The following is a 102,850-nucleotide window of genomic DNA, read 5'->3' on the forward strand; positions in this document are numbered from 1 at the left end:
AATTATGTAATTATGTTGATTTTTGAACTATTGAAGAAGAGCAGACAGTGTGAGGTAAAAATGAGTCAAGTCTGAGATTTTTAGAAGCTCACATTCTGTGTTTGAAGCCATTGGCAAGACGTGAATTGTAGTTTTATATATACATATATATATATATACACATATATATATATATATATATACAGTATATACGATGGTGTTTGCTGAAGTGACAAGCTGCCATTGTCGGCTCTGTTTTCAACAGATGTTACAGCCCAATTAGCCTTCAATCACTCGTATGGGCAGACTCGGTGACTGGGTAACGTCATAGGTCAGCACTGGGCTCATATCTCTCCAATCACTTGCACACATGTCTGTTTGAAAGTCTTTTGAAGCTGCACACGTGAGATCTGGCATAACTATGACTTGAATCCTTGTACTGAAATATGTGTGCATGGTAATTACCAACATGTGTCAACCCACTTCAGGGTTACGTTACCTTTGCAGTAACCGAAAGACGATACTACAACTCTGCATGCAGATAACATCAGAAAAATGGAGGGTTCATTTACTTTAGTCTTTAGGTTTTCAGTCAACTGACTCTTAATACTTAGCCTAATGCAGGCATACATCTTCTTAATTCAGTTCTTCTTAACTGAATTAAGACTTGTCTTGTAACTTGTCTTCTAACTAAAGTTAGAAGACAAGTTGTGTCTTTGTGTGGTTTTGTTCTCATTAAAACTCAACACCAGGAGGATGTTTATGATTTCTCATGAAATCATAAACAAATACAGGGTCAGCTTTTGATTTAAAAACAATCAACCTTTAATTGTTTTAAACAGTATACAAGTTTGTAGCATGCATGGTAGAACCAGACTTAAATAAAACACATATTTAAAATAAAATAAAATACATATTTAATTTTCCTTTTCCACCCGTTGACCAGCTTACAAAGTTGTTCACAAAGTTCATTTTAAGACAAGTTTTTCTTTTCTTTATTAAAACTCTGCATTCAGTTTTAAATACAGACTTTCTATGAACTTCTAACTCTGGAAAAGAACACAAGCTTAAAAGTAAAACATCAAAAATAAAACTGCTTATTGAACTGTAAAAAAAGTCACTGTTAAATAAAGACAACTAGATTTGTTCATGTCAACGACTGCATGACTTGACTATCAGAGCTAAGTGTTGATTTAGTCAAGTTCTGTTTTAAAATAGATAATTCAGTTTAAACATGTTCAGACATTATTTTAATGGTTACAAATTGAGCAGGTATTAGGTTATTAGATGGCAATAAATCTCGGCTAAAAGAAACAAAAAATCCAACAAATACATAAACTAAACTTATTCAATATTTAATTTAAATTTTTCTTTTTTCTTTGTAGTTTAGGAACACACTGATCGATATTTAGAACAAGCCTAAAGGTATTTTATGTGCTTTGTTGTGCTCTACATATCAGAATACAAAGTGTCAATACAAATGAATAGTTTGTAGGTAATTCAGAATATAAAAATGTACGAATTTTAGAAGTTTCAAAAAGAGTTGCATTAGATGCTTTCAGTACCTTTTTAAAGAAACCATTTTAACACCTTCCTCTGTTCTTACCTAGCATTTTTTTTCTGTTTCACCTTGAAAAACCATTCACTCAGTGATGCCACAAAGCTAATCAGTATTATGTTTTTTTTTTCTAATAAAAAAAGTAACACAATTAGTACAGCATCTTCTTTATATTTACAGTAATGTGATGTTTGTTATCTTCATGCCATGGAGTTCTCCAGGGTTTTGCACTCGAGTCAAACAGTTTTCTGAATCATGGTTTTAATATGAAACATACATACTTGTAATTAATGTTATTCATGTATTAATGTATAATAAATGTTTTTAAAAACATCATATCTAAGTAATTTTAAAGGATTGAGCATTTTTATTCTTTAATGCATTTTTAAGTCATAATCTCCTTTTCATGTATGTATTTTTATCATATCAAAGATATTTTTTATTTTTATTTTCCATCCCTGCTACTCCACTTTTAACATATGCTTACTTTATAGTGGTGGATCCGAGCTAATTCCAGTCAAAAATCATATTTAAAAAAAAAAAATTACACAACAGTAAACACATAAAGAATTGTTCTAAAAGTAACATTTTAAAATAGTATTTACAAAATAAAAAGCACAAAAACCTTGAGAGTTATGGTTTCTTGTCACGTCTCTGAGGATCTCAACAGAAAGGTGGAAAACAAATGACCTGACCTAAGAAACCATCGTTCTAAGGGAAAAAGTCCCTTAAAATATTACCTCATGATGGACAAGATTAAACTATCACTGCATAAAATGGCTAAAAAAGCAAAAATTGTGAACAGATTTTTCAAAAATGCAATTAGAGAAAAAAAAAACCCAAACAATTTCATTGTGATGAAAAGGGTTCCTATGCATGCAAAATGATCTGCGACTCTTATGCCAAAACCCTTAGTGATTTATAAATAACACTGCCTCATGTGTAATGCAATAAAGCAGCAAAACACAATGTAACGTCCATCTAAACACTGGAGCCGACTGGCAACAACTGTGTTCCAAGAGCTCCATGCAACTGGACAATGAGCTGGTCACGAAGTCATTTAAAAACCAAAAGAACCGACTCGGGTTTCAGCCCCCTTCTATCTGGCCCAAACTGTATCCATATTACTGTAGGCCAGCAAAGCCAGGTCCAAAGCTGACGATCGCTTCCACAGGAACCAAAAGATATGCAGAACATCTCCGTGCCAGATGCCACGGTTTGCTCGGTGGGATCCGTTTTTGGCCGCACATCCACAACGTTCACACACTTTTTGGTCTTCCTGTGTCTCCTACAGTCTGTAACCAAACAGTTGCCACAGAGAAGTTTCCATCTCTGTGTCGGCAAGTTGGGTTTTTTGATCTTTATCTTGTGTTTAAAGAAAAGTTCAGCCCACGGCAGTAAGAATGAAAGCATGTGTCTTTGATCCGTTGAACCATCAACAGTCGTCTCAGAAAATGTCATCTTTAGATACTTGAAGTTATGCATTCAGTGTTGTAGCTGAGTGAAATTTCAGATAATCTGAGTTTGAGTTTGAATATCAAGCATTACATATATAACAGAACAAAATTCACTCAAGGATTAAACGTTTAGAGGACATATGCTAATGTAAGAGTGTGTGCAGGAGAATTTCAGATGTTCTTCCAAATTACAACGAAAAGCTTGATATCAGCAAAACAATAAGTCATAAGAGTCACTAAGGATAAATACCAAACATGAAACAAGGTCCACGCTAAGCAAAATTACACCGACATGCACATATCTTAGAAATCTCAAGTTTGCAGTTTTCTTGGCGTAGAGGGTTGTGACAAAATTTGTCACTGTAACATAAAAACAGAATGATGCGAGTGAAGAAATTCTTGACGACTCTCACTTGAAAAAACATTCTAGGAATATACTGTAATATATAGTTCAGTATAAAGGTCTCTTGTTACCGTGTGCTTCACTGTCAAACACTCGAATGAATGAATTCATCTTTTTTCTTTGTTTTAAAATGAAAACATTCCATTTATTTTATGGCAAAAACAGACTAATCCACCAGATTCTCATACGCCAATTGATTAGGTCAGGCTTTTAATTGGCTCCCAAAACCATCCTGACCCGAACCTTTTTTTTTCTCTTTGATTTCAAATTGTTCATTCTCTCCGGTGTTACTCTCGCCGTCCTCTGAGATCTCGTGGTGTCCGGTTGCGTTCTCCGGAGCCTTTACTGCGCGCCTTCCTGGCACTCTCCTGAGCTTGGCGGTATTTCTCCAGCATGCTCTTGTGCTTCCTCCGGAGCTTGTCGTTGCACCACATCCTCTCGCAGTACTCCTCAACGTGAGGCAGGTTAGACGGCCCGATGAGCTGCATGATGTCCTTGAACCACGTGCGCGACTGGCCGATTTGACCCCTGCTGTAAGGCCCCGTGCTGCAAGGCATCCAGGGCCTGTGGTTCCCTGGAGACCGGTCTTTGAACCCGTCAGAGATGCCCGCAATGTCACGGGCAATGAGCTCATCCACCGTGTCCGCCTGGAGGACCTGGAGGGAGATGCGGGCCAGGGTTTGGCTGAAGCTGTGCTCTCGGGAGCGGCAGATGTACACACCTTCGTCCTGACGGAAGAGATGACGAAACAGCAAACCCTGATCTGTTGACATCACACGATCATCCAGCTTCACCTAAATGGGACAGAGAGAAAATAATTGTTTGTGCATGTTAATCATCATATGAACAATATTTTTTGCCTAATGTATGTTAAATTTGAATTTGAACCTTGATTTAATTTTAACAAAGAGCCAAAACACACGTTTGCTCTGTCTCCTGTCTGGCCTATAAAATTCTTTGAAAAGTGTTGGTTTAAAGTAAAACATTGAAGATTGCAGGCAAAGCCCACCACTTCCTATTAATGCAAGCTGAGAAAATGTTTCATCTTACATTGAATGAGAACAAAAACAAGAACGTCGGCTGCTTCTCTTTCCTCAGAACAACTTGTAACAACAAGATCTCCAGAGATTTTTTTTCCATGTTTGTTTTCTCCTATTGTCCCTTTTATGTTTTTCAGATAACAAGTGAAACACTCCCTGCTGCCCCTATATAATTCACGCTTCCCGTCTCCCACATCTTCTCATTCTGCCCTTCTGTTTCTCTAGCAGTAACCTGTTGCCAACTAAAACATGCAGTCTTGTCAGCTAGTGGCAGCTAAATGTTTATTTGCAGGGAACTGGAGAGGGGTAGTAATGCCTTAATACTTGAATAACTGTGCGAGACATTCACTTGAGCTCAGAGGAGCAGAACCTCAAACGAACGAAAGGTTTCTGTGGGTGTGCTTCCACCCAGCAACATCATTTTCTAAATACAGCTTTAGAGGACTTTACAGTTTTGTGTTTAAGTCACAGTGGCCAGTAAAGACATTTAAGTGACACTTGATCCGTCGGCAGCATGTGGCTGTGGAGGGCAGAGGAGAATTCACTGTTTATCCAAGCGACGAGGCAATTGAGCATTTCTCTTTGAAATATAACTGCTTAATTTGAACCACATGTCAAATGGCTGTCAAATGTGCCAGCCACATTACTAATCTCACTTTTACAGGCAGTTGTTCAAACCACACAAAGGTTTCACCCCGCTCTAACACTTTTTCTCTTCACCACCATCGCACGTGCGTTTCATTTTGACACCTCTAACGTGTGATTTTGACCGGCTTGTTTATGCAAAGCGTCGCACCTCTTCCTTGCGGTCATCGCGTTGGACAAGCCAGGTGACGGAAGCTTGCGGCGAGCGAGGGACACACTCTAGGAAGGTGCTGTTTTTCTCCGTCCCATACACAACTTTGTCCTCAGTCACGTCCAAGTCTTCTCAAAAAAGAAAAAAAATATAGAGTTAGAGAAAACTTAGTCTGTCAGAAGAAGCATGACAATAAAATCACTTATGATTGAGAACTAAATTTCTATTATTCTTGAAATTGGTTAAGCTTATGTCATGCAAAAATGCTGGTGTTTCAGAAAAAAAGCCCATTATTTGGACAATAAACATAAAGAAATATGGGAAAATATTGAATATTTAAAAATGTTGAAGTATAAAAATGAAATTGGGGGCTATACAAAAAATTTTAAGCATTTAATCTCTGACTACATTAAATTATTTTCTGACCAATTATATACACAATTTTTAAAATACTTAACTAAAAGAATTATACTGTGATTTAAGTACATGTATATGAAGTGATTTTATTTTGTAAGCATCAAATTTAAGTCAAAAAAGGGACAAAATGGTAATGAGTGGTTATGAAGCGGCTGCAGGAATTTGGAAAGGGATGAATTCACACAAAGCCGCTATAAAATCTCTCCTTTCACACTTTAACAAAAGTCTTCAGCAAGACAACTTGTCCACTAAGGTTCACTGAAAGGCTTAGAAAGAGGCGTCTTTCATCGCTCCACCACCAGACACTCAGGTGTGTGAACAAATACAGACATGTCTCTTTCTGTTAATTCTTAAATCACCATCATGTCTTCCCATCTGTTTTGAACCCTCTTATTAAAATTATAAACATTTCACTTGAATCCATTTTTATTTTTTTTTGGCTGTGGAAGGATTTAACAAGTGGAATCAATGCTTCTGCCTCTTTTATCCCGTCAGCTTTCAATAATCGTTAGTTGTTACATGAAGTAACATGTTTGACTTGGTTCAGTCTTTAACTAAGTTGTTTCTTTCCACCTTTTCAGCTACAAATCTTTGCTGAAATACTTACACCTTGATTTTTTTTAAACAAAGAAGCAGGGAACACCAGCAGTTTGATGCACCAAAATACATTCAAGATCTGTAGTTGTGGTATCAGGTCTTCTTGTGTCTGATTTGCACCACAAAACCAGAACAACCAGCTTCTATGCAGTTTGTTTCGAATCTGCAACAAACAGCTGAAACACTGAGTTTCTTTAAATAAAGGCAAAAACACCACATCTTTAAAGATGCCTTTAATTAGTAGTTAGTGAAACATTGTCTGATTTATCATGTAAAGCACTTTAAACTGCCTTGTTGTTGAACACGTGCCAATAAACATGACATGACTGAATGCTGTCAGCAATACTCTAAATGTCACTCAATTTTGAGGGTGTAATCTAGTGTGTTTTGAGGTGTAGAGGGCTGCAGTGAAAGATATGGGTGGATGCAGACATTACAGTCACACAGGAGTCTAACATTTACATATATGGATAGAAATTCATTTTGCAGTTTAATTTGCTTTCCAGAGGACAGGAAGATTGATGCAGCATCTTCTCTGCAACCTTTCGTATCCGTACTACATTAATCGGAGCGCGGTCATGGAATGAGGTCAAAGGTTGGAATACTCCACTTAAGTACGAGTGGTTTTCCCTCAAATTTCTGTTTACACAAGTTAAATAACACATTCTCAAAGGCTTCCAAGTTTATCCTGAGAAATGTGGACTACATAAAACAGTCTGTGGTCTTCTTTTTATGAGCAAGTAAACAGTTTAGACTTGTGGCAAAGGAACACCGAAGAGATACGAGTCTGTTTAGAACTACCTAAGCAACACGTGGATTCTCGCTATGAGCAGAAGTCCAGACTGGTTTTTCTCTCTTTCGCCTGGCGTTCTGGAGCTTAGCTTAACTTTCCATAGATACGAGTGCGAACTCGATCGACCGGGGTTATGAGAGAGAACTATCTTTGTATAAACAAGTGTTTAAATACCCACATTACAATTAGCATAAAACTACCTACCATTTTCAATTTAGCTTGTTTCATTTTAAAAACAATTACTAAGATGAGACACATTCATAACCTGAGGAGATTTTAAATTATATTATTAAAACAGGAACTTTGTTTCTGGCATTTATCTAGTATTCAAGAAAAAAAAAATACAAACATTTAAAGCATTCTCAATAATCATAAGAAATATATTTAATGGCTTTACAGCTGTCAAACTCTTCTTGCATTTGTTAGCCAGCTTTGTAAATGTTTCCACTGATATTTTAAGAGTGCCTGCAGTCATGCAATTCTGTATCTCTCTCCATAGATTCTCTGACAGATTCAATTTGGGAGTGTCGTTGAGCTACTTTACAATTTGTGCTTTGATTAAAACCAGGAGAAACACAATGGGCTTTTAAAAGATTATTCATAATCAATCAATCAAATTTTATTTGTATAGCACATTTCAGCAGCAAGGCATTTCAAAGTGCTTTACATCATTACAAACACAGAATCACAATGCAACATAGAATCAATCATTAAGTCAAGTTACATCAATAAATTTGTAATTGATTACATTTCAAATACAATCCTAAACAGGTGGGTTTTTAGTTGAGATTTAAAAGAAGTCAGTGTTTCAGCTGTTTTACAGTTTTCTGGAAGTTTGGTCCAAATTTGTGGTGCATAGATGCTGAAAGCTGCTTCTCCTCGTTTGGTTCTGGTTCTGGGGATGCAGAGCAGACCAGAACCAGAAGACCTGAGAGGTCTAGAAGGTTGATACAATAAAAGCAGATCTTTAATGTATTGTGGTGCTGAGCCGTTCAGTGATTTATAAACTAACAACAGTATTTTAAAGTCTATTCTTTGAGCTACAGGGAGCCAGTGTAGGGACTTTAGAACTGGTGTTATGTGCTCTATCTTCCTGGTTTTAGTGAGAACGCGAGCAGCAGCATTCTGGATCAGCTGCAGCTGTTTAATTGATTTGTTGGACAGACCTGTGAAGACGCTGTTGCAATAATCAATACGACTGAAGATAAACGCATGGATGAGTTTCTCTAGATTTGATGATTTCTCATTAATAAATCATTTTTGGTTTGAACTGTATCCGGGTCCAATAACAAAACCACTTTCATTAAAATCCACAAAGAAGAGGAATGCACACTTACCGCTAACGTTCTGATCCACACACTGCAGCACCGCGTTTCCATGTTTGACGTCTTGCCTGCGGAAGCGACGTTTGCTGTTTGGAACGAATCGTGCACAGGAGGATCCATCCCATGCACAGTAAGGATCTCTGGCAAGGCAGCACTCAGCACAGGCTTTCCCATACGTCTCACAGCGATGCAGCTTCACCTGCGCCACGCCTGCTGCAGAGCCCACATACAAGGCTTGCTGTGTGGAGGCGAGAGAAAAAGAATGAGGGGAAACACAATATGAGAACAGTTTCTGGAAGGTGACAGAGGTAAGAGATTAGTGTATCAACGCACCCTTTTCACAGATATATCCAGTGAAGTGATTGGGATTGGTATCTGAAAAAAATATATTGATTTGCAATTAAATTTGGTGGAAACAAAAAAACGATGTTGTAAGCATTTGAAACATTTCATGAACGGCTGGTTCCATCCCCTATTCGTGCTCACATTTCCTACAGCATACATGACATTATAACTTAACATAAACATTTGGAAATCTGGATATTTTTTTAATACAAAGCAAAGTAAGGTGCATACTATCTAAACGTAGAATCATTTGTATAGTTGTAGAAGTAAAACTTACTTTAAAGACCTGTAGCTCCTCCAGTGTGACCTCCTCTGCCTCCAGACTGTTTCCACCATGTAGGGAAATTACCTTCAAAACCGTTCCAACATCTTCAATAAAAACAGAAATATATTAATGTTCATACTGCAGGCGACAGAGCAGTTTTTCCCCATATATGGCCAATATCAGATTAGGTTCACTTTCATATCTGACACATATCGAACATAGAAACAGTTTTGCCCATTAAGTTACCCTTGTTGAGCTAGTAATAATTTCACTTAGAAACTTTTGAATTGATTTGCACATGTTGACAGTGTAACATCAGTAGTTACTTCCATAAACGCAGCACATTGCATCTCTTTCTTCGTAACTCTCATTCTTTAGTTTATTCAGGCCAGTTGACTGTTCACACTGAAGTCTGAGATCACCACACTTAAATTCTAATGCTAAAAATCATGCCAATACATCAGATCTTAGAAAAAAAAAAAATCCAAATGTATCTTAAGAATCTGTAGTGCGATGATAATGATGTCTGATCCTGTGTGCTGCTTGTACAAGTAAGTATTTTCAAATTAAACAGATTCACAGCATAACTCAACTAAACAAGTAAAATCTGATGTCTGAAAACCAAACGTGCAATAAATAACCATATGCAAGTTCTGCATTTTGAAAAAGCAGAAATTGCTTTTTCAAAATGCAGAACTTGCATTCTGCATTTTGAGCCTACCTGTACCAATAAACATGACATCATACTGCCCATCCTCTGCCTCCACTCTGTCAACCACAATTTGTTTCAGCTTGTAAGGAATGTTGGCCTTCACCAGCACAGGCTGGCGAAGTGCCGGGAGCACCGGGCGCCACATCAGAGGGTGGCTGCGGGCGAACTGCAGAACAGAGTCAGGGAAGTCCTTTGTGCTGCCAAACTCTTTGCCGGGCTGGTTGGTGATTTTACTTGGGCACTGGCAAGACGGGAAGAAGGGTGAGAAACAGACGATGAGCAAGAAGAGGGTAAAAGTGTTTATGTTGTTCAGCTTTTACTGGCTAACCTAAAGCATGCTGCAAGTGAGAAAGAAATGGACATGTCAAAGTAAAACCAACAGATGGAAGAGATTACCATGTTCTACTCCAATTACAAATTCCCACCATTTTACACCACACTGTAAGTGTTTTCCAAACAAACTGTAGCCTAATTATGGTCTTAAATTCAACTCAAAGAACCCTCATTAGGAGTTTTATTTCATTGCAAAACTGGATAAAAGTTCATGACCACTATTATAGCTTTGTAGAAGCTCCAGCTTATGCCACTGTAGGGATGGGAAATCTAATGAACAAAGAATTTGGCAAAGATACTGTATCACTAAAATAATCAGGAAGGCTGAAAACGGTCCAAAAGTGAGCATTTACGCAAGCTATTGGAGTTCTAGGTTTGCTCATATTGCAGATCTGGATTTCTGATGGGAGCGGCCAAAGCCTTTGTCATGCACTGCTACATTTTCATTAATCTTCCAGACAACTGGCTTGCATTATGCTTAGAGTAAAGGGTAATAATACTGGAATCATGGCAGACAGCTGGCTATATTTATTCTGCAGGTGGCAAAAGCCATCAAAAGTGATGCCTAATTTGTCTTTTCTAAAGTTTCCATAATTTCACTTATTCAAGGAGCGCTATCTTTCCAAAAGCATTATTCTTTCCCACATTATTTTGTATTTCAGTCAAGTTTTACCGTTATTTCAATGACTTGGTTTATTGTCAGAATCGTTTGTCAATTTCACATTAGAATGTTCTGGATGTAAAGGACATCAGGAATGCTGCGACCTGGCTCTGTAAGACGAGTTGTGCACCTTAAAATGCATCACGTCAACAAAAAAAGACCAATTACTGCCGCCTGGCCTTGTAAACACATCTGACAAGAAGAGGCTTGAAAAAGGATCTCTATATGCTGCTTGGAGTTCAGGCCACTAAGCAGGCTTAACGCTTTTGGGTTGCATCACCAAAAATAATAGGTGCGGTTATTTTTTGGTGCACATCTGACCCAAAAAGAAAAACTAAGATAAGAAAATTGCACTCATTACTTTTAAATCTGCGATTCCCAGCTTAAAATTTACTCCAGCACAAGTCTACTTTACAGTGAGACAATATTTTGTCTTGTGGGTGACATCTGTTTTGGTGTTTTGGAAATTTGGTTTATATGTCAGAAATAGCACTTTCCAAATTCAAATCCCTAAAAGTGACAACCTGGGGGTATAGTTGATTTTAAATAAATCCTTAAATGTGATTTTTATGTCAGAAATTGATTTCCAGGCTAAGTGAATCACCCATCAAACCTAACAGCTCTACATAGATTCAGGTCACTACAATGAAGGACTTTGGGGGAAGCATAGGACAGTTTCTGGTTAAGAAGTTTCTACATCTAAAGCTCTAGCAGGTGTGCAGTAAAATCTATCCCAGCATATTGTCAACTAAAGGATGAGCTCTGACACATATTTAAACAATGTGCTATAAGCTAAAAAGCAGATGCAAATATCTCAGGAGGAAAAAGGCCCTTAACTGCACTGGAATTTAAATTTTTAGGAGGGGCATAAAACGTATCTTTTACTTTTCATAAGCCTCAGAGATAAGAGCTACACATTTTTTAAAGTTTTAGTAAGATAAAATACTAACTTAGGCATACGTAATAGTTCTCTAGGATTAGATTTTTAAGATTGATTTAAAATGTTAGATAAATATTTGAAAGCCAGGTTTCAAAGATGTCAAACCTTGGATACAAAACAATAAATCTCTTTTCTACCTCCTGCACCTCCTCACTATTTTACTCTGATTTACAGTTTTTTTTTTCTTTCAATGTCTTCCTTCAAGTTTTTCCTCTTCATTTGAAGCCAAGACATTCCTGTTAATCAGGGAGTCGGTGGAGGAAAACCACAGAGGTGTCCACTCCGTTCTCACATTATTCATCTTCTTCCTCCATGCTCTTTCATTCACTCAGGTAATGAAGCAGAATAGCTCACGTGACATCGTTTTACGCATGCATGCCCGGCGTACATGCGTGTGTGTCTGTGTGTGCAACAAGGCTGAGTTACAGCGATGTGGTTGAGAGCTCCACTCAGAGTCAGGATGTAATCCAGGACAGGGGGTCTGTGCCGTGTACAGTCACAACAGCTGCACTTCCACTTACAGTAGTTTACTTTACCGATATGGAAACTTTCCACACCTCATATATAATGTTTTTTATACCCCTTTCCATCCCATAATATTTTTCTTCCTTAGTTTTTGTACATACTGTGAACCTAATAAACTATTCCTAGAGTTTTAGGCTACTTACTCAGAACTGGAAAAACAGCTTTGTGTAACTTGCACACGACTGTAGATTCATCAAAATCTGTCAGCATTTAGTTGCACCAGTGGTGGTGAAGCTTAAAGTGGATGTTTGAATAGGCGGGCTACCTGAACCGACTTGGATTTGTTTAACATTCCAAGAGGAAAAACTGGAGTAGGTTATTTAACTATTTATGACTGTCAATGATTTGTTGTTATCCAGTTTAAGATACAAAGATTGTATTCAAAACCCCAATCTCAGAGTTTAGAAGCCAAATGTAGTGAAATTGTCATTTTTAGAAAATTTGAGCATGTGCGTATTTATCTGTGAACTTACTGTCAGTAGTTAAGAAAAAAAAGTTGATGATTGACTAAAATGCATGTTGTGATGTAGCAGATGAAAGATATAAATAATTGAATTTTAATAATGCCTTAATTTAAAAAATTCTGATTTTTAACCTGAGTGTGTAAAAAAAAAAAAAAAAAAACAGTCGAAACACTAAGTATCTTTAAATCTAGACTAAAACCTAAAGACTGTTAAGAGTTGCTTTTGAATCATAAATAATGAAACATTAATCAACAATATCTGATGTGTAACAGCAAAATGTTTTGTTTCAATTGTTGACTGTGTTCTATAACTTAGTATTTTTGTGATGTAAAGCACTTTGAAAGGCCTTGTTGCTGAAATGTGCCAAACAAATAAAATTTGATTTTAATGTTTGTTTAATGAAGCAAACATAAAAATTTAGTATAGAAAAATATTTCTATAGAAAAATATTTCTATACTCAATCTTCCTTTTTCCATAATTAGTGACACAAACATCAAACCCCAGACTCTCCAACATTACACAATAACCCTGTTCATCGCTCATAGTTTTGCATCTACAAAAGGCTGACTCTGTCTTGCATTGGAAACTAATAAGGCCGCCACAATAATGCAGTAAACATGTTTAACGAATTAGAAAACTACAGGTCAATCTCTGCTGTATAAAACTTAATGCATTAATATGCATTAAGTTTGCTTAATGTGCTTTTCCAACACAATCAATGGTCCATGCATAAACAAGCTTTAAACCTGAAACTTGGAATGGCTTTTAACTGAGATTTATGGGCATTGAGGTGCTTTCAGTTTATTGGATCACTGCTTTGCTTTAAAATGAGTTCCAACTTTACTCTTGATTATCAAACAAAACATCACAGTGTTTATAGTGATTGAACTGAGCAGTTTCTCACCAATTTAAATCCCCACCTTTCTACATACAGTTTACAAACATAAATCTTTAAACATTTAGATTACTGAAATTATCAAAGTAAATATAAAGGCATGTCACCCTAATGGTGCAAAACCCTTTACACTTTAAACACGTCAACTGTTGTGTATATATGTTTTAGTTAGGACTATAAATACTTGAAAAAGCAAGGTTTACTAAATATGAGCAAATCTTTACTTTCAAGCAATATGACTGTTGATCTATCACTTACAACTCCTGGTCTTGGATAAGGCATCCTGCCTTCATAGGGGCCCCACTGATAGTTAGGGCCCTCTTTGTGAGCAAAGGGCCCATTGAAAGCTTCTCTGATGTCAGCCATATGGTAAACACATACAGCAAAACCCTGGAAAACATTACTGTAGACAAAAGAAAATAAATACGTAGATTATTTGTATCATGTGTGGTTACAATCTAATATCAAATCTACACCAGTTTATAATGGTTAGATGATAAACCAACAGATACATGGAAAAATATAGAGTCTGGCATAATGTAAGGAGAAATCAAACCTATAAACAGCTGAACTCAAGTCATGGCAGTCATACTTATTTAAGATGTTCAAAATGATCTACAGCTTAGTCTGGGCAGAGTTATTGACTCTTACAATAAATCACTCAGAGCAGTTTTGTCCAGCTGCAGTTCTCAAAGGGAGATATCCTGCAGAGGTCAGGTGTGTTTCTGCTCCAACTCAGCTGATTCAAATGGCTCAACTGCTTCCCCAGCGTGTCCTGGCGCTGTAGAGGCTTGTTAATGACCCATTTATTTAGCTCAGCTGTGCTGAATCAGGGCAACATCAAAGACATGCAGGGCAGCACAAAATGAAGACTGACTTTGGTCACCACTGAGTTAAGAGTCACAATCAGGGTAAAACATTGTTTAGTTTTCATCCAAACTACCTAAGTGACCTAATGTCATTCAGTGGATGATAAAAACACATTTTGCTGCAGATGTGTTTACCTGATAGTGCTGAAAATTGCATAGATGTCCGGGTTTCTCTCATCCTTGGTCCGCAGCAGGAAAACATCCTCTGGTTCAAATTAGAAAAGAAAATGTGTGCGATGTGAGTTTGATAAGGCATCACCACTAAATATTTAGCTTGTTAAAAAAGTGGTGGGGCTAATGAAGGTACCAATCAAAGTTTCCAAATGTGTCAATGGAACTTTTGGTGCCTCTTATTTGTCTGTGCTTTTTTTCTCACCGAGCTGGTTGAAGTGTGTGTCGATGCCATGAGGTCCAGGAACAGAACAGACCAGCCTGGCTTTTATGAACGTGCTCCACTTATTGACAAGAACTCGTTGTCCTCCAACATCGTTCTGGTGAAAAATGCAGACAAACAACCAAATAAACACAGCTGGGCATTTATTTCCAAACAGACATTATTCGTCCTTTTGGTTTTAATTAAAGACCAACATGTTAGATTAAAGAATGACACATGTGGACTCAGTCTATAATTTCAGGGTTCCTCATAGAGGCATGCAAGGTAGGGTTTTATCGGCTTAAGAGACCCAATTTTAAAGCTGGAGATCCTGGTCAATCTCATGCACATGGTTTGATTAATGAGATTTTATAAAAAGCCAAACAAATTATGTGTCCTCAAACCAACTAAACAAAATTTTCACAGATAAGTGCTGGAATGGAGAGAAAATAATCCAGAAATGAACAATTTCCAGATTACAAGCCGCTACTTTTTTCACATACTTTGAACACTGACAATGACAATGATGCGGCCAATAAAATAATTTTCACCCACGGATTTCTAAAAGCTGGAGTGCGTGATGAAGAGGACAGCTCAAGCTCAAGTGCAGGATTGTCTCGAGACAAAAGAGACATCAACACCAACAACGAAAGACGGACTGATGAACCGTGTGACAAAGTAATTCTGAGGCTCTTCAATTCAGACTCAGAAAATGACTAAATTAGAGGTTGTATGGCCTGATCTTCAAAAGGTTTGCATATATGAAAACAGATTATACTTCATATGCATCACACACTTTGAAAAACAACATGCAAACAGGATTGCGACAGCAAAATGATGAGACTAGCAGGCACAACGAATGCCTTCATGACTATGTGAAACACATGCTGGTCATCACAAAACAGAAAATAATGGGAGAAGGGCAGGCAAATGACTCAACACCCACAATGCAATTTAAACCTGAACCAGACTGTTAATTGCTGTTTTTGCATCTAAATGCACCAAGCTTTATTCACAATAGAAGCACTGATGTATGCAGAGTTGTAACATTTCCCTAGAAAGGTGTAAAACTTGAACTTCTATCTGTGATAAACAAAAGATAGCCCACAGTATTAGTGTGTTCAGTTTTATTTCCCTGACACACATGCAATTCAGATCATTTTGTCACAATCAGAATAACAGAAGATGTTCATGTTTACATTCACACCATTTGCATTATCAATCTGCTTCCACCACCCGTCTCATTTGGATTACAAATTCATTCCTATCAAACTGAAACTGATCAGAATATTCTGATTGGAATATTATACGATGCATTTTTATTCCGATTGGTCATTTTTTTCTGATTACTGTACCTATGTCCATGTAAACGTACCTACTGCGTAGAAGCTCTATAATAAAGCTGCATATTGAATGCTCTTCAATTTGAATTTACTGTGTTGTAGTTCCAAAAACAGAAAATTACAAGAGGAAAGGAAAGAGAGGAAGATACAGAGATAAAAGTTTTCAAAGGAAGTTAAAAGTATGATTTTTATGAATATATTTTTGAAAATATTTTTCTTCTGACACAATATACCACTCTTCAGCCCTGCAGCTGTGTGCATAAGTGAATAAAAAAAATATGGATATATGTATACTTTTTATGCTGACTTCTCAAGGCACATATGGTTTTGTAAGACAAATCAATGCGTGAAAGAATGTTGCAGGACTTGGAATGCGTTTCGAGTCTCTGGTTGGGAAATTTGACAGCTGCATGTAGTTTGGGAGAAGAAAACATTTATCTTAGTCTTAATATAATGACACTATCACACTCCTGTAGGGAAATGTAAATATTTTGGGATAAATTTGTCCTTTCAACACAAAAGTTTTCAAGTGTCATAATAAAAAGACTTAAGCATTAAGCACATTATCCCCTGTCCTGTAACATTATTTGTTAAGTAAATGCCGTTGTCGGGTTTTTAGATCTAATCACTGGCTCTTCAGCTCTGCTGAGGTATTCATTGGTAAATCCCAGAAGGACTTAACTGCTGGAAGAGAAAGCAAACTCACAGCAAAGCTCCTCTAAAGCTCAGAGCTGGAAACAATCATTTACCGTCTCACAAATAAGAAGTGATTATGATATCTCACCACACACACTCGTCCAACTCGTGTATGGATGGCCTCCTCCTTGTCCCCTCCCTCTGAGGCCTTCTCAGTGAAAAAAAAATACACTTTATCATCGTCTCTGTCATCGTTATCTGGGATGATGTGGGCAGCGATGAACCGAGGGTCTGAAAGGAGTAAACAGGAGGTTGAAAAAAGTCACAACCTAAAAGGAGAATCCTAATTTTAAATAGACTTTTTGATATCTACCACTACTTTATAGGGGGGAAAACCCCCTCAAAGTTAGCTGTTTTCAGTATCAGAGATACATTTCCATTGTCTTACTTCTAGATCACACCATTTGTGCAAGTTTTCAAAATAAATAAGTGACATTTTTACCATGAAGAAGCTTCTGGTCAGTCTCAGTTCTCATGGTGGTGCGACCTCCCATGCTCCTGAAGATCACAGAGTCTCTTCCAAGAAAATCTGCGGTCAGTCCTGTGTATAACTCACCACCTGTAGGCAGGCAGAGTCAGAGGTGGAGAGAGAAAGAAAAAAAACATTTAAACAGCCAGTTTAATTTCTTTGTGTCTGAAAACCAAAACAATAATAGTTTGATATGAATCAAATCATGGATGACAGGAAGATTGTGCCCGGTGCAGTTAACCAGGACATGTGGACTGCACAGACCATCACAACACCTCCAGAGAGTTTTGAGCCCTGACAAATAAACATGTCTGATACAGGACATAAAACAACATATTTCCTTCAAGTGAAAACCCAAACATCAAGTAAACATGGGTGAGGGGCTTGGAAGTAAACTAAAGAGGAAAGGAGATGGATAAAATGGAAAAACTTAGACATGCAAGTTTGAATGCATTCCTTGCCAATATAAAGTAGGCTATTGAGGTTACAGTCATTTAAAGAAACATGCAGTTGCTGACCTTTGCACATCAGAGTGACAGTGCAGGTCAGAGTAGAAGCAGAAAATACAAAGGCAAGGTGAACATCACCAAATTTTTGCGTTTTCCGATTACATATCTTAGTCATAAACCCTCATCTTCTACTGCGGTGAAATTAAGGCACACTGTATTCACGACAGAGGAACTTCAGAGGACTGTTGTAGACATTGTTTTATGAATTAATGTTGTAGTTTGGCTTACTCAGTACCATCATCACTCTTCAGCAGCTTTATACTGTAATCAGTGGCCTTGTTCTCACCTTTTGTTCCCCCTGTCACAGCTGTTCTCATGTTCCTCGATTTCTGACACTGAGATTAATATAAGAACGTTTAGAAACAAGCCTGAACACAATTGACTGAAAATATGAGAGCAATTATTTGAGCAAGTCTGTGTACAACTCTGTCTCTGACCTGTGAACATAAACATATTAAATAATTATGTCATTAGCAAATCTTCTGCCTAAACTGTTAAAATCACTTTTTAGATAATAAATTGTCATCACAGAGTTTTTCTCAAGAACTCCAAGTGTTCTGAAATCTCAGCTGTTCTTAATTTTTTATTTTTTTTTCCCCCCGGATAATGTTGAAACTGAATCTGGCCCACAGATTGCTTTTGTACAACATGGTGAAGAAAAAAAAACAAGCATTTATTTTCTTTGGCAGTACTAATGCTATCAGAAACACACCCATTCTTCTTAAAATTGCAGAGACAAATACAATGTCTTCGTATAACTTTGTTCTGTGATGTTATCTTATGAGCAAATATAGAAAGATAGACAAACTGATTAGTGCTGACCATACCACATTGTTTTTTTTTTAGAAAGGATCAAGAAATGTATCAGCTGAGAACTGATACAAATGAGTTTAACAGCTCAAAAAAAGATCAGAGAAAGATAAATAGTTGAAAGTATTGTACTTTGAAGCAATGCAAGCAATTTTAGTTATTAGTGGCACTGATTGCAATTGTTGAAAATCTTAAAGAAATCATTTTTCCGAGATAAAAAAATGGAACAAGAAATTAATTTTATTGAACACAACTTTGCTAGGAGGGCAAAAAAAAAAAAAACACTTCATCAGTTTTTTAGTCTTTCAATGAGTAATCTGAACACATCACCCTCTTCACCCTGCATTTATAGTTCACATTATCAAACGACTGGATATACAGTACAGACCAAAAGTTTGGACACACCTTCTAATTCAATGGGTTTTCTTTATTTTCATGACTATTTATAAGGCAAGAAATCCCACTTATTAACCTGACAGGGCAGGTTGACCTATGAAGTGAAAACCATTTCAGGTGACGACCTCTTGAAGCTCATCAAGAAAATGCAGAGTGTGTGCAAAGCAGTAATCACAGCAAAAGGTTGCTACTTTGAAGAAACTAGAATATAAGGGGTATTTTCAGTTGTTTTACACTTTTTTGTTTAGTGCATATTTCCACATGTTATTCATAGTTTTGATGCCTTCAGTGTGAATCTACAGTGTCAATAGTCATGAAAATAAAGAAAACTCATTGAATTAAAAGGTGTGTCCAAACTTTTGGTCTGTATTGTATATGGACCGCTCTAAATCTCTCACTATTTCTGCAGTGAGCTTGAACATTTGTGTGCCCATGTGGCCACTGTATATGATAGTTGGGGTCCACACTACCAAATATTTGGCTCGGGTTTTAACATTTTCCTGCCAAACACAAAGCATTGCTGGATGATTTCTGATGCTGGAATCACCCAGCTGTGCAGATGTATGCATACCCCGTACACACGCACACACACTATGCAGGCCTCCACCCTAAAAAGATCCCAGGATCATCTGTCACTGGCATAAATCAGTGTTCCTTCACAAGGTGCAATAAATACTTAATGACGTTTCAAGAGAAACACCCAGAATTGTTTATTCTAGTGGGGACAGTTTCAAAATGTGTGCGTTTCACCACATGTTAAAGCCAAGAAAGGTTTGCTTTTAATAAAGTTTGGTCTCATTGATATGACAAAGCACCTACATACAATATAGGTTTATTGTAGGTGTACAATATGGTCACAAGTACAAATCTTTTACCTGTAAGTTCTGTCCTTACATGGAACAAATCTTAAAGGTAGAAGTTTAAAGATATGACAAATGCAGGATATAAAGGTGCAAATGACTTGTATTTGGAAGTTGCATTTTCTGGTTTCCAACACAGGAAAATCTAATATGATGCCTACTAAAGTCAAAAAGATGGCACTCCAGAGTCATCCCGAGTTCAGTATGCAGTGCAGTGCAACATATACAAGTAAACATGTAACTCAGATTAAGCTTACCTATAACACCATCCACTTTCCTTTAAATGTGAAACTATATAAATAGAGGTTTTAAGTCTAAATGATTTAATCTGCAATAGTTTCTCCAAACAGATGTCACCTGACACACTACTTAAATATTATTCAAGCAGCGTGTTCTGCTGTTTGAATGCCATTCAAGTAGCATATTTAATTTCCCTTTGGGATCAATAAAGTATCTTTAGTTGAATTTGACTTTAGTGGTTGCTGCAATGGAAAACATATCAATGTCACATGTCTAAATCCTGAAACCCTTTTTGCTTTTCAACAGCTACATCATGAAAATTAAGTGAATGAGAACAGATCCAAACTAAAGTACAGTTAACTTTAAAGTAAAGCGAACAGGTGCAGATCATCAAGTCAGGCCCAGATTGCAAAAGTTACGTCAAGTGAATATGCTGACCAATTATATCATAATGTGTCTGTTACTAAAGGCTGCCTTTTAGAATACTTTAAACTTAGTTCAGACTGTTTATGGGCTGAAATATGAACAAGAGTTATTTATTTATAACGGGGTGGACTGGACTCACAGTTATAGTTGCATTAGTTTGCATCTCAATAAACCAGAGTCAGATATCACACCCCATATGGTCTACAGACACAGTTAACATTCCATAAACAAAATAATAAGGTGATAAACACATATGGAAAATGAACTGTGACTTACCGCTAAAGGTGCTTGTAAACGGAAAGCTGGGGTCATGTGGAACCTTTCCTCGCCCACTCTCCACATTCAGTGGGTTCATGGTGAACACGTGCTGGGGAAGAAAAGGCACAGTTACAAGTGTGTAAATTAAGTCCAGCAGGTGGGCCCTGAGGAGAACTCTATCAAGCTGATATTTATCACAGCTCCAGCAACACATGAGAAATACAGATTTACTTCATATGATTCAGATTACAGAGTTGAAATATTAACTGAGTCGTATATTCCTCACCCGCTCTTCCAAATGGAAAATCTTTTTATTGACCATCTACAAACAAGGTCAGCCCGTTGCACCACCTGAAACTGATTATCTTGTTAAGCAAAAGTTCAGCAGGTACAGCCGCCAAGCAGACAAAACGTATTCTTTTAAGGCGTTACTGTAATTTTATTGTGGGGGAGGAGAGTGTTAGAGATTTTTTAGTATTATCATTTTATTTTCTTACTCTAGTTCACATTAAGTCTATAGATCTTTGTGATTTTCTGTTTAAAGTGTTCTCTTCTTTAAATGACCTGGAGGTCACTACTGTCTGTTCAACTTTACAGGAAATAGATAACACTGAGTTTCTCAGACTTTAAACCCTTTTGCAAGAACACCCCCTAATTTAGTAACCACCTGTGAGCAGTCGTATTTTGTTTTCTTGACAGTATTGACCGAGATTTGAACCGGGCTCAGACCTTTGATCAGATATCACATCTGGACCTGGGTTGTTAGATGTTTGGGTTAGAAGCTTTACGACCTCTGTTGTTTTTCCTGACTGCCCCCTTGCCTGTCCTTCTTAGACAATAAAAACAGGAGCCGTTGTAAGGGAGCCCAGAATGCTCTGTGGATTCCTCGGAGAAAAGGTTCTCAGAGCCTTCTCCCAAGAGTTCTCAAAGCCTTCTCCTTTTGCAAAAGCTATACATGAAATTCATATACGTTGTCTGTGGTTCTTTCTTTTATTTAGGTTCGAAAGGAAAATACCTATCATTAATTGGTGCCGAAACCCGGGATCTATCACCTCCCCCGCTGTCAGGCAGAGGAAGACGCGCTGAATCCGTGCACGGCCAGAGTCAATTGGACCTGGAAAGGAAAACCCAGGAAGCAAATTCTTCGCTGGGCCAGCGACGTATCCGACTTTGTCTGCTAACGGCGGAGTGACGAGATCCGACTGGACAACCCGAAAACTACAGAAACGTAGGTGAATTTTGAGTCATACAGGTTTGAGTCCTTGTCAAATATTAATTTGACTAAAGAAATACAGGTTTGGGTCCTTGTCAAATATTAATTTGACTAAAGAAATATAGGTTTGAGTCCTTGTCAAATATTAACATTTTAATTTGACTAAAGAATAATGAAGGGTTAGAGTCCCAGTTGACAGAGAGTTTCAACTAAAGGCAAAAGGATAGGCTCTTAGAGCTTCCTTAATTAGAAGACGCCTCTTAAGGGAAAGTCCTCACTTAGATAGAAAGTTTGTAATTTGCTGTGCTGCTACTGGTTTTGTTTGTTGTTTTGTTGCTGTGTGTGCATGAAGGAGTGAATGGTGTTTCTCTCTCTGGGAGTAAAACTCTCTGCCTTCGGAATTAGAATCCAAAGTGAGGAACCGCTTGGAGCTCGGCTCCAAGTAGAAGCCTGTTCTTCAGGAGGCACTGAGCGCTGACTTACAGCACTTTCTCTGAGAGAGCACGCGATACTAGTATTTTTAAGCAAGAGATTTAAACAATGGGAAACACAAATTCCGGTAATTCCTCACTTATTGAGGGCCCCGAAGGGGATGAAAAGTACATGATGTCCAGATTTCCTGGCAGCATTGTACATATAAAAAAATGGAAAAAGAAATATAAAATAGATGGGAAGCTAAAGATTGATCAATGGCAAGCAATTGTGGGAATTTTGGAGAGTAGTGTAGCAAGAAAAAAGGGGATAAAAAAAGTTAGAAAGGAAGATGAACTAAAGTGTGCCAAATTATGGTTAAAAGCAGCCATAGACCGGAAGGAACAAAAAAAAAAGGTTAAGGACAAAAGGCCAGCAGATATTGACAGACGGAATGCCTCGGTGGGACGGGGAGAGCAGGTACGGCCGACTGCTCCTCCCCCAACCGCTGCGGCAGATTCGTCTGCCTTGTCTCAGTGTCACCAGGCTCGGTGGATAGACAGCCGAATGCACCTTTTAATACCAGTGAGGAAGCCACTATCATATTTGCAAGACATTGCCCAGAAAACAAAATAAATCACCGGAAGGGTGGCAGATGGGAGAAAAAAACAAAAGTATAACTCCTCAGCATGACTAGACTTTTCCACAACCAAACAAAACTTAACACCAGATCAAATTGATGAAATAGTGGATGTATGTGCAGCTTGGGATATGTTAAATGCATTAAAAGAAAAAACCTTATATCACACTGATTGTTTGCGGGGAAAAAGTTGAATTTTTATGTGACACCGGTGCATGCAAAACAGTTTTAAAAACTAAAATAGAAGGTGTAAACCCCACAAATGAATCCATTTGGGTGAAATCTGCCGATGGACAAACACATAGAGAACATATGTCAAAAGGCACATCTTTTAAAGATCCTGAGACAGGAATTAAAGTAAAAGCTTCTGTTGAAATGTCACTAAAGTGTCCAACAAATCTGTTAGGTAGAGACCTAATGACAAAATTAGGGATAGCAGTAGTCCCTGTACAAGATGGCATGAGAGCTGTTAGACTAAAACATTCTGATCTGTACACAGTTCACAAGGATGAAAAAATCTACTGTTCATATGATCTAAAGCCAGCTGACAATCCTCATATCCCAGGAAAGCTTCTTAGAGAAGCTCGAGGACAGCTGGACTCACCTGAAACAGAAATGAACTATAATCAGTTGCATGTAAAAATGAACATCCTAAATGATCCACAGGATGATTATGTGCAAACGTTTTTAGAGACAAATCCTGTGACACTTGCTGTGACTGAAATGTTCACAGACCGGAGGTCTTATGCAGCTGTGACTGTGCTCCTTCCGACTAGTCAAACAAAGCTGTATAAATTACCTGCAAACCCATACATTTCACTTTATAAGCCGCATAATATTACATGGGCAGATGTGGGTAACAGAACTAAAATGGCTGTTGAAGCCACTGATTTCAAAGAAGGTGAAGATGGTTGGAGCTACAGTCCTAGCTGTGATGTCTGGAAACAATCACTTTGTGAAGTTGTTACAGGGACAGCTCAACTTCATGCATTTGAGTGACACATGAACATATTTTTGACAGAAAAAGAAGAAGCTGAATTAGCTAAGCTTCCAGAACACATGTGGACAAAAGGTCCCTCTGATGTTGGGTTACTTGGTTCAATTCCTCCAGTGCAAATTAAAGCAAAATCTAGTTGGAGACCTAGAGTAAGACAGTACCCTATAAAGACGGAAGCACTGGATGGGATTGAACCAGTAATCGAAGGTTTGTTAAAAGGAGGAATCATTAAAAAGTGTTCAGATTCTCCTTGTAACACACCTATTTTTCCTGTTCAAAAGGCAAACAAAAAAGACTGGCGCATGATTCAAGATTTACGATCAGTCAATGAAGCAGTACAAACGAGAGCACCAAATGTTCCAGACCCACACACGTTGTTAAACTCGCTAAGACCAAGCAATAAATTCTTCACAGTAATTGACCTCAGCAATGCTTTTTTCTCTGTACCCATTCATCCTGACTCCCAGTTTTGGTTCGCATTTACCTACAGAGGTCAGGGGTATACTTATACTAGATTACCCCAAGGTTTTGCGGACAGTCCAAGCATATTTTGCGAAGCAATTATGGCCTGCTTGTCTGATTTTCAAATATCGGAAAAAAGTCAACTTCTGATTTATGTTGATGACCTGTTAATAGCATCTGAAAGCGAGGAAGCATGCAGAGCAGATTCACTAGCTCTGCTGCACCATCTCTGTCAGACAGGGAACAAAGTAAACAAGGATAAGCTACAGTGGGTCAGAGCAAAAGTAAATTATTTAGGACACACACTTTCTGCTGAAGGGAAGCAGATACAAAAAGCGAGAAAAGAGACAGTTTCTGAAGCTCCTAAACCAGAAATTAAGAAGCAAATGATGTCATTTCTTGGACTTTGCAATTACTGCAGAGCCTGGATTCCACACTATGCTGAAAAAACACAGGCTTTACAGGATTTGATTCATGGCACCCCAATGGCCATGACTGACAAAATAACTTGGAATCCTGAAGCTGAAAAAAGATTTGCTGAACTTAAACAAGCATTAATGCAGGCAACAACTTTGATTCTTCCAAACTATAAAAAAACCAGACAGGTTATTCTGTTGTTGCTTTGCCGAACAAAATAATAGAAGCAGAGAGAATTTCTAGCACTCATTCTGCACAAGCAGCAGAATTGATTGCTTTGACTAGGGCATGCGAACTGGCTAAGGACAAGCACCTGACAGTGTACACAGATAGCCAGTATGTTTTCTCTACACTGTTTTATTTTGCGAAACAATGGGAGCGCAGAGGAATGACAACCTCTACTGGGAGACCAATAACACATGCATCTTTGCTTAAAGATCTTTTACAAGCAATACAACTCCCAACTAAACTAGCTGTATGTAAATGCGCAGCTCACACAAAAAGCAAAGATGAAGTTTCAAATGGAAACAGACTAGCTGATAAAATCGCTAAAGAAGCTGCAGCAGGGAAGCATGGGAAAGGTATATTCTCAGCACAGACTGAAGGGGAACAACAAATGATAGACAAAACAGTACTAAAAGACATGCAGGACAATGCACCACAGGCTGAGAAAAGGCTGTGGATAACTAAAGGTGCAAAAATGAATGTCGGGAACATTTTTGAGGTTAATGACAAACCAGTGCTTCCTAAGTCTTTATTTAAAGCAGCAGCAATTGTGTCACATGGGCGCTGCCATGTGTCAACTGGGGGGATGGAAACCATAATACAACAGCATTTCACAACGTATGGTTTAAATTCTTACTTAAAATCTTTTTGTACTGCATGTCCAGTCTGTGTGAAATACAATCCTCAGGGAAACATAAGGCCAAAACGAGGCAGGTTCCCAAAATCATCTTATCCCTTTCAAACTATGCACATGGATTTTATTGAACTTTCACAAAGTGGGCCATATAAATATTGTCTGGTGATGATTGATGCTTTTTCTAAATGGGTTGAAATAGTTCCAGCAAAGCATGCAGATGCTTTGACAGTAGCTAAGGCTATTTGTAAAACTATCATCCCAACACATGGCATCCCACAGACTGTGTATAGTGACAATGGACCACATTTTGTAAACCGAGTGATACAAAACATGGCTACACACTTGGGAATGACATTAAAGAATCACTGTGCCTATCACCCACAGAGTGCAGGGCTGGTGGAAAGAACAAATGCTACTGTGAAAAGTAGATTAAGAAAGTGCATGGCAGACACTGGCCGATCCTGGCCAGAATGTTTAGACTTGGTGAAGCTCTATATGAGAATCACATCAACAGCTGATGGTCTAACACCTTTTGAAATAATTCATGGGAGAGCTTACAGATTGCCTCTGTTTGCTCCAGACATACAAAAAGCTGATGAAGAACAGACATTAGCAGATTATATGATCAGGACTCTTAAACTGAAGGAAGTGTCCAGTGCGAATTTACTGCCTTCTGATTCTCCTCCTATACAGGAAGCCATTCCACTTGAGCCAGGTGACTGGGTCTACATAAAAGTCATCAAACGAAAGAACTGGACGAGTCCACGGTGGGAAGGACCATTCCAAGTACTGATGACCACACCAACAGCTGTAAAAATAGCTGAAAGACCCAGCTGGATACATCTCAGTCACTGTAAGCGGCAGAGAGTGTTGGACCCCTAATTCGGAGTAGAGAGGAAGGTGGGCTTTTAGCCTCTGGGCTACACAGGCATTCTAATTTTTAGTATTATTTTGTCTCAAACCCAGCGAAGAACTGCTAAGATTCTCACTCTTTTAGTTTGGGGGTTCTGACATCTCTGCACGCCGAGCAGTAATGGGGACTCCATATGCAAGATGGATCTTCTACTGTGCTGTGACTGCTGTATGTTTGATGTTTGGAGAAGGAAGTGAGCCTGAGTTCCACCCACACGACTACAGCACCAACCTGTGGTGGAAACTGATGAATAGAACTGCTTATGAAGGACATGCTGTGAACTGCTATGTATGTGCGCAGCTGCCGGTTTCCATACATAACTCAGGTCTCCGACCAGGTAACATTACTGACGACAAACAGATGTGTCTCTATGTTCTAAGCACCAGACCACGGCGCGTCCCACCCCTAAGGGGAGACAGACCACGTGAGAAGGATTATTCAGCTGACCTCCGGATGGGTGAGGCTGTGCAAGGACTGTTTCAATCTTTGAATTGTTCACTTGCAGAGGATGTACTTCCTTTTTCGTCATCTCAACAAACTGTATGGAAAATACCAGAGATCATTTCGTTAGCAGGAGCTAAACCAGGATCTCTGGGGAACTGTGTTTATAATAATGGAAATGTTTTTATAGGGACATTGCCCTGGAACTTGTGTAACAGAGTTTACACCTACTGCGAACCGACACAGGATTACATCACCTGCGTAGCCTGCAGGGGTCAAAGGATGGCTCCACACTGCAAAGGCTGGAAGGAAAACCCAGACTGTGACAACTTGCTTCAGGAGAGGAGTTTCAACATCACGCATAAGATAAAGAGGAGACAAGAGACAACACTGTGCAGTGCCATAGTGCCAGGAGATTATGGCTCAAGGATGTTATCTGATTGGTACTTCATATGTGGAAATGAAGCGTACATGTTCTTGCCGAAAAATTGGGGAGGACTGTGTGCTGTGGTTCCCTTGATCAACCCGATTGCATTCATCAGGAAAGCACAGGATGATTTACACACCCGCTCCAAACGAACAGTTATGTCAGAGGTCAAAAGATGGGGAGGCCTCACAACACATACTGGAGTTCCATGGGAATTCAGGATTTGGAACGGCGGAGAAAAATTTATGCAAAGCCTGTTTCCGTGGGTTGGAATAGGTGAGATTCGGGACCACGTTGAGATAAACAGGTACGGATTACTGCGACTAATCAACATCACATACCAGCTGGCCAATGGCACCATGGAAGAACTGACTGAACTGAGAAACATGGTTATGCAAAATCGTGTTGTCCTGGATTTCCTCACGGCCCCTCAGGGAGGGGTCTGTAAAATTATTGGCCCAACGTGCTGTACTTTTGTACCTGATGAAACAGGTACTGGAGGAACTATTTCTGATGCTCTATATGAGCTGGAAGATCTAAAGCAATATGTAGAAAGTGGAACACGCGGCTCAACCTCTTTTGATTTGCTTTCATGGCTTACATCTGGACCATGGTGGAATTTGCTGTTAAAGCTCGTGACACCTATTCTGGTTGTTTTAGTTCTGTTCTGCCTTTTTACGGGTTGCATTATTCCTTGTCTACGAAAAATGATGTTTAAAACAATTAACACAACTGTTATCAGCTATCAGTTGGCAAAGGCATCATATGAGACAACTGAAGATGACCTGTTTCAAGTTTCTGATGATTTTCTGAACAATGATGAAGTCCTGTAATAAATAAACAGAAAAATTCATTTGCTGAATGATTCCTACACTGAAAATGTTTAAACAAGTGGTGTTAAGGATGAGAAAACTGCTTTTGATTTTTTTGCTGTTTCTTTTATTTTATTTTATTTTTTCATTTATTACATTATTTTCCAATTATTCACTGTGTATTTTCTGTGTTTAGCTTAGAAAAAAAAAAAAAAAAAATTCTTGCATGTATTGGTTTTTTTTTTCTTTTCTTTTCTTTTCTTTGCTTAGCTTTTGCATAATAAAATGATAAAAGGGGGGAATGTTAGAGATTTTTTAGTATTATCATTTTATTTTCTTACTCTAGTTCACATTAAGTCTATAGATCTTTGTGATTTTCTGTTTAAAGTGTTCTCTTCTTTAAATGACCTGGAGGTCACTACTGTCTGTTCAACTTTACGGGAAATAGATAACACTGAGTTTCTCAGACTTTAAACCCTTTTGCAAGAACACCCCCTAATTTAGTAACCACCTGTGAGCAGTCGTATTTTGTTTTCTTGACAGTATTGACCGAGATTTGAACCGGGCTCAGACCTTTGATCAGATATCACATCTGGACCTGGGTTGTTAGATGTTTGGGTTAGAAGCTTTACGACCTCTGTTGTTTTTCCTGACTGCCCCCTTGCCTGTCCTTCTTAGACAATAAAAACAGGAGCCGTTGTAAGGGAGCCCAGAATGCTCTGTGGATTCCTCGGAGAAAAGGTTCTCAGAGCCTTCTCCCAAGAGTTCTCAAAGCCTTCTCCTTTTGCAAAAGCTATACATGAAATTCATATACGTTGTCTGTGGTTCTTTCTTTTATTTAGGTTCGAAAGGAAAATACCTATCAGAGAGATTCTTCATCTTTGTCTCAACGTTCAGATTAGTCCAAATGGGACGTTTTGCAGTTTCACACAGTTTTTCACGTTTACTCGTCCTTTCATCGAACCCTCGCCTGTCTGAGAACGAAGGAGTCGTCTGAGATAAGAGGAAATTTAGGATTAGCGGAGCTGCCAGAGTCCAGACAAATTTCCCACTCAGTTCCCAGTGCAGTTCAGTCCTGGGAGACCTGACTGCAGAAGAGCCAGCTGGGTAATAAAAGAAAATACTGCTATCAAATGAAATCTGCTGTTAAATTATGAACTTTATCAACAGTAAAAAATTTGTTGACAGTTGCAGATTTCATTGTTACACTTGAAAGGCTGCAATGGTGGTAATATGTATTCTTGTAAACCCCCCAAAAAACCAACAATAAGGCAAAATCATCTATTTCTGCTATGCTATGCTAGCAAGATAACTAATTCTTTTCTGTTTACAACAGAAAATTTTCCATTGGAAATATTCTCTTGTCGATCATGTAGAGTAGTTTTCAACAAATATAGAATTTACATTTTGAAATAAAATATCTAAAGATACATTTTAAATCTGGCCTTTCAAAATGCGCAGAAGGAAAATTAACCGGTAAGAGTAGATGAACTTCTGTAGGTGAGATCCTAAAATTGAGCAGATCAACAAAAACTTTTACTACTTTTTACTACTTTTAAAAAGGCCAACATTAAGGAATAGCATAGATATAAACCCTGTTGAACATTTATACACTTTTGTTAAAAGTAAATAGATAAATAAATACAAAATACAATGGTATTTTACCATAGAGATTTCTTTTACAGTGTGGGCCAAGAAGTTAAATAATTTTTAAGAGCTCTACCATTTCTACCAAGAAAAGTGGTGAAGTAACCAGTGGTACTAATACCAGAAGCTTCTTATTCACTGATTTGCATTGTCCAGGTTATGGACATTGATCCATATAAGAAAGAGGTATCTATACTTGAGACTTTATGTATCATTTTGAAACTGAACGGATGGAAAGCCTGTGTTGAATTCAAACTTCTCTATTCAGCTCTTGGTTTCCACTGAAGTAGTATGTTGTGTGATTTTTCAATCCTGGAGAATAAAGATTGAAGTGCATCATTAACATAATATTCATGTTGATATTAGATCTAAACGGATTTGTATTTAAACATAAACGATCTATCAGTGCCTCCTTAAGCAATGCTTGGAAAATTTAGGCAGATGCTAGCAACAAAAGCTTAAGTTTATTAATAAAAACAGAACCAAACACAAAGACCTGGGGAGTACTGGTTCTATTTTTTATTATTAATTTATCATTCTAGTTTTTCTGGTTATATATCTACATGTTTATAACATTTTATTCTATTCCAAAAAAAATACAGATGCAACATTTTGCAAAAATACTCCTCCTGCTTCCTGATTGGCCCCACCTCACCACAGCTAACAGATGCAAAACCTCGACAGGGTTTTTAATTTCAAAGCCGTAACTCATGCTGCCCACTGCAGTAAATTATGTGGCACAAAGCTCAGCAAATCAGCGCACGATGAAAGGGGCAGAAAGGGAAACCTCAATGAATACATCCACAACAGGGCCAGGTGCAAAATCCAATGTGTTCGGGTCTGTCGGCGTCACCCTCCCATTACACCTCATTAGGACCAACACTTACTCTTTATCCTGAACAGGATCTGTACTAGTCTCTTAGTGAAAATAAATCTGCCCACATCTTTTGTTCTGACTGCGGAAATGAAACAAACTTAATAAAATACTGAAGTGGTGGTAGGGGGAGGGGGGTAGACAGGGTCTTTTTGACTTAACTCACTGGTTGGTCAAACTGACTTAATGAACTCAGTCCACATCCTCAGACTGTGTGACTTTTTAGGTCAAGAAAGGGTCACTTTGAATAAAAGCCCTTTTGTTTCCAGTCTTTCTTCCTCCACTTCAATGCCACCAGAGTACCAGGCTGTCTGTACCAGAAACGTCTCGGTGCGATCAAACGCGGTCTACTTCCAGGAGAAAAGTAGGAATGGAAGGTGACAGGAGCAACTATAAAACTCTGACTTTGATACAAACCCATGTGACAAATTAAAGTGCCCTGGCCGTGAACTCTGTTTCTCAGTCCATGTTCCTCTCATAAACAATAGAGCATTGTTACACGGTGGGCGAGTCCTTCACTGAGCAGAGATCACAGGGGAGATGATGACATTGAAGTCAGCTGCTTAAAAAAAGGTCTGTCAGAATCGGCGAACAATACGCGCAAAACCTATTTAGTTTTAGATGTGCAGCAACACACACACACACACACACACTCGTGCACCCCAGCAGTACATGTTGAGGAACATGAATGAGTCAAAGTGATCCGGCGCAGGAAAATTCCCTGGCAGTCTCAGGATGTTTAACTTTTTTTATTTGAGACATGTATAGCTTTTTAAGTGCTCGTCAAGAGGTTTGAACGACTTTTACAGGTAGTGAAGTGAATATGCAGAGCCCACCAGCACGCACAACGCTGAAACACAAGCTCGCACTGATTAATCTCTGAACTTGCGGTGCCTTGCAAAAGCGTCTAGGTCCAGACCTAAATAAACATACGAATCTGAACTCCAAAACAAGCTTCAAAATTGCTGCTCACAGACACACACCAGTAAAACAAAATGATTTGAAGCCATTTTGCAACATAAGCAGGTTCTGCAAAAATATTAGCTCAGGAAGGTCTGAATACAAATTTTCACCACACATTTTAGATTTTATTGGAAGAACATTTGAAAACAATTAAATGTTTACTTTTCATTTCACAATTATGTATCACTCTTTTGGTCTTTCACATAAAATCCACATAACATGCATTATTAGTGAAAAACAATCAAGAAAAACTTTGTATTTTGTCATCATAATCTTATTAGTCATTCTGATTCTTTTTTATGTATTCAAAGATTTTATTATTATTATTATGGAAAAATATCTTGTCTTCCCATATGGATTTCTCCTATTAAGCGTATAGGGGTGCACGTGTGTGTGTGTGTGTTGGCTGTGTTTTGCTCTTTCGTATGTTTTTACACTGCTTATTTGCTCATCCCAGATGAGCAAGAGTCAAGTTTTCTAAGCATTGCTGCGTGTGAATGTCTGTGTCTGAATGTGTTTTCTCACGATGTTCCACGGGAATCGAGCAGCTCATTAGTGTGTCAGAGTCACTCGGGCCACACTCTGTCAAAACAAATACACACAAGTTCTGTGATACGTAGAAGGAAACATTCAGAGCTCTTTGTATTCAGTTCTGCCAAGCATAATACAACACAATACTGTTGAACCCCAACAGCAAAACTATTGATAAAGGTCACAATAGACACAAACAGATGGTAAAAGGTAAGTGGAATGAACTTGTATAGTGGCTTTTCCACTCATTAATCCTGTTATTGCTAATTCCCTAATCTCTGCCTTACAAAACATCCTCTAGCTTTACAAATTTAACACTTTTTAGTTATGTTAACTCTGTTAAAGTCAGATTCAGACGCCGCTCTCCACTCTGCTGACCCGTCGATTCATTAAGGTCCACTAGGACTCTATTCAGACGTGCATGCAGCCCAGATGTTTGAGTGCTAAAAGAGAGAAAACCTCCCAGTAGAAGTTTTACTATCGCAATCTGCTGGACTTTGAATTCAGCTCAGTGAATCATGGTTTGTTTTTCAGCCATTTATGCTAATTCTGATGCTATGTTCTGCTGATTTTCTCTTTCCAGATTTACCCTGCCCATTCCTTCTCCGCTTTACTTTCCTAGTCCCCCACAGCAGTTTCTCATCTGTTCATTTACTCAACTTTGTGCCACTACAAATACCCCAGGTTTAAGTTACTCCAGAGTCAGATGATCTTTTGTTCTTGCTTCATCGACTGGCCTTTGACGATTCAACCGCTATAGAGATGAACCCAATATGGCCAATTTGAACAACTCTCTATGTGCAAAAAAAAAGATGTGGCGTTCCACTTCTGTTCAAAGTGTTTATGGACACCATGACAAAAAAAGGGAAAAAGGGTGTACAATCTGAGGCAAACAATGAGTTACAGAGAATAAGATAGCTTTAAAAATATGAATTTGGAAAAAGCTAATTGTTTCCCTTAGAAAAAGATGTACCTCTTCTGAACTTTGATATTGGTTATCCTCAACAGATCTGATGTCTGAACCTTTTCAAAGCAGGATTTGAACAAACTTGAGATTTTTTTATAAGATGAAGTCTCACTAAAGCGCATTTACCAAGCACATCATCCAAGAACAATGGGGGCACCAAGTCCATCAACACAGACCCTAATGTATTTGTTTTTTTTTTTACCACGTCTAAAGAATGAATGTAGACACTCTTGGACTGACTCTTGTGGTGATATTCACCTTTGGACATTGAACTCAATCAAACAAAGATCAGCTCCCAAAATACTGAAGACCAAAAACAGCAAAATATTAAAGGGAGGACAACCCGTCCAATTTCCAGTTTAGGATCAGAGAAAAAAAATAAAAGATTGCTGTGGTGCGTGTCACAGTAGAGTAGACACTACATGTCAGGATAGTCCGCGATGCAGCCATCGAGGGTTCAATTTACATTAGTCTTTAACCTGCTTTAACAATGTTAGAAATAACTTTTAGAAATATTGTTTGCATTTTTCCCTTCAGAATTTGAGCTGAGAAAGAGTTTTCAACAAGGAAACATTGAGCTTCAACTTCAGGAATTCTGAGTATGCAAACATTTACAGTATATTTCCCAACTCTTGACAGCTATTGTTTGTTGCAAAAATGTAACTCTTCTTTGTTCTTCTTTGTGGGGTTTAACACACAGCTCATTTCTTCTTATTTGTGTTTCAACGTCCATGTCTTTCATCATGTTTGTGTATGTTTCTGTCGGCTTCTCAGCATATTTATGTGCTCAGTTTGGTGCCATTTGTTTTGTTTGACCGGCTGTTTGTGTATGTGCGTGTGGTCTTGTCCTCCTCATGTCGTCACTGTGCGACGGAGGTTTATTTGTACGTCTGTGACTCTCCTCAGGCAGTCGTGTCGCTCACTGTGGGGACTCTAGCCTATGTCCATCTATAAGTGTCAGGTTGTGGTTAAGATCCCCAGAGGAAGGCCCTCACAGACTCACAGATGAATACCATATGATCATAATTAATTAAGACACTAGTTTTACTAAGACCTTTTGTAAATAACGGCATTTTTTATAAAGATTTTAATTCAGTCTCATAACACAACCGTTACAAAAAAAACAAACTTTCTATGGCTTTGAAATCCCTTTTCTCTGTAGCCAGAAATCACTCTTGTCCATCATGTGGGTGTTTAGTGTTTAATGGACTAGAATGCTGTCAAACACACTCTTTTGTTTTTATCCCATAAAGATTCTGTGGGATTAGATAATACGGAATAACAACAACAAAGTCTCCAATACTAACAGATTTTGACTAAGCCGTGTGAAGAAAGCCCTTGTTCTTCACTTCTCACAGTTTTATAGATTTTTATGTGAAATTTTGTAGCATTAGACAACGTTGCAACAACACTGATTGCACCAGTGGGCTGATGTGAGAGCATTAGAAAGTGAATGGGTACATCTGCCCCTAACAGAGATGAAACGCCTACGAGGTTAAAGGTCATCCCACCCAGTGTCCAGTCGGAGTGCCTTGGAGACTCATTTCCTGGGAGAGGTCACACAAACAGGCAGTTGTGTGTTCGCCAGTAAACGATTGGTTCAATAAATGGACAGGCTACCTTTGGTGCTCTTCTGTCAAACAGCACAGTGCGTTTAACCCCTACCCTTTATTTTGTACACCACTGATTTCAACTACAACTGTAATATATCATGGAAGAAATTCTCAGACAATGCGGCAAGTTAGGGATTGGAGGAGGAGTACACAAGACTGGTGGAGGACTTTATGGAGTGGTGCAGGAAGAATAAATGTCAGCTCAAAATCACTAAAACAAAGGAGCTGTTACTTTCAGAGGGTAACGCCCTCATTACATCTCATTTCCACAGATGGTAAGGATGCAGAAGTGGTCAGCACACACAAGTACCTGTGTGTACATCTGGACAAAAGGTTGAGCTGGTTAGCAAATACAGACAATACTTTTGCATGCGGTGGTATGTTGGAGGGGTGAGGAAAAGGGGACACTCAGAGGCTGGACCGTCTCATCAGGAGAGCTGGCTCTGTGGTTGGTATGAGCCTGGAGTCTTTTGAGAAGGTGGTGGAAAAGAGGAATTGAAGATAGTTCAGGAAATTACCACCCACCACTTGAACACTTTTTTTCTCCCAGTAGAGGAGTTCTCTCAGATTCCTGTCAGTGGGCTGTACAACTAAGAAGTTCAGGAATGTATTTATGCCACTGGCCATTAGACTCCACAATGCTCTCCTGGAGGAATGGTGGGAAATGGGAAAATTCACTTCTTGAGTTTTTTTTCTATTGCCTTTGATGAGATTTTATATGCTTATTGACCACCTTATGTTTTTAATGCTTTTATGGATAATTGCGAATGTGTGTGAGCAAAAGACTACCTCATGATTTCCTCTAGATTAATAAAGTACCACAAATTGACAGAATCGACTACCTGAGAGGACTAGACTTACTGTTGGAGTAACACACACACGCCCACACACAAGCTCGAGAGAGAGATAGTTAGCCCAGCCGAAGAAGTGTGAGATTCGAGTCTTTTTATGCACACTCTGATAGACAGAGCTACAAAAATGGAAAGAACTTGTGTCAAAAATCTGCATAATATGTACATCATCCAAGAACAATGGGGACAATATGTAGGAAGAATTGAAACAAATACTTGTTATGTGTCTTTCATTCCCCATATATTTAAACAAGCCTATACATTTTTAAAATGTGGAAGCTTTCACTCATGTTTCCATCCAACTGTAATGCAAATTTTGACAAAATGTTTAAAACTTTAAAGGTTCTGAACAGATAACCAACCTTTACATGAAAGCCCTACCAATCTTACAGGGATTCTGCTGATTTGTTTTTGTTGGTGTCTTTTCTTCTACTATTCCTTGAAATCCACAAAGTAGAAACCACAATGAAAATGACAGGTTGGAAGTGAAAAGAAAAACTGTACCAGAAAGGGAACACACACATGGATGACTAACTAAATACTTAAGAAAAACATAATGTTTTACTGCACTCGGTTTCCTTTATATATGCTAACAAATCAATGCATTCGTTCACTAATGGTTGGCATTCTGCCGCTGCACTCGTTTCCCTTACACAGCTCTACCAATGTCAGCCAGCCTTTCTCTGAATCCAGATTTTGACCCCCTCCTGCTGGGTTGTAGCAGGAGTGAAAAACGTGAAAAACTGAATTGAAACAACAAAATGCAGAATTGCTTTAATAGCTTCATTCATGGGTTCTTGTCCTTTATATGGCTTTGACTGTGAGTCGAGTGGATACGAGGAGGGACAGCCGGTGCAGTTAAAAAGATGTATAGAGAGGGTTATGCTGTGGCTGAGTCGCCCTTAAACAAAACTCATGCCAGAGCTGCCTGTTGAGACCCCAGTGATTTGTACCCAGACCCCCAGTCTGTCTCAGTTTATTTTTCTTTTTCCTTTTGGAAACTGGAAGCAAAACACACTTCTTTCAAGAGCATTTCCCTAACAGAAGCACTTCAGTGCCACCCAGTAATTCTTCAGACTGTCCAAATGTCTCACTTGGAAATCCTTCGTGTTTTATTATATTTCTATTCCATTATTTGATCCAACACACAATGCAGCATTGTACTTGACTCTGCTATGCTAACCTAGAGTTTCCAAGAGTAAAACATCATCTCATATGCACCACTCAGCTGCTGCCCTTAAGATGGGTCATTTTCAGTCTAAATATTTCACAGTTGATGAAAAAGACAAAAATTTCACATTCAGGTTTCATTAATTCTTCCTCAGCTTTGCATATATTTGTAGGCCTCTTTCGTACTGTCAACGAAAGAGTCCTTTCATTCTGAAGCCTCTGTTTTTATGAAACACTCTGAAACTGAAATGATGTTCAACCCTAAACCTTATGAATTGCTGCATGTAATATTTGTTGTACTCTTTCTTACTCACCACCACATACAATAGCAGATAGTTTTGCATCCACAGACCACATAAAACATCACCACTTTCTTTAGTCACCCAGCAACCTGCGCACTAGCACAATGCACATAGCAGCTGTGGTGCCAAGAATGTAACAATAATTTTGTTGATGTTGCAACTTTGGGTTATATGAAGCAACCAATCTAGCCTCAAATTCTCTGATTAACATTTCATGCTGTGCCATGCTTATTCTCCCTTTCCCACTTCCAAGTGTCCCCAGGTTGCACCACCAAAACCGTTCTATAAATACTTCATGCATAGCAAAAAAAAAAAAAAAAAAATAAACCTCTCACATCCTTCTGAGTATTATAGGAAACCCATTGTATGCTTGATGAGCCAGGAAGACCTTGTCTATTCCTGCAAAGGTCCTCCATATTCTGTTCACTTTTGAATTTTGGGATGTGGTTTTGGTTCGATTTAGTTTTAATGAAATATTTCTACATGTCTATAAAAGTACATGATGCTACAATGTACTCCCTCTATCATATAAAAACATGGCACCATGAAAAAAACCTTTGCCTACCTCATCATGTGATACATCTCCCATTCAACTGAAGTGAGAAAAGAATAAAGCTACAATTATTTTATATAAATGCTTTTGTTGATGCATCTTTGAGTTAAAGATATTTGTTCTCTTTGCCAACGTTAATTAAGTCCATCAGATTCTGAGGTGATCTCTACTCTACAGTTCTCTTTAGATTACAACACAGATTTTCTTTCCAAAAATGTAAAAAAAAAGACAAACCAATAAAGGTCAATCTATAATTTTTATTCTTAGCTGTCCACTCTTGCAGTACCTTGTATGTATTGTCCCTGAATAAAGAACCTGCACTGTGAAAAGTGTGTAAATAAAAGAGGCTGATTTAATAAAAAAGGAAGCAAATCTTTGACCTTTTAGTGTAAAAATGTGTTAAAAGCCCTATGCTTCACCCCAAAGACCATGATTGCTATTTTTGTGGAAATGTTGGTGTTTTTATCTTCTCTATTGAAGTTAACATTTAAAGTTCATTCGGATAATGTGATGTAGTACAGCTTAGCATGCATTGACCTAAACATGATTGTGTGTTTAGGTCATAGGCTTCCTCAAAAGTCCTGTTATTTGTTGCTCCATGTGTGTGCAAAGTTGTTTTGATTATATCCATCCAGACAAAGAACAGATGCACAACGTTCCTCCACTCCTCCACTTACCTCTCCTCTGTGGCCCACATAGATAAAGGCACACATGGGCTGGAATGCGCCGGTACCACAGGCCAATAGGTGAGTGCGATTGTACGGCTGCAGGAGGCGAACAAAGTTGGCACACTCCGTCTGCAAAATAAATCCACACAGACTAATTAAAGCTCTTTTTTTTTTACATCTCTGACATGAGTATGTCATTAAAGCGTCTGAGTGTAGAAAGCCCTTAAGTGCTCGCAACATATAAAAAAGGAGGCTAAATGTTTATGGTATATCAACAGGAAACTTCTGCCCAAAAGCATGATGAAAGAGTGCTTTGTTGTGCACACAAACACATCTGGGCGAATAAAGGGAGAACCAGACAATAAATCAAATCATAGTGACTGTCATCAAAATGCAGATAAGCTGATTTCCATGGCCTAAATGATTTTTTTTTTTTTTAATGAGGCTTATTGATCGCATATGTTTGCAGTGAAGGCCAAGAAGAATGTCATCTGATAAAATCTAAAAGTTTTCCAACTACTCATATTTTGGATTGAATTTTGGATGGCAGCCATGACTGGCAAAAAAAAACAAAAAACAAAAAACTATGAAAATATCAAAAGAACTTCAGAAACAGAATGGATGCCTGTATGCAAGCGTAAATATGTCCATACTTTTCTCATAAAATATGACCAATAAAAACAATCAATCCAGCCTGCAGAATATTTTAGTTTCCTGTAAAGGTTTTTGGAAAAGCAAAAATGCCACATAAACACAGAAAATGACAGAAGTCTAAATCACAAAAGATTCAAAAGTTAATATTTTCCTGAAACGGCTAAAAAAAAGTGATGGACAAAAGGCTCAGATAAAAAAAATAAAAAATCAGTGACACAGCAGAACAGAACCAAAAGGCTTTATGTCTAAGGATATAAGTACCATGATATTTCTACAAGGATTCAGATGAATGTGTAAGCATAGAGGAGCTATAAAAACAGCAGCTGACCAAACATTGTTTTCTACCGAGCAGAAATTGAAAGGCCAGTTGTCATTTCTTGAGGTTAAGCAGATTAAACTCATTTGAGCACAACTGCTCAAGTATGCGCTTCGTGTGTGTGTGTGTTCCAAAATATTTATAATCAAAATACGTTTAAACAGTAAACACAATGAACTTGTGTTCTCCATACTGAAAATAATTACATTTGAGTAAAAACAGATTTTCATGTTTAAAAGTTCACTTTGAAACACAACTGGTTACAATTACAGTTTATTCCATTTTTAATGTAATTATGTATAAAAGTACTATCATTACATTTAGCTTATTTTTACTTTTTCTTCGGATAAAAAGTGATCCATTCTGACTGTGGCTTTCAACTAATTTTAGATATTTTAAATAAAACATGTGCAGAGAAAAATGCAAAGGAGACATTTGAGATTCTACCTTTGACTTGTTGATTTGGAAATCTTCAGGAACATTTCTCTAGTACATGAGGAAATTGATGCTTACAATTAGTAATGCAACCATGCATTTCAAAATGCACAATAAGCCGTTTAGGTTGAGTGTCAAAAAAGCTTTGACACTGATGGTCTGTCAACCAAAGAAGAAAACATTGGATTTCACTTTGTGTTTTGCAACAGGATGCACAAAATCCCACTGAGCTGAGTGGACCCAACATGCGTAAATCTGCCTCATGTTCAGCAAGAAAGTTGTCTTAGAAATCTTAGGTGCCTTGGAGACCAAAACGTGGAATGAAATGTTGAAAAGCTGAAATATGTCTCCAGCCTTCCACTCAGGGATTTGGGGTATTACAATTCTGTGTGGTCTTTCAGAGAAGAAGTGGCAGCAGAGGAAGGGTGGTTCAGCAAAAAATGAAGTGGTTTGATTTCTAACACACTCAGCTCTCAACTCTTCTGGCCAGAATTGAAAATTACAGCATAAATATCTGGTGAAGACAAAGGCCAGCAATGTTCCTTTTATTTAGCTCTGATTATTAGGAAAGATTTGGGTGACCACAAATATTCCTGCACAGACATACATGCTACATTTTTTTTTATGTTGCCCACAAAAACCACATTGGCATGAATAATAGTTCTAACAAGAACAATGTTGTATCCAAGACATTGTTTTATTCCTTTTTTGCCATTTCAATCATTAACATAAATAAATATGAGTAATATCATATTGTCAAGTAGGTTTCCCCAGGCCTTTGCAATTTACAGCATGAAAAAGGAAGCAAATGTGTTTCCATCAATCACTCAAAAGTGCAGTTACATGTGAACACAATAAAAGTTCATGATGTCTAAAAACAGTAAAACAATTGCTGTACTTTTTTTTTTTTTTACTGTAATTCCATCTTTCTCTGTGTAGATCCGTATGAGTTCACAGTGCTGCGTGGAGATCCAGATATAAAACTGCAGTGAAGCAATAGTGAGCTTAATTGTTTTGGATGGCAAAGAGCAGGCAAAGAGTCAGTGTGTAGTGAGGTTACATGGCAACCTCATTGCTGACGAAACCCAACTGTCTGGCCACATTCAATCATTTTGTGGAAGTTTGACTAACTAATCCAGTGATCTTGCAAACAGTGTTACAGTACTAAAGTCAAAGAAGAAAAAAAAACAAAGACTAAACCAAGATTCAATTTGCATACATGACAGCACATTGACAATTAAGGTGCATGTCTTCAAAGACTTTGTGGTAACTATGAAAAACGGCAGAGGTTGTTCCATGCTAAACTCTTGCTCAATAGACACTATGTTAACTTTTTTTTTTTACAAACCTCCTAAGAAAGAACAGAGTGCTTTAGAAAATATACCAAAAACTGTCACCGAAAATGTATAGCCAGTTACCTGGGTTGTATTTTAATGATATAACACTCAATTCAACATCTGAAATCTGCATCTTTGGTCACATTTCATCCTATCCTTTACCAATGTTTAGAACATTTCAGCATATTAATGTAAAACCAAGAAATATTTTAATCATTTAGTTTAATTCAGTTTACTTCTATAATATCAACAATTCCCACAAAAGTAATTTGAAGGCAAATGAGTTTAAGTTCAACACTTAGCTACATAGCATCCAATCATATAGTTAGATTCACATCCAATTAAAAACTGTTCAAATCAGTCGTAGTTGTAACACAATACAGACTAATTCAGTTGATCAATTATTGCTAATTAATAGGAGGTTTTGTATCGAGCAAATCTCTCATTCTGGGCAACCTTATGGTTTTTTATTGGCAAATAAACAAATTTGTTGAGCACAACAATGCTGTGCTCATTTTCAAAATGTCAATGCAACAGGAAAAATGCTGAAATTTTTTTAATCGCCGCTGCGAGGTAAAACTGTTCCTTTTTCGTCATTAATGAAATTCTTAGTCCCAGAGGTTCTGGCTGCCTGAAAAACGTACAAATAGTAAACAAGTCAATGAGAGAGAATTTTATCCACATACACATACAGAGTGATTTGGAGTCTAAACAACATGGGATAGAAAATAAGATTGATTCTGTAATGCTAACAAGAAGCATAAAAGCAAATACATAAAAGTTATACATGTGTGAGTAAGGCCTGGACAGCAACATTGCTGGATGAACTAGACCATCCAGTTGTTTGGTTTCTACAGCTATTTAAGTCTGAAATGATGCATTTCCAGAGAAGGCTGGAGTCATGGCAGGAAAGTCTCTCAACATAGAATGAGATCATTTTTTCCAACATTCATAACTACCCCTATTGTGTTACCATACAAATAGTAATTTTAGTAAAGAAAAACTCAGTTGAGCAGGCTAAAGAGTTTTATTTACCATTTGCAATAATAGCTACAATCTTGTTTTCTAGTAACTCTAAAGAGAGAAACAATGTGAAAAGCTTCTGCAAAGACCACAGGTCAGCTTTTTCAGCATTAGTTTGTAAACAGACTTTAGAATTTGTGCGACTGAAATTCAACATTTTATTTGTACATATCTAAATGTACTGTATAAAACTAGCTGAGGACATTTCTTGAAAGTCATTACCATGGTCCACCTCTCCTTATGAAAGGCCTGCTGGTAAGAATTTGACTCATACAACAGGAAAACTACTGTTGGCAACACAAGTCAACGATTATGTATTTTTCTGCATTTTTGGATCTGAAGAAATATTGCACTGAACTGACCAGCTGTGCACAACTGATTCTTTGGGATACAAACAAACACATAGACAAATAAACAGTTTATGATCACAGCCATCACCAAATCTTAACATTCATATTTCTGCAGTGTGGAAAGAAGCCGGAGTAGCTGGAGAGAGAACACATGCATACATGCAGAACGCAAGGTTCTTGTTATTATGATAAATATTTCTTATCATAATAATCGCTCCTGCCCCCAATAACATGAATATGAATATTATAATTGCCAACTTCTAACTCCGGTGAAGAGGCATTTACCCAAAAGACATTTTTCTACCACACATCACCCAAAGAGGGAACACAATGTAGCAGCTTTTCTGTGATGTTTTACCATAGAAATGATTGGATTACAGACAACAATAGTGTTTTCACTAAAAAATCTTATTATATATAAGCAATAACAGACTTTCTCTAATGTTTTTGTTTTTTTAATTAAATGTCATGGCTTATAAACAGTGCAATATTACATTTTGGGTAGGTACTACATTGCATTACGTGTCTAATTTTCTCCGCTAGGGAAAGGAATATGTGCCCAACACATTTTCAGTCAGCTTCCAAGAGTAACATGCAAATCAATGAAATGGAAAGAAATGGAACAGGGAGAACAAGGCAGAACAAGTTTAGCTGAAGTCACCAAATGCCTTCCCTCTGCCCGGTATTTATTTGTCTCAGCAGTGATTAATGATTGTGGCAGCTGTGAGGTTTTGACTTGGATGCCAACGCCACGCCCCTGCTTTTTATGCCGCTGACTTTTTTTATGTACATAAATGCATGTACATGTTTTAAATATTTTAAATATATGTTTAAACCTACTATTAGCACTCACACCGACGTTTTGTATACTCTTAGTGCCATGTAAGACTCCAAATATCTCTTTTACATCACAAAACACAAACGTAAAACAGAACAAGGTGAAGACCTTTCACCTTTCAACCTTCCTTCTGTCTGTATTAGACGTGCACAGCCAACAGACGGGCCATAACACAAGTAGACCAGCGTGAATCTGTCAGTGTTTGGTGTCTGAAACCCTTTCACTCAGTTTAAAACCAAACAACTGACAAAAACAGCATTTCTGAAGGAATGTAGAAAGACATGCACAGCCTTTTGACTTCTCTGATAAAGTGTTGCACCTCCTTTGCACACATACGCATCTTCTCCTACATGAGTCCTGTGAACAGCATATGAGAAATGCACAATAAAACTGCTGTAAGACACCCTAGACACCTGCCACTTCAAACAAAGCTTATAACTTATATGTGAAAGCACAGAGGACACACAAAGTCTAACTCGTTCCAGATGCGATGCCCGTCACACTTCTTGTTTGAGAGCAAGAAGTTGCAAAAATTTCATTATTTTTATAACTCATTCAGCGTGCATTCACTGTGCGACTAAAAAAAATAAAATAAAATAGTTGTAAGAATTTTGTTTCCAAAACAATTCTGAAACTTACTCTGGATTTTATTTGCACCAATATTTTTTTGCAGCTCCACAAGTTAATGGAGTTCAGATTTTTTACATTTTAGCATGTTTCTCATTACATTCATTTGTTTTATTTAATGTTTATGACATAACAACCGCACAGAGTTTTACTCTGCAGAGGAGCAACACATGACACTAGATATTGCAACACTTTGATGGCTTTCACAAAAGTCTGCCTAGCAGTTATCGAGTTCCATACATAATTATACCAGAGGTCACCGACGTTTGGGTCATGTTCTAGATCTAACCTAGTTTTGAAACGCTTAGTTTGAGATTTGTGAAATATTCACCCTGTCAACCGAAAAACTTAAACTTTCCTAAATAGTATTGCTGAAATCTTGTCTTGTTCTTGCGAGCTTCATCTACCATTACTTCCTAGTTGAAATAGTGCACATCATGCTGCCATGAGAAGGTCCAAGTACGGAGCAGTAATTTAGTGAAAAATCTGTGAAATGTGAAAATAAATAGCAATACTGTTAACAAAAAAGGTTGTTAAAAATCTTAGGAGAATCTGGGAACTACTGGGAACATTCCAATAAAGTATGCATGTTGGAAATCAAAGTAAAGAAAGTAGAGGTGGTTTAAATCTTTTACACATAACTACAGCACATTTGCAAGATATAGCATTGGGAGATACTGGAGACCTTACAATAATTGTTAAGCCCCAAGTTTGTTTTCTCTATTAGGTAAACTAGTTTCTTAAATATAACTGTTCTTTAGGAATACTTTAGAGGCCAGAAAGCTGTAGTTTTAGATTAACAGAAAATAAAACACTTATTTGTAATCTGGGTGAAGTTAAAACCTTGAATGCCTGAGTGGGATATTGAAGACTCGTTATGTTTAAATGTTTTACTCAAGACAATTACACACCACTTTGTGTTGTTTTTTTCCACATTAAACCTAATAAAATCCATTGACCATGTGGTTGTGACATGGAAAGATGTGGAAAAGCTCCAGGTGTTTTAATACTTTTGCAACCTGCAATTTTTTAAAAGAGATTGAAAAGAGAAGAAGTGCTTACCTGGTCCTTCCCTGTCTGAACGCAGTCTTCTCTGTTTCCAGGTAACGGGGGCCAGTAGATCTGTGAAGGAAGACAAACCAAAGGGACACTTAGGATGAAAGTAAGAGAAAAACAGAATTGGATAATTAGTAGCCTCCATCCATCCATCCATCCATTTTCTGTTCACCCTTTGTCCCTAATGGGGTCGGGAGTGTTGCCGGTGCCTATCTCCAGCTACGTTCCAGGCGAGAGGCGGGGTTCACCCTGGACAGGTCACCAGTCTGTCACAGGGCAACACAGAGACATACAGGATGCACACAGGGAGAATTTAGAGAGACCAATTAACCTGACAGTCATGTTTTTGGACTGTGGGAGGAAGCCGGAGAACCCAGAGAGAACCCAATGCTTATTGGAAAGACCCCGGCCGGGAATCGAACCCAGGACCTTCTTAACTACAAGGCAACAGTGCTACCAACTGCGCCACTGTGCAGCCCAATTAGTAGCCTCATAACAGTGAAATTATACAAAAACCCATTTTATTCAATATAGCAAAATGTAACTGCTTTGGGGAAGCAACTACTAATTGATGGTAAATCAATCAATTACCATCAATTGACTGCTTCACCGCAACTTTCTGGTAAACAAAACAAACACGTACTCAGCGTTAGTATCATTAAATGGAAATTATTATCCAAAAAGATTAAACTTCAGATAAATCAAGAGCAATTTACTAAGTATGTCACATACATAAGATTTTTAATGAGCAAAGGGGGAACTTCACGGCAGACAAGCCAAAGCTTTATAGTACTACTGAGGTAATATTTGAAAATGGTACATAAAATTTGCAGGCTTGAAACTGATGTAATTTCAGACGAAGCAATAAAGTTTTTTAAGGGTCTTATTAAATTCTGTTCGGTTTTCACACCCATCTTTAGTAATACGGGGTTCTTTTCAAACAAACATTAAACCTGTATTATGATCTCATGTCCAGGAGTTTTTTTCTGTTGACAAATGCTGTTGCTCCCTGGTATGTGAAGATTATTGAATTTCCCTTTTTTTGTTTAAGAGTATGGATAAGGTTGAGAAACTGTGTAACAAGAATCAAAACTATTCTCAAAATACACTAAATATGACAAATCTGTTTAAAAAAAACCATGCAGATATAGAGCAGGATTTTCTATTCTTTTTTCATCTAGATTCCCACTGTAACGGTCCAAGAGGCATGAATGAGAAAATCTGTTGGATTCTCGGTGACGTGTGTGAAATGAAAACTGTACCCAAGACACTGAGACCATTCTTTCCACTGCTGTCTGCAAATGTTGTATTAATACTTGCTGTTTCTAAAAAGAAACGTCCAGGCCTGCCTCTGTTGATGTTCAGTGACGTGGGTAAAACTGTTGTTTTGTACCGACTTCTAAAGACAATAAGCATTGGTCTGGTCCAGTAGGAAACTGCCTTTGTTTTGGCTAGCTGAGATAAAAGCAACCAGAGGGGAAAAAACAAATGATCCAGACTTGCGTTAGGTTGGCTCACTGACTCCAGAATATGCATGGAGAACATGTGCATGTGTTTAGGGCTCCTGCCGTAGCTATAGGGACAGAGTGAGAATGAATCAGAAGCAGTAAAGTGCCTTGCTGGCCTCAAAGCTGAACCACATTCTCTTCTTGTACCAATTACACATGGATTTCATGTCAGCAGTAAAACTGTAAAGCACACTGTATATATTCTGACATAAACTTCAAAATCACCAAAATCCTCCCAGTGGACTTGGTGTAAATCAGAATAACTAAAAGCATCCACCCAAAATTGCATAAATCATTTATACTTTATGTTTTATTTGTATTAATAATGTGAAAACTGAAAAGCAAGAGGAACCTCACTGACCCAGCCTGGCAAGAATCAATAGCCCAGTCCAGAGGATCTGGACTATTGAAAAACGATTGCTTCCTGGAGGTGTGGACTGTGTTGAGGTTTTACATTTTATCCATTCGGCCGTGACGTATGTAATGTGCTAGCTCAACGTTAAGAAGCTTACCACAAATTGCCTGCAATGTAAGCAACTGTCCTCCACTGCAAAGAGAGAAGTGCTGACCCGAACAAGGCGACTGTTAAATGTTAATTCAACATTTGGAAAAGTGGCCGACACGGACCGAACGGCTTCCTTCGCTTCCTCTGCTGTCATTGTTAAAACTACAGGCAAACTAAAACGTCACAGAAAATTGATGCTGTTGTTCACACTTCTCTTTCTGTTCACTGATTGGTCAGGTCAAAAATCGTCCGGAGACAATCTGAGTTAAGGAGTGCGAGTCCAGATTGTGATGAAAGCGAGAACTTTTTCCAAGCGGAATTGCACAGGAAGGTCATGGCCAGGATAATATCTACCATATTCGTTTAACAAAGTGGTGTCCTTAAAAACATGTCTCTGGTAGGCAGTCTCAACTATCAATAATTTAGAAATCTTTGTCTAAAAAAATAATTTTATATAAAACTAAACCGAGAAAATGTACATGGTTTTCCAAATGATTGTTTCAGTAATTTTATGACAATGCTTAGCGGCCTCAGCTGCAGTGATATCGCAAATTTGTGAAACTGTAAAAATTATTTTATGGTGAGAAATGTAAAAAAAAAGATTTAGACTGAGCTGAGGTTAGGTTTATGTAATTTAATAATTATAAATTTAATCAAAAAGGTTTATTTAAGCTGGACAGACCCATCCATCCTTATGGAGAAAATGAAGAAATCATTACTTTTGGTCTCAAAATATATCGTTAAAGATCAAGGCTCAATTAAACTGAACGAGGCTGACAAACCTGAAAGTATGCAAGACATGTATCATTATCAAGACAAAATTACATTTGATATTCTCAGAAAGTTTAATCTTTACACAGAATACACTTTAATCTTACACTTAAAACATTGACAGAATTTAGGGTTTTCAATAGAACCCTTAGATTAGATTACAGTGATGGCGTCTTTACAGGCAGCTGCAGTTCATCCAAAATACTGCTGACAGAAAATGGGTCACACCACACTAGTCTTCAAAAACTCTGTTTCTCTAATTTTCTGTAAATCAGTCTGAATTATAATATTTGAATTGTAATATTTGAATGGTGCAGCATATTTGCATGCTTTACTTTATCATACTGTACATCTCTTTGAATGTGAAAAATATTTGGCAAATGTCAACTTTCACTCAAATTCTGTATAGAAACTGGGAGATCTTGATTATGCTGTAATCTAATATGGCAAAGTTAACATAACCTTGGTCAGACAGTTCCATCTTATTATTAAAGGATTGGATATTCTCTTAAACATCCAATCTTCCTTTATGAGCAGATGCTTTTTTTTCTAAAACTGAACCATCATTAGGGATGATATGTTTTATGTTGAATGAAATGAAGTTAAAAATTGAGGTGGAACCAAATGAGTCAGCTCTCTAAAGATCTTTATTTGGCATGATCCAGAATATTCCATGCTAATGTGTGTGTACGTCATTGCATCACTACAAGCTCTGACCTGGCACGATTTACTGATACTATTATACTGCTAAAATACACCCGGCCCCAATTTTAGGTCCCAGGGGTCCAAGTCATTGTGTTGCAATATTCAATCCATTGTCTAAATCTCTGGGTTTGCACGCTTCAGGAGGCCAGCCACCCTTCACCTGCTGCTCTAGCTCTCATCATGCTTTGCTTCTGGCTCCAAAACATGCCGTTTGATTTCAAATACTTCTTTAATCTTTAAAATGTATAAATAAAAGACAATCTTTTTAAACTACTGGCAACTTTCCAGGGTGAGACACAAACAAGTCATGAAAACAAGCGGTCCTTTGACTTTAATCTGCTGCTGTAAATAAATTACCCAAAGATCAGTAGATCCAGAAACAGTACTTTAACTTTCAGCCAAGATTAGAGCCATGATAATCAGCAATGCTTTAATGAACTCCATTTGCAAAAAGATACAACAAAGTAGGCATAAATCTCATCCCAAGAAAAAGAAAGCTAACATTAAGTTTTGTCAAAAGCTGGGACCAAATTGCACAAACTGAGCATATCCTTTTCCTTTGAGTTTATGCGTTAAAACCAAACCCAAATCTGTAATGAACAAAGTTCCAACAGTGGTACGATGTTGTTTGTTTTAAATATTGGACTGAAAGACTAAGACCATTAAAACTCACTCAAGAAATAAGAAATGCGGTCCTCCAAGGAGAGACTTTAACTTTCAACACGCCCTCTGCTTTTATCAACACACCAGTTCCAGCTCTGTATTGCTTTCACACCGAAAGGATTCCTGTTGAGTTGAGCAACGCTAAGTGAGCCAGAACAGATGCCATCACGAGAATCACCAAGGTAGCACAGTTCACACTATTCAGCACACGTAACCAAACACTGGGCAAAATAAACGAGTTGTCTGAACGTGCAGAAACATATAAAACGTCTGTGACAGCCAGTCCCGATTCCAGGCCCATGCAGGAAAGAAAGACTGAATATGTTATTTATGCTGCAATAACCAAAGGTATTATATTAAATACCACTGTGTACATTATAACACTGATGAAATGGATTATATCAAATAAACATTTTCATTGAGTGACATAATATATGTCACTCAATGGGTGTTTTTGGTGACTTTGAATTAGTGAATAATTTTCTTTTTCCACATTTTTGCCATTGTTAAAGCAACATATTTATGTATAACAATGAAACTACCAAACATTAACTATCTCCTGAAATGACAGCCACATGACAAAAGTCAATAAATGGATAACAACACAATAACATTTGAAGCAGTTACATACAGTGGTTTTAAAATGTTACTAAGTTGTGGTTCTAACTTCTTGTAACAGGCAAGAAGTGGCAACAAGTGGAAATTTGATATCTCCTAGCAACATTGTTGAACATCTTGGATTATGAAAAAACAATGTTTCACTGGTAGTAATGCTTTGATATTACTTAAAGTACAAGTGGTAGATTATAGGCCAGATCCCCAACTGATTATAAATTTCTTTTTTTAGAAGGTAATGTTGATAACTTTTAAAACATGAGTGTTTTCTAATATTTGTGAATTCACTATGGACTGAGAGACAAATCGGGAGGCAGACATAAGTACATGATATATACTTTTCAGTGTATTTCACTTCTCTACTCACACATTCGGTTTGTGTCAGTCAAGACGTTTTTTTACTTGTCAAAAAGTGAACATTCACGCTCATGCATCTGTTGTTTCTGCTGCTTTCAGGAGCGCAGTGGGGATATCCGTTTTAAAAAGTTACCTTTGTTCACCACAAACCATTTATGGAACATATGTAAAGGCTGCACTATTGTAAGGTACAGTATGAAGACATGTAACATATGCAGCACATTTTCCCTTCAACCAGTCTGGAAGCACATGCTGGTGAAATTAAATCTTGTTTTACACTGAATTCATCAATTTCCCTGAGGACTTAGTCTTCCAATAAAAATAAAAAAGACTTGCATGCTATTCAGTACAAGTTTCAGGACTCCACCAGTAGTACCTCAGCACAGTTTTATTTACTCATCCATGAAATAAATTATATTAGATAAAGAACACCATCTAACATAGGATTTGAATCACTTACTGCAGTATTTGTATAACATGTGTCATAATATACATGTTTCATAAGTTTTATTATTTTAAAAAGTTTGAAAAACTTAAACTCTGATCTGACAAAGTTTAATCCACTAATCTTCACCTCTTGAGGGCTTTTTACAAGTCGGACATCTGTGGCTTGTTACTTGATTTTAATTTTCTTGCATACATACAAAATTTCTACATGAAATTTGTCATAATTTGTCACGTTACAACCACAGGTTTTAAGGTATTTTTATGGGATTTTGTGTGACAGACGAATAAAGCTGAAAGAAAAGAATACATGAGTTCAATAATTTCAGAAAGGTTAAAACAAAAATTTGAAAAGTGCTGCATGCATTTTGTATTAGGGATCTCTGAGTCAACACTTCAGATCCACCTACACCTGCAACTACAGCGCCATGTCTTTTTGGTTTTGGTGTAAAAAGAGCATTCATAGAACATTATCCCTGCTTACTCTTTATCCAATGTCAAGTGTGGTTAAACTTGATGTTACTTCTCCACTTCCTATTATGCAATACTTTGCACTGAGCTATCAGATACAATTTCAGTAAAATACATTCAAGTTTTTCTTGACGTTCAAGGAATTTGAAAACATTTCAAAAGCTTTTTGTTGGAAAACTTTTCACATTCATGCAAAAATGTTACATTACTGTATGGCTTTGACTTTAGGATTGGCTTGACAACAGTTTGTTAGTTTGAATACATGATTATGTAATATATGATGAATATTTAAACATCCAGACTCTTTTTAGAAGGAGATCTGCTACATAGTTTAACCTTCCTTGTATCTTTGCTGTTAGTATATAACAATAATAACTACTGAAATGATTTATGAGGAGCTTCCCCTTTACAGGTGTTCAGGCATCAGGAGAAAACATAAAATTTGACATAGAATTGGCTAGAAGGTAACTATTCATAGAGTAAAATAACATAATGCTAAGATATACAATGTTTATAGGGTAAACAGAGCAAAGGAGGGATTGATGGACAACAATAAATTTACCATGAATCTGGGATTCTGCCATCCTTTGCTGTTTATCTGTAAAGTGATCTTTTGTTGAATTATGTTTAATATTTTCCACATTTTACCTATGATGCAACTGCACTAATATTAAATGATATGTCTGCTCGGGGTTGACCCCCCACTCCCTATTTGTGCATGATTTATAGCAGAGTTCACTTAAACAGATGTTCTGTATAGAAGAACAGTTCTGGGGGGAAAAAAATACTAAACCCACAGTGTCTCATTACCCTTATATCATCATTCTACAGAGTGAGACCAGTTGCAAAATGACTGCAACTTATAAATAAGTGACTCAATGTGTATTAAATATGCAATGCTATGTCAATCTTTACAACAGAAAACTTGATGTGAACAAAAATGTCCTCAACACAAACTGTCTAAAGCATACTGAAACCTCACCTCTTTGGATTCACTGCTGACGGGACTCAGCATGAGAGAGTACAGGACATCTTTACCTCCCAGGAAGAGCCGATCACGGTACTCATCAAGAAGGACAGCGCTGAGTGAGAGCTGGCCGTCATGGCCGCTAAAGATGGACGACCTGTTGGTGGACAGCAGGTCTGTAGAGAGAGCAGAGAAAGAAAAAAAGTTAGCTGGAGTGACACGGTTTGTTGCTTTGTTGTCCCTGTTGAAGGACAGAGGGACACATTTCATCACATGAAGAGTTTTCCCAAGCATCAGTTCCTGCTCTCATCACAGTGTTTGGAACACAAACATGCTCTCAGCTTTTGCAAGGAAACATGGATGCAATTATCTAACAGTTCAGCATATGATGCATCTTAGTTTTGGGGTTAAAAAGTTAAGTATCAAGCACTGAAACAATTTCCAGATGGTCCTCTTATATCATCTCTTATTTTTTTCATATTTCCCCATTTATTATTATACTACCTTTATCCTTCAACTACCAAATGTAACATATTTCCCTTGGTCCTACCACAATCAAACGCTCTTTTTTTCAGAGCCATCAAAATAGTCTAATTTAAATCCTAAGACAAAAAGTGTGCATTGAATAAAAATAGATACTTATCAGGTGACTGTTTCCATTAAATATGTAAGTGCTGTTGCTTTGCAAACCAAATCCCAGCTTTCTGTACAGAGTTTGCATTTTCTTCCCAAGTATGCAAGTTCAGTCAGGGTACTGCAACTTAATTTTCAGTTGTCATGTTCCAGAGTGTGAGAGTAGACATATACAATGCCAACATGTAGTGTCAGTAAAACAACATCTTCATTTCATCCACAAGCCTTTTTGTTTTAAAGTTAATATCTGTCATTTATGTACAATACAAATAATAACTTAAAATCTAGCATTTCATATTGCATCAACCATACAGTGAAGCCCTTAAACACTTTTTAACACGTGTTTCACATCTGTGTCTATCTCATCTTTTCGGCTTGCCTCTTCTCCTTAACATTTTGACTCCTTCTCTTTTTGTCAAGGTGAAGACATGAGGAGAAAAAAGTTGCGCGTGAGAAGATGTCAAGTGACTGTCAAAGCCCCGCTGACGGAGATGCGGGTCTGAATCGACTTTCTGCCCATCTCTCATCACTCATCTGTACCACTCTCTCGCTCAACCCAATACACCCAGGCAAACATGCTCATGCAAACACAGGGATTGTGAAAATGGGGCTCGAGTCACTCAGCACTCAGCAAAGCATATTGACAGAGAGAAGCTCAAAGACCCCGTCACACCTTGTCCGTCACTGCGGATCTGTTTTTAGTAGAGATCTCCATTTCTCAGCCTCACAAAGGTCCAGAGACATCAAACCTTTTACTGTAGGCTCATATTATTTTATTTATTTATTTCCCATCAATTAGCTTGTTTTAAAACACTTGATTTAGTGCATTAGCAGTCTGCCTTGTACCTCTGTGCAAGCGGCTCATTTAGAAGAGTCTCTCCAGCCACCACCAATTATCACAAGGTAAATGCAGGTATAGAGACTTGTAAAAGTAAACATTGCACAAAAAGTAGAGAAAGTTGTTTGGTCAATGTTATCTTTGTTATATTGCTTCTTAGCAACAAATCTGTTACCACTGTTTAATTTCCCTTGAAATGGGGAAACACTCTGAAAGCATATCTGCAAGCCGCGTGGAAGAGTTGATTACACAAGTTGCTCCCATTAAAAAAAAAATTCCAAATCCTGCTTACCATTGCAAAACAGCTTATTCTGTAATTTACTTGATAGGTGTTATTTATTGGTTTGGATGAAGACATGATAAGACATGAAAACAGTAAAGATGTATAAATATTTCAGCAAAACACTGCAACTGTTGGCAAAGAGAGACCTCGTTAACCTTCTGGTGTAAAAAAAAAAAAAAAGAAGCAAAACTTGAGGTTTTAAGTGGATAAAAGTAAACGTTCAGCATTTGGTTAAAACTTATATTAGGGTGTGATGTGATAAATCTAATCAGCCAAAAAGAACAAACAAACAAAAGAAAAACAGAAAAGCTAGTGCATACAAAAATTCCCTCATTAAACATGAGGAAGTGGTTGCTATTATGTTGTGATAATGGCATTTCACACATTTCTAATATATATATATATATATATATATATATATATATATATATATATATATACAGTATACTGTATATATAGTTCAAAGCAGCTCGATTAAAATTGCTATCCACATACCAAAAACTCTAGAAAAGTCCTATCCTATGTAATTGGATACCAATTACAAAGACATACATTATAATAATTATTTATTTATTAATAATTAGATTAATATAATAATATATTATGTAATTATTGTATATATAAAATATATATCTAAATTGTTTTAGCTATTTTTTGTGATTTGCATAGCAGTGCATAACTTGCTATGGACTATTTAACTTATTTATTATCTTGTGAAAAAAAAAGTATAAGCTACATTGGTAATTTGCATCCATACTGTATTTATCAAGTATGATGAAGCAACAGATCTTTATTATTTTATGTTTAAATTATGACCGCCGTTATTAATATGCATAAAGTGGAGTGTATGTTCTTTTCACAGTTATATATATCTTGTTTTTCGCCTACAAAGACATAAATTATAATAATTATTTCTACAAAAACACCCTCGTTAGCCAGCAGTGAGAGGAAGGCTTTGTAGCTGCTGGCAACATAATAATGAGGATAAAGGAAGTAGGGAGGCAACAGGGATTTTCACAGTAGGAACAAAGCGAGTTAGAACAAGGACAGGAAAATTGGGAAGAACAGGATGATAACGTGGCTTTTGAGAGCAGCAGAAAGTCAGACAATAATGAGCAGAAAGATAAAGACGTAGAGGAAATCCGAAAACAGAGAATTGTCTAAAGGATTTATTGGAAGTCACAACATGAATCATACAGAAAGACAGAAAAGGAAAGCAATATTGACCTTACTTTGCCTCTGATGATTTGTCACTGCCCTTTTATCAGTCATTGAGTTTATTTCACATATAGTTTTAGGGCTTACATTTTTATAATTCATATAAAATGTAATTGTGCTGAAGGAAAAAATTACCGTATGCCTTCACAATATCAGACGTGTACGAATTTTAGGTATGCCCAAGTATCAATAAAACCTCAGTGTTCTTTTAAAGACCGATTCAACATCTTAGATGTCTATGAATCTCTTCTTTGTGATCACACACGAGAGACCTCAAATAAAGGACCATAAGTTATGTGGCACATGAGTGGAGTTCAGTATTTTAAAGATTGAAGACAGTATTGCTGTTGGCATTTTAATGATCTGGATCCACAACCTTCCTCTGTTCTTGGAAAAGACATGCGATTACCTCAGAACGTTGAACATTTTCCATCCATCTTTCTGGTGGTTGTTTTGGATTGCTACACATCAGTCCGTTGTCATGTCATCTTAAATGTTTATGCCAGATTCTGACATAATGCAAAATCCCAAGTCTTAATGCAGAAGATTTTAGAAACATATGAAAAACCGCAAACCGTTTATGTGCTAAGCAGGCAGGTTTATTACTTCTATATAGATAAACTGCTGGTAGCATATCTTTTAGATTTAACTATGTTCAAAGGAAGTATTTTTGTTTAACAGTAACACTTTGCCTAAAGTAACACACTGTGAATGTTGTCTGCAAATAAAAAAAAAATACATGTGAGCACTTTATGTACTGGATTTATAGAAGATTAGGCTTCATTGCTAAATGTTTTGGACGATCCATCTATTTACCTCAGTGCTTAATTAAATGCTGTGTCTCTATGTAAACACTGCCCTGCAGATATACAGTTGTTGTCAGTCAAAACAATACAAAGACTGTCAGGTATGTGTGGCATGTTTCAGAAGATTGTGAGAAACAGTTTTTTTCACCAAAAACACAAACACTGTTGCACATTTTCCAGCTGATGAAACATCCAGAAGATTAGCCATGGAATGTTAATATCCTCATCCCACTGTGTATCTGCTGTGTATTTCCGAGACATAGGAGGATATGGTGCCTTATGTGAAAAACACTCCAAAAATCACCTCCGTATGCATCTGACACCATAGCATATGCAATTTGAGCTCAGTCTAAAACAGGCTGCCATGCATTTTCTGCAGGATTAATGTCCTGAGAAGCCATATGTACTGCACATATTTTCATAGTTTCCTATTATCTCATCTCACAAATATTTGACCACTTGGGAGCAATCAAAATGCATTTAACTTTTATTCCTAGATGGTTGTTTGGTCTTTAAATATGAAAACAAAGAAATGACACTGTCACAGATAACGTCAATTGATGGTTGAAGCTACAGTATGTAACTTTTATTAATAAAAAATACAGCTTCAACATGTTTGTTTTACTGTTACTGTCATGATGGCAAGGTTCTTGCTGAGTTGACTCCACTTCCGGTACCGTTTCCCTCAAAAATGTCTCATACTACACATATAGTGTAGTATGAGACACTGCAGGTGTGTCATACTAGAAGTATGAGACACATGTTTTGCTGCTCTTACTTCTCCCAGTGCTCCCAGTGCTAACTAGAAACACTTAGTGCTGCCAGTCGTGCCTGTGTGAGTTGCTTCCTTCCCTCCCTGCTGCCTTCTCTCTCTGTTATGATACAGCTTCTCCCTTTCGGCAGAGCCTGTCATGAATGCTAACGCTAGTTAGCATTGCCACCGATGACGGCGGATGAAAAGTTTTTCTGTAATGGTGACGTGTCTCGCCGCAATTTCCACATTTAGGAGCACGTTCATGAGGTTGATTGACAGCGCCAAGTCCCTTCTCCTGTCTCTGATTGGTTGTTTTTGACCGGGAGTGATGCATTTCTTCAGATAGCAATAGTACCACTTGGAGGAGAAGGAGAAGATTGATCTTTTCACAGATTATCTGTATCATATTATACTGTCACAATATGGTGATAGTTTTAGCACAGGGAAACCTTAAGGCAAAGAGAAACTTGTGGTTTGCACAAACCCACTACTTGTATAAACATTTGGTTAGTATGTTATTTACAACTTCCTTAAAACATCCAGTTACCTCCTCTTGAATGCCTTATAGGAGAGGACATTAAGTGGCTCCCTAACCAAACTCATGATGTGTAACTTTCATCTTTGCGGCATTTGTATTTATCCTAAACTCATTTGGAAGCATAAGCAAAATCCTCTTTAAAGTCTCCTTCTCTCCGGCTCCACCCCTAAATTTCACAAATCACTGATATATACATGTCTCTTTCTAACCAAAGCAAAAAATGTAAGCACATAAAAGTACATTACACACAGACAGTAACACAGGATAAAAGGTGAGTTAACAGCTTTCATCTGTGGCTTGTTATCACTCCAGCAGTTCATCACTTCCCTGCTGAAGTCACACCATCGTCTAACATCTCACAAGCCATATTTCAACTCCTGCTGACTTCTCTTCTGCGCCTCTCTTCCTTCAACAATTCCCTTTTTCTCGTCTCCATCACGCTCACATTCATCCTTAATTCCCTCTCGTTATTTCTTGTCTCTTGAAGTTGCTTTAAATGCCATATCTGTAGTTTCATCTCTCCTGCCTGTCTAGATGTCGTCCCAACTTTCTGCCCTTTGCAACCTGATCTCTTTTCCTCCTTTGTGCCATTTTTTTCTTCAACCATCTTTTGCCTATAGACCATATATAGCTGCAAAGTTCTGACAGCATCCTAGGTGAAACATCTGTCTTCAATGTGTATCGTTTCCCCGCAGGCAGCGGGCCAACCCTGCATCCACAAACAGTAGACGTGCCAAACCGAAGCGACAGGCGAGGCAGCATCTGGTTTCACTGTGTCCAACCTAAGCTTTTGCATCACCCCGTTGTGAGATCTGCGGAGATGTTTATGCAGTAATTTATGCAGCGTTCTGCTTAGTCAGCCTGGCCTGGTGAGATGCCTGTCAGAACTGGCGGAGGGACATGTGGACGTCTTATTCACTTCTGCGGTCTGCGGTTTTTCTTTGATGTGGGAGCTTACATGATTTCACCATTACGCAAAGAACAATGAAATGTAATCAAACTTCTGAATGAGGATTAGAAGAAATGAGTTGTGATGAAAATGACACCAGCAAACATTTGAGTTTTCCCTTAAAATGAGTTGGAAATGTTTTCTCTGGAAACTCTTAGCCACAGCTGATTTTTTTTTCCATCCTTCCTGTGTTTGTATAATCATTTTTCTCTGTGTAGGTGTCCCAGCACTGTTATAAATAATTTGACAGTCCAAAAACATGCCGCTTAGCATCTCTGCTGACACTAGAGTTTGTTGTTTTGTATCCTGGATTCCTATATTTTGGATGACAACGAAATGCATTTAATATTAGTAATATTGGAAACTGATTAAATGTCTTCCCTTCAAATGTTTAGAGGTTTTCCAAAGCTTTCCCATATACAGAAAAGCTGCATCATTTTCAGAATGACAAATTTAAAAATGTTAACGATCAAACAATATTCCTGGCTTTTGAATTAGCTTTTTTATTATGACAATAAATAAACTATTACAAACATTACCCTGACATCTGGTAAATGACTGTATTCTTTGTGTCATTGTTTGTCATGTTGGGGTTTTAGCTTCTTGTTTCGATCTTATGTGATTTATTCTGAGTTTGGAAACTTGGCTCCAGATTTCTCAATCTCCACATTGACTCTAGCTCCTTGTTTTCCTCACCTTCTGCATTCCCAATCAGTTCAGCGTCATCCACTTTATTTTATTTTATATCATCTTCCAGTATATACTGCGTGTACTTTGGATTTTATTGTCTTATTTTTGAATTTCCCTATTTTTTTTCTCTTTTTTTTGTACCATTGAAGATACAGCATCTTTCCATGTTCCTGCACCCGGGTCCAAAACTATTTATTTAAGCTGTGACACTTTAATGAATTCTAAAAAAACAGCAGATAGGTATTTATGAGTCCATTTTATAGGTTGTGTCTAATTTGATTTAAACGCAATTAAAGTAATTGTCTTTAAAAACGTCTCAATGTCCAAGGAGGAAATTCTGTAATGCCAAAAAAAAAACAGTCTAAGAAATACTTACTTATTCTAAAAGCAAAAAGGTAACACAAAACTCTTAATCGTGCGCTGAAATCTCCAAAGTACAAATTGTTCAGAGGCACAGTGTAAGCTGTATTAAACCTCAGACAGGTTTACACCCATGCATATCTACACCTGCGTGATTGCTATCGGTGTTATCGTTGGCTTAGAAAGAGAAAGAGAGGGGGACACATCTGAAGCCTATTAGACCCCCTGCATTTCAAAATGTAAGCCAGACCCATGCCTCGCATGAATAAATAGGTCCCTGGTTCAGCCACATCTTTCCACATCAGAGCTGACAAAATTGGCTGTTTCTCTAAATATTACTCCTCTACGTTTAATAGTCTTGAGCTCTGACATGCAAACACACTCACGAAGTTTCATTAGACTCATTACACTGCTGACTGACTTCCCAGGGTATCATTAGATCTCGGTTGTATATTATTGCAGAGTGTCAAATATTTCTGGAATCTGCTGTGTGGACTAAAAACACTGCACAACCTTCCACTCCTTTTCATTCTTCTCTCCCAGGTTTTGTATTACCTTCCATCCGATACTTGCCCTGCTTGCATTATGTTAAGGTGTGTTTCGCAGAAGAAAAAAGTAAAGCATGCAATACTTTTTTGCTAGTTCTAGTGTTCGTAAATATACATGTGCAGTGCATTCTACAAAAATATTTCTTGATTAAGCTCCTCCTGCATTGTTTTCTTGCCATGTTACCAACAAGGTTAGTCTGTCTTGAAAATAATTTCTATATAACTCTAAATGAGACAAAATTAAGCATTTTCCATAAAAAAAAAAGGTCCCGTCACATTGATAAAGTGCGGGTCACTTATGCTGCACCCCATTTTGTATGAGGCATGCTTATTGGGATGAAGGGTGTAAAAATGTGCAGTCAGCCACGGTATAGAAAATGTTACTGAACTAATGTTGGAATTATTGTTATGTTGAAATAATCAAAAATATTTAAGTTTCAAATATAAGTTAATGTCTGAGCTGGCTGTGGCATCAAAGAGTACAGAGTTTTTTTTTTATATTAGATTACAGCTTCAGACATAAAACATTCTTTTTGAGCTGCAGTTGTTTCCAGAGAAAATACTTTTGTATTCAATGAGTACCAGAAGAACAATGGACTTAGATCATTCTGCACTGATAACGGATTCTTCAGTACACAATTTTGAGATTCGAAGACTTTATTTGCAAAAACTAAAAACTAGAGCTCATTCTCTTTGTTTAGCCCACAAAAGCCAAAACATGCCTTGTGACAGCTGTCAAATATATAGAATCAAACCTCCAAACAACAGAAGTCAATGGGCCTGCTTATGTGGTCATTTAAGGTCGGCTAGTCTTGTTCTTCATTCAACCCAGAAAGTAGTCATTAAAATAGATGTTAAGTCTACAACTGCTGACGAAATTTAGCATAAACAATTACATCAAATTTCAACCTACGTCTCCATCTTTCATACACATTTTTATATGAGCAAATTTGTAACTTTTTAACCACATTTTTATCTTGTTTGTTTGTTTGGAAGTCTTTGCTGCATCGATTCAGTGAAGGCTGAATCAATAGACGATTCAGTATGTGCGTCTGTTTAAGAATAATGCTAACATTGCAAAATATGGTGAATATGGTGATGAGCATATTTTACTCTGACATTTTACTCCTTAAAGTACATTGTCTTTAGTTTTTTTTTTTTTTTAAATGATGTCAGATGTCATTGTTAAGACTTGTGCAGTTGGCAAAAACAGCTGTAAAACTTCAGCAAACAATTAGTCATTAAGGTTTCAGGGAATTGAACTGGCAAGAAAACAGCAGCACATATAACTGATGACAGATTTAATTAGGAGATACCATGCCAAGTTGCTCCTGCTCCTTGCGGGAGATGTCGCATGTCATTATTCATCTTAACCAGACACATGAGATCGTTTAACAACAACAACCATAACCACAAATGAAAAGAAGAGTTGAGGTTCTTATCTTTTCTGACTTTTAATGTTGTAATCGCCTGCTATTTTTATTACTCCCTCCGTCTATCTTTTTCTATATTTTTCTATCAGAAATCCTATATTTCTTTCCCCTTCTCTCACACACAAAAGAAGTGCTGACGAATCCCTCTGTCCTCTAAAGATGCTTGCTGTTATTTGATCTTCTCTCTCTCAGGCGAATTGACACACAGCGGAGGATGTTGCCTCATCCTCCTCTATAGAGTCAACCCCACCATCCCACACAGATTTACCATTCTCTCTTCCCTGATTTCATCATCATCATAATCAATCTTCCTTTCTCTCTCTCCTCTCTGGATTTGGTTCTACCCTTCCCTCTCCTTAACCCAATCTAATCCATTTTCCTGCTCTTTATATCTCCTGCCTCTGCCTTTATTCAACCACTCTTTTCCTACCTCTCTTTCAAAATGATTTAAATTCCAGTCATTATAACCTCATCCCCACTCTATCACTGTCTTTGAACACCAGTCATTTTATCCCCCATGTCCTTTCTCTCAATTTCCCTATGAAATATACCTCCTAACCTCTACATCACTCTCTTCATAATCCACTCTTAAAAGCAACCAATCCTCCATTGTTTCCTAATTTTCTTCTTGGACTTCAGTCTTCTAATTAACAACTTTACTCACATCCTTCACTGCCGCTTGATCTGAAGCCTTTATTCTGTCAGTGAAATCTGCTTTCATGTGCTCAGCCAAATCACCACCGGCCTCATACACACACACACACACACACACACACACCCACACACACACACACACACACACACACACACACTCACGCCAACTCAAAACAGCTCAAAGCAGATGCATGTGATATTCCACTTTCTCACTTCTTAGGTTTGGCTAAGTCTTAACTATAAAAGTTGAAACACACTTTTAATTGCAACCAAATCTGAAATCTGGTGTTAGCTTTTATTTCAATTTATTATGATCATAAATCATTTTTAATTTCCTGGCCAGCAACATATTCCCTATTATTGACATCTATTTTGCTTGCTCACTTGTATCTCTGTGTTTTCTGTGAAGGTCTTGCAACCTGTCCAAGCAACATTAGACTGTGGTTTTATTTCTGGCCATTATTCAAGACACTGAAGAGGATTTTGTTGTTGTTGTTTAGAGGGGACGGTGGTTCAATTGTTGCAGAGAAGGCAAAATGGATTCTTTAGAGAACCAAATAAAGGCTTGAAAAAGGAACAGTCTGTGTAATTAATCTATATCATGAGTTTTACTTACTGAAATAAATTAACATAATGAATGTTTTATTATATTAATTGAACATGTCTATGTACTAGTTTGACTTGCTCTTTCACATTAAACATCAGAAAAATTCATCTATCCTTCAAAACCTCAACAGAAAGGAGCGTCTAGAATATTAAAGTTTTGATGAATGATTCAGTTCCTCACTTTGTGCTTTATGTAATTGAAAAAGTAGTACACCATGATAATCATGGTACAATACAGTCCCTTTTCAGATGCTTCTGCAGAACCAATTGATTGCTAAATAAAAGAATGTTTTTTGTTTCCGTGTTTGTAACTTTCTCCATCATCATTCTGTTTTTCATCACTTCACACTGGCTCTGAGCCAAAATGCTAAATGGCTACATAGGACTATAAAACGACATGAGACTGAAAGTCCCACTCTGTTTTGGTTTATCTGTCTGACCATTAACGTATGTCATGGATAAATTAATGCTACAATTATGGTTAACAAAAAAATCCCTTATTTTGACCAATATTAAACTAGTTGCATAACGTAATTATGTTTGGAAACAGAGTGCACTTGTTGCACTTTTAAAAAAAATTGAGTGTTCAGATTGTAGCCGTTAAATGTAATAGTCATATTTTATTGTCCATTACATTTTAACCTGAAATTAAAACACAAATTTGGGTAATTTCACATTTCTACACTCCAATGGCACAAGTCTTTGATATGGCTTCTGTCAATTTACTGACATTTTGTGGGGAAGCTAGGGATGATCCAGCCAACAGATTTATTTCAATCTGGGGACCATATGGTCTCTCTGTGAGTCACTAAAGAATTACACTTTGGTTTGAAAGCCTTCCAGGTTTCTCGTTTGCACATGGACATGTCAGATTCAAAAGAGAACATCGTTTTATTTTATAAACTGATTTGGGTAAATTGCCTAATTTTCCTCCATTCTGAGATTTGACTTTTATGTCTGACACAAGTCTTTACTTAAACTGTGGGCTGATTTGTTATGTCAGTGATTATTGAAAAATAGTGAAAAAGTTCTGGAGGTTCTAGATGGGCTGGACTATGTTGTGTTCTTTTAACTTTGGCTAAGAAAAGTTGTTTCCCATTTGACATCACAAATTTTCCTGGCAATTATTTTGGATTGTTCTTCAAGGCGCTTAATTATATTCCAAGAATATGATGACAGTAAATAATATAATGACTTTTCTGACAGATATTTGAAAACAGACACTGAAAAACTTAAAGTAAAAGAATTAATCCAATTAAACAGCTAATGTCACTTTTGTTGAGGACGGCAGACACATTTGGTAAAGCAAATCAGCATTGGCTTTGCAAATAGTTATATTATCAGAAATGTCTTATCCTATCCTGTTTTGAATGCTTAAGAGATTTTAATTTTTGCACAACAAAATATAACTAACACTGTAACACTAGAGTATCTGCTTTTGTAGTGCCTTAAAGACATGATGCAATGACAAAGTAATGCTCCCAAAATGCCCATTTATCAAAGTAGCTTGATCATCTTGAATGCCAGATGCCACAGATTCTTTTGGAAATATAGAAAATGTGTCCATATGGATACCACAGCTCTCATATGGCATGCTGCTGCACATGTGCACCAATGCTATATCACAAATGTTGCACAGCAATATGGTCATGCTGCCTTGTTTTTTTTTGTCATTTTTTTTTTTCTCTGAAGAGTTTTTGCGGCACTAGTGGCTCGTATATTTTTTTTTTGTACAGTAGGCAGACAGGAAGGAGGGTGAGGAAAGACATGCGGTAAAGGTCGTCGGGATCGGGAGTCAAACCCGCGACATCCGCGTCGAGGACTAAGGCCTCCAAACGTGGGGCGTGCTAACCCCCTGCGCCACCATAGCACGCTGCCTTGTTAAAGTGAAACTTAAGAAATCCCTTATTGTATGAATAGCTCACTAATTATCTAGCACTTCAACCACTCAAAGAGCATAAAAAAATTCTACATAGTTGATTGGGTAATATGAAAAATTAAAGCAAAATGGTGATGTTATGTTATTTTTTCAGCTATATATACATTTCATATCTGTATTTCAACGCTCTGAAACTGATCTGAAACAAATCCACAGTAAGAGTCAACAAGAGGGTCTTAACAGCATGATGTACTACACCGGCAAGCATGTGCAGAAACTGAAGAACTTTCTAACAACTCAAAACCTCCAACATTTGAAGACAGATAGTTATCAGGGAGCTTTTGAGAGCAGCTGAGAGTGAAGCTGGTGTGTTTCTTTAACTTTAAGGGTGGGGTAGAGTTTAGGGAGATTAGATAAATACTTTTTTTAAGTTTTGAACTCTCCTTGCTCAAGGTCTACTACTGTGATGTGTATGGTTCGTGTTAAATTCACCACCACGTTGAGGACAGTTAGGTTGTTGTTGGCTACATGTGCAGCTGAACTATGCGCACCCTTTTTTCTTTTTAAATAGTAACTGAATCACAGTGGACAGCCATACATATTTACCAATGAAAAGAGATGGAAGGACTAGTGGGACTGAATGTACACATCCACACGCACACATGCACGTTTCACATAGTGTTTTACGTTTACTTGGGGTCCTTAGTAATCTGCATGACAGATGGTCAATGCCACATTGTTGGGACATGAACTCTCAACCTTTGCCTGTCAAAGGGACCAGTGTTCCTCAGCATTCAGGTTGGCTCTTCTTTCCTCTGTTACTGTCATTCCTACACTGCTCTTTCAATCTCCTACATTTCCCCTCCTTTTTTAAAAACCTTATCTGCAGCTCGCTGTTCATTCAGTCTTCTTTGTTCTGACGTAAATCCACACAATAGTGTAAACTGCTTCATTTTTGCACCTCTCTCAACTATTTATTTTAGATGTTGTTATACAGTGTTGTTTGAAATGTAAAACAAAAGATTTTCTTCCAGACTCAGAAATAGCCTAAACTAATATCAGCTTTTATCTGCCTTTATTCCTCACTGGGCATAAGAATAAACCATAACGCAGCAACATTTTGATGAACTGACAAAGTTAATGAAGTTAATGGGCGACTGTGGCTCTATGGTAGAGTAGTCGTCTTGCAATTGGAAGGTTGTAGGTTCGATTCCAGCTTCCTCCTACCACATGTCGATGTGCCTCTCGGCAAGGCACTTAACCCCAAATTGCCTACCAATCTGCGTATCAGTGTATGTGTGTGAGTGTGACTCTAGTGTAAAGCGCTTTGAGTGGTCAAATTTGACTGGAAAAGCGCTAAATAAGTTCAGACCATTTAATGAAGGTATTTATGCTGTATCCAGCATCAAGAAAGCAGTCAGTTTTTCTTTGTTTTGTTTTGTTTTTAAGGAATGAAAACAGAGAATAATGAAATACCTGGAACTTGATGAGCAGAAACTTTCCATAGTTAAGGACAGAGATTTTAGAAGTTCAGAAGGTCAACATGCACAAGGAAAGTTATTCAAAACCGGCCAAACTGAAATCAACCAGTACATCTCTGCATTTAGAAAATTAAACAATTACACAGTCTAAATGGTTGTTAAAATCCAAGGCCGATTAAGTTTCATGGTCATAGTTCATTATAAGTGCTGCAATAAATAAATGCTGCATTGTCTGCGTTTTGGCATTGCTGTGTTCACATAAAGTTTGTTTAAGATTCATTTTCTGAAAATTTCTCCCAACATGAAATAAACCAACACATGCCATCTAAAATTAATCATTTTGGTTATGGAAGAAAAATAACTTGGAACAACTGACCAGGATTTTAAGGTGAGTTAAGGTTTTCTTTGCCAAGTTATGGGCTTCATTTAATTTTCTTTATAAACAAAAAGAAGTTGCCAGCAGTGATGTTTATTTTTGGTAAGCGTTGTAATTAAGTCCCCAAATAATACAGAAAAAGAAAAGATAATCTGTTTCTGAGGATTCTGTAGTTCTTTTTATGCAGATCTCCTTGTGATTTATTATTATGTTCTCCCACCTTTTCTTCTCAGCTTCAGATACAATACTTAAGCTGTTTTCACTCCAGCTCCCTTTCCATCTGTCATCTCTGATCTGACTATGTTTGTCCTCATCTCACTCCCACATTCGGTGTCGATGTTGTTGTCTTCAGTCGCCAGGCTGCCATCTGAGAGCCGTAACAGGAGAAATATTGCTGACACGCCACACAACTGACACTCAGATGTCTACATCAGATGCGTAAACCCTGAGTGACTGCAACAGTGTCACGGAAACTTTAAACAAACACATTCAGCAGCTCAGTAGACACAGATGTCAGTCTGCAAAGTCTTAAATAAAAAGGCTCAGGAACACAATTAATGAGGCTCATCAGCAACAGCAGCACACAAACCAGAGCTTGGCTGATTCAGAAGCAGTAAACCAGCAAACCTAAATTCCCTGACAAGTTATATTCTGCTTTCTCTATACTTTTAACACTCTTTTCTTCACCACACAAATTATCTCATCTCACCACACCAACAGGTACATATTGCATATTACTGTCACCAGCAGATCCACAGACCAGATGAGTGAGACGTCTCATGAAACCTGCATGGTTCTGTAATAGGAAACTAATAACAATGGTGTGTTTACAGCTTTTAAATAAATGGCCAGCACTAATAACTTGAGCGCTTTGAGCTCAGCTATGTCTCATCTATGCACCGTCTTTTAATTTAGCGCAGGTATCATGAGTCACATGTATTTTCCAAGTATATAAATCAGTCTTACTTCAGTGTAACTTACAAAAATGAGCATATATTTTGTATCTTCTAGGAAAACCCTGTGAATCTGTTCAGTCAAACAGTGAGTTTGTTGTGATGTATCATGTTAAATATCAGTGTGTGTTTGCAACACCAGATGAGCAATTTGGGCTCATTTGCACAAGAAAATACAGAAAGTCTGGGAAAGATGTGTAAAATAAACTTAATTCAAAGTTGTAGGTATGTCCTAGTCTGTCAGTTTCCTGAGGTATGAAAATCAACACAGATTTCTTTTACTTTCAAGGCATGTTTTCTTGCCTTTCTGATTTTGAGAAGTTTTTCACAACAGACCCGTTGTAGCATTACTCTAAAATTAAAGTTAGTGTACAGTATAATGTTTCTAGTTTCATTTAGTTTGATACAAATCTTTGGGGTGTGAATATCTGCAGCGCTAGGGATTTTGTGAAGCATAATTAATTCTTAACATTGGATTTTTTTCTTCACTATAGTGGGGTTTATGTAAATTTTTAACAGGAGGCAATGCAAATACATATAACTGTACGTATTTTACTGTGCATATTTTCAATGCCTGCCACTAAATGTCAAAGTTTCTGCATTTGTACATTCAAGAAAATGCTTTGCCAAATATATCAAGCCAACCTTTAAACAAGCTCTCATTTTGCCTTTACTATCGCTCTGATGATAAACCTGATCACTATTTATTGGGGTAACTTTCTGTTTGCCTGATACTGGCCTGATGTTTGGTCTGCCACCTGCTGTAAAAAGCAGGAATTGCATCATCATTACAGTTTGATGTGAGGACAAACCTCTGTACTGTCTAAATTACATTCAGACCTGGCAATTCTTTCGTTCTGCTTCTGCAGAACATAAACTGGTGTAGTTCCATGTAGGATGATGCCAAAAAGAGGTTAAGAAAAGACAATGGATCAAAATTAGAATTAAACAATATATTCTACAAACAATAAGTTCATTTGAAAATTCAAAAAACAATAAACGTATTTTTCAAAATAGGACACCTTGCTTTAAATCAAGGAATAAAACTATACCACACATCAGGTTTCTTTACGATTCTGTTTTCTTTTTATGTATTTAGATTTTTAGTAATTATATTGTCTAATTTAGGTTTTTATGCACTTGATGTTTTATTTTAAGCAACCAGGTTCAAGTGGACCTAGAGTCTTTCCTCACAAAATTTCCTACAGCTGAAACATCAAAAAAGAAAAAGATTGAACGAAGCCAGTTGGCCCCTGGATTTGGCTGTCGACTCTCCCAGCTTTTTCTCACCATTTTTCTTCTTTTTTTTTTTTATTCTTTCATATCAGGTCTAAGACAGTACAAGGTTTGGAAGCACAAGTCAGCTGAACTTGAGAATTGCAGACAGACAGACACTGCAATGAATGATTGCAGAGAATGAGCTGTTACATTATTCACGGCGTAAAAGAGATGGATGAAGACGGATGGCGAACGGACAAAGAAAAGAGCTGAAAGATGACAGGGCAAGAGCTGCATTCCAGCAGGTCTGGGGTCTCCGTCTGACTCCTGGTGATGGTTTTCCCAGCGCTGCTGCCGAACAACTCATGCCCAGCGGTAACGGCGTTCGAGCAAGGCCAACTGAGAAAGCACACTCATTAATTCAAAGGGTGCAAAAACAAACAGACCCCTTCCTTTTGAAAACCAGCGCAGTTGGATTAAAACAGGACACTGATGTGAGCCTTTGAGTTTTCAAGTACGCCCCCCTGCGTCCCCCCGCCTTCAGTGAGACAAAGTGAATATTGTACTGGACAGAATGTGTGTGTTTAAGACCGTGGGTGAGCTAAAAAGTAGACACAGACACTGTTTGAATGAACAAAAAAGGGAAAAGATAGAAAAAGTGAAACTGAAAGATGCATTATTACAGTGAGATAATCAAATATGAACTCATGAAATGCATAGAGAGGTCCGGTTAGGTGCTTGACATATAAAAACTATGTAATTAATATTGAAATTGTACATAATCAGCTTTAAATTGAGTTAAAAGATATTTACCATCTTTATGGGATGACAGAAAAAATTTTATGTAAACAGACCTTCAAACTAACTTTTTTTTCTTTTCAGAAAAGTCCAGCTTTACTAAAAGTGAAGGTGTCAAAAATGTAAATCACAACAAAGGAGACACAAAGCACATGCACGCATACGGCTAAGTGGAAAAAACACTCGTCTTCCTGGTTCAACCTCAAACCACTAATTGATTGAAATGAGATAATGATGCCTTTTCCTTCCACTAAATTACTTCCACATCCTCCTGGCAGCGCAAACACCCCGAGTGTTTCTGAGAATTAAAACTGAGAGCGAGGCAACTAGTTGAATACACAGTCAAACATATGCAAAATGATGAAGGTTTGAAAACAAGAAAAAGGCATTCATTAAACAGACGAGGAATACTGGAAGATAGGAGGAGATTTACGCATAAAGGCTACAAAAGAAGAGAGCTAACGCTAGGGGGAATAATGCATGGGAGGGTAAACTGAGAGGTCAAAGTAAAGGTCAATGAGACAGGAAGCAAAGAGCTGTGTGGTCACTAATGAGAATCTTCAATGCAAGAGCTCTTCCCACACTCCTCGAGGGGCACAAGTGGAGAGTTCTCTTTCATATGTAAGGAAGTTAGAAATTACATATGAAGTCGTTTAATTCATTAAAAAGCCATTTTAGTGTGAAGAGGATTTGTGTTTGTGAACGCAGTGCCTCAAAGTGCTGGCACAGAGGTTTGAACTTATTGTGTCTTAACTGGACCTGGTTGCTTAAGATAAAAAATCTCACTAGAGCTTCTGTTAATAAAAATGTTGTGTATATTTCAGTCCTGAGAAGGCAACCTTTAGTTGGAATTTTTTTTAAAATTAATCACATTTAATTTTTCAAAAAAACCCTATTTTTCATATGTCTGAGCTATGGTCAGTCGTAGCTCGTCCAGGTGGGGTAACCACTGGAAGCTGGATGTTAAGTGCTCCAAGATAAACAGCTGGTGGCGCCAGTCAGTAACCACACCACAAAAAGTAGGCGCGATGAGGTTAGATGATTTAACAAGCGAGCAGCAGTGAAAGCCCAAGCAGTGGAAATTACTTTGATTTGGTGATAAAAATGTCATGTTTATGAATTGCATAAACAGAAATGATTGGTATCTATTTGCAGTGTTTGTTACAATCTGAATAGGTAAAAATGTCAAGACTTATTAGTGTAGTTATGCATTATACAGTGTTAAAAATGATTTACTTTACACTGTTACATCTTTTAACTTCAGTCTACAGAACTTCAGACCAGTTCTTCAATACATTGAAAATGTACAAAACAACTACAAACATGTTGAATGAACCATAACAAACATACACTGATAGACTTAATACCAAAGGCAAGAAAATCCTGAACAAAAGCTCATACTAACCCATTCTCTAAGTTAGTCTTTGAGGATATCAACTTACTTTTTCAAACTCAATTGTATTTCCATATCAAAGATTTCCTCTGATATAAATGTAAACAAATACTGAGTCCAGGATTTTGCAAAGGCCGAAGGAGATAGGATTTACCAAGACACTATTGTAACTTTTAAATGAGCAATTGTTGTTTTATTCACAAAAATCTAAGTTACCTTCCTACACTTAATTCTTCTATTCATTCCTTGCCAACCCACTGAGCTGTTTATTTGCAGTGCGGGAAGACCAATAAGCTCAGATGGTGGCTTTTCTCCTGAAAATTGAACAGGAGGAAATCCTGCGAGATATCTTGGGCCAATGATAATTGCAGAACTGCTTCGGGTGAAACTGGATGAAACAATGAGCCAGACTTGGCAACAACAGTCAACAGTACTTACGCACTCTTAAACCAGCTCATTATCTATGAATGACTCATGGACAACAACTGTGTCAGATTAGAGGGAAGGAAACGATGTAAACTGTCCAAAAACAGACTGCATAGGCATCTATACCCAAGACATTATGTATAAGGTTTATATTATATGGGTCGAACGATGACTTGAAACTGCCTAGAAACAGTTAAGAACTGTCAAGACATGTAACTAAGCAATTTTCTGCATTAAAGCAAGATGGCATTTTATAGGCTTTCAAAAAAGGTATTGAGGTATTAAAATGTGTCTACTTATTATAAAGATAACCAATAAGCACTAGATATTGGTACCATATGGTCAATATGCCTGCATTTCAAGACATCACTGACCCAACTTTAATCCCCAAGAACATCAGACGTGCCAGGTGACATTAAACATAAGCTTCACCTGTCCCGGTATATGTTTGCACTGTTGAAGTGACTATAATCACCACATTATGGTCAATGGAAATTCTAAAAATATGCTTCTAGAAATTATAATTTGTTTATAGGTAAGTTTCAAGGAAAGTGAATACAAACAAAGTTTAGTTTGACAGATAAAAACCTTGAGGTTGATCTTTTGTCATCAGTTTATTGCAGTCTGCAAGTGTACAAGAAAATGGATAGGGCACCAAAACTGGCTGCAGCCAAAGGCCCCCATCCTCCTAAATACGTCCCTGATATGGTATTATTTATACCACCTCGTCAGAATGCATTTTAAAAAGTTACTCATTCAGCAACATTTCTAAGCTTGTTAAAAAAAATCTTCTTTTTAGTTTATACTTTAGGTGATAAAGTAGACTTTTAAAATCGCTTCACCTTCAACAGATTTATGCGCGTGTTTACTCCCTATTGGGCAAACATATCGTCTTCTCATAAATTCCGACTAAAATCTAGCCAGACCAGTTTTATTCATAAAATTGTAACAGCCAGTTTAGTCCGTGAATGAGCTGTGCGCAATAACCATTACGGCCAGTGCTTCTCCCCTCAGTGCTTGAAGCAGTTTAAATGTCAGTAAAGTTACTTGCTTCCGAATTCCGACGCGGTTGCCGTTCCTAATAAACTCTTTTAATAAGATGGTCGCACCCCGGTGGCTCTCACCGCAGAGAGGTGAAGCTCCGCCAAAAGCGCCTCCTCTGACTGCGCTGCAGAGCATGTGCTCCTCCTAAAGCACGTAAACCTCCGAAACAGTAGCCAAATGAGCGACCCGGATTAAATGCTTCCAGCTTGAACCACCACAAGGAGAGGAGAAAAAAAAAAAAACGAAAACACGAGCAGGACATTTACAGAAAACTACAATCCAGAAATATTCCTTATCTGATGGACAGTTCTACCAATTAGTGTCACCTGCAGGAAAGCGCGCAAGCAAGCCAGGATAAAGAGCGTCTCTGTAATGAAAAAGCTTTACCTTTATAGGAGAGTCTCAGGCGCGGCACGTTTATTTTGGTCGCGCAGATGCTGGTGACGAGCAGCGCAACCACAACTTTGTTGAAGACGAAAGGTGTAAATCCCATAATTACTAACAGATGCACCTCTCCTTCTCACTGGGATTTTCTTAGACTAAACGTCAAAAGTCCGAAGGGAATTTTAGCTTGACCCTTCTCATCAAGGTGTTTGATCTTGAGGGTGTGTTAATTCCCGGAGCGTCAAAACTAAAGACGCACGCTGTCCTCTGTGTGGAGTGACTGCCGCCCACCAGAGCTGCCGAGCAGATTCACCGACTCCGCTCTGAATGCTTCCGCAGCTCAGTTCCCACAGCAGAGAGAGAGAGAGAGAGGAAAAGAGAGAGAGAGAGAGAGAGAGGGCGTGTGTTGAACTCTGGCTCATCCTTTTACGCAGAGCGCAGTTCTGCCCTGGGGTATTAGTTCATTGTTACATCAAATAGGCGAAAGGTGACTTACTTTGAAACGTTTAAAATGATTTGAAACAACACATTTCACTGATTTTTTAAAAGGTTATATTGGCTCTATTGTTTTTTATTTGATAGTGAATTGACTGGGAAATGGGTAGGGAGAGAAGGGGAAGACATGTTTCAAAGGTCGCCAGGCCGGGAATCGAACCTGCGACGGCGTCGAGGACTAAAGTCTCTATATGTGGTTTGTGCGTAACCGCTCCACCACCACAGCACCCCACAGTTCACTGTTTTAATAGTTTCCCTTCTCATTGATGCCGACTGCAACTTTTGGTTTCAATTTGACATTTTTATTGGTTTCAAAGAAGACATTTGTCTGTTCATAGCAAATTAATTAGCCGTCTGATCGGTATCTGATAAATGAATGTAGAGCTTTCGTTGTAGCATCATAACCCCAATTACCTTGAAAATTTGCAGCCATTTCCTAACAAAGAGCTTTAGAGATAATATTAGTTTAATTTTCCTTCTATCACCTTGCCATGTCTGGTATTCGTTTAACCTTTGGTCATTATCCAGCCTTGTTTATTTCTTTTCCAATTGTTTTACACTTTTATATAAAAATCTAGACTACTGAAATGCACTGAAATTATTGGTTGGATATTTTTATTACATGTTCCAGTTGGAGATATGGCATAGCAATAAGAGATGCTATTTACTCTTTACTAGAGTCTTTACTAGAGTTGCCAATGATAGAATAAAATAGAAATACACATTTACAGTTGTTGGATATTCATGTAAAATTTCTACACTTTTACTTTACTTTTCAGTGTTGAGACAAAATTAAATGTCATTGAGTTTATGGCAAAAAAAATCACAACTTGTCGCGTGTTGCATGATGGTCAAGGAACCAAACACAGGCAGTGTTGAGTGTTGAAAATAAACTTTTCACATGGATGCCTTATGCTCAACTGGGACATGAAGGGTCCAGATAAAGTGAACTAAAGTGATGTGAAGCAAACAGGGCTCATATTATGTGAACGAGGGAAGTCCCACCTTCTAGCTTAGCTAAGTTAATAACACTCCCATAAATTCATGAGTTGTTCTTGAACAAAAAGGACAAAAAGACATCCATCTCGACATTACTCTCTCCTCCAAAAGTGACCTTCTTTAACCCCATCCTAGCCATTGTCACTATCTCAGGGGTTTAATTAAGTTGTGCCGTACCTTTTAAACACTCCCCCCCCCCCCCTCATACATGCATCCCATTCACATGCAAGTCTATAAGTGCACACAGGGGTCACGGCAGAATGAGACTGAGCTATTCAAGGTATCAATGCTGTTGTGGCCCTGCTTCTTCTGGGAGCACTTGTTTGCAGCAGGAAAGAAACTCCCACACATGGTTTATACGGGCCGAAAGGCCAAGGGTGGGAAACGAGACGGGTGTGGCGATTTGCTGGGGACCCTCGGGGCTTCAAGTACCAAAGTGCTCTGCGCTTTTTTGGGCTAACTTAAATGTCATTGGTTGTTGATGTGAGCTGTTATCATTTTTGAGAACTTGCCATGACACAGCGGACCTCTAGAGCCACAGAAAAGTAAGTTGTAGTTTCGAAGCAGCATCCAACAGGGCAACAAGATATCGGATGTCTTCTTAAAGGAGACCTTCCAAAACCTCTTGATGTAAATATTTATGTATCACTGAAGAAAATAGCTTCCTCCAGTCAAAAGAGACCACAAGTCTTCTTGACAATGGGTAGTAGTGCTTTACCCACTGAAGTGATCCTTTTCTCCTTGAAGATAAGATTGTATTTCATCTAAACACCGTGCTTGCTGATGGATAAAAGATGTTGTTTCCTTCCAATTTCATCTTTTTTTTTGCATCTTTTGTGGAAAGACATGTTTGAAAGACTTTTTTCCATTTGAAATTCTTCGGTTTTAGGTTGCCAGAAACTCTTAAACATGATCTGTTCTGTCTTCTCTGGTTTTGACCCATGAAGCGATATAACTGATACAAAACAAAATGAGATGCAACTGAGAGGAAAGCCACTGCTTTGGAATAATAAACCCATATGCAAGATCGAAGAGGTATCAAGTGATGGAAATGAATACTTTTCACCTCTGATATTGTGACAAATATAAGTTCATAAGATGCAGTGCTCCTTTGACATCATTTCTTTATAAAGAAATACATTTCACCATAAAGCTTAAAGTCTTTTCAGGTATGTGTCTACCAGCTTGGAATATCCAGAGAATGCCCTTTCCTCTCTACAAAATTCCTCTGATTGGATAAAGATTTTCTACATTTTACTGCCTTCTCAGCTGGTTTCCTATCTGGACGTTGAGAAAAACATCTTCAGCACTAATGTAGGTTTTGTTTCAAGGCCATAATTTAGCAGATTTGCAGTAGCTTTGTGTCGCTTTAAATTTTTTTCATGATGGTTTTTACAATGCAATGTGAAAAGTTCAGAGGGTGCTATAAACAAGCTTTGTTGAAAACCAGATATTTTTTTTTTCCTACTTGAGAATTGTGCACCACTTTTGTGTCGGCTCTTCAATTAAGCACTAGTAAAAATAAACTGAAGTCTTGTTGTTACATGAAAACATTTAAAAATGGTGAAAGTGTATGAATACCTTTGCCAGGCACCATCTATTAAAAGCATTTACTGAGGTACGTTTTGACTTTTCGAAGTAAAGGGCTCTCATTCCTCAGAAGCACAAAACTTGTTTGTAGAACAAACAGACGTGGGAACCCAGCAGAAGAGACCACAAACGGGGCAAGTGTTCAAGAGCTAAATAATTGATTGTAAAAGCAGCAGCCTTCTTGCCATCACTGTGAAGTGTTCCCTGCATTTAACAAAGGAGCTGCTGACTTTAAACGACCATGGTTGCCTCTTTCACCACAGCCAAGCTAGCTGGAGGAACATGAGCAGTTGGGATGATTAAGCAAAGTGAATTTACTTTGCTCTGATTTGCTCTTTACTTTCCTAACCCCGTATCTGACTTCCTCTATGTCATTTCTAATCACTGACAGCACTCATGTGGTTTTCTAACCTGCGTGGTGCTTTCTCTTAAAAATCCCACAAAGGATCGTCTTGTGTCTCAGGCTCGGCTTCCAAGGCCTTGAACGACGAAATTCATTCTGAAAGGTGTGCCAGACTTTTTAGGAAATGCACTGAGTGCCTGAAGGACTTTCTTTGCACCTCTCTAAATTCTCCCAGAATTAAATTATGCTCTCCAAGCTGTCAGTAGTCATGAAACGTGAAACTCTTTACAGCATTTTGACGCAGTGTCATTCCGAAAAATCCAGCCGAAACATCTGGAGTGGTGATTGGAAATGGCAGCATAGAAGTTCATGAATTCACAATGTGGGAGGTAGGGCAGAAATAATGAATGGAGAACAAATTTGAGCCACAATGCACCAAGACAGCTGGTTTGTTTGTGCAAGTGCCTCAGGATTCATAAATGTTTAAACATTCTTAGGACAGACAGGAAGAAAGCCATGTACAGTAACAGAGTTTTCCTGCAGACAAAGTAGAATGAAGTGATTCAGGGCAGGCACTGTGAGAAGATGAGAAAGGCGGCGTACACCCTGGACAGGTTGCCAGGGCAGCACAGCACAGAGACACAAGGGTCAAATAACAATGGACACACACAACACACACTAATACCTGAGGTCAATTAGAGAGACCAGTTAACCAAACAGTCTGGTTTTTTTAACTGTAGGATGGAGTAAGTCAGATTTCAACATTTTCTGTAAATGGCCCCAGATAAATAAACACAAAATAAAAAAAGCTATATTATGAATGTGTTATTTTTGCCCACTGCAGAAGAAACGAAGCAGTGGTTGAAGGAACAACTGTTTCAACTTATTGCAGCAATATCCAGCTAGGAAACAAGGACTGGGCAGTGGGAAAGATTGTATAGTCCAACCTCTCCTTACCTGGTGAGAAAAAAGTGAGAAAATGGAAATATTGACTTTCCTGTGATGCTAAATGAAACGGAGCAAAACATATCTTCATCTCAAAAGGTTTTGTTTAATTTAAATTATGTAAATTGAGAAATAATTTTAAAAACCTAAAAATACAAAAGTTTTTCTAAAGACTCCTAATCCAATTAATCAAATAAATAGTCATGATTAGCTATCATAAAACAGAAATAGTAAAAATTCTTGTTACTGGTCATATTACTCGTGCTTTAATTGTCATCACTCAGTTAATACTACTCACTCTGCAAGAGTCTGTTGCAGCCTCATATGTTACATATTATGTAGCAACAAGGTTTACTGACTGGTGCTTTGACTTCTACAGCTTATTCAGTGTATGGAAAGTTAGTTAAATATCAAACAAAGATTCACTGTTTTTTAAACTGGATTAATCTAAAAAAGCAAAATCAAGTTTAAAAAAAAATTCAAGCAGATCGATTTGCTGAAGTCTTGAAAATATTTACCTTGTTTGCTGCGATTTTTCTCAGAAAGAGAGAAGTAAAGTAACCGCTCGCCTCATTCTGCAGTGCCATGAAACTGTGCCAACCCATAAAAAAAGGGCATTATTTGATTGTATCAAGGAAACTTTGACAAAGAACAAAAACACACATTAATGGATGAATCACTACCGTGAGCCAGCTCCCCCGGCTCACGGTAATGCCAGCCTGGGAAGCTGTCCCAGGCTGGCATTTGGCAAGAGATGGGATACACCCAGAAAGGCTACAATCTGATATGCTGAGGCCCATTAGACCCCCACACGCACAACCATAAATGAACCACACACAAATGTTCCAGCCAGTTAGCATGATTATACCAGTAACATTCTTTCTCTGCTGCAACAAATTTCAGCCATGTCCGAAAGCTGCTGGACATGAATTGCCGAAGGAAAATCAAATTCTCCAGCGTTAACATAACATTTTATTTTTAGTTAGTTATTTTGGCACTGAAATATTAAAATACATTCTTTACCAAAGACACAGAGGTGCAGAGTTTTTTATCTATTAATCAATTGCAGGTTTTTTTATTATTATTTTAATGCACAAGGAAATAAGTAAAGAAAATAAATGGCACAAGACCAATTTTGCTGTCATGGCTTGAGTCTGCAGTGGCTGTGTGCTTTTATTTTTCTTCTCTGCTGTCTCGTTTTCTCCCTCCCCCTCTTTGCAGCTGATATGTACCAAAGGCGAGGATGTTCCTGCTGGGCTGCTCTGCCACCTGTAAACCATCCTCTAATCAAGCCACTGTAGGAAGACCAGCAGGGTTTTCATTCAGTGCCAGATTGTTCCTGTTAGTTGGGGCAGTCCAACTGGGATAGCTGCTCTGCTCTTAGTGAGAATCTAAAAGTTACTGACCTTTTTTTTTTTTTTTTCTTATGCTGTGGTGTGTAAAGGAATGTCCTCAAAATTTTGGAGCCATTTATGTTTTGTAAAATAGTACTTTTAAGCTGAATGGTGTGCTTTTCTCCCCTCAATGTTCAGGTCTTGGCTCATAAACTGTGTTTCCATTACAAATTAGCGTAAAGCTCTGTCAATATTCCCCTAATGTAGAAAAAACTAAATTTAGCAATTACTGTGTTTTCAGTAAATAAGAAAAGCGATTAAAATCACACATGAATAAGTTTGTTCACACAATAAGTCATTAAAAAAAACCCACTGCGCCATCATTCTCCTTCTACTTCTTGTCATCTTTAACCTTCCCTCGTAACATCTGACAGTTATTGTCTCATTTAGATTTAGTTCTGGACTTTCACTGGGCCTTTCTAAAACATTAGACTTAATCACATTTTGAGTGGAACCACCCACCGACATCCAAGCAAGGCATTTTGCAAGTAGACAAAAAAACCCTCAGTTTTAGTCTCCCCTGACTAGAGCAACTTCTTCACATGCCTGCTGTGTCCTAAATGTGGCTTTTCTATGGCTTTTCTTTCAGCAATTGCTTTCTTCTTACCAGTCTTCCATGAAGGCCAGATTTCTGGAAACCACAACAAAGCTGTCCTACTGAAACATCCTCGCAGCTGTGGGACCAGCAATTGAACTGCATCACAGTGTATAGCCAAAGTAGATTGTGTGTCTCCTCGAATATCATACAAACACTATCACATGTTTGATATTTTTTTTAAAAAAACAACAACTTGAAATTACATTGCTCTTACATTTTGCAATGTTTTCCAGACAGGTTTTATTTAGTAGGGATTGTAGACTGTAGACTTTACTTTAGCCATAGCCAAAACGAACAAAAAAAGCATCAGTCAACAAGGAACTGCTGTAATCCACAATTCACAATCACTGCAAGTAACTCTGTACACACCCTTCATGTGACGGCACATTATGGAGAAAGCATCATGCTATAGGGATGCTTCTCTTTCTTAGGATCAAAAAATGATTCACGTGTTAGAACGATTAAATCACAGTCGAAACCTAAATCCAATTAATGGATTGTGGCAGAACTTTGAACACTGATTTTCACAGATGTTTTTTCTTCCAAGCTAACAACTGCAAAGAACAATTTCCAAAAATTTCAGTCACCAGTGAAAGGCTGGCAGACTGTATTTCAGCTGCAATCACGACCTGCGACAAAATTTGGTTTCACAAAGAATCTTCTCATGTCATCTAAATAGACTGACATTTCACCCTTTTCAGATTCCGTATTTTCGTTAAAATAAGCAATCATTTATTTTTTCTTTTTATTTCTTTAATTATATGTTGCTCTGTGTTGGTCAGTGATGTAAATACCAAATAAAGTACAGTGGCGTTTATAGCGGTAATGTTAAAGCACGCTGACGTTACTCAAGTACTCTACATGGTGCTATATGACGTATAAGGAGAAACAAATTTTGATGAATGAAAGTAACCGCAAAGTCAATCGAAAATGGGATCACAAACAATAATGGTAAGAATAATGCATAATGAAAGAACAAAGAAAGTGAACAGATTATGGTACAGGGAATGTTAATGTGGAAGGTCTCCAAAAGTGGAGAGAGACAGCAGAAGAAAGGAAACAAGTGAAGGAAAAATGTGGTTGGAAGATCAAAGAAGAATAAGGAAACAGGAGCGGGTTGATGGAGCCAAAAAAAGAAGAGAGAGAGAGAGAGGCTGTAATAAAAGTGTGGATGCAACCACTCACTCAAAGGTCTTTTACCATGTATGGTGCAAAGACGACCAGCATTTGGGGACTCGCTGCTTTTCCACACACAAAAACACACAAAGAAAAACTCACACAACATGCACCCTGTCAGGACCTTTAGGTGCCCCAAGTCTCAATTTAGACTGATTAGAGGTTGACCTTAGCAGTGAACTCCCACGTTTACACACAGTGAGGACTCCTTGCTGTCCTGATTAAGCTGTGACCCTGCCACTGACCACTGGATGCTAAACACTCCCAGACCAGGATGAAACACAGCTGACATACTTAAAAGACCACATGGGGGCTTCCATTCTGGGGAAAGAAAATGGAAACCCTTAGCTGTGGATCTGCATGAGGAAGTCATATAAAGCTCCTTGTTATCCTCAAAATGGCCGTGAGCTCACTTAAGGTTTAGGAAAAACGAAATGATGAATGTTCTTGTGTTTTGAGGTGAGGAGTTTGATTTGGAATATAATTTTATTTACCACTATGATGTACTTGTTGAGTCAATAAATATTCAAATGCTTTTTTGTATGTCAGTAAAAGTAAACATGTTTTAAAACAAGCAGTTTTGACATTTATCGTGTTAAAACTGCACGTTAGAACACAAAGTAACAGAACGGTGATGTGGAAGGAGAATCTGACATGCTTTTTAAAAGACTTCTACAAATAATAACCTCAAAAGTGCGGCATGCATTTTTAATACTTTGTTGTCTTTTTTGACAACAAAGTCAGAAAAGATTTGAAGTATATGTAACACAGTAAACATGGAAGAAGGTATTCTTGTCAGATAACTTTTTGACCTACATGTGAAACAATATGTGTGGCAGAAAAGTAGAACTTCAAATCACCCTGAACAGATCATCCCAAATTTGAAATATGTCAAACATAAAGTATTCTACAAGATTGCAATTATATTAAAATATGGCCTAGTGAAACATTATGAATTGAACTATTACTATTATGAAGTTTACATACTTCATACTATGAACTATGCAAACTGGTAATACTTTTGTAAAAAGTATTACTGTCAATCGTAGATGCATATTGTTTTTTTAATTATGCAGATTAGTAGCAATATACCACGTCAGAAGGATGGCATCATGTCAACATGTGATAGGTTCTGTTATATACTGTATGTTGCAGTATGCACACAATCATCTTACTTTTCATTGGCGCAGCAGTTAAAATTCAGAACACGACAACTTGTTTGTTTCAAAATCCTTAAAAGTTTTTGTTGTCATGCTTTAATTATACTAAAGTAAATAAAAAGGTGAGCAGGGAAAGGTCATGCAACACATGTATTTTTTCGTCCTGTTGTCAACATTTATTTCCTTCTGAGCTGAAACTTTAAATCCAGCCTCAATGAAGGATCTGAAAGCACTGACCCCGCTGCAGATAAGAAGAGATAACAGTGGCGAAATCTCAAATCAGAAACTTCTCCTGTCGTAACTTTCGTTTCCTTCGTCTAAATCATCCACTTTTTATCCCAGCCTTTTCCATCATGGTGCACATTTCTTTGGCTTCCAGCTAAATTCCTGCAAGGAGACGGACTACCAGTGGCTTCCTTATCACAAGAAATGTCGACATAAATTGCCCTTAATAGTGTGTTAGGACAACGTTTACTGTTGCTAGCATTCCTCTGTGTGCAGCAATGTAAATCTATCCTCCAACAGAGATATACAAATGGGTTATCACTGTAATTCACAGAAATGTTTACTTTCAGCTTATCTTCATATTTGAATGTTAAAGATAATTATTTTCATCTCTTGGATTTTCACATTTTAATCACCTTTAGTGTTACTTTTAAAGGTGGTAAATCATGTAATTGCTCTCTCATTTTTAATAAAGCTCCTGTTGTTTGTCAAAGCCTATTTGATCAATGCAAAATGTGTACAAACTAATTTTAAAAAATCCCTTCTAATCATTGCTGTGAGTTGAGAACTCTTCCAGTTTGTATCCTCCCTGCTGTTCCCCTCCAATCTTATCACTCATCACTGTTTACCGTCTACTCGAGCAGAAAAGAGTTAAACAATTATCAGCAAATTAAAGAAAAACACGCCGGTCGTGTGCGTCCACTCTGTCGAGACAAAGTGATGACTGTTGTGAGGTTCCCACAGCACGCCAAGGTCAGGACCCTAAAGTGGCTGATCAGTGTGATTGTGTCATGAACACACAGACCCACACACAAACACACACTGGCCGCGGTCTGTGACCTGCGTGACCTCGGGATCACAGTGGCAGATGTTTTTCTGCTGATTTCTTCCATCCTTAACGGCATCCATCATCAGTGTCAGGGTGGAGGAGGAGGAATGCACGTGTTGGGGTGTGCGATTGTGCACATGCTGCGTCACTGGTGCTGAGTGATATGTGGTTTGTCAATATTTGGCTCTATTAAAATTTAGGAGGTGACCTGGGTGGTCGGAGTGAGGCCGCGCTCGTCCGCAAACGCTGGAGGATTAGACTCAAGAGGGAGGATAATGCTGGGATGAGTCGTTCAATTTGAGAGATGTTGCGTCACATGGAGAGTTTGAAAGAGGGTTTTTTCCAAAGAAGATCTTATAAAAGATTAGAACTAACAGTGTGGATCCATATTGCTTGGATCCACACATCTATGAAATGAAACACCATCTTTACTAATCACTCAGTAAAGATGGTATCCGACCACGAGTGGTTCAACTTGCCAAAACAGAAATTATGTTGGAACACTTTTCTTAAACTTGTAGAGACAAGTTTTTCAATATACAGTTCTTGTGAGATGAACATGGCTATTATCAGACATGTTTACTTTAACAGTCAAGTGATGCACTTGACCTGTACTTCTTTCAGGCAAGAAGTCCGGCACGCGCAAACACAAAGATTACACCATATTGTAGCCATGGCAACACAACACAACAACTATCAAGATGATTCTTTAAACTTCTACAAAGTAAACATCCTAATTAAATCCTAAATGCACACAAAAAAATCTCAGCTGAATGCATTAAATTTAATTTAATAACATTGTCATTCTCTATAAATGATGCTACAAGTTTAGATCTATGGTCTGTGTTACAATTAAACCATTTCTAGGGGCCCCTGAATGTCAGGAGGCCCCTGAATGTCTGGAGGCCCCTACCAGCAGCTACTGAGTTTTCTGAGAACTTACAGACTTAGACTTAGACTTGTACTTTATTGATCCTTTGGGAAGACTCCCTCAGGAAATTGAAGACAATTCCAGATCTCAAAAGTGCTAACATCAAACATTTATATAGAGTATTATAACCCCTTTGAGCTTTTTTTTTTTATCTATAAAGCATACTGCAGCCAAGTTGTTGTAGAGGTTAAATAGATATTATTAGGGCTTAATTAGTAAAATGGCAGCAAATTTGCTTATTTCATAACTTCATAACCAGCAACCTTCTCTCCTCTGGTCTGTTTAACAGCTACAGTCTCAGATCAACTCAGACCTCCAGGACTGTCAGCAGCAGAAACAGCAACTTTCTGTTGATATATTTTATATTTTATGTTGAAGGCTCAATGACGAATGCGCATTCTGGTGCGTGATATAAATTGGTCTACAGAAGTTGCAAATTGCACTAGCTAAATAGTAAAAGACTCATGCAGGGCGCCTTGTGTTGTAGTACATAGTTCAGCTACAAATCACTCTTACAAAGCAAAAAATATATTAACATATATAATTATGACATATGTTAATATTTTATTGTTAATGTTGAATTGTTATCTTGATATAAGTCATTGTAAGATGTTATAAGTGTAGCTTCTGTTCTTTGGTGCCACAGAAACGTTGCCACATCTATGATCTAGTAATGCCCAGCATATGGAGATAAAAAACAGCCACCATCCTCCTGCTGTGGCTTCACCACAGGATTCAAAAGACTCTGTTTAATGTCTCTTAACCCTGAAACTGTACTGCCTTTCAAACCTCTGAATCAAACAGGAAAAGAAAACGTGTCACCATAAAATTTATGAGACATTACATTTCTTTCCATCAAACCTCCTTCAATTTATCACCATTAAGACTTATGAAAATAAGCCTGAAAATGATCTAAGTCTTTAAAACACTAACTGGTAGCTCGGCTGGGGCACAGGAAAGGGCTACGTGTGAGAGAGAGCTTTTACAATTGATCATCTGTCACTTCCCTTTACTACAGTTTGGATGTGTGTGTATGAGAGTTTGCATGTGTATCTTTTTCCCTTACAGGAGTTCAAATTTCTCCTATGATGAAGATGAAAACATCATACCACCTGGGCTCCACCATCTGTGTTCTGAATACACCTAATCAGCTATTGGCATCATGACATAATAGAAGTGAGATTATGATTTATTTTTTTTATCCACTACAACTCGACTCATCAGAGGATGTATTTAGATTTCCCCCATGCAGCTAACCAAAATTTTTGCAAAAAAAAAAAGCTATCATTGCTTTATGGTAAAATATAGTGGGATGAGCCGACAGAGTGCAGCGACAGACAGAAAGAGGATGTAAGCTAAAACAGAAGGTCTAGTACAAGAAAACAGAAAGAAAACATGAATTATTTAGGATTTTCCCAATTAGATTTTTTGAAGTAGAGAGATGTAAGAAAAAACGTATACTCAAACCCAACATAGTTCAAGCTTTTTACTGTGGGTGACCCTTAAATGCCCAGTTCTTTAGGTAAAAACCGAGCAATGAGAAATAATTGCTTATATTTTTATAACAAATGACTGAACCCATTTTTTTTTTTTTTTTTTTACCCCTCCAGGGCGTCTTTTGTGGGCTCTAGTGTCCCTTATATGATAGTAGGCTGACAGGAAACTGGGAAGGAGAGGGGGGAAGACATGCGGCAAATATCGTCGGGTCCGCGTCGAGGACTCAAGGCCTCCAAATATGGGTCGCGCTAACCGCTACGCCACCATGGCACGCCCCTGAACCCATTTTTGATTAATAATTTAAAAAGCATCTCTGACCTATTGTGTTCTCATTAATTTAATTAGAACACAATTTTGCTTATGCAGCAAAAAAAACTCCTCTGAAGAAAAAAAAAGAGAAACTGATTCCTCAATAAATACTGGTTTGATAGTCTGATGGAATTGCTTCAATTCAAAATGACCTTTTCCCCTTCTTTTGCACAAATGACTTATAAAGCAACGGCATCTGCTCCTACCCATTTGTTTCTCATATTTTTGTTGTGTATTGCATATTTTGTAGAGCATGCTGCTTTTTGTTTTCTGTCCAGAGGCTTTGAAGGCCACTTGGGTCCTCTTAGCTATTTTACAGCTTTCACGTTTTGTTTGTAGCTGCTCCAAATTTCACTGACATTTAACTGGGGAAGACAAAAAAGAAATCGTTTACTGTGTGCTGCACTGAATTACCAACTTGAAAGAATCTCATTCTTCTTTATGTTGCTACAAAGGACAGTTCCTTTGGTCCATCGACCCACCATGTTTCTCATCATTCAGCCAGGTGCACCAGCTTGAAGTCGGCAATTTCTTTCTTTTAACAACACGTGGCTAGACAAATGATCTGGCCACCATTCTACCATGGAGAGGTCAAAAAGCTCTAAAACAAAATCTGTCATTTGCACCATCATCAGATTTTAGTGCAACTAAAGTGTAAGCATTCTAGCTAAACACCTGTTTTGACATTCCTATTTGTTGCAAAGTTAAATGGTTTCAAAATGGTTTTATCCTTGGTTTTGAAGGAACACTACTTGCCTGAATGACTTAATCTGCACTGAACAGAAATTCTTATGGTCTGAGTTTGAAACTTATGAAGACTTAATTGTTTTTATGAAACTACAAAGAATTTTTCTTGTATTTTTTTGCATCAGCACAGCACAGACTTTGAATAAAACAAACTGTACTTTATAGATTGGTCAAACCTGGGCTGAAATATTTCACATTGATCTAATATAATTCATTAATAATTTTGTTTTGTGCAGCTTGTTTGCAAAAACAATATGAAAAAGTATTTTCTTTCTAAAAATATATTTGGTTCCAACATCTTGGGTACTCATGAACTCAATCTTGGATAGCATTCATCCAAAAACACCTACTGGAAAGTATCTTCACATGCAAGTAAGACATTCTTAATTAAACCATTTAAATCCCCCCGGTTTATTATAGATAATACTTAATAGTTACAGAAGCAAAAAAAGAAAAAACAGACTTTTCAGGCAAACTTCAAGAGCTAATGTCGTCTACTCAGACACTGATTGTGTATCCCTAAAGTTAATACCAGCTATCAATGACCTTCATGATTTACTTTCCCGCCCTTCACCATTTCCTTTCACTTCCACTTCCAAGCACTTTTATAAAAGTCTTTCTGCTTCGCTGATGCCCAGTCGAGCAGCTACATCTTTCCTCTTCCCTTAATAGCCAACTCCGCCTTTCGCTGTCCACAGACCAAACCAGCAGATGCTACTGAGCGTGCCCAGTGGAGGGTGATTTCAGGTTCCAATGGTTTCATGCTGGCAGATCACAGTTTGGTCAAAATAATAAAGCCAAAGAATTTGCTTCTTTGAGTTCAGCAAAAGTTTGAATTTCTTTAAGGAGTAAAGAAATCTGTCTGTTAGGACGTTATAAATTTCTTCTTCTGACACATGTTTAATATTAATGGTGTGGAGGAACTGAGTTTCTCTAGAACAGAAACTGTTTCTTATTAAATTATTTTAAAAAAGTCAGGAATGAGGGTAAAGACAGACAGACAGCAATCGTTTTCTAATTGGCTCAAAATATTACTATGTCAGATGACTAAAGAGCAACTATTTTGTTTTCCTACATGGTTATGATGGTTTGTCTATGCACCCATTTTATAGCAAAATTACTCTATTAATCATGCAGCATACAAATTTGGCCTTTATGGAAAAGTAGCAAGAAGAAAAACACTGTTGGGTAAAAAGCCAGATGAAGTTCCATTTAAAGGTTTTGTCACTAAATAAGTGGATGAAAGTCAGATGTGCCCAAAACTGAACTTTAATGCAAAGCTCTATGTTCACAGATACTTTATGTTCAATCTGACTGAAGTTGAGTTATTTGCAAAGAGGGATGGGCATCAAAATTCTCAATGTACATGTGCAAAGCAGGTTGAGACTTGTTTTGTATGCTTTTGCTGTGAATAAATATTGTTTTTTTTTTTTTTAAATGATAGAAAATGGTTGAATGCAAATGCACTCCACTGATTATTTTCAAGGAAAAGAAACCATGTTTATTTCCTTCCACTTCACAGTTATGTGCTACATTATGATGATCTGCAGCATGAAATATTTTCACGTTTGTGTTTGTAATGTGAGGGAGAGTCAAAAGTTCAAAGGATATGAATACCTTTGCAAACTGAGTACAGACTGACTGCAAACCAACTGTTACAAAAACCAAAAATATGTTATTTGATTTTCTGCAAAATAATTTCTTGTCAGGCTTGCTAAACAATTTTAACTTTCAGCCTGAAATTAACTCACTTTGAGCTGTGGTTTCACTTAAATGATAATTCTGGCATGCATCATACATATATAAATAGAGTCGTCTTTTTTGCTAACATCAGCTGTAATAAAAAAATGTAAACACACTCTCTTGATCTGTGACATGGTACAATATAGCACATCGTCAAGCATTCGCTGCACATTATATATTCTCTCACTTGTGGCTCCTGACAGCTGCCAGCTTTCCTCTCACAGCTCCATTACAGCCAAGATGTGTCACATTTGTTCAACAAAACTGTGAGCAAAAACATGTACAGTACCTTCAGACTGAAAGCCAGCAGGTAAGACTGTGAGCCAGAAGCAAATCACTGTGTAAACACGGCAGTCAGTGAACAAAGAGGAGCTTCAGTTACGAAGAGGGACGAGAATGAAAGCAAGCAGCTAAATTCTCAGTGACCATTTCAGTGACCTCTGCCGTAGTTCGATGTTTTGCTCTCCTGCTTCCATGAAGCTGCAGAGACTAATCTCCATAACATCAAACATAAACTAAACATTGTGTGCTGGATTGAAATTTTCTGCAGGGATCTAATCAAATGATTTATATGAAGTTGGACCATTCTGGGAAGTTTGGGTGGGTTAGAGTTTGAGGATTGTATTTTTCTTTGTCTTGTCTTGTGTCGCTTTGGTTTTTGTGAATTTGAACTTTCTATTTTGGGTCATACTGACATTTCCTTTTCAGAGTTTGTTCCCTGCTTTTAAACTGCAACACCTGTTTTGTGTTAGTCGTTCACCTTCCTCAGTTCATTCAGCTTCTGCCTTTCAGTTCTTCTTCAGTTTTCAAGCCAAATGTTATAGACCAGTACTTTCTGGCTTGAATGTTTTTGCTTGTGCTGAACCTTTTAGTCTATTATTATTATTATTATTATTATTATTATTATTATTATTATTTAAAATGTACAGAAACCTGGTTTAGATTTGAATCTTAATCGCTAACATCAGTACACTCTTGTCAGATTCTTTCACAGGTTCAACTGTTTTCTGAAAATTGTTTTATTTTCAGAGTTGAAAACTTGAAGGCTTTCATAAAGTTAATTTGTCTTTTTGCATCTTATTCCTTATTTCTTTATCCGGTTCACTATTTCACACTATCGTCTATTCTGGTAAATGGCTTTACAATAAATATGAATTAAACTAAAAGGACAACAATATTGTCATATTTTTGTACAGTTACAATTAGACTTTGAGTTTCCAGAGACACATTGTTACACTGCAAGGCAGCGCATTTCATACCAGCATGAATAAAATCAACAATTCATTTGTCTGTCTCCTTTTTATTTTTCACTTGTTGCTTATTTACGCACTTGTTTTTTTGTTTTTTTTACCCTCATTTCTTTTTTACATCAAGCTTTCGGCAGAGTATCATTTTCTTTTTGAAGGTTCAAAGTGTTTTTTTATGTCTTTGTCAATAGCTGGCTCTGTGACCCCTATTTATCTCACACCCCCTCTTTTCTTTAATCACAGAGTCACTGTCACTGATGTCTTCAGAGTTTCCTTCCTCTCTGTGTGTCTGCTCCTCTTTTTTGTTAATCCCCGCATCCCTTTCATCCTCCACATTTTCCTTTTTTCTGTGCTCATTAGTCTGTCTCAGTAAATTTCTCTCCCACATGCGACATCCACCAGACGCACACACCCGCAGACCTCTATCCACTTCTTGACATCCTTGTGCACACAGAGAACATTTAAAGGCCTCATAAACCTAAACATGTCCACATAGCAGTCTCCATAAAAACTGATGCTGGGCTACATATTTTAAAGAATGTGTCCGTTTAGATGCATTTGCTCTGTGTCCTGCATAAAATGCTTTTTTTGGTTTACATCTGTCAATTTTGTCACCTTGATTTTCAACACTTTACAAAGTATTCATACCTCCTAAACCTTTTCAAAGTCAGACTCCTACAAAGTGTAATCTGATATTTTAATTGGGACGTTCACTTTTTTTTAAAATAATTGTTGTTGCAGTTACTTTTTTGATTTCTTATTTCTGATGTCTACTCACTGGTAACCAGCAGTACCAACTGCATGCTCCAGACTGTACAGATCCGCTGACATATTCAGATTTATTTCACCTGAGCGTCTGTTCACATGCATGCGAGCTTATAAAAAAAAGAAAACACTCTTGTTAAAACAACCTAAGCCTTCCATGATTTACGATTCATGTCTAAATCAATTATGTCTCCCATATCCCCGCGTCGCTCGTCTTTTACACTCTCAGTCATTCTCTTCTCTGACTTCACTGCACCCCTCATTACACCTAAAAAGCAGAGGTCAGAAGGTAAACGGGAAAAGCAAAATGAGTTTTCAAAGAAAAGAGAGTAGACAGGAAGCAGAGAATGGAGCTGAGAGACGCATCACACTTGATACTGCAGAGGTAACAAAAACCAATATCAGTGTCTGGCAAAAGAAAGATGTTAATAGGGGGAAAAATGTGGAGAAGTTAGAAGTACAACTCTGCAAAACACAAAGTTGGAATGCATGAAGTGTGATTTTTCTCCTGCTTTCCAAGAGAAACTAAACGTAGTGCTGCTGTTGACCTAAAACAATCTCTCCATAGATTTGCTATGCTGTTAGCGTCTGTACTGTTGCTAATGAAAGAATAACAAAGAAAGTCAAGCAATTAATAGACAAAACAGCGAGACCTATTAAACATGCTCCAGTTCTTTTAGCTTTTTGCATTTAATAAGTGTAATCATACCAGATAGATTTACATCAAATTTTGAGTTGAAGTTTCTCCCAAAAGTAGTTTATAAACTAGTCATTCACTTTACTGATTTTATCAATTTAAAATAAGTACAGTTGAAAATGTTAAGGTTAAGCAGCATTATATTATCTGATATTAAGCCTACAATTTCACACAAAATGTAGGCTTACTTGGTATAAAGTCAGGCTATCTATAATCAATATCAATGTCACCCATAAAACCATAAGCGTGGAGAAAATGTTTGCAACATGGGATACGAGATAACAAGATGGTATGTTCCCAGCTTTCCCAGGTCTTCAGTGTTGGTTAGTAATTCTGGTTGCTTCATGTTCAGCTAATAAAGCTGATTAATTTAGTCAACAGTCTCTGCCAACCTTATTGTACATATTATACTGTTTAGACTGTATGCAAAGATGTTGTTCAGCTGAGAAAACATCAAAATCTCAATATCACTCCTGTCAAATTCCAGTCTGTCAGCTTTTAGACGTCTCTCTGTTTCAACAAACCTGAATAAAATGATTTAGTCATCAGCAGGATTCTGATACCTTCACTGAACTTCACTACAAAAGATTCAAACTGCTTGAAACAGCTCGTTTGTGTTTACCCCCTCTCCTTTTTTTATTTATTTATTTCATTTGGTATAACCTTCTCCTTTCTCTCCCACAGTTTGTGAAATCTTTTAAGACATTTGTTTTGCACAAAGAAAAATAAGTTTTTTTATTGTGGTTCTCATGTTACTGTCTCTCTTTTCATCTGGCAGTTTTATCCAAGGTGTTTTAATCACTGTAATATTTTTGTACAATTAGAAGGAAAAATTGTCCTCATTTACATAAATAAAGTTAAACCAATAACAAAAAAACATTTCTATCGTTGTATTGTGAAATACATGATAATGTTGAATTGGTTCTATACCTTCCCACAAGCTGATTTTTATCTTAAGAAAAACCTGAACTGACAAGAAAATCCTGGTTTAATATACAGGCGGCCGTTTTAAAAACCGTTATCAAACACACTGTTCTCGGAACTTTGCAATAAAACTTGGCTGAGAAACAACTTGGACGCACATCTGGTGTAACTGTCCTTTTGAAGTCTAGATCTGATACAGAGTAGCTTAAACTTTTAATTTATGGCTCCGAGGTTCCATAAACACAAACGAAGGTGTTCCAATAAGTGGTTTAAGCAGAATAAGCTCCAGCGTTATATTTAACGACAGCGGTTGAACCTCCTAAACATGAGTGTGCAATTTAATGAGCCGCTTTAGCCGCAAAAACATAAATCTGCTCTTATAGAAGGTTCTAATTGTGTAAATATGCATTTGTTTTCTCTGACGATGCGATGATTCCTATTATTCTGCCACTGTTGATGAAGCACAGACCACCTCTTTAATCCCCCTTACAGCCTCCACCCGCCCACCTCCACCCAGCTTTAAGTCTGGCTTTTTTTATTACATCTACCGTAACTCACAACCCAACCTGGCCTGTAACATCTTCCTCTTGTAAATTAAGCTTATTTAATCCCCTCTCTGAAGCCTGAGTGATTAATTAAATGCCACAGGACTAAAAAATGACATAGTTTGCATAGTTTACGGCCACTTGCTCTCACTGAGGCACACAAATCAAAGGTGCCTGCAACCACGAAATGCTCTCCATCTGCTCAACTTTTACTCACGTCTGTTACAAATTAAGCTTAAGTGCAGAGATGGAGATAAGGTGCTCATGTGGAAAAACAAACATAAATTCATCGTACATTAATCTTATTATATCATCTTTAAATAATAATGCAATTTTTGGATAAAGATGTGGATTTGTTGATTTATTGCTGCGACATAAATTCAGTGTGTAACAAAGTAAAGACTAAACACAGAAACGTTGAAGGAGCTCACAGGTTCATGCTCGAGTTCTGTGGAGTCCCATTAAAGTCATTATTAGCAAATTTTACATCTAAGAATAAAATTACTTTCAATATTTGTGTGGCAAACATAACAGCTAGCTGTTAATAGCATTCCATCAGAGTCACAGTACAATCTGAAGCTGGACTCATTCCTTGGACTCAGTAACTAGCAGACGAGACGAACTCTGAGTAGCCATGATGTTGCAGTGGAATGCTTCAAACTTAAAATGTGCATTTATCTCACCTTCTAACTCTTCTGGTCAGAAATTATTTTTAAGTCTTGTTATCACTGAGAAAACCTGTGGCTGGCTGATCACACAAACCATGTATTATCACTTCATCTCTTCTTCCACTCTACGAGGAGGCTAACGCTGTAGAAGGCAGCTGATTCAGGCCTGTGACTTCTTCACTTTCTGAGGTTTCTACCCTTACATCTGTTTTCTAACTTGTTGGGTTGGATTTTATCTGAAAGACAAGAGCCGGTTTGAGTTAATGAACACCAAACTAAATAAAATTTTTAAAATACACATTTTTTTACCCGTCCAGGAGGTCTTTTGTGGGCTCTAGTGTCCCTTATATGACAGTAGGCTAACAGGAAACTGGGAAGGAGAGGGGGGAAGACATGTGGCAAATATCGTCGGGTCCGGGAGTCGAACCCGCGACAGCCGCGTCGAGGACTCAAGGCCTCCAAATATGGGTCGCGCTAACCCCTACGCCACCACGGCATGCCCAAAATACACACTTTTTGAGCTGTAAAAACCTAAATAAAAACAGACAGAGACATTTTTATGAAACTAAATGTGGCAGAGAAATTATGCAGGACTTATATTGGTCCTTTGACCAGCCTTGCCTGAGTGTTTTGTTATTCAGCATTTAATATGACCAATGTTGTGCTGTAATAACCTGGGCAAGTTCAAATCATGGCTTGCAGCAAGATTGTCTTTTAAAGAGGCATCTTTGCTATCTATCCATAGCTGGTCTATGTACAAAGAGAATCCTGTGGTGAACATGCGCTTAGCCAAAGGCAAAGGCTCTTCAACACAGAGGGAGCTGAACTAACACTCATAAGATCTTCAAACTATATGGTAAAAGGAACAGTACACAAAAATATTCTAAGAAACTAAAGAGGAAGAATTTTAGTCACTTGTTACTATTCTTTGCTCACTATTCTGACAATAGTGAACACAGGGAAATGAAGTGAAGATGACGAGACCTGCTGACTGCCGATACACCACAAGGAAATTATCGAAGCATAAACACAAAAGAAAAACAACACAAACAAAATCTCATGCTCCATAAAATAATTCAGAAAGATTGAATAATATATCTCCTAAACATGCCAAATAAGTATTTTCAAAATGTCTAAATGTAAAACATCATGCACTGCTAATGAACCCTTCACAGTCAACGATTCCTTAGTTTAAAAAGCACCAAAATAGGAATAATAATGACTTTGTTAAACACTGATTTTGTTATAAACTGAATCATTTTCAGAAGTTGGATATACACAGCAAAAAAATAAATAACTTCATTTGCTAAGAGAATAAAAAATTTGAGGAAAAAACTATCTCAGTACAGTGAGATAAAATGACTGAGGACTTTTCTTTGAGCCTCTGCCAGGGGTTTGCAGCTTGTTGCTGATCCTTAATATGTGTGACTACATCAAAACTTTTCCTATTTTATGCAGGACAACAACGACTCTGCTTTAATCTTTCATTTTCCTTTTTCATTTTTTTAACATACCAATTGAATTGAGTGCCCCCCCTCACACTTGAACTACATTATTTTCCCTGCACTTATACACACTCACAGACAAACACACACACTAAAACCCGTCTTCGACCCTCAGGCTAATTTCCTATTTCCATGCGGCGCCTTGTCCTAATCCTTGGTTTGGCTTTGCAAAAATGGCTCCCTGAAGCTGAACCAAACATACACAAACACAGTCTTTAATACACAAACACACACAGAGATGGAGAGCAACCTTCCCATCAGCAGCCCTGAGGGAGCCCTAAAGGCCTTTATAACTTCTAGACACACATTAAATAAGAATAAATTAATAATATTCTACAATAAAAGGAATTAGGATTCACTTGTTTGTCATTTTTACATTAACTATGTACTGTTTTAAAGTGATTTTAAAATGATAGAGAAACTCAGCCCTGGAATGTTGGTATTTTGCAGTAATGTAAGCAAAGTTACAGGATCCATGTTTTTATATAAACATTTTTTGCATATAGTGATTGTCTATATTTCCTAACTTACTCAGGTCTTATTTGATTAAAAACACTTTGATAATACATCTTCTTGAGTTAAGTTAGCCTTTATTATTTGCTTATAAATAATTCATTTTGAATTATATTTCACTTTTATAATTGAGTTTGTTTTGTCTAATCCTGGTGAGTTTTCACCAGGTATGTACAGTCAGGGTAGGCAGTCACCGGGTTAGTATCAAAAAGTAAGTACTTGTTTTCTCTCAGTCACCTTAAAGACATTTTATCCCTATAAGACGCCATGGAAACCACCGAGTTAAGTATTCCTTAATACAGATAAATCAACATCACTCTCTTCTGATCAGGCATGTGGCTGCTTACATGTGAATAAGCAAAGCATTTTGAATGTTTTTATGTTGATTGAACATTTTTATTGCCCCAATTATATACTAAAGTTCAGGCAATACATTTGCTATGTCTAGTGATGGATTTATAGAAAGCCATTTTACAATAGATTTCTCTTCTACTGGTGCAATCTTCATACACAACCAAAAGTTCAAATATGACATTGTTTGCAGCCTAAAGAGTCTTTTATGCTATACCTAAGCCAGTTTGAGAATTAAATGAAGGGCCAACCCAGGTTGCCAAAGATTAATATCTCTCACTCGCTAACGCGATGAAATGGTTGTGTGAAAACGGGGTCAGCAGGAAAAAGCCTCGCAAGTAACAGAAAACCAAAATTATTCAATAATTACATTTTATTTTATGCTAACAATACCACCATGCTATGTTTAATAAGGCAGACACACAGTTGTTGACCCTGGAAAAGAGCCACACCTGCACAAAATTACGTACATGTGAAAACACTCATCCACACTGACGGTTTTTAACTCTCCGGTTATAAGTCTTAATCATAAGTCAATGGAGCAAGCAAAGAGGCAGCTGGGCTTGGCTGCAGCACATACACACACATTTAGTGTGTACAACTCATTCCACAAATGCAGACCAGTGGTGGGCTCCACAGACTCCCCGGGGACTCACAGATTAGCCTTGGCTGAAGCAGCTAATCCTCTCACATACCTACAAACGCGTTTCCCTTTATTTCCCCTTTTCTTTCTTTTTCTGAATGCACCTGGGAGTGGAGTGTGCTGAAAGCAGCAAAGATCGCACAATGATAGTGAAATTTATCATGTAATATTTTTAAAAATGTACACCCCAACAGTAAAAAAAATAAAAAGACACAAGCATATGTAATTTTTACTCAAGTTTTGGTTTAGTTTTTTATGTTAAATTGTGAAAATCAGAAACAGCATCTGAGATGGTAAGAGTCCAGTTTTAAAATCAGATGAGTTTATTTCTATACAAGAACGATTGAAATATTCTTTTTCAACACTAGAATGCAGTCCAGGAATTGCTGCATTTCTTTACTGAAAGCAAAGTGAGGCATTTTGACAGCTACTTTTTTTTTGTTCTGTACAAAAAAATACATTTATTTATCTGCATTTTTAACAAGTAAATAAAAGCACCAAAGTTCATTAGGAAAGCTAGCAGTGAGTCCTAACCGCATACACCCCCACTCGCAGTAAATTCAGAAGAAGATGTCAGGAATGAACGCTTCTGACATTTGCACTCTCTGATGTCAACCCAGAGGAACATCTGTGGAAAATTCATGGCTGCAGCACATGTGTTAGCGCCGTTCAAACTTCTGTTCCTTTCAAACCCAGGAAATAATCATGTCCTCGACTTAATCACCCATTGAAAGTCTTATTATAGAGCAGGGTATAAATCAAAAATTTAAAAACATCTTTTATTCACTTTGTTTTTGGTTTATAGAGTTTTGTTACAGTATACGTATAAAATGTTTGCCATAATCTCCAGACTTGCTAAAAATGTTAACATGCAGGTGACAAACAGGTGATGTGTTTTTTTTTTTTATTCAAATAGCTGATTTCAAAATGTAGTGAAACTCTGCTCACCTATAATGAAATAAGGACTCAGAGCGCAACATGAGTTTCGGCCAGTATGTGTGCTTTGCAAAGAGCAGAGAAAATCAATCTCTGAGCAGGCATACAAAGAAAGACGGAGCAGTGGAAGAAGTCAGAGAGGTGAAGGGGTTTGTCTCAAGAGGATTCACTGAAACCACTCTGCTTTACCCTTAACCTCTCTGTTCCTGCTGCCAATTTATTGAAACCTACGTCAATAAGAAAAGAAAACTCTGCATGCTCATACGCAGATGTTTATTCATATGAGGAAAACTTCAATAACACAAAAAAGTTTAACGTTATAAATAGCCTTATATTTGATCATTTGGAACATAAATGTCAGAAGGATGGGATCTTTGCTGTTGTCACTTGGAAATTTGTACGTTTTCCCTTCTTGTGACAGTAAAATCCAAAACTTTATTGCAATGTGATAGACCATTACAAATATTTACAAAACAGCAGAAACTCTGATATATTAAATGGAAAATCTCTGTGAATAGTTTATTTCAAGCTACAGACTCTAAATTAGATTTAGCTGTAGACTGAGTCATTAATTGTAGCAGGCTGAATATTTGGGGTCAGACTGCTGGAAGATTAATCTTCTACAGTCAGAAATCCATGCAACCGTCACACAGATTTCCCCAAAGACTCTCATGTATTTAACTCCATTCATCTTACAACCAACTCTGACCCTGTCCCCGATGAAGAAAAACATTCCCACAAGCATGATGCTGCCATCACCATGTTTCACTGCAGAGAACACATAGAATTTTCTTTCTCTTTTTTGCCATTTCAGTCAATTTTTGTTTCTTCTGACCATAAGACCTTCTGCCAAATTCAAGAGACACTGTTTTCCCTACAATGCTCACTTTAGATAGGTTTTCTTCAAATAATTTTGTTCTTCCTTAGGTGAACAGCTATGTTATTCTCACTTATATTTGGAAAACACTTTATATACCATGTATAATTATCCTTCCACTTTACAATTACACACTGATTTCTGTTAGTCCATCATGTAAAATCCTAAGAAAATGCTGTTATTTTGTGTTTGTTGTGTGACAAGATGTAAAAACACCTAAGAGGTGTGAATACTTTTGCAAGGCACTATCAATCAACTCTTTTTAAGGATATTATCAATAATCATTCTTTTATAATATACTGGCCCATTTTATGAACTAGTCTTAAAACCAGCAAACTTGTTAATTTCATGTTCTGAAAGTGTAATTTTTTGTCAGACATATTTCAAATAATGAATAAATGGGTAGAAACTAGGATAAAATTTAACACGTTACAGTAATATTTATCTATTAACTGATAACTGTTTTTTCTTTAGAGAAATAAGCAAATGGAAAATCATTTTTATTTAACAAGACCTTTACCTGTTAGAAAATGACTGACTGCATTGTGCGTCTCACACTGGACAAAGCCCACATAGATGAGCACCTGCAAAATTTCCATTAGTCCCAGAAGAGTGATAATGCAAAATAAATTCAGTTTAAAATGCGACGCTACTGTTGTGAAGTTTACAACAACCAAACTTAATTCAGGCAGAAAGCTTGACAACACATAATCACTCCCCTGCTACAACTTTACCACAAGTATCCGATGGTTTTGCAGCAACTAAGCCTTCTGCAAAGTAACTAAGACGGGGTCACAAAGTCAGAGGTTAAAACCACTTTGGCTCCTAGTGGGAGATTTGCTTTCCTGAGGTTTGTATGTGTGTGTGAGCATGTCTTATTTAGCCACTTCAGCTCTCCATAAAAATCCTCTCCTCCTGCCGACCACTGGCTTAATATCCTGTGTGGTTTGGTATGTCGGTTCACACATACTTCTTCTTTCATTTCTCTTTCTATCCCCAAGCTTTTTTATTCCCCGTCATGTTTGGGTTACTTACAATGTATTCCTTGTATTTCATTATGAACCAAAAAAAAAAAAAACGTAATTTCCTTCTGTGTTCACCTAAATTCTTCTTCTGTGCTTCTATTGGTTAAAAAAAGACATTTTCATTCAGTCACTTAAATTCACTCTGTCCATTATTTACAAACTTCTAGGTCTACTTACAATGACTGTATGAAAACCCTGTGGCAAAATAAAAGCAGATTACAGTAGACTTTCTAAATTGAACAGAGAGAAAGGGAACTGGAGAAGGTTTACTTTTAAAGGATTATCACTTTTAAACCCCTAAAGAAAGAAAAGGACACTCTTTTCATTTAAAGGGATTACCATTCTGTCCTCACAAATGGACAGTGACCAGCAAGAAAAAGACCTCTAGCCACCCAGTGGGTTTGGTTCTGCTAACAACAATCTGTCCATTTGGCTTCAGGATTAACTCTCAACTCTTTCATTACCTATTTAGGCATTTTGGAAAATCTTTTGTCAATCAAAGCAAGGCTTACATTAAGATATTGATCCTCAAATGCATTATAAAGAGAACCTTTTCATTTATCAGTCTCATTAAATTTGGACACAACAGTTAAGCAACTTCATTTTGTAGCATTAGGCAGAATCCTGCACATCATTTCTAACAAAAATGTCTAAAACTGGCTGTTAAGTAGTTTGAGATACTTTGTTACTGGTTCAGCAATTTCTAAAACAGTTACAAAACAAAAACAAAAACAGTAACAAACACTCATATGATCCAAACTGTTTGCATTATTTGGATCTTATATAATCCAAGTAATAGAGATAGTTATGCTCTTATTTTAGCTTCAGTGGCACACTGTTATTTTCAACTAAAAGTTACAAATCTAAACATCAGTTTGTTTAATCTTACATATTTTTGTTCGTTAAATGGATATTTTCTTTTTAAAGCGCACATGTTCTGACAAATAAGGAGTGAGAATAGGTTGCGAGATGACATGCATTGCGAGTTGATGCGTTTCAAATAAACTTAATGAAACCCATGATGCTAATTACTGGAATAGTTTATATATATATATATATATATATATATATATATATATAAACAAAATTTCTCACAGAGCAAATACAGATAAGACATTGAAAAGCTAAAATTTCCAAAACAGCACCTTTATTTTTTAAAGATTGAGTGTAAAAATCTAAAATGTTCTGAGGCATATCAGTACTTACACAGTGGTTTACCTTTCTTGAAGGATGTCAAACTCCATCTCATGCACCTCAAAGCAGAAGTGGAATCCAGTCAGAGCTTTAACTCAACACATCAACAGGCTTAATCACCAGTGACGTCGTCGGGTTGAATACAGACAGTTGAGCGCTCCTGAGGCTTTGGATGAGTCTGACAGCTGCTTTTTATGAGGATTATTGAGAATGTGTTCAAGGATAGAAAGAGTGGGATGTCATCCACCAGGGTGGTGGTGGAGGGAAAACCTATTATTTATCACTTAAATCATACCTGATCTGCTATCAGCAGAAACATTTTCACATGGCAGCATTTCTACATGAGTTAATGATATTCCTCTGTCTGAGAAAAAGACAAAGTAAAAGAAACCGACATACATGGTTTTCGGTTGTCACGTCCAGTGCAGATGCATCTGCCTCATTCTTATTGGTTTATCATTTGTTGCTAAAAGATTGATCCCATTTCATTCCGGGTGCAAGTTCAACACATGCTAGTTGAAGCCACATCTGCCTTTTGTTGCTCCACAAACGGAGCAACAACAAAAGTCCTGTCTGAGTGTTGGGTGTGCTGTCTGTAGGTGTATTATTATCAAAACAGCCAAAGAAAATGAAACGTTGCTTAACTGCAAACAAGTTATCCGAAAAATACAGTTTGCAACATATGATGAGCAATCAAAATAAACAGCTTCTGCTCTCTTGTTGAATGTTGGGAGTGCTTGTAGTAATGTAGAAAAAATATTTTAAATTCCAGAAGAGCTTTTTACACGTGGAAAAAAAAAAGCCTCCAAAACTAAGCGTCCGTTATTTTCGATGCGGCACAGATCTCTGTGTGAAACTATTAAAATCAATATTGGGCTATCTTAAAAAAAAAAAATCACTTTTTAAACTTAACAAAGCATTACGAGTGAATCTGCTCTTTGTTGTCACAGCTACTTAAAGCATGAGACCTGTCAGAGAGAGCAAAGACAGAGAGGGGCAGATAAAAAGCAGAAATAGACAGGAGCGACGTGGTGGGGACAAAGACCAGCAGATTCCCAGGGTGGAGACAGGTGGAGATGGGGGAGCGGACACATGAGACGGGAGGAAAAGCCGGAGAGGACTCCTGACGCAGAAAGAGGTCAGCTGGGAGGAAAGCCTTGAAGGATCAGTCTGAAGCAGCACCTTCCTCATTAATCACTGCTGGAGAATACACAAGGGAGGGAGCTATAAATATAAAGTAGAAAATCCAGCGCTATGACAGGGTGTAAAGACTCTGCTTGAAAGCAAAAGAAAGGAATACTTATTACTTACATCAAAACGTTTCCTTCAATAGCTGCAGTGTAAAACTAAAGTGTAAGAGGTGAAATAAAAGCAGGAGAAAGGTTTGAGACTTGGGCAGAAAAGATCAGAGGATGAGGATGCATAGTGAAAGGAGAGAGGAGAATAAAGCTATAGAGGGAAATTGCAAAGGGGTAAAAGGATTAAAAGTAGGAGAACATAAATAAAGATGGAGGCCTCTCGGTATCCATGGAGGTAAAAATGGAGAATCTCGTAATATGAGGCCTTCAGTAAAGGGTTCCACTTTTTTCTGCCCTCTTTCCTTCATTTCGTTTCTACTCTTCTCTCCCTCTACCCCACTTCCTCTTATCCTTTTGCTGGTCTTCTCATCTGTGCCCCTCTTTAGCACAACCTCTTTTGTCCTTTTAAGATCCTTTCCCCCACCCCTTCAACCCGCCGCACACATATAGGAACTAATCTGAGAAATTTACATGAGAAAAGGCTTTTTCAGAAGTTTTTATAGAGCTGATCAGAGGCAGAACAGAACTTATTGCCATGTCTGCCTTTTGACTCTTTCTTGCCTGGAAAACCATCAACAGGAAGATAATATGTGAAACAAATTAGTGTTGCAAATATATTTGACGAGGCATGTACAGTATTAACTGTGACTGTCATTGATTTACCGCTGCCTTATTGGATGCTGACACGTCTAACCAGCTCCTTTGTTGATTACAACATCTCAGATTTACCACACAAATGCGGATTAGAATAAAAAATTCAATCAGATAAGAAATAATATATTTTACTGTTATTAGATTAATTAGTTAAGAAGAAAAGGAAGATATTTTCTTTGGTTATTTAAGTTGAATTACATTATTCACCAGTAGAGGGCAGAAAAGACTGTCTTTTGTAAAAGCACCTGAAACAAAACTAAAAGAGAATATAATAGTCTTCCGACAACATTGAACAGTGAACTTTAAACAGACTTTACTGCTTTATTATTGTCCACTAGATATGAAGGTAAAACTGTCTGATTGGACTTTGATCTAAGGGTTCATGAATAGGTGTTGGTTTCAAAACTGATTGGAATATAAACAGTATGCTCAGTGATTTTAAATGCAGTTTTTGACTTAGCTGGTTGTTTTATCTTACTTTTAAAAATAAAAAAAAAAACATGATACAAATGATAAGGGTTCACAATTTTATTCCTTCCCAAAAAATTAGGCATAATTTTATGAGTTTGAATCATAGTTGTGCAATTTGAAAACCCTGGGTTAAATTTCTCACATTAACCCTCTCTTCCTCTTTTTGAAAATCTAATTTAAAAAAGAAAAACATCTTGGAAACCTTATTTGCTGATCCCATTCGGGGTATAAAATTAATTAATTTGGTTTGGTTTAAAGATAATGATGGTTTAAAGATGATGGTTTAAAGATAATGACTTGCCCCCTCTCTTAGTTTGTGCTCACTGATTTTATGTGTAAGAAGATGAGATCATTTGAGGATTTAAAAAAGTTAATATGATTAGCAAACTTTAGAGATAAGTGAGTAACAGATGGGCTACTGTATGTGTTTGTAAAAAAAATTAACTTTGCAATCAGAAGGAACAATATGTGGGTTTAGAATAAGAATAATCAGAGAAGCTACTTCAGGTCAATACTATATCTAACCTTGTTTTGAGTGACTGCTACACTACTGGTGTTCTTGCCATGTTTACAAATGGCTGCCTTTTTTCAATAAATCGATAGCAATACAGCCAGGGTTCATGTTAGTATTTAGGGATTGGATTGTCAATTTCATTTTGGATGTTATATGTTCATGACATGACCAATATAGTTTTCACTTCAGAAGATTTTTCAAGCCATTGAATTTATGGTAGGATAATCTAGTCAGATGAGCCAAAGGTGAACTATTGGGAGGTCATTACAAGAACCATGTTTGGAGGAAGAATGATTCTCCATTTCAGATAAAGGAAGTTAAACAGTAAATCAATTGTCTTGTGGCCATTTAAACATCTATGGAAATAACTGAAGGTCAGAGTGTGTAGGCAGGAAACTAAAACCTTTAAGATTTGAAGACAGTTTGAGTGGAAGAATGGATCAAAATCACATCTTAATGATGCATGTGACAAAGAAAATGTCTTTATTGCCAGAAATGCTTTTCCACAAGGGATTTACCACTTTTCCTGAAGTATAAATACTTCTAATGGTTCCAATGTTTTACCCATAACTTAATTTGTGGACTAATTAGCTTTGATTTATTTGTATGTTTGGATTATTTCATGTTCATGTTAATAAAAATATTAGAA

The 102,850-nt window shown here is 37.4% G+C and overlaps 1 protein-coding gene across 1 annotated transcript; it reads right to left on the minus strand.

The window, feature by feature from the left end:
• Positions 1-780: 780 nt before the first annotated feature.
• sema3bl (sema domain, immunoglobulin domain (Ig), short basic domain, secreted, (semaphorin) 3bl) lies at positions 781-72,722 on the minus strand. Its single transcript, XM_028014815.1, has 16 exons — positions 72,397-72,722; positions 52,147-52,307; positions 45,132-45,191; positions 38,499-38,618; positions 20,774-20,864; positions 17,230-17,346; positions 16,876-17,018; positions 14,752-14,866; positions 14,511-14,580; positions 13,765-13,909; positions 9,697-9,928; positions 8,988-9,079; positions 8,699-8,740; positions 8,378-8,603; positions 5,234-5,361; positions 781-4,191 (listed from the first exon to the last, which is right to left on the minus strand). The coding sequence occupies exons 1-16, from the start codon at positions 72,500-72,502 to the stop codon at positions 3,685-3,687; spliced, it is 2,355 nt and encodes a 784-aa protein (XP_027870616.1). The 5' UTR covers positions 72,503-72,722; the 3' UTR covers positions 781-3,684.
• Positions 72,723-102,850: the final 30,128 nt, after the last annotated feature.

The sequence above is a fragment of the Xiphophorus couchianus genome, chromosome 1, assembly GCF_001444195.1.
Source record: "Xiphophorus couchianus chromosome 1, X_couchianus-1.0, whole genome shotgun sequence".
NCBI lineage: Eukaryota > Metazoa > Chordata > Actinopteri > Cyprinodontiformes > Poeciliidae > Xiphophorus > Xiphophorus couchianus.

Bases quoted from the DNA above. Each gene is read 5' to 3' on its own strand.
- sema3bl (XM_028014815.1), bottom strand. From the start codon at position 72,502: ATGGGATTTACACCTTTCGTCTTCAACAAAGTTGTGGTTGCGCTGCTC. The intron at 13,910-14,510 runs GTAAACACATCT...TTTTGTCTACAG, and splicing joins GCAATTTTCAGCACTATCAG to TAATGTTTTCCAGGGTTTTG. The intron at 4,192-5,233 runs GTGCGACGCTTT...TGTCCCATTTAG, and splicing joins GCGATGACCGCAAGGAAGAG to GTGAAGCTGGATGATCGTGT.